The sequence below is a fragment of the Serinus canaria genome, chromosome 2 (assembly GCF_022539315.1).
Source record: "Serinus canaria isolate serCan28SL12 chromosome 2, serCan2020, whole genome shotgun sequence".
Lineage (NCBI taxonomy): Eukaryota > Metazoa > Chordata > Aves > Passeriformes > Fringillidae > Serinus > Serinus canaria.
Genome location: NC_066315.1, coordinates 104,718,484 through 104,862,662, shown reverse-complemented (window position 1 = coordinate 104,862,662; position 144,179 = coordinate 104,718,484). Strand labels below are relative to the sequence as shown.

General features: G+C 44.7%; 1 protein-coding gene and 1 long non-coding RNA gene across 3 annotated transcripts; one reads left to right on the top strand and one right to left on the bottom strand.

Annotated features, from left to right (window-relative positions):
* Nucleotides 1-78,012: 78,012 nt before the first annotated feature.
* GATA6 (GATA binding protein 6) lies at nucleotides 78,013-99,034 on the bottom strand. The gene is made up of 7 exons (XM_050971174.1): nucleotides 98,840-99,034; nucleotides 96,593-97,512; nucleotides 93,057-93,223; nucleotides 89,598-89,723; nucleotides 88,199-88,286; nucleotides 87,967-88,073; nucleotides 78,013-79,630 (listed from the first exon to the last, which is right to left on the bottom strand). The coding sequence occupies exons 2-7, from the start codon at nucleotides 97,491-97,493 to the stop codon at nucleotides 79,463-79,465; spliced, it is 1,557 nt and encodes a 518-aa protein (XP_050827131.1). The 5' UTR covers nucleotides 97,494-97,512; nucleotides 98,840-99,034; the 3' UTR covers nucleotides 78,013-79,462.
* Nucleotides 99,035-99,129: 95 nt separating this feature from the next.
* Nucleotides 99,130-142,016, top strand: LOC108961468 (uncharacterized). Of its 2 annotated transcripts, XR_003945945.2 has the most exons (4): nucleotides 99,130-99,883; nucleotides 123,458-123,547; nucleotides 139,551-139,683; nucleotides 140,146-142,016. It is a non-coding gene; the product is annotated as an uncharacterized LOC108961468 (long non-coding RNA). The 2 variants fall into 2 exon arrangements; XR_001989781.3 differs by having other exon boundaries at nucleotides 139,551-142,016.
* The last annotated feature ends 2,163 nt before the right edge of the window (nucleotides 142,017-144,179 follow it).

Genomic DNA, 144,179 nt, shown 5'->3' with positions numbered 1-144,179 from the left:
TCTTCACATTCAAAATGCAGTTTATCTTGTCAGAAATGTTAGTGATGGGGTTTTTCAGAGACTCGGGCCAGCCTCCAGCTCTCAACATTTTGGAGCTTCTGGCGGGGAGCCCGCTGGCCCTGCTGCACCACGCAAATACCCGGGGGTCCTCTGGGACCTGTGGATGCAGGCAAAAACCCTGCTCTCTCAAGCCACCTCACAGGCTGGTGGCTGCTAAAAATCGGGGGCCAGGACTGGGTGCAGCCCCTGCCAGGTACACCAGAGCTCCCTGAAGTGATCCTGGGGCTGAAAGCAAAGCTGAATCCATCCCATCCACAGCCTGTGGAGCTGTGTGACACAGACTTGCATATTATTCCCTCCTGACTGGTCAAGAGGTTCTAGTTTTGCATGAAAACATTCATTACATGATGTAGAACAGTCAAGGTTTAGCTTATTTGTTGCCTCACACTTCAGGCAACGGGCTTTTTATCTGAATGTGTTCATTACCCAAGCTAATAAATATTTTTAACATAAAGTATTACCTCCTTCAGATTTTTGGAAACCAACCAAAAACTAAACACATCCGTTTCCTATTGTTGGTTTGGAGATATTTTAGGGCCCCATCTTTATTTTTAACCCCAACTTCTTTCCCCTTATCCAGCAATGGAAAAAAATTAGGAGTCAACAAGAAGGACAGGCAAGAGCAAAGAAACTTCTGTTTTTTTAAAACTGTAAACAAACAAGCAAAAACAAAACCCAAGCCACAGCTGAAAAACCAAGCATTTACTTGTTAATCTCAAACAACAAAAATCACAAGAACATTTTGAAATATTTTTTTTTTCTATAAAATATCTATAAGAAAGACTTAAAACCTTTGGGACAGAAGGGTTTAGAAACAAAGATACCCCGAGAATCAGAAAAAAAGTCTGGGTTTGGGGGTATTTACTGCCTGCATATGAGCAACCAGAGTTTTGCCAGCACATGGAGGCACTTCATCAGGCACATCTTCAGTTCATACCTGCACCTGCAGATGGAGATGTAAAGATGGAATTGTGCTCCCCACAAAACCCAGTCACTCTCTGAAGAGCTGAGGTCACTCCCATAGGACAGAAAAGGGATGTCTGAAGTGGGCAAACCAGGACATTACCAACTGCTGTGACAGGGACAACTCCCATATGAAATATCAGCCCAGGTCTTGTGGGGAATGTTAACAAGCAGCTGGACTGCAGGTGGGCATGAGGAGGAGCAAGCACTTGTGAACAAGAGGTGGTTACTGGCCAGACACTGAGGATTGTCCTCTAAGAAGGAGAGAATGAAACAGCAGCCATAGCCACTGATGTGGTCTTCATCTCTTGCCATGGAAGTGCAGCAGAGCCAGCAAACCCTGACCCAAACACCACCCTCTGCAGGTAAATAGGGGTGGGAGGGGCTGGGGGGAGAAGGAGGGATGGAATGATTTTGTATCCCTCTCTCACTTCTTAGGAGCAACATTCAGAAAAATATAAAATGCCTGTGTGGCTTCAGAGATGACTGAAAACAAGCTTGAAAATACCCTTTGGAAATGCATGGTTAGGAGTGGACAGAATAAGGGCTATTTGTTCTGATAATTAGTTGTGTCCCCATTTGCCCAGCTGCAGCCCAGTTTGTGGGTTTGGCAAGATTGTTGTAGAGCTGGCCCTTTGCTCTGCCTGACTAAAAGGGATTTTCCCCTCTTTTAGGAAGAACGCTGGACTTTAAAATTACTTGAACAGATAATGCTTTAAACCCACTTTTTTTCTTCTAATGTGGTGTGTGTTTTTTCCTTCCCTGATTTTTTTTCTTTAAATGCCTGTGGACCAAGCCAGAGGAGGTTACTGGCAAAGGGTTAGGGGCACTGGCCCTGCAGTTTGCACAATTTCCCTCTTTGTCTTTAGAGAGGAGGGACTGATCTCTGAGCCCAGTTTCCTCACAAGGATTTCCAGTAGCCTTTCAGGACCTTCACTCCCACAAGCACTAAGGCTTTCAAGACCTTTCCCCATTGCACAAGTCGGATTTTCCTTTCCTGAAGGAAAGTCCTAATTTCTAGCCCCTGAATGCTTTTGTATCTGGTGTGCCATTCAAGGATCACAAAGAACATGAAGGCTGATGGGGAGCTGAGATGATAAACTCAGTCTTGTTTCATTGGGAAATTAGGATGCATTGCCCCTATCAGTACAAGGCAATACTTCTTCATGCCTCTATTTAGAGTGTCAAAGAGCAAGAGAGATCAAGTGAGTAAGCAAGTGAGAGGGAGATTAAGGAAAACAATATACAGGAGCCTAAATTGAAACATCATTTTTCACAGGAAGAAGTCTTTGGCAGGGCTCATGCTGTTTCTGATGTAGTGTCTCCAGTCAGCCCCAGGAAAAGTTGGCTGCAGTTTCTCAGAACCTGCCTTTTGAGACTCAGTGACTGCTTTTCTTCCCACAGATCTGATTAAGCTAATTGCACATTTTCTTTAATTAGAAGAATGGAGGTCATTTGTCTGCAAATGGCCTGAAAAAAATGGATGTTTTTTTAATGTGGCTTCCCCCCACCCCCCCTTAATCCTTGCTTTTACTAAGGTGTTTGGCTTCTTTTCACTCTGCTCCTTTCAGCTACCCCATTTTGTGAGGGCTAGGCACGCCAAACCTGGCATCCCGACAAATTCTTAGGGAGCTTATGAGACTGTTTTATGGGATCCAGTCACAGGGATTTATACTGTGAGGAAAATCTAGAGCTGAAGAGATCCTCCTCCAGCCACAGTCTGAACTGAAGCGTAAGTGAACTGAGACTGGATTTGTGCTTTTTTTAAAAATTCTCTCTAAAGCTTAACAAAGCTCACAAGGGCCATGTCAGAGAGGACCTGTAGGATAAAAATGGGGTGGTGGGGATGCAGATTAGGGTGCCCACCAGGCTGCAGGGACTTCAAGCTGAAATATGAACAATAGGGGAAATTTCACTACCGATATTTGACATAGTAAAGCCTCCCTGAAACAAGGCAAATAACAGCACCTTCAAACTCTTGCAAATGCCTCAAGCCAAAGGTAAAATCATTTATGCTCTCAAGTCTGCCTTAAAGACAAGCTGCTATACCCAGATGTTTTGCAGAATTGGATGTGGGAATCACAGAGCTATGTATGTGCCAGCAGCAGGAGCATGGAAAAAAAAAAAAGAAAGTACATTTCAGTGATTCCTCAACTTCTGTGCTGCCAAAATATCAGTTTCAAGAAGGCTGTCAAGAGCACATCTTCCATCACACTATCCCTATTTGTTCTGTAAACCAAATAAAGAGGGCACACTGAACATGCAGAGCAAAAAGTTCCTCTCATCGCTCAAGCCAGTGAGAAATGCTCAAAAAAGGCAAGGAATTAATGTGGGCTGGGGGTGAGATGGGTGAGGAGAAGAGAAGCTGCTAGAAATGTAGTTTAGGGGATTTCATTGAGCAGCGGACAATTCATCTGGATCTCTGCAATGTCTGGTATGTGCTCCATCTCCTGCAAACTGCAGTGACTTTGCAGACCTGCACCAGGGGGAGCAATCAGTACCACCATGTGCTAGTACCACCATGGCACTGTCCCTGCTGCAGCTGGACACCACAGAGTGCTTATTTAGGGCTCAAACTGCCACATTTTCCGGGGTTCATTTGCTCTCCATCCTACCGAGGTGTCAATGTGGCAAAGAGCAAGCACAGTGAAGGCTTCATTTTGTCTTGGACACAACAATGAATATTTTGTTAGTTAGTCTCCTCCCTCCCTACCATGAGGTGTTTATTACTGGTTGCCCAGCAAATGATCAAAGTGAAGACCCCACCAGGCTCATGGATATTAAAAGGAGGGATGAGAAGGAAGCTGATCTGGATGGTCACAACAGCAGCAGCTCACCTCCCCACTCACTGCTGGGGACCCTTGTACAACAGTCTCCTTTTCCTCTTTCCAAAGAAAATGTAGGGATTTAAACACTTCAAAATGGTACCTAAGAGCTAAAGTAAGGGTATCTGTCACACCGTGCTTGCCACAAAGCAGAGTGGAGCCATCTGTCAGCAGTCTCTGTCAGCAGGCTCTGCTGCATCTGGTGCCTCCCAGTGCAATCAGAGCAGCTGTCCCAGAGAGAGATGCCCCGCTGAGCTGGACAAGTAGGGCCCTAGCATTGTTCAATGGCATTAACCCACAGGGCTTCACTCACCCTTGGGTGAGGTCTTGCCTGGCACTGTGTGTATGTGCTGTGAGGGGTTACAGTGCAGACATGGCCACAGCCTGGCTGTGTCTGCCCTGGGTGTTTTCCGAGGGTGCTTCCACATGGATAGAGCATCACTCACCCTCTTTGTACCATCCACAGCCTGTCCATAATCTCTGTGCCCCTGGTGCCTCCTGTCAGATGTTAGTCTGGCTGAGATGTATTGTGAGGTTGTCTCTGCAGTTCCATTTTCATGCATATCTGGACTGGATAAGAGTGGCAGGCTAAGCACACACATCTAAACCCATTCCTGCTCATAGTGTCCATCCCCTTTTTTTCCCCTCACCATGACCTCCCACAGCCATTCACTTTTCTGACCAACTTTTACAAAGTTGCTCAGCAAAATTAAATTGACCTCCCACCCCACCCCAATGAAAAGGCAGAAACAATATCCCACAGCAGCCAAATTTTCCAGGTGAGGCAAGCTTCAGCAAGCAGGCAGGGAACTGAAACTGTTCTGACATTTCTTCTTTGTGCCTGGTGTGCATGATGGGCACCAAGGCTCTCTGGAATGCATCCTGTTGGGAAGGCAGGCATGGCAGAGGGCTTCCCAACGGGCTGGGAAGAGGTTAATCACAGAGCTGGGCAGAAGAGGCCATTGGGCAAAAGATGTTGCTGGCTCATGTCTGGATGTTTTAGCGTAGAGCTGTCGTGAAGCCTCCCAGAGCTGAAGGGTCCCTCAGTGGTTCCTATGGCTTAAAAGTGCCTGGGATGATTTAGTGGAGGGGAGGGATTCCTGATCAGAGAAGTGCCTTTTACTCTTTTCTTCCCCCCCCCTTTTTTTTTTGAAAAACATGTCGCTGATCAAAGCGGTGCCAGGGAGGCTAGGAAGAGCAGGATCCTAATGGATCAGCTGTGTAAAACATGTCAGCAGACAAGCCCCAGTTCTCAATGTGTCTCTCAGGGAACAGCTTGAAGATTAGAAAGAAAACACACACACACACACACAAAAAAAAAAAAAGCACGAACACTCCGAACCCTCTTGCTGACCTCGTGTCAAGGAGTTAAGTGTTTTTTGGAAGTGATTGAAATCAGCTTTTTCTTTTTTTTCCTTTTTTTCCTTTTTTTTTTCAATATAAAAACCCCAAAATATTTTTCCCAAATATCCAGCAATAATTCAAGAAACGATGGAAAGATTTATACAAGTTAGACAATGACTTATTTGAGGCAAACTAAAAACATTTGGTAGAAAAGGGCAGTGGACTCTATTGTTATCCAAATGAATCATACCCCCCACTTACAGACAGGCTTCTCTCCCCACTACCCTTACAGCCATGACATATCTGGATTTACATGACCCTGTCACTGTTTCATTTTGGACAACTTTTGGCAAGGTGTGGAATGAATATTTCATAGTTTTTAATAGGCAACCCACTGAAAAAGAAACCTCTTGTTTTAGAGGGGGAAAAAGAAAATGGGAAAATTGTATTAAAATCAGAAACATTATATTAAAATCAAAAAGAAATATTTTTGATTTAAGTGGGGCAGTAAGTAATGATTAGATAAATATACACATGAAAGGTGATTTTACATAAATGCTGATAAAAACGGTGTGAGATTGGCCTGATAGTGCTGGCTAATCCCTTGTTTAAAATAGGCTGCAGCGTTCTGCAGGAATTGTACTTGTTGCATAGAAAAATTATAATACTTTCTCTTCTAACCTGAATGGAAATGACATGTGTGTTATCTTGGTGGCAGCATGAACCAGACACACTTACTGCACTCAGAGCATCTCTTCTGCTGTTTTGGCCCATGGCACCCACCTCATCCTTAATTATGGGTCCACATTGGGCTGAATGCAGCAGGGCTGTGAACAGGGTGTGTGGCAGGATGCACGTGGGAGATGGACAGTGTTTGGGTCACCTTCAGCAGCACAGGTGTTCTACTTGCGCTCCCACGTCCTCCTTTCCAGCGCCTCAGCGATGTGCTGGCAAAGAAAAGCAAAGTCTCCACCTCGGCCACTGCAAAGACATGGAAGTAAAAACTCTGCTCCTGCTTCAGGAGACCTTGCTGTGCTACAACACAAGGTAGAAGAGAGGAGGGTGAAGAGAGTAGAATGGCTTGTTGGAAGGGACCTACAACCTTGATCTAGTCAAACTGCCTGCCCAGCTCGCGGCCAACCAAAAGTTAAAGCATATTAGTAAAGGCACTGTCTTTTCAAAGAGAAAGCATTGCACAAACAGTCCTTAACTCCCACCTTCCCTCTTCCTCCTTTGTGGAAAATCCATCCCACAGACCAACAGCACAGTTTGCCACCTTTAGAGACAGGAACCCTCGCAGGACAGTTTTGCTGCTTTAGCATCCCCTTAACCACATGCTTGTTGTATCATCCTGACTGTAACTAGAGCTGTGGAACAAAGTTAATATTTTCTGCCAGCCAGCACATATGAAGAGGTAGTTACTTGATAAAGTACCTGCAAACCTGAGGTTACATAAACAAAGAAAGAGTTCACTTCACACAAACATCAGCATTTCCAGTAGAATAAATCTGTGATGCTAGCTTTAATCTCAGGCTGAGAGAAAAAAAAAATTAAAAAAACCCAGACCAAAACAGCCTGTAGGAATATACAATGATATATATTTATTTGCTTCATATTTTGTACACATTAAGTATAGGAAGATTTCTTATGAGGTGTATATTGATTTATGGTTTCATCTTTCAGTGTATCTTGTATCTGCACACAGTTTATAGGTTTCTTTTTTTACAGCTTTCCTGTAATTTAGTATATTTTGATGAGTTATGGACTCAGTTTTATCTGAGGAATGTTTTCCAAGGAGCACAAGAGGCAAATATCCTTCTCTGCCTGGACAGTCTGGGTGCAGCAGCTGGGACACTGCACCAGGAAGCCATTCTGTGGGGTAGAAAAGGCTCCTCTGGAGCTTCAGCTTTCAGCAGCAGGGCTTGGCTGTATCGTGAGGCTCTGAACCCCTGAGCAAATGCTGGAGGTGGGGATGGCTCACCACCTCCAGCATGTACCTCTCTGTGCTGGGGCCTCTTTGAGGGCAGCTTTGGCCACACCATGGGAAGGAATGAAGGGGTGGTGGCAAGGCAGTCACCAGGTACCTGTGCCACCATCTCAGAGGAACTTGAGAGGATGGGTTGGCAAAATCTCGGGAAGCTTCAGCAGCAGCATGGGGAAAAGGATGTAGCTTGGCCAACAGGCTTGTACTTTAGTCTTCTGGATCTTTTGAAAAGTTTAATGCTTAGGAAAGTTTAAATGTGGAGCTGGACAATGATGACCATCTGTGTTTCAAGGCAGTGATCAATGAGATTTCTTCGGCCTCTGTCTCTCTCCTTCACTGTTGGGTATTTGGGCCTCCCACTGAAGAGGAGATGAAATCCTATCAAAGAGTTTGGTTAGGGTTTTCTCCAGCAGAGGAGATTTTCCTGTCATTTTGGTAATCTACATTTGATGCAATAGCTGACACTGTGTGAAATGAGTGACATTACATAACAACGCTGTACTCTTAGAAATAACTGGAGACCAATTCATCAGACATGAATCTCTATTTAAAATGCAGCTATTGCTATTATCGCTAATATTGCTATTATCATAGAAATATTTTCGCTATGATAATATTTTTTATTATCATAGCAAAAATATTGACTATAAGTGATCACCATGAATAAGTTGCTCCCTGTTTCATCTCTCTCCAGTCTCTCCAGTGTTTACACTTTAACCATTTTGCCACTTGATCTTCAACCTTGGAATAACCATGCTAACCTCACTATTTCCTACTCAGCTAAAAATAAAGCCACATGCCATTCTAGTGCATATAATAACAATGATTTCTTTCTGCATTCAGAGAGAGTATTTGCTTGCTCAAAGCATGTTTGCCAAAACCCCTTCCATTTATCAAAGGGCTGGCTGAATCCCTTGCTCCAATAAAAGGTGATGTGGTGGCCCTGCTTCCAAGTAGAAACTAGCAAAGGGCAAGTCCGTGAAATTCTGTGAATTCGTTTTGGAGACACCATAGAATCATAGAATCCCCTAGGATGGAAAAGACCTATAAGTCATCAAGTCCAATTGTTAACCCAGCACTGCCAAGTTCACTAAACCATGTCCCCAAGTGTCACATCTACACATCTTTTAAATACCTCCAGGAATGATGACTCAACCACCTCTCTATGCAACACATTCCAGTGCTTGACAAGGTGATGAAAGAAAAGTTCAAATGAGGAGCTGGCTCTGACTTTTGCCTCTGGAGATGGCAGAGTTAGGTTGGAGGCTCAGGCTGTGGCGTGAAGACACTGCTTCTGCAGCAGTCCCTCTGCCTCTGGGAACTGGCCTTTCCTTTCAGAGGTGATGGCAGTGGTTGCAGCAGAGTCAGCAGTGATTTACAGCAGCCTGTGAGAGAAGAGAACAAGGATATGCATCTGCAAATAAATGCTAATGAGATGTTAAGATTATGAAAAGCCAGGAAATTCCAGAAGTTGGGGCTGCTGCTGCACCATTAGTTCTCCTGCAGAGCTGTCTGTATCTGGCAGGAGCAGGAAGGAGGAACTGGGGGTGCTCCCAGACAGGCTAGTGCCACCAAGCTAGGGACAGCATGCCTGTGTGATTGATTGCTTCCCTGTAAGTGAAGGAATTACCCCTGTGCTGGGCGAAATGACACCTCTCAGGGGACGAAGCCATGCTGGGGAAGTGGAGGCTGTGCATCACCCCCGAGGCAGTGCCAGGAAGCCGTGTGGCTGTCAGCAGCTGGGGGATGAGGTAAACAGCAGCCTTTGCCTCCTCTTCAAAATCAAAATCTCACTGGCTGTGATCCCTATCATCACAGAACTGCATCAGCAACCAAATTATCATTGCATTCAGCGTGTGATCCCTGGGGTGGGAAGTATAAGGGAGGAGGAAGGAGTCATGAAAGTGATCGACTCAAAGAAAGAATGTACTGGCTGTGTGCCATGTTGGGCAGGGGCAAACAGGGTACATGCCACACTCAGTGGCGCTGTTTTGGTGCAGGATGGTGGCAAAACTCTTCTTGGGGATGCAAAAATTGGCCTGTGGGGATGAGAGTTGGAGATACGGTGACTGACTGGGTCAAGACCTCCCTTGATTCCTTCCCCCATGTAATGGAACAGCTCTGGATGTGGCTGGGTATTGGGGTTTATAGCCCACTACATTCTTTGACCTGTGCAAACCTGGCAAAGCAAGGTTTTGGGTTCAGAATCCGGCCAGCAGCCTGGGTGAGGGGTCTAATGCTCAGGCTCAGCCAATGGTCCCCACCAGCAGGGAGTGAGGACGGTGCAAAGACACAACCTCCGGACATAACCTCCTTCTCCTCTGGTTCCACATAGTCTCTTAGCAAAGAATTATTGCATCCTACAAGACCTTCCCCTGACTTTCTGTTAACCTGTTACCCAGGCTTGGTTGAAGACCAACTTCTTGTCCAAAAAGAGAAATGGCTTAGCAGCCAGAGGGGTGTCTGTTCTCTGTGAAGCGCTGAATGGAAATATTTGACTTAACCTGACCCAAAATTGAGAGAGCATCCTGAAAACAAAGGCTGGACCTAAAAATATGCAATCCCATTGATACACTATTTTTTTCCATGTACAGGAGAAATTATGTGCATCCTGAGCTGCTGCTTTCTGGGTTGGGGTAATTTATTCATATAGATTGGGGAAGGAGCATGTGCATGTAACAAAATTCCAACTCCCCCCCCGCCTTTTTTTTTTGTGTGGATAAACATAAATGGCAGATGAAGGGCTGAAGGATGTATATAAGAATATTTCTATTGGCAGAGATTACTGACACATTGCAGAGCTGGATATTTTACAATGTTTGTTCAAACCAGTTCAGCCCCTGGTGTGAACTGACTCCACTCCACAGAGAGGGACAGGACTGCACCACGACTAGGGAAACATTACCACCACTCAGATTTGGAGCACTCGGGCAAGTCTCTAAAAGGTCTTAGAAATACCTGCTCTAAACTGCCAAACACAATCCTCTGGGAAATGCAGGCAATGTTCCTTCCTAAGCACTTGATCCACATCACACAGTAAACTGCCCTTGGAAACATCATGGGCATGGGGTGAAGGGGGGCAAGTGGCATTTCGAAGGCTATGTGATGCTCTTGTATAGAAAAAAATAATACTGAAGCCTTTTTATTGACATAGGAATAAGCACAGGGCTTGGATCTTAGTCCTAGTAAATATTGTAGCAGCATAGGAGAAGGTATAGAGACAGTGAGAGGCTGGAAGTAAAATCCTGTTCAGACATGTAACAGGATTTACAGGCCCCTTTTCTCTGGGCTTTGGGCTGGGAAGGTGCCCACATACCATACATGAGTGACCAGGGAATGGTGAGTGCTTTCCAAATTAAATGCTCAGCTAAGCCTCCTGCAAGGTGGGGCACTTAGGTACCACAGCAGCTCCAGCAGGACCAGTCAGGGTAGAGGAGAAAGGGACTTTGTGTGCCTAGAAATGCTGAGGAACACGCCTTCAGACAGACCTTCACCCCTCCATACCCTACCCACCCCCTTCCCCCTCCCAGCTCCCATCTGTCCCTGAGTTATTCATGTCCAACAAGCTGAAAAGGCTCTGTTTGGCTGTGGCTCAGCAGATTACCACTACATTTAATAGCTGTCTTTGGTATGACACCATTCACCTTATCTCCTTTCTCCTTTGACTCGGCCTTTGAACACTAATCCACCTTCTAGTGCAGCCTGCACCCCTGCTTGATCTTTGTTTGTCATGATTGTGTACGGCTCCAAGGATTTTAGGAGCAGTGTTTTTGCTGCTTGGGCCCACGTTGTTGCAGCACTGAAGACACATGTGGATCTGCTAGCTCCATAGCTTACTCCTGGGCTTACCCATGGAATGAGTCAGAGTTCTCATTCCAAGAGCCAAATTCTGGCCTCAAGCTTTGATTCAGACCCTTTAAATTTTTTTTTTCATTGATTTTATGCATGTATAGTTATTTGCAAGGCAGAGCAGTACCTGAAAATACTAGGCAGCATTAAAATCTTTCCATGCATATCCCAACACATGCATTTTTATTCTCCCCTTGCACATCACATACACACAGGAGCAGAGTTCAATAGCCCAGTCCTACCAGTGTTTAAAGTGACTTGGCCTCCTTTAAGCCTTTAAATGAAATCTGTTGTGTGCATGTGTGGTTGGTGTTTTCTTTCCTTTACCCCACTTCTTAGGAAGGAAAGCAAATGTTTCTGGCACTCTGCTGCTGGATTGCTCACATATTTGCTTGAGGAAAAAAAATTATAAAAGATGTTTGGCATAGTTTTCATTCAAAAAGGAATCCAGTGCCAGATCCAAGCATTGAAAACAAATGTGTGGCTTAACTGTCATTTACTCCAGGATCATGGGAACGGCTGCCTGGTTTTCCAGACGAGCAGCCGCTAGCGTGCTCCCCAGCGGTGCCCGAGGCGCACCGGCTCCACCGGCTCGGCGCAGCCTGAGCATCACTGCTGCGCCTGCGGCTGACAGCCCGGACGCGGATGGCAGCGCAGCCACATCTCTGCTGCTGCCCTCCCTGCCCACGGGCTGTCACACACGTACCCGCGCTGCTGAGGAACCCTCCCCTCGCCTTTTGATGTGCTGTGGCCAGACAATGTGTATTTGTCCTAATAATGTGAAGTTTCGATGTGAAGAGCTCTCCTGGCCGTGGCGCTGATGGAGAGCCATGCTGTTGCTGCGGGTGTTTGGCCGGCGAATCGCTTTCAGGGTGACACAAGCGGTGGGAAACACTTGATGGTCACCCAAATCCCCACCCCTTCCTGGTGTGCGGAAGCTCTCACGGTGGTCAGGCCTTTGCTGCCATCACCGCTGGCCCCAGGCAGCGACACGGTCAGGAAGGAAGACCCTGACCCTGAGCAGTGCCCTCTCCCTGACATCCTCCCCAGCCCCTTGGAATGAAACATTTTGTGGTGGAGGAGGGAGCTCACCCCAGCCCATACCTGAGGGGCAATAAAATGCAGTTTTAGGGCACCTGAAACTGCGGCACAAAGCGGCACCTTTTCTATCTTTATCTATAAAATGTGTCCAGGATCTGCTCAAAGCTCCAGTCTCCTGCAGGGGCCTGGCCCCACATTCCCAATGCAGCATCACTCCCAGAGGTACAGTCACAGAGGCACCTGGCCAGGTGCACCCTGCAGCTCAGTGTCTGTGCAATGCACTTGTGTAAAAGAAGGCTGTTCTGGATTTCACCAGCAGTTTTGTAAAAAGGGGGATTTGGTCTGCAAGACGTGCATGTAGTCCTCTGGCAGCTGGCAGCTCTGCTGTAATGCCCAGCTTTTACTGACTTATGTGCAGCCCTCGGCAAGGACCTGAGCTCTTATCCAAGGGCAGTGAAGCAGGAGCTAGCTTTAGAGACGTGGTGATAAAATAGAAAATTATGTACAAAGTAAAAGGGTCAAACCCCTAATCTGAAGTGTTCTAGTCAGCTTGCCATGCTGGGTGTTCCTCCCGGATCAGAGATAACCCCATTTCCAAAGAGTTTGGGAGAAGTCACTCAGCCGAAAGGAAAAAAAAACTGAAAAAAAAAAGCAAGCCGTGAAAACAAAAACAGAGTCAGTGACTCCAGAAAACAGCTCTTAGTCTGTCTGTTCCAGTCTGAAATAAAGTCATCCCTCTTAATTCCCAGCCCATATTGTTCCTACCAAAGAGCAAAACCTTAGGAGGAAATCACATCAGTGAAGGGAACGCCAGCTCCTTTGTACTATTTTTCAACCCTGCCTTGGGAGCCAATAATCTGTCATCCCTTGAATAAACAAGCACCTTATCATATCACAAACATTTATTTAACCCTTTTCTCCTGAGCTTTTACCAGCCAAGCAGAGTGGCTGGGGAGGGGTGTGGGTAGCCCTATCCCTAGACTGCTCTGGCAGAAAGGACAAATTTCCTGTGTATTACACCCAATCTGTAAAGTGTCAGGCTGCCCTTCTTCAGCCTCCATGAGAAGCAGCAGCTTGAATCCCTGCATTTCACATAGCACAATCAAATTTTCCTGTCCCCCCAGCTCCATCCCTCCCCCGGTACATTAACGCCTCCCTCCCTGGAGACATACTCTTGATTCCATCTGAGGGCCCATCCAAACGGAGCCAGATTTAATTTCTTGGGGGTTGGGGGGAAGAGGGGGGTGGCAAGGGAGAGTGTTTACATTTCTTCTTTTAACAAGAGACTGTGATGAACAGAGCTTTTGATTCCAAGTTGCCGAGGGTTTTTTTTTAAGAGATATTCTTTGACTCTGACATCATCAGAAAATGGAATCAGCAAAGTATGTGCATTTCCTCAGCTCCCACAATATCCATTTTCCCTCAGTGGATGTTTCTTGTTTTTCTTTTCCAGTGTTGCTCCCACACAATGGGGCCAATTTTTGTTCAGGACAAGGAAAATATAAACACAGCATGGATTTGGAATATGAGCAAGGCCTCCAAGCTTACAGAACTCTTCAGCCATGGGGAAGGGCTATGCTATGTTAACCATCTGCCAATAAAGCCTGGCTAACCAAGTGCTGGCCAGTGTCCCCAGTCACTTTGCTGGTGCCTCCAGAAGGCTGCAAATGCTGATGCACAAGACTGGCTCTGTCAATGCAATTCCCTATTTAGACTCTGTAGTGCTCCTGAGCATCTGAAAAACATGCATTGCAGGTGAGCTTGGCAGGTGGGCAGGCAAAGCCTTTTCTTCTCTCCACTGTAGGGTATCCTAGACATTGAATTCACTGGGCAAAGTCCAGTGAGCAGCCCCATACAGAAGAGAAGTTGATTACTGGAGAGTCAAACAGGCCTTCCTGTAGGTCCTGGCATGGTTGATTTGAGAGGCTGATCTTATTTTAGGCAAATTAGCTGGTTTTGTTCTTTCTGGGTAAACCTCAGCAGGTGAAAGTGCCCCTTCATGGACCTCCTCAAGTGACCTGTTCACACTGGCCAGGACATCATCCCTGCTGCCTGCAGCCTCGGGACAGGGGCAGGAGCAGGTCCCCAAGCACCCAGGACATCTGCATTCTCATGGGTGAGTCCCTGTGACAGCAAGGCACCCAGGTCTGCATAACATGACTGCACCAAGCTGTGACAAACTGAGTTATGCTAGGAGAGTTGATTTATGATGGGTGTTGTAAACCAACTGCAATAAGGGCCTCATATCTCTGGGCTCACTGACTGCAGATCAGAAGCTGCTGGAAAAGGCCCTGTGAGACATTTATGTAGATAAAATGATGTTCAGCCATCAGCAGAGGAACTTCATTGACAGCAGAGGAACTTCATTGAATACATAGCCTGACAGACCTTGTACTGAGCAGCAGAGACACAAGTTGGATCACAGGAGGAAGCCTACAGACAAAACCTGCCCCCACAAAAATTACTGGGGCTGTGATTCAGTTTGTCTCCTCTGTCTGTTTGTCTGCTGAGATCAACAAATGAGGTATGAGAGCCAACCCAGCGGAAAAAAAAATGAATATGAGTGATCAACAACTCAACTTCCAAAGGCTGCTTCAATTAACAATATTAAAATGGTATTTTTTAGCTCTTCCCATTGCCTAACAACTAGTGTGAGGATGAACTACGTGGGAGTTTTAATTTTGCCTGGAAGTTTTTGATTGAGATGTTTCCTCTCGTTAGCAAAATGAATATTCGTGCAGTCAAGCAAGACCCAGAGAAGCCCTCAGTAAAGAAGAGGGCAAACAAAAGCTTCACTGGGATGAAGCTGGGTGATTCCCCACAAAATGCATCCATAGGTTCTAAGACTGTTTGCCACAATTTTAGCACCATGGCAGCATTTAGGTTCATTGTTGCTTTTGAGTCAGCTGGCTCAAATATCTGACTGGCAAATGCAAACATGGAGAGGAATTCTAAAAATATATCCTGTGAGGTCACCAGATGACACCACAAATTAGTCTTAATGAAAAGAAAGAAAGCCTAGAATGGAGTGAAGGTTTGGATCCAGGGAAGAAATGGCAGGCAGAAGTTGCAGAAAGGCTGGGTGGAGTCTGTGAAAGCTGAGTTCTGCTCCTGAAATGCTGGCAATTTAAGAGAGAAATATGCTTCTTTTTCCACAGAAAATTGCTCAGCTCTCAAAACTCCAGGGTGGCTTGTGTCACTAAACACTGCAACAGAATCAGTTCCAGAGCCAAATTCATGCTTAGCAAAATGCAAATTAACTTAACCTCATACTCCTAGGAATAAAGTCAGCACTTATCAGAGGCTGAAGAGATGCATTGGCTTGTCAAAGTGTTTTCCCCACCTGCAGCAGAAGGAAGCCAGGAAAAACTGGCTTCTGATGCTAAAAGGAAGGCAGAGGGGAGCGTCTGGCTGGCGGGTTGTGGTTTTGCTTCAGTTCTTACAGCCGTGCCTGCAGAGCCTCAGGATTCACTGCGTGGACCAGCTTCTTGCAACCACGGGGAGAAAGGATAAATGGATTATTTTGGAGTGATATGCATGTAGAACTCATGCCACTGGAGAATGCAGCCAGGCTATTTTTAATGTACTGTTTAATTTTGCACCTGCTACCATTACAGAGTTGGTTTTGTTTCCATTAGAGCCACTTGTCTTGAGGAGTTTATAACTGCTATGAAATGTGTAGTTCTGGGCTGGATCCTTGTCCTTAGCTAAGGAACAAAGACTTTTATCATTTGAAAACAGAAGAAGGTTAGTGTGACAGCATTTAGAGCATATGGAGGAGAATTTGGAATCATTTTATGGGGTTTTTCATAATTGTAATTCCTAAAGGCCGATTTGAAATCACCTCCTTTATTCATACTGAAATGGAGAACTCAGGCTTACAAGGACCTGCCCCTAAGGAGCTTGCAAAACCAAAATTGCATGAAGAGTCATTCTCAAGTACTTAATCAGCCACAATATTTCAATAAAATTATGAAATCAGAGATAAGAAAGCTCGGCCCTTTTTCCCACTCCCACCGTGCAGAGGGCCAGGTGGAGCTCAGCATCTCTTTGGACGCTGGGAGGCTGGTGCCTGGTGCAGCACTGCATTGCCTTGGATACCACACTCCCAAATACCATCCCACTGCCAGCAGTGCCAGGCAGGAAACACACTTCAGCAGCCTGCCAGGGCCTGCAAGGAAGGCTGGAGTGTTTGCTGCTTGCCTTCTGCCACTGTCCCTGACAAACACCATGCTATGGTTTAATTATGCTCGTATTGCAGCGTGATCCCACTGAGAACACCTGTGGGCACACCAAAGCCCCTGAAACCTGGAGGTCTGTAGGCTTTTGTGGTGTCTCCCCAGCTAACCTGAAGGCAAGGGGTCTGCAAATGCTCCCTGTGCCAAAAGTGCTCCTGTGTTTGAACAACAGCCATCTGAGCAGAGCCATGCTTTCTCCACAAAGCATACACAGCAGTAAGAGGAATATTTGCCGGTGTTTTCTTCCTATCACAGAAAGCTGGTGGGCTGGCCATCTGCTAAGCAGGCTTGCCAGCAGTGACCAGTCTGGGAGCAATGGCCAGCACCCACAAGACATCTACAGCTCTGCAGAACACCCACCAAACCTTTTGGAGATCCCTGCTTTTCTGACTGGGCTTCCCAAAGACCCTTCTCAGCACGAGCCCTGGCAACACTGTAGTGCCATTTGCCTGCTTTCCTTCAATGTTCAAGCTCTTGAGTGGGTTGTTTTGCACTCAGGATAATAATGGTGAAGGTCTTACATATCACCTCCATTATTAATAGTCCTTATGAAGTCTCCTCATCCCACACATTCTTGTGTAAAGCCAGGAACCAGGGAAGGCATGAAGCAGGCTGGCAGTTTGGAGCGACTGCTCAGCCCTGCACTGATGTCAGCTGACTTCAAGGGGGAATCACATCCTGGGTTCCTATGAAAACAAGGTCTGGGAGTATTTTTTGCCCAGTGAGGTATAGAAGAAATCAGAAATAATGGTGCAAAACTTCAGTATCAAATATATTTAAGACAATTGGTCCAATGTCTTCGTAAATTAAGAAGAATCCCTAAATCCAAAACTTTCTGAATTCAACTAAGGGGTTTGGGTCCTCTATCTATATTCATCTGAACAATAAAAATACATTATTCCCCTGCTGATTATTAATTAATTCAGACTCCCAGACCAAATTTATTTTGACGGCCTTTGCGCACTTTCTCCTTGGCTTTCTGCAAATTCCTGACCAGTGACTTTGCTGGCAGTCATCTTGCCTGGACCAGAAGCAGAAGCGCTTAACCAACTAATTGTAACAATTTCTGTCAGGAAATCACAATTAATTACGTGTCCAATTGCGAGTTTGCACACATTTGAAGCTTGCAAACATTTTCTCCAAAAAGTGTTAACCTAACGAGATGCCATGGATGCCTGCCAAAGGGGGCTTCAGGCCCCGCTCCCGCTGTATCCTAGTAAGGGAATCCTCACACTGCAGCAGTCCCACTGGGAGGATCACACTCAGGCCACTGAGTCCTTCTTATCACGGCTGCCTGCCAAATTCGTCTTAGGAATAAGTGTCACTTTGTGGTACCTCTATTTTCCTTCCCAATAAAATAATAATTTGGCAGTGCCTGAGATGATGATAGTAAATCAGTGCAAGACAGCAGAGGTTACCGATAAAATTCAACCTATTTATCAAGCCACGTCATTTTGCTATGTTAGCTGCAAGCCGGCATGGGCTACTGTGCTCTTAATGTCGATTGCTTCAGAAAATGAAGTAGGTAATGCTCTCAGGAAAACAGGGAAGCGTGGCCTCCCTCCATCCCAGGAGTGAATTACAGGGGGCTGGCCTGCCCCTGTTGTGTTAGCATTGCACACACTGACCCACAGCTGCCCTGCCTTGAGTACCAGTGTGATCATCACCAGCCCACAGCAGAAAGAGCAAACATCCTCCCCACTCTTTCCATCGTAGCAACACGTTTTGCAGCCCCAATATGATCTGTTGCCCAGCACCCTGAGGCATTTCCAGTCTTTCAGAGTTTCAGGGATAAGTCAGCCTGAAGACCAGACAGTCCTGCCCAGAAGATCCTTCAGGTGTGAGCTAGCAACTGGTGTCCCTGCTGTGCTACTGAAGGACTGCAAGCATGAGCGCCCCCAAAGGTCCCAGTCTCTAGCTCCTTTTTTCCTGCAGTGACATCTGCCTAGTTGGTGCTGATCCTTCATTCCATCATGGGATTGTAACACCGTGATGAAGATCCCAATAAAGTTAACACATAAAATCTAAATTATGTGCACAAATCACCCCCTATATGTGAATTTTACAGGGTAGGACATTATGGTTTTCCTTGAACCTGGGATTACAATTTTAGTACATATTCCCTCTCTTCCAGTTATAGCTTTCTTTTAGTTCTCCTTGCATTTTCCCAGTGAATTGCTGTACTTTTTAAAGGGGGAACTTACAGGTTATCTTAAGAACAGACCACAGACTTGAAATTTGCCCTTTGTTTTCATAAAAAAGAAAAGTTTTTAAGGAGGATAATCATATTCGGAAATGATGTGACTAAATGTTATCAGGTTGTCATGGTGATTGCAGTCTTTTAAAAAATGTCTGCATTGTGGTCCACTAATGAGCAATATATTAACTAAACCAAACACTATTTGTCTTTTCAAGTATTATTCATATGCACTACTGAATTAAATATCTTTTTTCCCCTGCTTTTGGAATACTGTTTTTTGTCTTATAAACACTGGAACTGGACTCAGGCAATAAACAAGGGCAGAGATAACTTTGTCACCTTTGCTATATTTCATACCACTGCGTCAAGCTGAGCGCCACATTAAGCAGTCTACAGTAGCAGATACTGAACATCATGTTGCCAGCAAAAATGTTATTTGTGTGAGGTAGAACTTTAGACTTGTAGTTTCTGACACTTTAAATTCAGACAGTCTCAATTCCAGTGTAATTCCAACCACGTATCTCACTGCAGTGAGGGTTTGTATTTGTATGATACACTGAAGCTGAAACACAGCTGAAACACTGAAGTGATGTACAAATCAGACTAGTTCTGAGTTCAACCCAACCCTAATAGCTCAAACCTTCAAAATCCACTCTTCAAGTCTCCTAGACTTAATGAGGATTCTGAGGGGGCTTTCCGTTCTTCTAAATGGACATGGAAATGGTAGAGATGCAAGTACCTTTTAACTCTTATGTACATGTCAAGGCAGGGCTTGCATTTCAGAACATTTGCACTCTACCCAGCAGCTCCAGCAGAACCTGTCACAGAATGAATTTGCCACAATCCAGGAGGACACAGTAGTTTTAGAGGATTGGTGAGGTCACAGCAGAGGGTAGAAGATACATGAAGGTACCTTAAGAGAGATAGTGAAATACTTTGAGGGTCTGGAGGTCTTCCAGTCCTGAAACTCTGCCATCCTGGGTTCAAGTTTGAGTGAGACCTTTGCTAGCCCCTGAGCACTCTCCAAACCCTGCACTGACCCTGGAAGTAGCTTCAAATGATGCATAGGGTTAGACAGAACTGAGTCCTGTCAAAATGAATGTCAGTCATAAATCACGTCCTTGCTGGTGGTATAACTGGCGGTACTCTGTTATTCTGCTGAAATGAAATCAGTTTTTATGTTCCTGATTCTTTTGACACAAACTAAAATGAAAATCCGATGCTCTCCAGTCTTCCTCAGAGCCTGCTCCTACCCAAGAACTGCAGGAAATCCGTGCTTTTGGCTACATCTCCTTGCAAAGCAAGTTTGCCTAAGAGATGAGAGAGCTGAAACCACATTGTTCAGCTGTTTCACGTTCTCTGGGGAAAAGTTGACCCTATCATGCACACTTAGCCCTTGCACTTCATTCTCTTCTTCTGCAGTTCACACTAAGGTCCCCTTGGCATCCCATAGTTTTTCAGGACTGCTAGAGGAATACCACATGAGCCTAGCAATTGAATTACTTAAGTTTTCCCAGGCATTTTGCAACTTTTGTTTGTAGAGTTGCTTTATATGACTCATTCACTTTATTTTTGTTCAATGAGTAATATTTGGTACTCACACGTGTTTTCTTTTTGAAACATGCGCAGCTATGTAACACGTCCTCAGGATACAGAATCACTCATGCTTCAACTTTACTTAGAAGAGAATCCAAATGCATAAACCCTGCTATTAATATTCATCATTAATTCATGATGCCTAGCTGCTCTCAGCATGGGTTTTGTGTATTAAGAGTACTCCTGACTCTCCTTTTCCCTGCTATATTTCCTCTCCTTCCCCCCAACCAGTGCAAGACTATATTTAGTTGGAGCTTTAGGTTGATCTGCAATTCCTGCTGCAAATTCCTTTCCATCAGCAGCTACAGCCAGAAGGTCTGAATAAGGGAACAGTTTGCACTTCAAGAGGCTTCCTGTTTCCCTGGATTTTCAGGTTTGCTACTGTTTGTAGAGTGAGGTTGGTACTATGCTCTGCAGACTAAGTGGCTGCTAACTCATCCCTGTCCGGCACTGGCATCAAACCATCAAGTGCCAAGCATTGTCTGGTTCATCGACCTTCCAGAAATATGGGCAGCAAAAGCAAGGAGAGCATGTCTGATCCTAAAATATTTCTGGACCAAAGTGTCAGAGGATAATGCTGACAGGACTGGCAATCTCCCCAAGAAGGAGAATGAAGCAGAGGAGAGCAGTTTGTAAATCATTGTAGAGGAAAGTACAGCCTGGGGAGAGCTCCACACGCAGAGAAACTAAACACTCGACCCTGCTTCAAATGCAGGCAAGGAAAACAGAAAGAAAAATATTGCATACTTGTGCTAGGTTTTCTCTAAGTTTTCCAATACTTCTTTTTCCAAAATTCCTGCCCTCCTGGCTTTGGTCATATCCTACCCTGCAAGCTCCCTCTCCCCTGGCTTGAACCTAAAGTAAAAATAAGCAGTGAGACACAGCCTTCACTTCTTCCAGGATCATCACTGCACTGTCTAGAATGAGAGCCTTGCCTGAGGGCTTTGGAGACCAAGGTTCAACCACAAACATCCTGAGCAATGCCTGACACCTACAGATCTTTTATTCACCTAGCTCCTAGGAATGTAGGATAAATGATTTAAAGCTCATGAGATCCTGAAATATTGTGGTCCTGGGAAGATAGTAGTACTGGAGATTAGCTGGGTTTGCTACTGTATTCCTCTCCTAAGACTTCTATTTTGCTCTTTGCTGTAATTCACGTTCACATTTTTACCCACTGTCGAAGTGTCAAAAAATAAACAGTCTGGATACTTTCAGTTTCAGCTTAATTTTAACACTTTAACATTTCTTAAAATGAAGCCAAACGCTTGCCTACTGAGTTTGGATGATGCCAATATATGTGTAAAACGAACATAATAAAGAGGGTAATATGGAGTATGTCCAATTGTTGACTTTTTTTTCAACCAAGAGAAACAAGATGACTGCATAGCAAAGTTATCCCTAGAAGAAAAATCAAGGCTGAGATGCAGCAAAAAGATTAGAAGTACTTGTTCATCTGCAAAACCTTGCTTTGTGGTATTACATTCTTGTCAGTAATTGTAATAATGACTCTAAGCCTGAACAAAAGCCAGACAATGTTGATAAACTCTTCCATGGAATTCAGCAGGCTCAGGAACAAACTCTGTGTTTAAAATTTTTTTGCCCTTGCTTAACAATTGCAGGTTTGAGGCCAGACTTCTCAGGTGTTTATCACAAGAAGTCAAATTTTCTATGAAGAAAGGAAGGGCCCTTTGAAATGATGACTCTAAATGTCAAATGTATCTTCTATTTTCACAATGTGTACAGAATAAATAAAGCTTTCCACTCTCTCCATATTTTCTACTTTCTACCCCAGTTCTGTTGTGCCTTTGTTTGCCTGAAGTTGCCTATAATCCTTACTTTATATCTAATAATGTGGTGTCGCTGCAGGGATAGATAGATGGATAGATAGATAGATAGATAGATAGATAGATAGATAGATAGATAGATAGATAGATAGATAGATAGATGATAGTCATTATACTAAGCAAACAGTTTTGATAGAGATCTTCTTTTTTAATTATATGCTTTCAAATATCAAGCAATAGTTTTTCAAATGCCTTGTAGTTGCAACAAGAACAGCGATGCTTTTGTTTTTGCCCCAAACATCCTGCGTTAGCAGAATGTATTTATAGGGGCCATGCAGTGAGTGCACTGTGCTGATTGAAACGTTGGATGTGTTTCAGTTATTGTTTATGCTTTATTATTCCTTCTTTCTTTATAAATTAGTGACACTGTAAAGTGTTAGGGGTTGGATGCAGCTGGATGCAGCTACAGTGACTTCCTAATGTTTATTTCTGTTTTTTGTATATCCATATCTGCTGCTAAGCTTTAAAGACCCAGTGACAGGCGCTTTCCAAAATGATGGAACCAAACTCTTTCAAATCATGGAGAAATTTGGTCCAGATTCAAACTTCACAGCTTGGACTTATCTCTACACCCAACTGAACCAACACCCGAGATAAAACAGCCTTGAACTCAGATCCCAGATAAGGATGCGCTGTGCAAATACTTCCCTTAAACCTCATATTCATGATTTTTTCAAAAAGGGGCTTTCCTAAACTAGATATTACTGCCTGTCTCCTTTTTGCCAGTGCCTTTGGGTGGGGGATTGCCATGCCCTCAGCTGAGCCAAGTTAATAGACTTGGTGCTAATCAGCTTCAGTGCAAAGTCAGCAAAGTCACTTCAGTTCAATCGCGCAGAGCTGGTGGTTTTTCCGAATGTGCTGTCCCTTCGCCCAACCAGACCCTGATGGGGAAATGGTAACCCCCAGTGCAGGGGCAGAGGATAAGGGCTTGTCTTATTAACTGCTTCAGCTAGACCTGCAAGAACACCTCTTCCTCCATCCCTCCATGGTGCTCAAAACTATGCAATTGCTTTGCTCTAAATGTTGTTCTGTCTGTAAAGTGGCAGGGCACTGATTGACAAAGCCCAGTCTATTTGTATCCCTGAGTATATTCGCATGGTTCCTTTGCGGATACTTTTTACATGAGTCAGTTTCTGCAAAAGGAAAAACACTGGTTTCACCAAGAAAATACAAAAGTTTGTTTTTAATACCATAAAATGTCACTCCACTTAATTATTTCTGAAGATATCAGATTTACGAATAAAGGCCTAATAAGGAGCTGCCATAGCTGGCATATCCCCAGGACTGTTTTTTATTTACAATTAGGCGAGTAGGATCAGGATGTGACCTGATGACATGACTGCTAGCATTCCTGTAAATTCCTGTTGCAATTACTCTTTCACATGTAACATTGCCTTTCCCAAAGAAGCCTGTCTAGTGCTTCATTTTTGTGTTTGGGCAGACTGGTGTGTTGTCTCTGGTGTGTTGTCTCTGGCTCATGAGGAGTGCTGAGGTGGAACAGACAGAACATCAACTCTAGGGTAAAAAGAAATGGCCATTGCTTTGGCATAAGCCTCCTGCCTTTCATCAGTCGATGTCCTACCTCTGGTAAAGGGGCATTTTTTCCCACCCACTTTGGTCTTGATGGAAACTGAAGGAAAACAAAATAGGTATGTACCTGGTCTGTACATCATCGTGTCCTTCCCCTACTTAGTAAATGTTTCTTTAATTGGCTTAGTTAGCCCCTCTCACCTTTCAGCACTTCAGGAATGACTCTTTGAAGAGAGCCATGTACAGAGATTTAGTTGACATTTAGTGACACTAGGCTCTGCAGTCTCCAAAATATGACTGATGTCACTTGTTATGTTCCCTTGGGTCTCTGGGGACAAAGTCACTCTTACCCTGAAGCATGCATTGACAATCTCAAGATAACACTTCTTTGACAGAGTCAGGGGCCTTGCCAGGGTCTAATGTAATCTCTAGAAAGTTTCCAATCTGGGCATTGTTTGTTATTTATATTTCATATCTGGGGTTTGTGTTTGCTTTGCAGTGATTTTAATATGAAGGCTGCTAATAAGAAGAAAAATTGATACCTTTTTCTGTTGGACCTGCATCTGTGATCAATGGAAGCAACCTTCTTCAAGGTGAAAGATTCAAACAAACATAAGAAAAATAATCACAGCCTGTATTATTCTGCAAATAAATCTACTGGCAATGAGAAGACTGGGGTGGAGGTGTGAGTGAAACTGAATTTTATTCTAACTAAATGAATTGTTTAAGCCCAGCTTCACAGCACCAGGAGAGGAGTTTGCAAGCGGTTCTTTGGTTTCTTCGTTCACACTGAACGGAGGGCTTTATTTCGCCATTACCCTTTATTAATTCTATTTTCCTTCCCCAGACGCAAATCAGCAGAGATGGGGCTGGCGAGGTGCTGATGCCCCTTTAGCCGGGGAAAAGGACTTTGATGCCATCCTGTCCAGCGGGAGCCCTGACTGGGACTCGCCCCTCGGGAGGGCACCCAAAGGGGCCAGGGCTCGGGGCGGCGGGGCTGGGAGCGGCGGGGCTCGGGGCGGCGGGGCTGGGAGCGGCGGGGCTGGGAGCGGCGGGGCTCGGGGCGGCGGGGCTGGGAGCGGCGGGGCTGGGGGCGGCGGGGGCTCGGAGCGGCGGGGCTGGGAGCGGCGGGGCTCGGGGCGGCGGGGCTGGGGGCGGCGGGGCTCGGAGCGGCGGGGCTGGGAGCGGCGGGGCTCGGGGCGGCGGGGCTGGGGGCGGCGGGGGCTCGGAGCGGCGGGGCGGCGGGGCTGGGAGCGGCGGGGCTGGGAGCGGCGGGACTCGGAGCGGCGGGGCTCGGCCAGCACACGGGGGCGCTCGGAGCAGCCTCAGCTTCCCCGCCCGCCGGGAGCTCAGCGCGGCGCTGGCGCCGCGGCCAGCACGGGATGTGCAATGAGGAAATCCGCGTCAAGGAGGGGATGCGCAATGAGGAAACTGTACGGCAGCGACTAGCCCGTCTTTACTACTTTAGTGCACTCTCTTAGTTGTTAATTTAGTCGCTGGGGTTAATAATTTATTAGTGGCAGCCAGAACTTGAAGAGGGAAGGCTAGAATTTTTTTATCCTGCTGTTTGGTTTTGGGGTTTTCTTTTGCTCTACCACTGATGAAATTACAGGTTTGAAAATGCCATCCCCTGTCACTCTGTTCTCCGGGCTGTACCGCAGCCTAAGTGCTCCCCTGCGGAAGCAGGGCACGGAGCTCCAGTTTAGGAGGACTAATTAGTACCCTAAAACCACCCACCTCTCACCTAAACACCAGGGAGCAGCTGGAGGTCACTGCGAATCCAATGAGCAGAACCCTGAAATTCCCTCACTCTGTATGAATTTTTCAGACAAAAATAGTGCTGGAGCAGCTGGGATGGAGGGAGGGATTTACATGGAAAAGTAAGACATTGAACAAAGTGTCTCATTGCCTGTCTCAGAATTCAGGTTAAAATCGATTCCATGTTGTAAAATCTGAAATGACCTGATTTTTTGTGTCCGAACAGAAGCCCAAGGCCTGCCTGAATCAGAATCTGAAGCAATCTGGGTAATTTGAAGTAGTGCTGACAGCTGAGAACAAGTGCTAAAACTGGTTCTAGTGCCTGCTGCCCAAGGGACTCAGGTGGGCTACTGTAAGGCAGGACATTTGGGTCATTGCTGTGAAAGGACCACGTCATCTTTCCAGGTGAGTATCAGTCATACCTGGGCATGGTAATAAAGTCTTTTCGAGTGAACACAGACTGTTCACACATGCTGGCTCCTCACTCAGCCCTTCGGGAAATTTTGGGAAAGACAGGAGCAACTTGTTCATGCCACCTTTGCTTAGGGACCCCTCAGAGCCATGTGCTCATGGTAAGGTCAATGTTTCCAAAATATCTTACATGTACAAATATGGGCAGGCTACTGCACTGTTTGTGGGGTGGAGGTCGGGACAGGTAACCATGGAAAATCCCTGCCACTGTATATGGAAAAGCTGAACACCACTATTTAAAGTCATGTCAGGTGTGAAAAGTAAGGTGTGTGCTGTGGATGGCATGAAAACAAAGAAAATTGGTGCAGATTCAGGGACATTACAGTGTCTGTCCTGTTTACTCTTGAGTCATGAATCAGTGCTTTGTGTCCCTGTGTAAAAAAGGAGACAGAGACACATGCAATAAAGAGTTTTTGAAACAGACTCAAGTGTTTGCATAAGCAAAAAGTAAAATGAAGCAAGAAGTGGGATGGGAGTGTATGTTGTGGTCTACTTAGTTAAAGATGGTTCCTCACCCATCTTGAATTCCCAAGGCAGAAATCCTCTGTATTCTAAGCCTGGACAGCTGCTTGCATAGAACATCTCTCTTTTCCACCCTGTGAAAGGGGGAGGATGGCTAATGTGACTGGATGCACTGGGTGAGGATGCAGAAATTACCATCAGTTTCTTACACCTCCTTCTTGGATGGCTTATGCATGTAAATGCTCTTGTGTCACCTGAAATGGAACAAGACAAGGGACATAAGGGTCACTCAAGGCATCTAAAGGATCCAGAGACCTGCAGGGCTTGACAACAGCTGGGATGCCACAGGCTGTTGAGGTGCCAAGGTATTGCCCATGGTACTGAAGAGGCAGGTGGGTGTCTCAATATGTTTGCAGCTCAAGGTCTTAACTTCACAAGTAAGGACTCCAACAATAATTCTGTCACAGAAAGAGCTCATGCCTGCTTAGGACAAGTCTGTGTGCCTAGTATTGCTTACTTCTTGGGATTGCCCTGGCTGTCCACTCCTGTCAGTTCACAAGCACTAGATTTGCATCTCCTTTCTCTCCAAAGCACACAGACTCAACGTCTGGAGCTGGCATTGCATGTGCACACATAAAACTGGCCATGGGTAGGTGGAAGTCCCTCTAATTTACAGGAATGTTAGATCTTTCTGAGCATAACATGGACAGAAAATCCAGGCAAAGAAAATTTAGTGGAAAAGGATTTCCCGCTGCAAAAATAGACTATTTTCAAAAGGAATTCAGGGATGCCTCTCCCAGAGATAAATGCATAAACTGTGAACATTCTTTCACTTGCCTACTGCCACATCAAACAAGAGCAGGAATGAATTCCCAGTTTAGTTGAAGTTAGATTAAAATACATTCCAGTAAGGTGTTTCTGTATATAGTTTTTATTTTTAAATTGCAGTACTCCCACTGTCACTGGAAAGACACTTCACTCATAAATAGACATTTCCCTAGCCTCGCTTCTTTACATTCTACAGACACAATTGCCAGGGACTGCATTTCTCTCAGAAACACTCCTCTTATTACATTCTGTGGTTGCTTCTGGAGGAATCTGTTACTCACAGCATGTTGATCTTAGAAGGATTCTTCACATTTTCTGGTAAATACAGCACATGATTGCTGTATGTTCCTGCAATTAATGTTTATAAATTGTCTGGAATCCAAACCAAGCTGTCATTTTTAGGTGTTGTCACAATAACAATCCATAATGTCAAAACACTGTCAATCTCTTGCTATGTACAAAGAGAAACTATGCAATGGTATGGATGTAAAGCTGTTTGCTGAGCAGAACACCATCCACCTTGACTTGTTTGTGAAGGGATGTTTGAGAAAAAGCCTTTTAACATTAATTTTTGCAACATGTGATGGATCAGCAGGATTTACTACTGGGGCTGAAGAAGCAGAGTGATCAGCTGTCCCCAGTGCCACAGGACAGCAGGCTGCACTGCCTAGTCTGGAAGCCATATGTCTATTCAGGATATAAATACTTAGTGAGGACATGATCAGTCACCATCACTCACATTAAAGGAAAGAAATGGGATGCTGAAGGGCCAGAAGTCAGGAACAGAGAGCTGTTGGTTGCTGCTGGTGAGCAAAATCTACCATACACAGAGGTGGATGGGCAGGCTGGAAAGGGAGGAGAAGCAGGACACACTTCATACCTGGAGATTCAGCTGAGGCTCAAGCACTCAGCACTTCTGGACTTAAAAACTACTCTGAATTTGCTCCTATCATGTTGGCCTAGTCTGAGATACTTGGAATCTGGTCCTACTGCCAAAAGGAGTAGCATTACCACTTACTCTAAATAGATGTTCCCTTTTCATGGTCCTCACCTTCTGCATTTAAATATAAATGTCCCTCTTTTCAGAGTTCTCCTCCTCATCCAAGTAGGCTGTTTAAGTCTTTCCTCAGAAGAAGTGCTCTTTATTCCCTGATTGCCCTCTTTCCCTTTCTTTACCTTTCTTATTTTGAGTTCATCTTTCTGGCCCAGGAGAGGCAAAACACTTAGAAAGGACTTTTCATTGAAGTCCTACAAATACCTTGTTCAATAGCATTAATACTTTACTATATTGACTTGAAATTTGTCCCCATTTGCAGTCTGGGGGCAATTGATGTTTTCACATCTCCAGCACAATCTCAATGCACCATCAGCCCAGAAGATCTACCAGTATGGGCACTACATTTGCTCACATACCCTTTGCCTTGGGTATGGCTTTACCCTTGGGTAAGACTTTACACAGACCTGAGACTCTTCAGAAATTCAGTTTAATACTAGATGCAGCTTGGCATGATTCAAGGGTTAGTAAAGAAGAGGTGAATTTGGAAAATTCTCCACCTTGAGATGAAAACAGACTTGTGATTCCTGACAAGGGTTCTGAAATTCTAGAGTCCTCTGAGAAGACAAAACACCCCTTAGATGGTGCTTTTGAAACTCAACCCATACATAAGCTTTGGGGAAAATCAGTTCAGTAGATATCTGGTACTGAAGATACAGAAGTCCTGTTTCCCTCTCTGTCCTCCTGGAGGAGGAGAGAAGGAACATGCAAGTGATGGAGGAAGGAAGAGAGGTGGGTAGGAGTCTAGGAAAGCATCAATAAACTTCTGAAACTCCTGGCTTACTGCAGGAAACTCACTGTCCATGGTCAGAATGAGAACATCAGAAGTGTTGGTTTCTCACCTCACTGCTTTGTTCTCCATGTTGTGGAGTTCTATATGAAGGTGCAGCCACGGGTCCAGATAGCTGGTGTGTGGCAAGAGGGAAAGGTGATGAGCACTCCTGGGTACTGTCCCCTGCAGCAAGCAAATCTTTCCAGGTGTTAACTCTATACTGAATGGAGGACTGACCTGGGTTTGTCCCACAGTCACTTTCTAAATATACAGTGCTGACAAGACTTTATTTTCAGTGTCTTATCTATGAGTAATTCATTTTCTGTGTCTTGGAAAAAGCACATTATTAATAGGCAACAATAATGTGTGAGTGAATCATAGGGCACCAGATGAGGGCCAAGTTTGGACTATCAGCAGTCTAGTCTCTGCTCTTAGCTCCTGCTCTACCCCAACACTGTCATGTAGGCAGGGGTATCACGGAAAGAACAATGCTGACAGCTGGCTGAGAGACACTGTAAAGTGTCAGCCGTGCAAGCGGTGAGGGTGGACTTCAGCCAGAGCTTGTCACACCCCTTGCTTTTCATTCTTGTTGCTGCCTGTAGCCTGGGTCCTCTCCATGTCACTGCATTTTGCTGGGCTTGGTAGTGATTGAGGTCAGGCTATGGGCTGTGAACCTGGTGGAGCTAAATGGTGTGAAAAAGGGGGAATTCCAGCCCTACCACATCAAGCAGACTTGGGCTTTCTCTTCTGAAGACTTTGAAGGTTGGTGGCTTCTTAGCATAATCTTGAAGACTCAGAATGCTAAGGGTGGTTGAGTCTCATGTTGAAAATGAACTTAGAGACACACCAAGCTAACAAGATGGACACACTGGCAGTTAATTTCACCAGAGACCAAAATGACAGCTGGTGTAAATTCATAAAACTTGGTATCCTTCAGAAAAGGAGGAGTTTAAAAATAATTCAAGGATATATAGTTCTTCTAATGCGTTTTTAATCATTAAACTTTGAAGTCTTGGCAAGTGGAAGACTATCTGCCCGACAGACAAACAGATCTGTGACATCAGCAGGACCAAAGATATTCAGTGACCTGGTCTATCAAAACACACTTATGGAGTTATGAATAATGTGTTATATATTACTTGGCAGATTGGGAAGTAGAGTACAAAACCATGGGGGAGTGTCAGCTATTGAGGAAAATCAACCAATGAGCAGGAGCCAGTAGAGACCTCTATTTATGAAATAAGATAAATTCAGTCTCTGGAGCAATAACTGGAGACAACTGAGAACCCAAGCAAGAATTTAGGACTCAGTGAGGAATTCCTCCATTAGGAGCTATATATAAGAAATTTTAGGTCCAGAAAACTTTGGAAGACCACCAAGAAAGCTAGGGGGAGTCATCAAATTTTAGATTCAAGTTGGGAATCCCAAATTATTATGTAGTTCTAAGCTTGAATGAGAAGCAGCTGAACTAAGAAGAAATTTCCAATTTCCTGTTAACTGGATGGTTAACCAAATGCTAAGATCTAGGTGTACTGGGAATTTTTCAGAATCTTTGGTTTCTTTGGTTTGGGGCTTGTTTGAGTTTTTAAGGTCCTGGAAGAATAGCTTCAGTTTATTCTAAGGCTCTAAAACACTAAATTAAAAGTTCATTATATTCTTCAAGTAAGCATCATGACTGCAGAGGTGAACAGAGCTAGGAGCACATGCATTATGATGTTTTTGTCATTTACAGCTGGAAGTCCTGACATTGAGACAGGAGCTGCAGGTGAATGAAAATTATCAAAACTTTGTAAATGCATGCTAGAAAAAGACTGGGTGCATTTGAGTTGTCAGGGAGCTAAACTTTCGGATCAGAAAAAACACGAGCTCAAGCTATCTGGGAATTTCAGTTTTGGGGTCAGAACTGCATGAACCGTGGTGTGTTGTTGGGAATTTCTAGCTCAGCAAACTGTCTGGAGCCTGGAGGGAGTATCGAGGAGGCAGCAGAGAGAGCATGAGGAGAGCATGAGTCATCTGGGACTGCAGACAGGAGAGGGCAGCTGCCAAGTGAGTGGGTGCCCCGGGGAGTTTGCATTCTGCAGGTCTCCCACAGCTGAAGTCGGCGGTGCTTGGTACAAGCGAGAGCTCTTTCCTCTGCCTGAATGTTCCCAGGCGGACCACAGGAACTGCACAGGAAAGCTCCACACCTTGCCAGCTCTTAGGGCTTCATCCTGCAAACTTTTATACTGAATGCTAAGGCCATTGGGATTATAAAAGCTACTCCCTTGTCCGCAGGAGGTGAGGTCTCCCAGCAAACCACAATGATTCCCAGTGCAATGTGCCGGCTTCATGACTTTTTAAATCAGAGGTAAATGTTCCCTCTCCTTCCTGTGCTAAAAGATGCTTGTGATCATCTGGAACAACTGCATCCAATAAAGGTGGCGTAAGAAGCCTCAGCTGTGAATATTTTACTCTGGTTTTCTGTTTTAATACTTGATTATCTTTGCCTGGCCATCAGCATGATAACATATACCAGTTTATTCAGTAAATTTTCCCAATTCATTCAGCTTCATTTTCCCAATGAGCACTCATTATTTATGACTAGCCAGAAAACCTTTGCCTCCAATGGTAGAAGGAGAATGTCTCCTCATTTAATTACCATGTATAGTTAGCTGCATGGTGATTGGAATAAAATAATTCACTTCAATTCCCAGAAGAGTTTTTCTAAGTGCTTTGGGAGGTGAGGGGGAGGCTGGCAGATGAGTGTAATCTCAAGAAGCACACTGTAGTGGAATCCAGCACTAGGAGCCAGATGGCAAGGTTGCACTGAATAGCACATTTTTTTTAATAGCTGTGAAAATTTGCTGTCTACACATGGCTCTGCTGAATGACAGCAGAGAGCATTTCTAATTTATCTGGTCTTACAATTGGGTTATTCTTTCAGAAGGTTCTCCTTCTTTTCCACATAAGATCAGAGCCCAGTTTCAGTACCAAAGGCAATGTTTAAGTACCTGTAAGAGTTCAGAAAGCAAAGAAGGCAAAGCTGTGGGAGAAGAAACACTAAAAAAAAAAGAGAAAAATTATTTCAGGATTCAAGCAGCACTCTGGCCTTTCTTTGTGCAACCCTCTGTGAGGGTGGTTCCATTGTGTAGCTCTCGTGTAACATCCATTGAGTCTGTTGGGATCTCATGCACTGTCCTTTGGATGCATCGGGATCCCTACATGCATTTCCAACAATGGGAATGAGACCAGAGGAAGTAAACAATTTCCCATCATACTTTAAAATAGAGCTGCAGTCATAAATGCTGTGTAAAGAATGTTACCCTGGCAGTACATATGTATGGGCTTCATGTTAACAGGGTTCTGAAAGCTACATTAGAGTATTAGATTACACTTGAAATCCTAAATGTATTTTTTATCCATGTATTTTGCAATGATGACTGGACCCCAGATTTTGAGTTTTCTCACTCCATTCAGATATACAAACTCCCCAAATCCCCATGAATTAACATGGTCTGTGCAAGTCTTGTTCACCCACAAATGCCCCCTTATGTGTCTAGAATCATCCGTGGCAGTGAATGGAAGACAAGACAAACCCTGCTGTTGGCATTAGGCAATCACCTCACTGGTAATGCTCTTCTGGGCAGGAGTGATGGTGGAATTTGCAAAGGCCATGGACAAAACACACAATTTAAGAAGTGTGGGCAGTCCTGTGGGCTTTCACAACGTGTTACAAAGTAGTGAAGAAGGACTAGGCTGAGACCTCAGTGGAATCCACAGATACATTAAATCTCTCCTGAAGCAGGCACATGTTTCACACATCCCTGGAAAGCCAGCCTATTGTGATAGCTGTGTATTGCTCTGAGTGCTTCTGGTGCATGTGGTGAGTTCCTCTGCCTGAAGTCAGACAGCCCATGCAGCTTCTGTGCCTTTGACCACAAAGGTCTGGGCCATTTCTTTCAGGAATTAAACCAGCGTTCTATCTTGCTCTTATAGCCTGTCGGCATCAGGGAAATGAAGAAATTAGTCCACCTTTGAGACCTGATGTACTTGGAGACCTGGTAACAGAGGTGTGACTCTAAATCACATCTCTTAAGCGTCTGCCAAGCACACTTGTCAGCATGAACCTCTAAGACTGGAAGAATTCAGAAACTTCTGGAATATAGTTTTGGAGTTATACCAACTAAAACAAAGTCCATGTGTCGCCTATTGTCTAACTCTGCAGCTTTTTATTCTGTCATTGAATACTGACTTGCCCTGCTGTTACAGAAAATGACACTAAGAGCAAATGTCATTCTTCCGTGCTGTTTGCATATTTAAAACTGTGTCAATTTAAAGGCCATCAAAACCCTGCAAGCAAAGCTTAGCCTTGTTGGTGTAGTTTGCACTGTACCCAACCCAGTGGGCCCCACCACAAACCTGGTGATATGCACCAGGGTGATATGCACCCAAAACTAGGAAAGAGCATCTTCAGACATAACACTGCTGCTGAGATGCCACTACAGTGTCTGTCTCAGATAGGGACACCTGAATCTGTTTGAACAGTAGAATTCATCCTTTGCAAAAGGCTGTCTTCAAAATAGGGCTTGTTGTCTCTTATCTGAGCCACAGAGACTGCTTTGGCTTTCAGTGTGGGGGTCAGCCCTACAAAGTCGTTGCTAGAACAGGCTGAAATGTTTTTGTATTGTTTTTGCAGAGTTATGCCTAGAGATAATGGGGGGGTAAAAAATCTGTTTCTTCCTACATTTCAAGGTATTTTTCAATTACACAAATAATTTCTGTTTCTCTTTTCACTTTTTTGTCATTTTCTGTATATTTTTAATATTTTTGCTTCTCATCTTTACACATTTCTCATGGGAATATGGGTGAAAGAGTTAAAGAAAATACAAAATTCACTTTCTGTAACGATTCCAGCCATCTTTTCCTTATCTGAGTCAATGTTTTCTTTTCCAGGATGCACTTTAATTCTTCTAAGATGGGAACAGTTTTCCTTAAAAATAAAACATCTTTAATAACGACAGAAGAGATAATTGGATCAGTTCAGTGCAGCTATGGTGATAGCCATGATGATGGTGTAAAATCATCTTTTTCCTCTTCTGTTTGAAGACTGCATTTTCAAATGGCACTTCATTGACAATCAATAAACGAGTTTTTTACTGCTGTCAGCACTACTGAGTCAACGCAGCGCTGAGAGCAAGTGGAGAGCTGTACTGACCCAGCCACACTTCAGGCAACACTCAATTCATTCTTGGGCCCAGAATCATTCTGTTACACTGAGAGATGAAAAAAGGAACCCCACTAACCTGCTTTCACATTTTGTCAACACTTTTTCAGGTTCCTTGTCAACCATTCCAAATTCAGATGTAGAAATAATCACACGCTGAGCTCAGTAACTTCTCATCTGACACAAAGCATTCCTGAAAGATGTCCAGCCTTGATCTGATGACATCAATGGAGTACTCACCATTTCTCAGAGTAAAGCATTCCCAGTGACTAGTCACCCATGCTCTTGATAATTTGTTTCACTAACTAACTAACTCAGGATGATTTTAAGCACTTTTTTTTTCTGATTCCCCAGCCTAGTACAAACCCAAGCCAAACTGTATAAAATAACTCAGCTCTGTCTGAAAGTATATTTCTGAGGCCTGACTTGAAAGAACCTTCTTTTGCACATCTGAAATTTTGCACTGGGGACAGAATTTATAATTGATAAAATTTCAGATTTAACTAGCTGATTACACCTACAGCTCAGGTTCAGTTGCTTCTATTGCTGTTCAGAGGCACAAAAAACTGCATCAAGGATAAGTACCCTTGGAAATGTTTAAAAGATCCTAATGTGTATGGCCAGAACTGCCCCACTTGCAGACAGTGATAATCTAGCTGTCATGGACTAATGAACTGTAACCTGGAATTCTGGTTGATCCTGTCACCCTTGGCCAAAATAATCCAAGGAGGGAAGTGACGCATGTTGAAATCTTGTTTTGAGAACTGGACATTCGGATTTCTTCCAGGACTGCTCTCAAGGTTGTGTTGTACTCACAGTGAAATTGTTTGTGAGGTTTAGAAAAACTTAATGATGGAGGATGATTGCCTTGATTCTGCTGTGAAAAAAAACCCTCATTTTAACTGCAGAGGTATTTCATACCCTTTGCAAATAATTCCACTTGGACTTACGACAGTGTGAGATACCCTGTTCTTTTACACCTTACAGCCATTTTACAGGACTACTGGTTGGCTTAAAATTAGGTATAAACTTTTGTATCAGTTCCCTTTTCCATTGTCTGTGTAATCAAATGCAGCAGATTGTAGTGTTTGTTTGCCTGAAAATGTTGTTTGTTTTTTAAAAGAAGCATTTCTATTTATTTTAGTATTTCTTCCCCTGGGAAACAACATTTGGAACGATCCAGGAAATAATATTTTAACAAGCATTAAGTTGCCATCATTGAGACCACAGAGGGAAGCTGATGCAGGAGGGAGGAAAAGTGGCTGCAGTGTGCCATCCTCAAGTGCCATTTATAACAACACATATTCTGTCCGCCTCAAAAGAATAATTCTCATGCTTCTTGAAATGAAAACCAGGAAACTATAAGTTCAAATCAAACAAATTGTCATTAAAATCACCATAAGTCACTGAAAAGTAGTGAAAGCTGAGTTTAAGTCTAAATTCCCACCTGACTGTTCTGGCACACCAGACAGAGAAGCGCTTGCATCAGACCTCACTTTTTTGCCAGAAGGCTTTAATGTGCCAGGTTGTTTGTACCTGGAGAGCCGTGCTGTGAAGCATCAAGAGGAGCTTTCAGATTAGTAGGAAACGTCCCCAGAGTTAGTTCTGGGGCATTTGGCTTCCTCCCGTGGCTGTGGGTTCGTTCTGCCCAGACCTTGCCCTGCCAAGGAGGTTCCACAGGAAGAGATGTCTCCTCTGAGTATAGCTGGCATACGACATTTGCTTAATTTCCATGGAAGAGTGAAAGATGTTAGAACAGTTAAAATGTTAAAACAACCTTAGATGTGATCAAAATTTTACAGGGAAAAACATTTTTGAGCTTGGGAAAAGAATGATAATCACCAAGCCGTGCCTTGTGTGCTGGTGTTTGCAGCCAGCAGTCCAGATAACAAGTTGGAGAGGAATCTGGGTAGGAGCAGTTTCAGTGGGTAACTCACCATTTCTGTCCGGGCAGCTAAATAAAAAGCCACACCTCTTGGAGCAGCGCTGCCGCTGGGACTGCAGCAGCACCGGGTGCAGTGCTGCCTGGGGCTGTTGTGGACACGCAAATCACTGCACACACGGAGGGTATCGAATCACCACACACACGGAGGGCATCAGCCAGCAGCTGTTTTCTAGGTGCTTGAGCCCTGCCTGCCCTGGAAAGTACCAATTATCACCATTTAATGGGGAAATCTGGAGGGTCTAAAAACTTGCACCAGTGATTAGGTCTTGCCAGACATTGCAAAGTAGAAGACTGAGACTGGGGCCTGAAGGACTGACTTCAGACAATGCTGTCAGCAATCCCAAATAATGATTGCCCTGAAAAACGTTGCTAATGAAAATAAAAGTAACCCTTTTGCCACCTTCAAAGTGCACAGGAGTTTTATCATCACCAATAGAGCTACCACCACCACCACCACTTCCTATTTCCATTCTGAGCCTGATGAGTCTGACACCAGACCAGAGTCATGTAGGGGCAAGACAAATTGTAAATAGTATGAAGAAAATTGTTTTTAGCAATTGCACCAAAGCAGTGAATTCATCAATTCCCCCAAAAGTCAAACTGATGTTAATGCCTGAGCATGTTCTTTGGCAACTTTTGCAAGTAGGAGGAATTAAGCATGTGTATTTTTGGGAGAAACAGCATTTGTGGGGTAAGATCTTTGCAGAGAGCTCCCAAGCATGGACAATGTGATGGTCATTTCAAGGGATCTGCTTGCAATAGAGAGCTTTCCCACTTCCAGCTGAGCACTCAGACTGGCTGTGCATTGGCAGGATGAAACAAGGAGAAAGTCTCTCATCCAGACCTGCAAAGCACACCCTGGTATTATGGATGTGGTTTTCTCCTGCTTGCTTTTTCTCAGCTCCTGCCCTGAGATGTTGGTAGGCAGATGTGGAAAAGTGCAGTTTTCCTTTCCCTATCACTTGTGGGGTTTTACCTCACAAATGGGATATGCTGCACCGTATTTCTAAGGTTTGCTTTTGATACCTGCTCAGTAAACACAAAGCAGTGATGCTATTTCAGCAATATAAAAGGCCATTATCACAGGGTTAATTGCATATGATGATGATATCACATAGCCTCTCATTGTCATGCTATGTGATTTCTGAAATTCCATATATGGTTTATCCAAACCAAAACTTTTCAAAGAATATAAAGGGGAAATGGCTTGACAGCCTCTCTGCATCTACACTGACTTGAAGAAAAGTGTCAGTGGAAGGCAACTCTCTAAATGGGAGTTGGTGGCTTTTCACATATGCATTGCAAAATTTATTAGATTTCATATTTGACATATGTTCTTATAATTTAAAAAAAATTAAAATATTCCATTTTAGTTTTTGATTGTCCCATAATTTTTGCGTTCCATAAGCTATGTGCTGATTGCTAGCCTTGGGAAAAGCCTTCTTAGTTCTTTACAATTTGCTTTGTGGCCAGCACAATGAATCTGCCCACAAGACTTTCCGCTGCCTGAAAAGTTCACACTAGCAACCCTTTCAGGAGAAACAGACAGTGGTTCCTAACCTAGACCAGAAATGACAGATGCTCTGCCTGATCAGCCCATTTCAATCACAATTTACTATATTGGAATTCACAATAATGTACACAATGAAGAGGATAAAAAAGCACTTACTTCTGTGAACCTCTTTTTCAAACCTCTGGAGATGAAAATCCAAGAAATTTGTGTTTGTTCACTTTAAAAATACCGCTGGAAGAGGAGGAGGAGAAGGGGGATTACTTCAAGGCAAAGAATTCACTGAAATAATTTTTCTAGAGGGCCTGGCTAATTCTGTTTGTGAGTTATGAGATTTTTAAGAGCTTTTATTAAAAACCATTTTCTACATCCTTTTAAGAAACTTTGGTCAACAAATCACAATCATGACAAATGTGATTCTACTGCAGATCCAAGATTTGAACTCATTAGTCTACCTAAAGATTTGCAGCTTATTTCACTGAGTCCAAGTTAGGAAAAACTAAATATTGTTTTATTTTCCTGTGATTGCCAGCATAAGTGAATTTAAAATTGCTTTTCCATCAATACTATTTTAAAAATTTACTGTTTCAGACTTCTACTAATTAACTATTTGTTAAGCTATTAACATTGAATAAACGCAAAAGCCACAAAACAAACAAAACAAAAAGTGACCACTTCTTATTCACTCAAGATATTTTTAGATATTCAGTCACGTCTGGTGTTAAAAACGAAGGTACGTTGTTTCTTCACGACGTCATTCATGGATGATCAGCACTGAAAAACTGACATCTTACCACTGCTGCAAAGGCATTTAGCCCATGGGATCACTCTGGGCTGCACAGTCTGACACCAGCAGTGGGATGTGCAAGAGCCAGGTTAGTAAAGTCACAGCCCATGCCCCACCATGGGAAGAAACCATCTGGTCTTATAAAACAGACGTCACAAGTTTGGCCAAATGAGAACAGATCTTCCAAACCTGGAAATGGACATTTTTTCGTGGGTGGTTAGAGAACTACATTTTGAAATCTCCATTTGTACTTATTTGGATAAAAGGAATAATATGAATTAACATGAATAAACAAGGCTTTTGAATTTATGACTTTGTTCTGCCTAATTGATGAATTTTTTTCATCATTTATTTTTCTGTACAGATTGAAAGACTCCAGCTTTTCATATCTGGCTGAGAAATGTGGATTCCTAACTTCTTCACTATTTGGTCATGATTTGGGCTCCAGGCCCATCGGTCCTGCGACTGCAATCACATGGCATGTAAATGTATTCAAAGAATGAGGGCTAGATTCTCAGACACTGGAAAGTGATAACTCCATTTCACCTCTGACTTTTGACACTTATTAAGCAAAATGCTGTCCTTAGTTAGCCAGCTGACTCTCTAAAACAGAGTTCTTGAAGGCCATGGAATACCATGTGAAGGTATGATGGCCATATAATACATAGGTAGAGTTGAAAGCAAAACTCCTTTGCAGTAGCAGCCTGCTATCTTGCAGCCATGGATTTTCCACTTCACACAACCGTGTATGTGTGGAGACCTGTGAAAAACCTCTCAAGAGTTGCTCTTGATACAAATTACTTCAGTTTGTCTGGGAAAAGACAGCATCTGAACAAAGCTCCCTGATTGAGCCCTCAGTGATTAATCACTGTAAGTGTGTGGGAGGAAGGAGCTGAATACTCTGACACAAACCCTACCCAGCTACCGAGCCCGAGAACTGGGGGACTGGACAGGGAACAAGGGAACAGGGGGGTTTCTGCCCACACCCCCATCCCAGAGATTTATGAAGAGAAGGTTTGAGGAATGAAAAGAAACCACCAGAGGACAAATAGGAAAGATTACCCAATGCAGTCTGACTAATGGATTTGCACAGTAGCACCCACGATCCATGCTATGGAAGGGGATCAGCCATGAGGAGGGAAAGAGGCTGACATTTGGAGTTTGCCAGCTTTGTGCTAGCAACTGAGCCAGCACCACTGGGAGCAGCAGCCCAGCAGCAGGGCTGCCTGCTCACCCAGGGGCGTCAGGCTGGAACACAGAGTCTGGACCTGCATCCGTGCTCCTGGCCTCTGAGAACGGCCTGAGCTGTTCAGGCCATGGCTGTTCATGTGGCTCGGTACACACACCAATAGAAAGAGGCAGAGGCAAACATTAACAAAGCAAAAAGAGAAAGCCTGAGGAGTCTGGGATCTGGGTGGATCTCTGGACCAAAACTGCCTTTGGGATGTAGGACTCAGCAAAACTGGCTGAAAGCCACGGCAAAAGCTAGTGAGGGCTCCCGCATGCTGTGCGGAGATTGCTGCCTTCTCCTGGTGAGCCGGGCAAAGCACAGCCGCAGAAACGAGCCCAGCACATCTCAGCCTTGTTTTGAAAGGCCTTTTCTCTCCCTGCCCTTAACATTGTCCATTTTCATGTTTTGTGTAAAAAAGAACTACCAACAAACCTGTAATACTAAAATCAGCTGCAAGTACATAATGGATTCTAATGTTGCTCCACAGAGAATATCCCACCGAGTTTGCTCACCCCCACCCCAGTATGACTAAGGAGAGGGAAGCAAGTAATACCTTCCTAGGCATCAAGGCAAGGGAAATGAGGAAGGCTTTGGAAGAAGAAGGGTGTGGACATCTATTGGTTACTAAAGTGCTGCTTTTCTGCTAGGGCAAACAGACAGAAGGGGGAAGTGGATGAGGGAAGCTTCTCTGGAGCTCCCTGCTTGCTACAACTGCTCCCAGAGATAAGGAGTGGATCAAGAGAGATAGCAGGCTTGGCTCGGCTCGGCTGGGCTCTACGGGGCTCTGCTCTGCTGAGCGGAGCCCAGCCAAGCCCAGCGCGTGCAGAGCTCCCTGCGTGGAGTAACCCCACTGGCAGCTGGACACCCCAGAGCATTCACGAGGAGAAAAAAAAAAAAAAAAAAAAGAAAAAAAGGCGTTTTTTCTCCAAATGTACTCTGGAGATGAGTTTTTTCGCAAGCAGCCTTGCCTCACTAAGAGTATCAGAGCTCCACTGGAGAGCTCTGCTGAACGCCAGGGCCCGTGTGGGCCGGCAGAGTTTGGGATGTGCCCCCAGGCCGTGCTGAGCCTCACACTCTGCCCCATCCCTCTGTGCCCGTGCCGGGCCACCGCAGCTGCCCTGGCTCCGCAGCCCCAAGGCTGCCCAGCGCCCTCTGGGAGACCCGCACCCTCTCCCGTCTCCAGTGCTATTCTTCTGCCAAGACTTCTTGCTTTGTGAGAGATCAAAGGAGAATAAACATCTCCATCTTCCCTCCGAACATATCCAGCCTAATATGCATGGTATTTTTATTGTGGAAGGGAGCGATTTGTAAGAAGAAATGAAAATCTCCAGCGTGTCAGCTCATAGGAGCTAATGATGTTTACACAGACATACCACACTGATGGAATAGTCCCAACATCCCCTTCTTGGGGGGGGGGGGGGGGGGTAGGGGAAAAAAAAAAAAAAAAAGGAGCTGGAGGTGGGGGGGAAAGAACGGGGAAAAAAAGGGAAAAAGAGAAAGGGAGAGACAGCGGCGAGAGGAGTGACCCAGGCTCCCCTCCCCCGGCTCTTTCCTGCGCAGCAACCTGTACTTGACCCTCCCGAGCCTGGCTCTGCTCAGCCTCCATCCCGCCCCGCCGGAGCCGCAGCGCTGATACCAGGCAGCTGATGCGCCGCCTCATCCAAAACACACACTTGGGGGAGGCGCACGCCCACGCCAGGCTTCGGGGGGGCTCCGGGGCCGCGGAGGGACGCGGGGGGCCGGCACCCACCTTCCTCCCTCCCTCCCTCCCTCCCTCCCTCCCTCCCGCCGGGCCGGGCCGGGATGTGCCGGGCCGCCGCCGCTGTTTGCCAAGCACTACAAGTGGCGGGGGAACTGGGTCCACTTCAGGGTGGAAATATTTCAAATGCTTCCTGCGATGGAGATGGGGGAGAGGCCGCTCGGCCAAAATTTGGGGGAGGAGAGACCGCCTGCCCCCGGCCGGCCCCCTCAGCCCCTCCCAGCCGGTCCATCCGCGCCCTTTTGAAGTCCAAATTCGCTCTGATTTGGGTGGGGTGCCTGGAGCACCCTGGGAACCGGGAGCCCTGGGTGCCGCTGGTGCCTTTGATTTCCTCTCCCATCCTTTCATCCCTCTGTGCACCCATGGGTGCCTTAGATCACCTTTGCTGGGGGCACGTCCCAGTGGGTGCCAGCTTCCTTGAGCAAGAAACACGGGAAGGGATCCCTAGAAGACCTTACACAGTTATAAAAGGCAAAGGAAGCAGAGGGTGAAAGGTCTCAGAGTTGAAAAAAAAACGACTTTATGAGTCAAATTTTCACATTGTCAGAGTCTTTCAGCCTTGCTAGTTCCAAGTTGTGTCAGTGTTGTCTGATCCCTGCTATCCATGTTTCTGCTGTAGCTCAAGGGGGAAGCCGAGGTGGATGAGTCCAGCAGCAGGCTTTCTCTACCTGTCCCACCTGAGTGTTTTCCTCTGTCTTGGTGCTGGGGAAGAACTATTAAAATGCATTTCTCTGAGTCATAAATTCCACTGCTAAATATTTTTAAATGCCTGTGATGTACACAATTTCCTTGAGTTTTGCCACAGATTTCACAGAAAAAAAGCCGAAGAGAAAAGCCTCTGGCGTCTTTCTGGAGGGAGGTGGAGGTTCGTTGAGGTATTGTGAGGACGGCTGGAGGAGGAGTAAGGAGGTATGAGTGATGGCAGGATGGAGGGAGCTGAGGGAGGGAGGGCGTGAGGGATGGAGTAGGATGAAGGCGAGTCGATGGCGGTACGGGACGTCGGACGTAGGATGCGTACGGACTTCCTTACCTATCTTCATTCATTCCTTCCCTTACGTTAAGAAGTCAGGAAGGCTCATGACTTCCTTACTTCCTGCCTTCCTTACTTCGTTCCGTCCTTCCTTCGCCTTTCTTCCTTCCTTTCCTTCCTCCTTCATCATTACTTCCTTCCTTCCTTCTCTTCCTTTCCTTCCTTCCTCTTCTCTTTCTTCTTCCTTCTTCTTCTTCTCTTTCTTCCTCTTTTTGTTTTAATTTTCCAGTTTGGCTGTTTCCTGAAGCACAGGCTTGCTTTTAGCAAGAGATCAGGTCTCTGGTCTGACCTATTTCCCTCAGAGCTGATTCAAAGCCCTTCGCTGGGTCAGGGCACCAATGGTAATTTCAGACTATGCACAAAACAGAGAAAGGCTGCAGGGAAACCAAAGTGACAATTAATTTATTTTTAAAATAGCACTCTGGTGCTATTTTAAACTGTGTGGAGTGGCTCCTCAGCAATGGAACTGCCAAACCATACACCCCTAAGGTGGTATTGATCAGTCTGTAATCCTCTGATGCTGCTTCATAGGCCCACCTTGGAATGATACTGCTGGTAGAGAAATTGATCTCAGAGCTGCTGGGAATTGGAGGGGATATGTTTATACCCAGGCCTTATCTGAACGGGATCACAGAATGCTCTGTAGTGTTGTATTGGTTTTGCAATGCATTTTGCCTGTGAGACAACTGCTTTTCCACACTGAGTGGAGAGAAGTTTGCCAATCTCCTGAGCTTTGGAGCCAGGCATTATTTATTTTTTTCCTCTTTCTCAGCTTCTATAGAAAACACAGATTTTAAACACAGACTCTGTCCTGAGTTACTGCTGTCTTGGTGCATCCTTTAGGACAAGAGAAATGTGTTGGAACAAATGGCCACAGGGGATCTTGCCATAGTGCATCCAGTCAGTCCTCTGGCACGGCCAGGTGCAGGGGGCTGGGAAAATAGCTATGGAGGGAAACAAGGATTGCCCAATTCACCTGGGTCTCGGCATATGGCTGAATGGTTCTATCTTCTCTGAAGTCAAGAAGCTGTCCTCAGCATTCCAGCCTGCATTATGTTTTTAAAACAACATTGCTGAAGGCTTGTAGCTACATCGGGTGGCTTGGTTCTGAAAACACCATAGAGCCATGGGTTGGTGAGTTTCTATTGTGTAGGGGATGCAGCCATGGCACCTTTTGTAGGCTCCAGTGCTTTCTGATTTACCTGAACCTCTGCACATATTTGCTAGAAAAAAAGCCTCTAGACTCTTGCTTGGGACAAAAGAGCAAACTCAGCTGGCACTGCAAAATAATGGCACTATTATTTTTCTCCTTAGGAAATGTCAGCAAATGTGTGCCAAATGCCCAGTTCTGTGATTGTAACCATTATACTCATGAATGCCCTTACAGAAATAATGTGGTTACTGGTCCAATTGTCTGTCTGTGATTTAGTGCCCTATAACTGTGATTTGCACTTCTCTACAGTTCTCCTTATCCACAAGCTTTTCAGTTTTTCAGAATTTCTAAGTAAATACACTCCAGAGTAAAAAAAAGTCAAGTACTCCTATTTTAAAGGCAATCTCTCAGTAAAACACACTCAAAATGAGATAGATTTAAGTGCTTTGATTTAAATCAGATCCCAAGACTCTGATTCTCCCTTCCTTAGACACATCGTAGGGGTGTGTCCATGTGCAGTGTCCCAGTATTGTTCACCTCACTGGTGAATAGCCTTGATTTTGTGCTCCCCTTGGAAGCAGGTAAAATCACTGTAGTTTCTCTCATGTAAGAAGACATCATCCTGAATGAGGTATAAGGAAACAAACAGACAAAAAGCTCTTTATTAGAGACAAATAGTCACATATCAAGTTTCTCTCCCATTTAAGACCTTGTTTTCAGTACATAACCTGATGCTGGATGCTGCTTGGATTATTGTAATGGCTGCATGCAAGGCTGAGGAATACCTTGTTTCTACCCTCCCTCTTCCCCAGTTTTCCCCATTTTCACCTTTGTCTTCTATTTCTTTCACTGCAGGTTCAGAAGCTCAGTTGTAATTTACGTTGTTGACATTACATGTTTGCCATGTTTGGGTATTACAGCACTCATGCAGCTCCAGTTTCATTCAGTTTCCCCGTGTGCTTTATCCCTTTTATCTTCGGCCCTATTAATGCGATTGCCCTGTGACAACACTTGCTGGAAGACGTACAGGAGGGCTGGAGCAACCCGTGTTTCCTGGTGGCTGCCTTCCCAAAGGCACCGGTCCCTGCCCCAAAGGAGAGAGCAGGACAGCCCGTGCTGCTCTCCTGCCCCCTTCCCACACAGTTATCCAGCTCAGCTCTGCTCCTGGCAGGGAGATGCATGTCATCTGGCTCTGTTAAGGTTACCCCAAAGCAGCCCAAAAACCAAGACTTTTGCAAATGGGCAGGTTTGCCTCCTATTTATTTCTCCTTTTATCCTGCTAGCGAGGGATCACCAGCATGCAGGCACTATCTAACACTCCCAGATAAACTGCATCTGTACAGGCTCATTCAGACACAGGCTATAAATACCCACCGCCTGTGCACAGACTGCCGCCACGCTCCCTGGGTGCCTCTTCCAGGGCAGCCTTTCCAAGAGGTTTTTGGAAAGATCCTCGTGCAGTGCCCAGACCATGCTGGGATGAGACCTGGGAGCTGTGGTTAGCAGCGTGTTAATGCTGCTACGGCACAGGCACTGACCACTTACCTTCCCCATTTGTACCTATGTGGTGTCAGGGCCATGATTTAGGGAGGTTCCCTGTCAGCCAGGGCATAAATTACAGCCCGCACTCCGGCACGGGACTCTGGGAGCCATTCAGGGCATTTCCCTTTCCAGAGATTTGTTTCCTCCAGAGCAACTGGCTAAAGTAATGCCTTCCTCCTTCCCGCTGCCCTCGACTTCATGCTAAAGACACTGTTAACCTGGTGCTGCCCTTCTCTTAATCCTGACGTAGAAAAATGGATCAGGACATGAAGGAAGAGTTAAATAATTAATTTAGAGGTATCTCATTTTCCAAATCTTGCCTAATCCGGCTTTCCAGTTTAGCATTCATTTTCCCCACCCTTTTGTATATACCAGTTTCAGCCCTTTATCTCTCCCACTTCTAAATATTTTACTGGGGTTTTGTTTTATACAGCTGAGAGGAATGCTGTTCTGATAAAACAGGGCTATAATCTCCTCAGGCTGCATTTCCTTAGTTCCCACTCTTCATCTGTAGCTTTTAAACAAAAAATCTTTACTAGATGAAAATAAAGACGGTGAATTTCAGTGGTACATTTAATAATTCATAAATCAAATGAAGTTCAAACAGGTTCAAAGTTTAAAAGTTTAAAAGTTTTGCTGAAGCTTTAAAGTTTAAACTGTCAGAGACTTTGACAAAAAACTTTTCCTGTCTGGAATATTTAAGATTGTTAAACCATATTACATGCATGGCTATTGCTACATTTTTTCAACCATAAGTTGTCTTCTAAAAGAATATTAATTTTGTGTTGTCTTTAAATAACTAATACATATGCAGTATAAAGAAGGATATTATTAGTGTAAAGAAGATCACAGCTATATAACCTGCATATTACACACATTTTTTTCAGGCTAACTTACTTTGGCCAGCAAGAAATCACTTGATTTATTAATGCTGCTACATGCTAGAGGGGTAGGAAAGGTCTCCTTTTAATGGCTTGGCCATTATAAAAGAAGAATTCAGGCGAGCATACCTAACTGCAATATCTGAAAAGCATTAAGTTTTATGCATGGTGTCCTTACAAACTTTGGAAAACTCTTTCAGTTCTTGCTTATACCAATATCAATATCAAAGTCTAAATGCCACTGAAACCACTGAATTTTTATGTGGTCTTAATTATGCTGACTTAATTTCATTAATGTATTCAAGGATTCTTTTATTCACATTTTAATCACTTCCAAAGCATTTAAAGTATTTTCAGAAATATATTAATTTCCTTCATTGCATTTCTGAATGCAGTTGTAGCTCTAAATGACGTTCTGTGAAAGGAATATATTATAAATAGCACATTAGGCAGATGCTCCTACCTAAAAAGAGGAACCAATTTCCCTTGGGGAAAAACTGGCATGGCATCAGAGGAACCTCACCAGCATACAGTGGCTGTGGCCCAAGCTCAGCTCAAATGTAAGCACCACCAGTAAGCCTAGAATTTGACATCTTTCCTTCAGTAAAAATAACACACACTCTATCTGTCATTATTAGCCTCTAAAATTAATTTCATTTCCATGAATGAGCTCATGAAGTAAGCTGTTTGTTATGGCAAAAGCAGAAACATTAATAGCTTTAAATGGTTTAATGGATAAAAGTCTGATAGATGGGGCAAATGGAAACAGGCATCATAAGTGCCTTAATTTCTCAGGGAAATCAGGACTGGAGAGGACAAAGTAAGGGAGATAGTTAGTCCACAGTTCCTGATGTAGCATAAGGGGGTAATAAAAAATATATGTCTTAGAGCACTTCTAAAATAGTTATTTTTGACTCTAAAGCAGACCAGTTGCAATGCTGAAAGTTCAGCAGAGAGCAGAGTCATGTTCTTCCATCAGTCAGGAATCCCTTACTCCTTCTAGTAAGTGCAGATTTCTTACAGCAAGAGGGAGGGAATGTTCTGCACATGTCACAAGGCTTGTCTCCAGCCTCTCCAACTGCCTCGTCCTGGCTGAAGTTAACCATGAACCACGAAAGGACACTTTCCCAGCATCCTACTCCAGTGGATTTCCATCCCCCCCAAGGGCTCATTGGGATAACATGTGAGCTGTGCTGTGAATGAACTACAGTATGGGCTTACAAAGTGGTGTTTTGCCTGCCATGAGATTATTCACAAAAAAGTCAATAAAGGAGAGATGCAAAACTCACCAAATGACATTTTTAAAAGCATGCATTCATGGAATAGTGTTTAGTCAATGCAATTAGGAAACCTTGGCAAGCACCCTGACCTGGGTGCCCACAAGTACAGGTAATGAGTAGTAGTGACAGAACCCAGAATACAGAATTAGGGGTTAAAATTGAACATATCATGAGGAATGTGCTTCCAAACTGCAGCCCAGAAATCCCTCCATGCTGGGCTGGAAGATGCCTGTGGGCAGAAAGCACTTGCACAAGGTGGATCCAAAACTTAATCCCCCACCTCCCTGCCACCCAGGGAGTTTAGACATCTGCCTTAGGGTCAGTGATAAGAGTGCTGCTACCCCCACAGAGACCTGTTGAAGCTGGGAGCCTGCAGCTCTTCAGTTACAGGTCTCCAGAAGCTGAGTACGTTTTCCATGTCACAATTTCGGGTTTAAAAGCTTGAGATCTCTTTGTTTGTTTTGGAGATGCCACTTCAGCATAACAACATGACTTGGCAGTGTCTCGCCCTTAATGATTTTGATCTCATTTCAATGACAGTTTAGCATCATCAACTTGGAACTGACTTACTTTGCTCTGCTGAATGCCAACAAATTGCTGAATGACCCTTTTATAACTTGCTGCCTGGGAAGAGGCAGTGGTCATCTTATGACAAGGGTATAAATGAATCACAATTCATGATTTCTGATAGCTAAAGAGTCAACATAAATGGGTTCTATGGAGCTTTTTTATTTCAGGGACTGCTAAATGGTATGGCCACTACCCCAGATGCTCCATGCTGATTTTTGCAAAATGAAAAGCCTCCACATGCCCTGCAGCAAAGCGAAACCCAGCAGCCATACAAACAATGCTACAAGATATCTTCTGCCTAATTTCCAGGCCACAGCTCTTTGGGGACTTCTCTGCATTCTTCTGGTGCCTTGCCTCTTCAGTACTCTCCCTGCTCTGCTCATCTAGGGAGAAAAACGGCTCTTTACTGTACAAAAATGGGTAGGGATGCATCAGAAAGGACATTTTCACCAAGGACCAAATTATCTTCCCTTGGTGAAAGAAGAATCCTTTTTCAGGTTCCAGCTTATTTGGTTCCTATGCTTAAAAATTTAAGGTACCTTGTGTCCAAGGCAGAACCAGGAAAGGGTGCACTTAAGTCCTGTCACAGGTAGAGTGCTGAAAGCACAGAAAGCGTGAAAATAGCTGTAAGTGTGAAGAAGTTCTGACAACATGATTTGCAAGTGATACCAGCCTGTGCAGGATTCTCAGGTTGGGATACAGATCCAGAGAGGTTGGGGTTAACAGCTAGGGGGTGAATAAATGCTGTCCCCAAGAATTGTTATACAAATTACTTTTGTTCAGCCTGTTGGATGAGGAGACTAATCTGGTCAATCTTGGAAGAACAAATAAGGGAAGTAGCTTCCCTTGTGCTATGCAGGACCAGGCTGCAGAAAAGAGAAAGCAAACACCTGTTTGCTGGCCCTCAGGGGAGCTCAGTTTCCTCTGGGAAGTGTTTTTCAAGACGCCTGGAAGCTCCTTCATCATATACTCCCTGCTTTCCATGCTGGTAGCACCCACCTAAGGAAGTATGATGCTGCAGGAGGACAGGACCTCGCTCCCCTCCTGGCTGCAGTTCCCTGCCTGGGGAAGGGAACTGTTGCAAGGCCCAAATCTGACAGATTTCTCCAGATCCTTTGCCTTCATGAAGCAGTGGTTTTGCAATGTTCCCCAGCTGCTGATGCAGCGGGAGAGCAGCAGGAGACCAAAGTGGTCCTTGAGTGAATGTTTTTGAGGAATTCTCCTCAAAGCTACTCTACTCACAGTCTCCGCCGCTGGAGTGAGTCTGGGAATGTTCCCTTGCCCAGGTAAGGAGCAGGAGGAGCTCAGCTGCACTCTTGCTGCTGGAAAACTTCACAGTGCACAGCTCTCAGCTGGCTCCTGGCATTAAAAAGAGCTGAGGGGTGGGAGAGTTCAAAACTGATGAGGCAGCTTTGGATGTCCCATGAATGTGTCCTGTTGCTCTAATGTCCCAGCAGAAATTGGCAATTAACTGAGAGGTTTATGTGAGGTGGGCTTTGGAGTGTTGCAGTCTTTCCTGTTCCATGTGTTGAAACAGAGCTGTGCCTTCTGACTACTTTCAATTGAGAACATGTCTGAGGTCTTGTTTTGCAAATGCTTAGCCTGTTTTAATATAGGAGACCTCTGGGTTTTGATGACAAAAAGGTTTACTGGGAAGAGTTTTGATTTTACTGGTCTTCTTGAAGGAGAAGGAAAGGAGAAGGAGAAGAAGGAGAAGGAGAAGGAGAAGGAAAAGGAAAAGGAAAAGGAAAAGGAAAAGGAAAAGGAAAAGGAAAAGGAAAAGGAAAGGAAAGGAAAAGGAAAGAAAGGAAAAGGAAAAGGAAAAGGAAAAGGAAAAGGAAAAGGAAAAGGAAAAGGAAAAGGAATTCTGCATTTTCTAACTACTATACCTAGGTGACAAAGCTAAACAGAAACAAAATCCTCAATACACTAAGAAAAATCAATCAAATCTGAGACAAAGAAGAATGCAGCAAGTGAGTTTTCAGGATCTGGCCCTCGACCACAATGAAGCATGGGGTGCCTTATTTTACCAGCTTATAGTATAGTATTTTATCAAGGAAATTGTATGCAATGGTATTGGGTTAGGGTTTGGGTATTTTGGTATATTACTGCTGCAGGGGAGCCCTACTCATCCCCAAAGATCCCTGTGTCATGAGACATAGGAAGAAGCTGAATTAAGCAGAAGAAGGAGCCACAGAATTTTTTTGTGCAATTTTCTTGACTGAGCCATCAGAATGAATAAGGAGGTGTCAATGAGCAGGGCAGTGTTTGAGCCATCCCACCAGAAATACCCTGGCCTGTCACTAAAAGCCTGCTGCACAGGGAACAGCATGGAATTCTCTAACCCCTCCCCAGACCTGTAGAATTCATCCTTGCATTACATCCTGGAGGAAACAAGTACCACCATTTCGTTCTGAGTTTGTACAGGAGAAAAAGGACCCCCTTGTGTTTGTGTGCTGCTGGACTTTCCCTGGGTGTATCTGACAAGGGATTTGCACTGCCACCTGCCTGGGAGATTTCACTGCTGTGGAAGGGGGGGCAGGCCCCACCAGCTCCAGGGAGGGCACCAGGACTGTGGTATGCTGCCCTTCTGCCTGGCCCCAGCCTTGGCCTCACACAAGCTCAGGAGGTGCTCATCCAGCTCTCTGCCAAGCTGCTTCATGGAGCTAGACCAACCTTATACTATTGAATTGATTTGTTTTCCAGCTATGAGAAGACAAGGTGGCCAAGGTCTGTCCTAGGACAGTTTAGGCTGCTCTGGATGTGTAACTTTATTTCTAGAAGTGTGATAGTCGTTCCCATTTCATTTTTTTCACACCAGTCACTTTTCTGTGAACTGATATCATCTCTCTCAACACTTGTCTGCGTTCCCACTGGATGCAAACAGATTTCCAAACGCAATTCTCCTGAAGACTGCTGGTTTAACCTCACTGCAGTGCTGGCAATTATTATGACCTTTGTCCCACATGCTGAAAATAACCTCCTGAAAGCAGTGGATTCCCTGCAGAGTCATGCTCTCTGCAGCATTATCAGGATCTTTCTTGCAAAGGCCACCACCAGCCCCATGCATCCGGCTTCACGAGCTTGCTAAAGCCAGTGACACAAAACCAGGGGCAAGCCCTGGAGCTTGTGTGTCCTCAACGTCTGTCTCCTATTTTTTTCAGGAGAGTTTTGCCAGATATTCTGGCCAGGGCCTGTGGTTTTGGAAGAGGAAACATTATTTGTCTCATAATACAGACATCAAATACAAACATGGGAGCTGCAGTTCCTGGCATGAAAGCTTTTTGCAGCAATTTACTATCCAACATCCTTATAATTAATGAGGGCTGTAACTACTATTTTTAGTACAGCTAAAATTTGCTATAAGTTATTAGAGAGAGACATGTTGTGTAATATGTGACTAATGTACCATTTCACCAAGAATTTGTATTACATTGCTGAAAATTGCAGGGAAATTATTTCCAGCGTATTCCAACAGCTCTGAATGCTCTTTGAATGTACAGCATAAAGCAACCTACAGCTTAGCTGGCTTGGCTGTCAGTTAATTATGTCAAAGCCTTCAGAAAATTAAATTACTATAGTGTAAATTCAGTCTGCACCTTGCAAGAAAGATGTGGCCAAATGTATTTCAAGTGTGACAAAACTGAAGTCATTGAAATTAATTGGGGCAAGAGGTGGAAAGTGGAAGTGGGAGAAGATTAGCAAAGGTAGAGTTGATTAAATAGGATGTTTCATTTACTGGGGTAACTAGCTTGGCCCTTAAAGCCTGTCTGGGGTTACCAGGAGCAGAGGCACCCTGAGCCTGTGAGGCTTGGGCAGAAGAGGAAGAAGCTAATGTGAGGGGGAGGCAGCTGAAACCCATGTGGGTCCTGGGAGAAAGTCACTGTCTCAGCATGCATTAGGTTTGTTCAGAGTAGTCTCATCTCTGCCCCTGCAGAGGTGGCTGAGTATCTTGCATTATTTGCTTCTTATCTGCCTTTGCTTAATTGCACCATCACACATTATTTGGCATAATGTCCCCATCTTGGAAAATGGAGAGACAGAATCTATGTATGTATACTCTGTGAATCTGACCCACCATATCAGTACCAATTTCCCAGATACATGCAAAAAAAACCTCAACAAAACCTCCCTCCCACACCCTGCTACCCTCTCTCCCAGGCAGCAACCCCAGGTAACACCCTGCTTTTATAAGAAGTAGCATAAAACATTTTTTCTTTCCTCTCTTGAGTTGGGGAACATTCTTCCCTACATAATGATGTTGTTTTCTTGTCTGGCAATGTTGTACACACTGTCACAGCTATTTGCCATGCAATTCAATTCATAAAAGTCAGCAACCTGTTGAAGTGATTAGCTGTATTTGCTTAAGAGACGCCCAGTACTGGAATTGCAGGGAGAGTGCATTACAGGTCAGAGTTACAATATTGACCAGGATCTGGGGGGAAGCTTGTACAATCACATTAGCCATTCCTATTTATGACTCCTAAGCTAGTTAACCTTAATACAGCTGCTCTTAAGAGATACAGATGGGAAGTAACTCTGTATAAACTGCATACTGTATAAAGTTTATGTGCAATCAAGTTGAAGATGGAAAGACGAGGGAGTAGATCCTTGAGATGCAGATTACTTCATCGGCTAGGCTAAAGCACTGGCCTTGGCTGCAGCATCAAGTGTCCCAGCCCAGACATCGACATGTTCTTGAGAGAGTGCTCCAGCAAGGACTATAAGGTCACCAGCACTGGCTTGGTGCCTCGCTGCCCAGAGGAGTTTTGTCTGTGCCTGGAGAATTTTTGTCTGCATCTTCTAGGCACTTCCCAGCAAAGTGGCACAATGTGAGGCACGTTTGGTACAGGTCTAAGAGGCAAAACGTGCAGGGAATCTGTGTGATTTTACCTTCAGCAGAAAGTAAGACAAAGGTAAAAGGAGCAAGTATTCATTATGGAAGGAAAAAAAAATCCCTGTGATGGAGCACAGCCTTCAGAACACAAACTGGACAATAGAAATGGCAGTGGGAATTTTCAAATCATGAAAGTAACTTAGCAACGCATATTTATTTCCTGTTTTAGAAAAGGTGCCATGAAGGCATAAATTCCTAGGAGATGAATCATATATAAAAGACATGCATTGTTTAGCTTTGAAATTGCATGTGGAATACCAATGAGATCATTCTGCATATGTTCTCCTCCATTCACACAGACCTGGCATGCTGATCACCTGGCAGGTGTGCATCCAAACAGAGGATGAAGCTGTAAAGTCCTTGAGAAAAAGCATTTGATGTGTTTCCTCTCACATTTCTGTTGGTGGCACAACAGGTAGCAGCTATAGATGCACCTTACAGAAAAGTAATTTCTTTCCAAGAGATTACGAGAAAACTTAAGTTAGAAATTTCTTCTGTGCTCTTTGTTTAGTAAGCAGTCACATAATTACTTACTTCCAGGAGTTCAAAACCAAAAGAACAATGTTGTTTCTGTTTGGGAAAGTGTAAAGCTCTATTTTTTTTTCTTTACATGAAAATCTTCCTGTTTTCACAATGGCTTTCAATTTTCAAAACCAGCAACGCTTTTTCTGAAAAAAATCAAGTCTGAATGGGCATAGTTTTATGAATTGCATTGGTGATATTTATCATGCAGCCATAAGCATATCTTTAATGGTCTTGAGCAAGCTAAACTCTATAACTCTGTCCATAAGCGTGCAAATATTGTTCCACCCGTGTTGAAAGATATTTATTGACACTTAACAATTTATATGAGGTCATTGACCTTTAAAACAGGTCTCTTTTTGAAAATTTTATTGCCATGTTACATTGCTTGACTAAAAATAATTAACTATCTACATTGTTTAATGACACTGCCAAACTACCAGCAGTAAGGTGGAACAGAAAGGTGAGACCTTTTTTTCAAAAAGAGAAGCTTCTTAAAAAAAAAAATCCATGAAGGTATAAAAATGTCCTCTATTCCTGAGGTATTTGCATGCACCGGTACCTGCACTATTTACACTGCTTCCTAATATTTAATATATTTTCCTCCCAACACCTTTGTGGGAGAGTGAAAGGACTTTTATTTCCTTCAACAGATGAGTATCTGGAACATGGAATAAATAGGAGAGGACATGGTGTGAGCATGGACTGATCAGTGAAATGCTGCAGGCAGTAGTGTAGATTTACAGGAAAGCATTCTGGAAAACATTTCTTGCAGCAAAACACCCAGGTATGTAACTGGTTTCTCACCCCACAGGCAATACTCAAAGCAGCTTCTGATAATTACTTATTGCTAAGTGTCTTGCTTTTCCTGTTGCAGCAATTACTAAAAACTAAACATTCACCTGTCTACCCCTGCAGCTGTCTGTAACTGGGGATGTCTGGACACATCTTTAGTCCTCTCACGTGATGCTGTCTGTGGCATCACAATGGCAAAATTCCCCATGGCAAACACTTGATAGAGAAGAACAAAAACTGCAGCCTAATGGGTAAATTATGAAGTATGGAAGCACAGCCATAATAAGACCGTGCTCTGGAATTTTAGCAATTGATAATGATGTAAGTATGATACCTGACAGCTGAGTGATGCTGTGGAATAATACTCTTTCTAAGATTTCACAGATGGCTCAGTCTCATTGGTTGTCTTGAAATGTGTGAGAAAATGAGAACTTTTCACGTTCTCCCCTTTTTAGAGTTTTTCTTTATAAACTTGTGCTTACAATGAAAATAGCAGCTTAGTCTTTTGTGTTTACCTTCTTACTTGCAGAATTAATAACCCAGTTTTAAATAATGAAGATTGATCCCTCCCTGATACCTTCAATCTCTCTCTCCAATGGAAGATGGGAGATGGTTCAGGTCAGGGCAGAGACACAAGAAAGGGCCTGAGAAGGAGGACTGAGCATTTCTCTTGTGCCTTTCCTTGCCCCACAGCCCAGGCCAGCCATATGTGTCAGCAGCTCTGTATCCACTAAGAGAGCCCTGCAGCCAATTAGAAATTCAGTTCCAAGGGTTTCTGGCTTGCTAAGTTCTCAGCAAGTTAATGTGCACACAATTTCACAGCTGATTTCAACCCAAGCCACTAATGATGGTAATAAATGTCTTCCAATTTTATTAAGTCAGATGTAATTGGATATTTCAAAGCAACTAGAGGAATGGGATAGATTAGATCTATGAAAATATGAGATTAAATTCCTCTTTCACTTGTGACAGCTCTACTGGAGTATCAGAATTGGTGCTTGTGTCCTACTGATTTATCAGTATCTATTTAAGAGGAAATGGAATATCTGTGCACATATTTAACAGAACTGAATCCTTTTAAAAGCAGAGTTCTCTCTCAAAGGAAATGGGAATTCATCACTCTCTTAGCACATGCTCCAGAGCCTGCAGCAAACACTTTGCTCTGGGAGACGTTCCTTGTTCTGCCTGTGCCCATCAGCTGGACAACACTTGCAAAGTGAGAACTGCTCTTTTTGGCTGAGTTTAAAGGGAAGAAAATCCAGCCACAGGCTTTGCACATGTTCACAGGAAATGGATGGACAGCATTGCTCTGCCTATAAAGCACGGTCTGGATGAAGCAGAAGGCAGTGTGTGTGCATAGTGGCGAGTATCAAAACTGGCTTTTAGATATTCTGGAAACACTCTGTGCTCCCTGCCTTCCTAAGCCATGAGTCTCTTCCCAGTGACTAGACACTAATTAGGTACTGATTAAGAACGGCAGAGACCCCAAAACCTGCATGTCTCTGAGGGAATTGAGCATTATTGACCTGAAAAACGGAAACAGAATAAATGCATATTAACTTCAGGGCTGACAGGCTTTTACTTCAAAGTTACAAGGGCAGCAGTGACTGAAGTAAAAGCATGAACGATTTAGAAGATGTTAAAGGAAGTATTTCTATGCAAGAGCCAAACTGGGTGACAGGATTAAGTTTTGAAGGGGAGGGCTAATGTGACTGCCTTAAAAAATATTGATAGCTGTGCAAATCCAAACCCACACAGGTTTCAGAAAAGACCTGCAAAGTGCCAAAAGCATATGTACATTTTAAGAGAGTCACATTTTAGACTCACACAGTCACACCAGCTGGGAAGGAGCCCTGGAAGCTGCCTGGCCCAGCCTCCTGGCCAAAGCAGGGTTGATGAAGCAATGAGTTGTAGATAAGAATCAAGGTTTGTCAGAATATTAGTTTATTCTACTGAGCTTCCTAGAAGAATTAATAGAAATGGAAACTACAACTTGATAAGAAATTGTATGATTTAACTTATCCAAAATAAATGAAAGTTGGGAATTACTGAGCTTTATTAGGCTGAAAACTAATGAGCAGTAAGGCTAGTTACTTAACCAAGGATGTTGCATGGTAGTGTTGCAGACACTGTATGCTCCTCCACACCAGCATCCGGCCCAGGTCTGAGATCCCAGTGCCTGTAAAAAACACACAAGAGATATTAAAATGCAGAAGCAAATGCCCAGTGTCGCTGTTGAGGCATCTGCATGACAGTCAGTTGGAGCAATTGCTTTCAGATGAACTGGTTGTCTTATCTAAGTCATAACATCATCAAGTTACTTTCATGTTCAAGATGATGAATCATTTGAAAGAGTGTCACAGATGGAAGTGAGCCTGGACCATTGCCTGTCAAATCCATTTTAGCATTCCAAGTGGGAAGGACTTACCATCACTTATATTATCCTTCAAACAATGATGTAGCTGAGGTCTCTGTGTACCAACTCAGAAGAAACAAACAAACAAAAAAACAAACAACTATTTAAAAAGAAAGCAACCAACTAGCAACCCTCTAAAGAAAACTTATCCTGGAGGACTTTGGTAGCTGATAAAAATCATATTCTGAACACCTGCCCAGCCCCTTGCAAGTTTTTATTATTTCAAATGTAATAAATTTACAGCAAGAAAACCTAGAAATTGTATAACTATTGGGGTTTATTTCTATCTTTCTTCATTTTAAACACTGTTTTGATATGGCATATGCACAGATTTATCTTACTGAAGTCCAAGGGCTTATGGATCCATTTGTGCCTGAGATAGGAATTCTTTCAAGTCCTATGCTGAATGCAGACTAGGTAAAATTTTTGCAGTAGTAGAGAAAAAGCAACTAGAGGGCTGATCATTTAAAAGACTAAATGTTTGTTCCTTTTCCTTCAGCATGAGCTGCTCTAGCCAAGAATATTAACCTGAGTAACAAAAGCGATGGCTGAAGGGGAAGTGCAAGATGAGGCTTGACATCCTCCAGGCCTGAACCTAAAGTACTTTCTGCAGCCAAAGCTGCTATTGTTGCTAAAAAGGCTGCTGTGAGTTCAGGGACACTGGAACCTTTATCTATATTGCTTTGTCTGTATTACTTGAAATTTAAGGGGAATAAATCACTGGATTTACAGTGTGAACAGAGATCTTGTCATTTGGGAACATCCAGAAGATGTTCTCATATGCATCTTTATGAGGGTTCATATTTTCCTAGCTGTTAAGGATTAACAGCAAGTATCCTCTGAAAGCTCTGAAGATGTCTGACTCTGCCCCAGCCAGATCACTAGACAGCTGTGCTGCCTGGAGGAGTGGGAAGGACTGGAGTGGTCAGCCTTGGTGCCACTGGCCAGGCTTGCAGTGCCTGGGTCAGCTGAGCCACAGGAGACCTCAGAGCAGAGAAAGTGTCTCAGCTCACACAGCCCTCCATCCCCACGGGACAGTGCATGTTTCTCTTTCCTCTGGGTAAACCCAGAGCTTTTCTCAGGCTCAGTTCATATTCATCAGTGTTGGTGAAGTGCTGAGCCAAGGACTGGCCAGAGACCTGCCTGGTGTAATTGTCCTGGTGTTGGAGCAGGTGGGTGTTTGTGCCAAGGTGACTGGCAGAGAGGGATCTGCTGTGAGCTGAACACTTCTGGGCTCCTCACAGACATGCTGAAATGTGAAAAATGGTTACTTATGCAAATAACAGCTGACCTTCTGGTGAGAACATGCTACCAGGCACAAATAGGCAACCCAAAGCATGGACTTTTGTTTTCACCACCCCTTTCCACAAAATAAGCCCTTGAAGGCTCAGAGAATGTTTCCCACAAAGGCAGAGGGCAGCAGGTTAGTGGCTTCCTTCCTTAATGGGACTGTGGGGCTCCCTTGGCTGTGTCATGGCAGGGGGCAATGAGGAAGGAAGCGGATAACACACAGCCATCCTGCACGCAGCCAGGGGGCACGGGGCAGCACTCAGAGGCTGTGGGCTGTGGATATCTGGGTTGGAGAATAAAAGCCAGGTGGTACTGATCTCCAGAATCAGCCAGAGCTGCCCCCAGAGCTGCTGAATCTGTGAGAACAATGCAGGAGCTGAGGCCCTCCTGAACACCTTGGGTAGAACTTGCTATCCAGCCATCCTGCCATTCTGCTATCCTGATGTCCTGGCAGCCAACCATCCTGCCATCCAGCCATCCTGCCATCCTGCCATGCTGCCTCCCACCTGAGCCCAAGGGCCAGACTGTTCAGTGAGTGGCCAAGGTGTTGTGGATTAAAAATTCCCAAGCCTGAGACAGACAAAAAACCCTTTAAATGGAGATGATTAGTCAACAGATATTCTCCTCCCTCCCCAAAGACTTTGAGGAAACAGTTGTATCTACACTGATTTTCACTCTATCTGTGGTTATATACCTATTATCTGTCTTAAAAAAAGTTGTGGTATCAAGTCAATGTATCATTTATTATCTTCTACACATAAGATTGCTTTCTATGTTCAGCCTTACTATTAAATGAGCGGGGAAGCAAGTAACAGTCACTGATTTTGGTGGGAGGCATGCATTTCCCAATATTATAGTTTGCTTTTTATTTTAAATAATACAGAGAACAGGAAAATACACTGTTCCCACAAAAATTGCAGTGAAAATTACAAATTAGGCATTATTTCAGTATCTAATTAGACTGAAATCTGAAGGAAATGAGATAACATCTAAGTAATGTGAATTCAAAAATCCTCATCCTCAACTGTGGTATGTCTTTTGCAAAAAAACATACCATATAAATTACAGGATTAAAAGCAAGGATGAGGAAGAAAAGAAAGTGGGTGAAAGTGGCAACAAATGAACAAAAGAAGGAAATATAAGCTCCTGTGTTTAAATAGAGCCTTCCACTAGGCCACAAATTTGTGTGAGAGAGACTGAGAGCACTTTTTTTTCAATTCATGTATCTCATGGTTCAAAGATGAAACACTGGAAACATGTGTGCTCTCTTCTGCCCTATTTAAATCACTTCAGGACAAATCCATCCCTGTTGTAAATGGGTGTAACTCTGTTCAATCCAGTGGAGTTGCACCTGCTTACACTAAGGCGAAATTTGGCTCAGCTTGGATCCAAATTAACTCAACATTTGGAAATAAAAATGAGAAGCTTGGCATATTCCTGCATTTCATCTGGAATCTCATAAAGCCTGAGATTAGTTTATCTAGTAGATTTACAACTCGAAAAATATTTTATTCTGCTATCAACTCAGTCCAAAACTCTCCCTTTCCCTGCTCCCTTCATCCTTCCTGCCTCGCCTCCCTGGGTTGGTGTTGCCTTGGCCCCTGCTGTCCTGCTGCATCTGGTGGAGAGCCCAGCTAATAACAGCACATCCTTTTTGATCTCCAAAGTGCTCCACAGGAGATTGTTCCTGTTGGTAAGGCTGGCCCTGCTGCACTCATCTGCCAGCTTCTCCTCAGACTGTGAGGATGTGAGTGCCTGAGGAACGAGGGACGCTTCCTGCACCGGCACTGCCAAGGACTGGGACAGCAACGTCTGGCATCCCTGAGAAGGAGGAAGTGTGGTTTCCTCCCTTAATTGCTAAAGGACTGGTACACAGGCTTGTGAGGGGAGGAAAGCAATTTTTTTTTTCTATCTTAGTCCATCTACGAGTTTTTAGGAGTCATAAGGGACAAGTAGTTAAGCCTGGAAACTTGTAAGCATTTAAAGGGATGTCTTTCAAAGAAATGCAAGCACACGGAAATGGCAGAGATCCTCCACACGAAACCCACCCGTACAGAAAAAGCCTGAGTAAATAGATAGCCTGTGCAATGTGTTGGGAAAGTCAACAAACCCAGGGTTTCTCACAGGAAGGGGGAAGTGAATTCCTAAATCAAGGATTCTCTCCTGAGGAGACCAAGCCCACAGCTCTGAGAAGTGCAGAGTTACAGCCTCTTAATGCAGTTTCTTGCTTAGCCCTCCAGAAAGAGTACTCCGAAAAAGCACCCTGGAGCCTAAGAGAATCTGGCTCAACAGAGCAGAGGAACTTGTGTTATGCTTGGAAAAGAGTGGCAAGACAGATTAATCTTTGCATTGCACTTTTGTTGTGTTTGAACATTGCTACATGTGCACAGAGAGGTGTATGATACCCCAGCCTTTCAGAGACAACCACATGAGCACATTGTCAGGATCCAGGAAGGGCTGCAAAACCACTGGAAACACTTGCAGGTTTGGTAGGTGGTAGGAAACACTGCCTGGGGAAGAGGAAAAAACATATGGCTCAGTTGGGAAGGTAGTGGTTTCTCTTGGATTAAGTACTTGCAGAATCACAGAATGGCGGAGGTTGGAAGGGCCCAAGGGTTTAGGGTGGGGTTCATTTTCTTCTAATAGGGACTACAGTTTGGATTTTTGCTGGAAATGGCATTGATAATTCAGGGATGCTTCTGTTATTGCTGAGCAGCACTTACACAGCCTCAGGGCCTTTCTCCTCCTCACCCCACCTCACCAGTGAGGAGACTGGGGGTGCACAAGAAGCTGGGAGGGGGCACAGCCCGGACAGCTGACCCCAGCTGACCACAGGGGTATCACAGACTGTATGGTGTCACGCTTAACTTATTCAGCTAGGGGGAAAGTTGACCAGGGGCAGCTGCTCAGAGGCTGGCTGGTCAGTTGGTTGGTGGTGAGCAGTTGTTTTTAAGTTGCATCACTCATCTTTTTCGTGATTTATTTGGCTCTCGCTCTTTTTAAATTTTTTTCTTCCTTTTCATTATATTATTGCTATTATTGTTGTTATATTATTATTAGTAGTAATATTATTATTGTTAAGTTGCTTTTATCTCAACTCACAAGTTTTCTCAATTTTACCCTTCCAATTCTCCCCCCACTTGTCCTGGTGGGTGGAAAGTGAGTGAGCACCTGTGTGGTGCTTAATTGCTGGTTTGGGCTAAACCACAGCAGCACCTTTGGAGATCACCTGGTCCAACCCCTCAGCTCAAGCAGGGATCAGCATCTACCTACAAGCATCTACCCCAAATTTTCGCCCAATATGAGTTAGTCAAATGATCTACCTTGTCTTTGCTTGCATGCTGCTATTGTCACGGTATGTTTTTCACAAAGACTGCTTTATTAAGCCTTTTTTATCAAGCAGAAGACAGGAGCTTGTTGATAATGTTGTCCCTGTCAGGATAAGACTGAACACATTATTTGTACAGTGGTGAAGCTTGGCTTTTCTGAAGGAAGCTGTCAACAGCTGCCATGAAAGCTGCTTAAAAGAAACCGCTATTTGCCTATAAAAATTTTGTCAGCAATGAAGAACTTACTTTAAACCACAAATAGCAATCAGCTTACCTTCCAGTTGCTTCTAGAGTTTTCCAGTTTTAAGCTCACTGGATTATTTCCTAGCAGCATGCAAATAGCAGAGTTTGAATCAACAATGAGCTTAAGTAGAGCTCATAGAAACAGAGGATCACACCACCCAGACCAGGGTAGTGAGAATCAAGAAACCTTTTACTGGAGCAGATGTAAATTCTTGTTTCATGAAAATAAGTGGGAATTTTGCCATTTATTTCAAACTGCTCTGCTCTGATCCATTAGAATTTGAATCTAAACACAAAAACACAGCGCTGATACTTTGGACACCAAGGAGAACAAGATAAATTAGTCGTCAGCAGAAGTGAGATATTACATATTTTTTGGCTCTGTTTGGGATCTTCTGGAGCCGAGAATTTTGATAAGTATGCTTACTGTTATATTTTACTTTTTGCAGGAAACAAGCTAGTTTTTCATTTTTCCTTCAAATGTTCAGGAGTGATTTTTACACTCAGTAAGTCCGCAGTAAGAAGGATGAAAAGTCAAGTCCGTTGTGGTGTACCTTGGATGGAAGATTAGCAAGGATCAGCAAAAAATTTTGGAGAACACATCAGATTGTTTATTCTATGATAATTCATAACTGGAAGCTAACTCCTGCCGTGAAGAAATAAAGTACTTCTCCTCTTTATAAATGATTTCTACTATCTCTGAATTTTCTCCCTGTGTACATGGACTGGTAGCAAGATTCAACTGGCGCAACTTATAACAGCAACGAATTGTGCAACACTATGTAACTGGTATGTAAAATGCAGAATGGGATTTGTTCATCTTGGCTTCTGATGACACTTGTGTCAGTCACATCATCTAACTTGAGGTTGAGTTCTCTTGGTTTTTATATTTCGCCAAGATGTGAAATAGAACCATCAAATTTCAGCTGTCACAGGAGCCCAGGTTCCATTGGAACCACTTATTTTGAAGTCTGGAATTTACCCAGAAAGTGGGAATATTTTGTCTTCCCTGCAGATATCTGTGTGACAAGTCTATCAATGTGTACAGTTGCTCATGATTCCACATGCTTGTAAAAATGAGCACTCCTCATAGCTGCTTGTGGTAGTTACTTGCTTTGTTTTGACTAGCTCCATTACTTATTTTCTTTTGTCTCCCATTCAGAGAAAAATAAAATTGCTGATAAACAATACTAAAGGAAGTGTTCAGAGTTGTGCATTAAAGAAGCGGGAAGGGAGGGGGAAATAACAGAGGGTAATTTTATCTTATATCTTTGACCTGAAGCAATAATAAATGTGAAGTCTGTATAATCATGGGTGATGTTTTTATATGCGTACCATATTTTAGATTGGTTTAGGAGAGAAACACATAGAACTGATTGACTGGTGATGTGGCAGTAATTATGCAAATAGAGTAACTCGACCATAAAACACTTTAAAGAGGAGAAGGTAGTCCAATAACAAGTAAGCATAAAAAAATGTGGTTATTGCATCTATCCTAATGCCTTGACATCTCTCCTGCCAAAGCATGAAAGGAATGGATGTTGTGTAACAAAATTAAAACTTTATAAAATGCCAGATGAAGGTCATAAATAAATTTTCCATATAAAAAAACATGTCCTTAATTGTTGACTGTGACTTTCTTACAATTTTGTTCAGTCTTGGGCAAAGTTCAGTTTTATGAGACCAGCCTTGTGCAGCAAACACACCTTTGCTCTGCTGCTTTACTGCACCATTAATGGTTCGTTTGCCTTTGGGGGCAGGGGAAGGTTCTAGCCTTTCCATGATGCTGCTCACATGAGAAATGTGAGGTAATAGTTCACTGAGTCATTCTGTGGAGTGTTCACAGTCGCTCAGGATAAGTAATAAGTGATGGCAGAGTATTCCCTCACTGCCCACTCCTCAGTCCCTGTATTCTTGCAGCTGCATGATTGATATGCACAAATCACAATCCATTTTTGGTGGATGCTTGAGAAGGGCAAAAGATTAAAAACCAAAAAATATGCACAGTGGACTGTGATTGAGTGGAAACTCAAAGGGGTGGAAGAGCACCCACCTGAGCACAGATTTGGCCTTAATTTGACCTAGATTTGAGATGTGAGTGAAGAACCCTCCAATAACTGGGAAACTGGAGATATCTTCCTTGAGGCAGCCATGCATTAATTTTAGCAAAGCAGAAACTTCCTGTGAGGACAGACTGGTGAGCAGCAAGCCAAAAAGGAAATGCACAACAGAGAGAGTTGAAAGCATCTCCCAAAATGTACTTCTTCCCAACCAGACATATCAGGAGACACACTGGAATCCTTGAGAAATTCTCTTTTTCCAGCTGGCCCTGTGTCCAGGCATAGGTTGAACATGTTCCTTATGAGCTGTGGTGTGCCCTTGGCCAACTGCTCTGCTCAGCAGCAAGTCTTGTGCCTTTGGGCAGGTTCAGGGTGTAGGACAGTCTCATTGTGCTTATGCTTTGGCTTGATGATTTTGGATGTCACTGAGAGACCTGCTGCGCACAAACAGGCCAGTTCTTCTTCCTTATGGATTAAACCACTTCTGTCCATTTTCTTACAACTAGCTCTCCCAAGATGAACACAGCCTTTGATGGCAAAACACTGTGTGTGGGCAGCCACACTGCTCTCAAATAGCAATCAGCAGTGTCAATTTGATGTGGACCACATGCTCTTGGAGGATCCAGGTTTTGAGACATTAGAGGCAGTCACCTATCAGAAGTGACTTGAGAAGGATCAGCTGTCCACAGCATCTTCAAATGATGGCTTAGGAACCATCAAATAAAGCAAATAGGATCAGGATCCATGGCAAGCCTAAGGAAGTGTTGGCTCTTGCATGAGGTGCAGCAACCTGTGCCTCAGGAAGGAACAGGACAAGCTCTGGACAAAAGATCCATTGCAAGCTACTAGATAAACAAACTGTGATGTCTAGGAAAGTCCAAAACATTCTGAGCTGAAAATGGTCAGTGTGCAAGGGACTTTAAGGAAAATATACATATGTGTCCTGTTCTCATGTCTCCCAAGCATGTAGCCAGTTTTTTGTAAACAGTTTTATTAACAGAGGGGCTGGACTAGAAGGGTATTCTGTTTAACCCAGTACATTTGCATGGATGCTTTCCCTACAACTAAACTGCTACATTCTTTTTCTGACATCTAGGTAGGACATAATAAATATATGAATAAGTGGGATTAAATCTTGAACCTTTGACTTGCTCAAGTAGAAAATCACTCCTACCCCCAATACTTCACAACTAATTGCAGAGTCTAGTTAAAACCAAGACTGAAAATGTGAAGGTGAGGAACCTCAGCTGCTTGCAGTGCTGTTTTAAGGCAAGACCAAAATCATTATAAAAATGGTCATGATCATATAGTCCAATAGACAACATGAAACCAATAGATGTTGATTTCTCCCACATGTAGAAACAGTGATTTGCATTCTGTAGAATAAGACTGACAGGTCAGCAAGCAGCAAACACCATGTCATGACAGGTCAGGGTCTGTCTGTTCTGGGGAGAAGGAGCTCTGGCCCTGCACAGCTTTCTTGGTGACTGCACATATGGTCAATTTGTTTATCATGCAGGTTTCTGGAGCCCTTGTCAGGCATAAAGTCACACAGACAGATAGACAATGGTAACAATGGTAACAGCTCTCTTGGCTTCAAAAAAGACAGAAGTTCAGATTTACCAGGTAAGATGAACAGACCTGGTAAGGCCATGTTTTATTGTTGTCACTTGCATTTAGTCCAGTCTCCAGCTGGGCTAACACAGAATTAGCTTTGGAAAGACATAATTATTTTCTAACACCAACAGCAGGTATAGCCAGGAGATAGTCCTTCAACAGAGGACCCATCAGACACCTAAGAAAAGGCAACATTTCAGCCCATGTCCTGCAGCTAGTCCAAACACAGAAGCATAATTCCTGATGGAGTCATTTAGCACTTAAAGGTAACTATTAGGCAAGTGAGAAAAAAAACTCCATCTCTGATTTAAAAGCAATATTTGAACCTGGCACAGCAGAAACAATAGGCTCTTTCCCAAGTGGAGATCAGGTATGTTTATTTTACTGAAATATATGGGTTTGTGACAATCAAAAGCAGATGTTCATTAACAGGCAGGACATAGGTAGGTTTCCAAGGCATAAAGCATGAGGAGGGCAAAGAGGCAAAACATTCAATCTCCTGCCTTGCACCTGTATCTGCCCAGCCCCTTAAATCAGTTTTCAACAATGCTTTTTGATTTTCATGTTTTTTGAGTAACAGCTATGCAGATGCCGTTCCTGCTGGCCTTGCAGAAACAAGTACTTTGGAGATAATTTTGATTCCTCTTTCAGGGTATTTTCCATTTTCTTGCCTTTAACATGAGTTGGGGTCCAGAACTAGATTGGAATTCTGATGGCTGAAGATGTGCAGACCCGAGAGACTTCTTTCATAAACTGACTGCAACCTCCAGTCTGGAGCTGAGTTCCTTCAGAGCCTTCATGTGCTCAGATCCCATGTTTGGTGTAGAGGGATGCCTGTGGATATGTTACTCCTTGTATAGCTCTTTCATGTCTCCTAACAGTTTGAAACTCCCTGACTGGAGGTGAGTGATGTTGCACTAGACCGGTGCAACCTTATTTCAAGCAGGAACTGTCAGCAGAATCAGTGCAAGGTCAGCCACTCCACTTGTTCCTTTCAGGAAACTACTCCTCCTACAGATGCCCTTACACTAAACAAACCCCCTCAAATACACGTGCTGCAGCATTCCTCCATACGCTGGCGTCATGAAGACTGGCAAAAATGCCATGGCAGCAAATGTTAGCAGACTTCCAGACCAAATCAAGCCCCATTTTCCCTTGTACAAGGACAACTCCAAGATAACTTGCCAGTTGGCTGCATTTCTATTTCCAAACAAGAAATTTTGTCCAAACAGTGCAGCAGAGTATCAGCAAAAAGAAAGGCCCAGGAATGTTTCTGCCAGGGAAATTGAGTGATGGAACTGGTAACTGGATTCAACACACTGGAAAAAGAATTATTTTTATCAGCTGACCCCATGTATGCCTATAAAATCACATTTTTAATTTTTGTCTACAAGTGCGTCTGAATCTCAGTTCCAAACCAAACTGAGGTCTGCGTGTTGCAGATCAGTCACTTGAGTGCTTTAAATATTTTTTTAAAAAAAAACAAAAGAAAAAGGGTCAATTTAGACTTATGGAATTCCCCAGATGGCACTCTGCAACCACTTTCCTTCATCAAAAAGCCTGAGACACCCCTGCCCTCCACCCATGTGGTTCCCAATCCCAGAACACAGATGGTCTCAGCCCAGGAAGGTTGGTTGCCTGCTGAACTATGTGGCCCATGAGTTATCTTCAGTGGAAATGCTCATGAACCCACTCTGAAAAATATCTCTGAAGGAGAAGGGACCCAGCTCCTCAGCTGCTGTGTTTCAAGGGTAATGGTCACCAAAGCAGAATCACAGTTCCAACTCCTCCACAAACCTTCCAGCTATGCAATTATACAACATGATACCACTAATATGAGGGTAATAATATTGGCTATCTGAAGCAATAATGACTAATTAGAGGTCCAAGGCTGAGTCCTGGTTCTCAACAGCAGAGTGTCCTGGGTTCCTGACACCCTGAGAAGGAGGTGGCAGAAAGAAGCTGGAGGAAGGTTGGGGAAGGACTCCAGGGACCCCAGTGGGCCAAAGAGCTCCTTGATGTCCCCCCACACATGGGCAGAGAAGAGTTTTGGCAAGGTTCTGGAACAATGGGCATGTAGGTTCCACTGCTGGCACAGACCTTGAAGCCATGTGGGTGGTAAATAGGTCTGTCACCCCCATCCAGAGCGGGGGCAGGAGCTGAAGGCAGAGCCAGAGAGTGATCTCTGCTTCCCCAGCTCTACTCTGCTTCCATTGCCTGATCCCTGTCCATGGGACAGGGCTAACAAAGTTAAAGCAGGTATTTGACACCACAGACCTTATTTCACTGTGTAATGAAAAGTCACTCAGGGCAGTCTTTTTTTTCCTAGGCTCAGCATTCAGAGCAAACACCCTGCTGTAATCTTTAGCAAATACATTTTTGCTTGCACAATAAATCTGTTCAGAAATCACACATTTCCATTCAAACTAGTCACTAAAGAGTCACGTGTTGGGGCCTATCTCTGCTTTGTGCTGACACTGCATGGGCAGAGAATCATGATCCTTCATGAAAACATATCCCCAGTCTTGAGGCAGGGCTTGGCTCGGGGTCACATAAGACTCATCCACATTTCATATCATGTTTCCTCTTCTTTCTTCAGCAACCAGTCTTGAAATATGTCACTTCCATGCCAGCAGACAAACACAAGCCACAACTGCATGCCAAGTGGCTGTACCTGTGCTGGGAAATGAAATGGGCCAGGGAACAGCTAAAGGAGGAGCACTGCCAAGCACATCCACTGTCCCTGTGGCTAAGCTCTCACTCTCCAGAGCAGGAGGGCAACAATCCAAACCAGGACCAGTCCCTGGCCCAGCTGCTTTTCCCTCACCAGGGGCAACAGCTGGGAAAATGCTAGGTGATCCCAACCAAAACCAAGCCATGCCACGTAGTCACTAATAGGAGCTGTCACACACCACTGCCTGTGTCCTGGCACTGGTGAGATACTACAGGAGTGCCCAGCTGGGACACTGCCCAGAATCTGAAAGACTCAGTAAATGTCTTGTCTGTGAATGACTCCTGTGAGATTTTGGGAAAACTACAGAGGCTCTCTAAATCCCTGTTGATCCATAAAATGGGGATAATAAACCCCACTGTATGTCTGAGCTGTGGAGGGAGGACAGAGCACTTTCCAGCTCAAAAGTAACAGGAAAACATGACAAGACCCTGGCTGGACAAGGGGGCTTATCCCATTGTGTTTGGTAATTTTCATTTGAACAGAGAGCAAACTCATTTAAGTGAGTAATTGATAATCAGAACAGAACTTTGGCCATTCCTTTAAATTACAAATGAGCAAGTCATCTGCACTGGAAACAGGCACCTTTAAGATAAACAGGAATATATAACTTTGAAATATAAAAATATTTTTGCCATATTCTGAAATAAAGTGTTTTGCATTTTGTTTCTTACTGGAATATATCTTTTTTTGCTTATTTCATTTGTGACAGTGAAAGATGATTATCCATTCTGTTTTTATGACCTACTTATTGCTGCCATCAGGAATGATATCACTAAATGAACTTCAGTAAAGACAGACACAACTTTCTTATACTGAGGAATCTAATAAGTGGGATGGAAAAAAAACCAGGAAGTTGTTTTATTCAATGCTGTGGCTTTAAAGATTTTCTGATTCTCAACTGTCCAGAAATATATGGGTAACAGACCTGCAGCTGGGAAAAAACAAACCAAAATGCATGGGATGAAACAAAAGTATAGAGAGACAAAACGAGGGAAGGAGAGAAAGAAGGAAGGAGGGAAAGCAGGAGAGAAGAAGGAACCACACCTGGGCTGATGCTTCCTTGCTCACCCATGCACCCACCTTACTCAACAGCATTTACAAGCCAGCAGCTCAGCTGCTGGCTTGTAAAATGCAAAGCACCCTTTATTTTCCGATTTCAGTGCTGAAGATCCTCAAATTTTGCAGCCCATATGTAGAGCTATTTGGAGATATGTGTTAGGAATGCATAGTTTAGCTACAGCTCTTCCAGTTCTTCTTCAGGCCCTCTCCTTATACATTAGATGTACATTTAGAACCTGAAAGGAGTATACCACCAGGGGCTGTATTTCCACCTTAAGCAAAGCTCTAAGTGCAAGGGATGTGCTGTGGAAAGCCCTTATTTTCTGATGAGTTCCCCAGTCCCATCAGGGCTTTACCTCTGACTAGCATGGATCAGATATGTGTAGGCTCTCCTTTGAAACTTGTGCACAAGACTGTTTTGTGACAAAGCTTCTGAGCAGCATTGAGACTTTTGCAAAGGCTGATGTATGAAAGACTTTCAAATTCATATTCTTCATGGGTGTGGGAAACCAGAAATGCATCCTCTGCTGCCGTGTGTTCACAAAGATGCAGAGGTGCTAGAAGAGGGAGAATGAATGCTTGACTCCAGGTGAGGGTCAACTGCAAAATATCTGTTTTTCCATGTGGAAGGGTTAGCTGGAGAGGCGGTTAAAGAGCAGTATTCCATGACGTCAGTGGTGTTTATGATATGGCCTTTAATTACCCTTACCAGTAAATCAGTGTGTGCACTTTAGTACCACAAAGTGGGGCATACTTCAAGGAAAATAATAGCTCTGCTGATTAGCTAATGAATATGCTATCAGAGAACCCAAGGAGCCTGTCCAGCATTGCTCATTTTAAAAAATAAAGCTAATTAAAAACATACTGCATGCCTCAACTCCACTGCTTAACCTTTCAAACAATGAAATTCTCACAATCATTCTTTAAATTATCTGCTCTGTATTTATTGATGGAAGGATGCTGTCCTGTTCTCTGGCTGCATGTTTAACTCATAGAAGCAGAACAGTACACACAGAACAGAGGAGTGAATCTAATCTTATCTACGGCTGAAAAATGAGCCTCCCTTCTCCCTAGGGCTGGGGAAGCCCTCTCCAGATGCACACTGTCCAAGCCTGCTGGCTGGGACACAACCTTGCTGCTCACGTGTCAGGGGCCACCCTGCAGCTGAGGGTGACACCCCAAAAAAGCAGTGTTGGTGGCTTCCCCTTTCCCCCGCTCACCTCCTGATGAGGCTGAAGAGAACGTGGCTAATGAGCTTAGGTGATTAAGAGAGCTCAGATATCACTGCTGACTCTCACCAGTGCTTCTACCTTGTCTGCTTACAGAGCTAAGACCCCTCTCTGCTTAGAGGGGTTTTACCTCAATGATCCATTTAATCTGGGCTGCATTTCCTCTACACATCCCCAAACTCATATAGACGTTATGGGCCAGGATATGGTCTCTGGAGGACTCTCTTTTGGGGCAGTTGTCTTCAGGACAGCACGTAGCCACAGTGCCTGTGGGTGTCTATAAACATTCTCTGATGCAAGCAGGGCAGCAACAGACTATGCCCAAATTCCTGCAAAAAACAGTTTGTAAAATTATAAATTTCCCTTAGCTCCAATAAGAAGTTTGCTATCAGAAAGTCTACAATAGAAGATATAATCAAAAAATTCTTTTTCTCAACCAAAGAGGCTCTGTAAAATGTTTGTATTCCTGTCAAAGAAGCCTGGCTGTAATTAAAATGAATTTTTTTTTTTTTTGAAAACCAGATACTTTCAACTCACTAATTTAGAATAGCAATTTAGATATCTTCCAAAACTTCTGTTGAAAAGATTTCATCTTCTGATCACACTACAGCTTCTTGTTCATCCTGCTTTTCTCTTGTGCTGCAACTGTCCTTAACTCTGAGTCTTCTCCCTGAAAAGGTATATGCTCACTGCCTTCCATTTCTATGCCTTCTGTCAGTAGAGCTCCACCTGACCCTTACTACCTCACTTTCCTCCCACCCACCCACGCTGATTAGGTAGCACACACATTTATTTTTAACCACAGGCAGTATCTGGTCTCCTTTCAATAGGACATTTTTTGCACAGAACTGAATTTCTGGACCCAAAGTGCGAGCTGTCTCAGAAGCAGACCTAGGACTGGGAGGGATATGGAAGATCTGAGTGTAAATCTGTGGGAATAGAGAGGCAAGGGTGAGATTTCTCAGAACTGTGTATGGCTAAAGCCTGAGGGTTAATCCATAGGTTTCCCCATCAGTGGAGCACCTTGAAACACAAGAGAAGCATCCTGGACACCTCCTAGGTTGCCTAACAGGAGCAGGAAAAATAGAGTGTACACCAATATCACAGTGCCTCTGGACATAACTGGTGTGAAATATGAGTTTCTTTCAGGTTTTCCCTGAGTTTTTTATATGTGGCTCATTTCAGAAGTGCTAATCCTTTGCTTTAGATAAGGAAGTGCTTTGCAGTGTGACAGATTTGATCCTGTTGTCCAATGCTGAAGTAAGTGCTCCAGCTTGTATCCCTAGCTACCTGCACAAGGATCAGGACTAGTTTATACTGGAGAATGGGGACAGCACACAGCTGTCAGTGCCTATCCATGTCTTCCCTGATGAGCTCTGACACAGAAATTTTAAGAGATCAGCATTTTGTTTATCAAGCCTAAATCTGCTGGAATCTGTGTTTGAAGTTTCTTGCTTTTGCTGAAACTTAGAAAGACAAGCTGTTTCCCCTGAATTTCCTGCTTACACAAAGCTTTCATTCAGTCCCAGAAACTTTATCACTACCTAGAGCAAAGCAAAAGACTGGGTAACAAAGTGAGAGCTCTAACTTTGAGGACATCACTGGCCTCCTTCCACCTAGAGCACATTTAATCCTATTAATTCTATGAGAAATTTTTTTTAATTTTCTGAGAGTTCCTGATGTGTACAAAGTAAAATTATTCTATGCCTATTCTGAGTTTAGCCACATTTTAAAAAAAACCTTAAAAGTATCACTTAGTGCTTGCAATAAGAATAAACATTTTATTAGTCAAACTTCAGAGCAACTTTTTTTTTTCCTTCGATTAAAATAGTAATACTATTTCTCAGCCTCTAGGCTCTTGCTTAATCTGGAAAGAAAAAAAAAGACATGTCAAAGTTACAGGAAGCTACAGAACATTACCTTATCATAAGGAAGGGAGTATTGCTGCTTTAGGACCCTGTTTCAGGCTGAAAGGTTTCTAATAGTTCAAAATAAAATTGCATCAAATTAATCTTGTGAGAGACTTCATTAGCTCTGTGAAGAACAGAGGGTATGCCTTATAACTCATCCAAGTCATGGAAAGACCCAGGCATAGTGTGCACAATGTTGGGACAGGTGGGTCTCCCCAGACCTCATGGGCACCACTTTTCACCTCTGTCACTGATCTAGAGGGGGCTCATCATCCCCACTGTTCCATTTTCAATGAACTTCTATTCAGGTAAAATGGAACAACACAGGCAAGTGTGAATTGTGATAGAAAAAAGGCATAGAGTAAAAGATCTAATTTTAAGAAAATGAAGACACTGCACACGCACACACACATCGAAGATGAGGATCCACAGCTTGCCAGAGGCCCTTGCAGGCTCAGAGAGGGCCAGTTTCAGGTCCTTGGTCCTCATGTCCCTTGAGTCACTGTGAGCAGAGGCTGCCCACGAGCAGCTCCTACTGATGCTGCAGCTGAGGCAGGGCAGATCTCCCCTCCACCAGGCCTCCTTCCCTCTCCCCTCCCCAGAGCCCTGGCCAAACACACACATCCTCTCCTGCCAGGAAGGACCCTCCTGGCAGGCACATCTGCCAAGCTTGTGCAAAACCCCCTCAGAGTGGGAACTCACCACCATCTGCCTGGATGGTTTGGGCTCCTCTCTGCTGCAAAGGGATCAGATACACGACCAGCCAAACAGACAAAGCTCATCCCCTCCCTCTTGTGCCACAAGACTGGGTCCTCTCTAAGCAAGGCACAAAAAAGCAGCCCTATTTTAAGTCTTATTTATTCCCATGAGAAGAACAAGTAGAATTTGGGTTCTAGTTGGGGTTCAGTGCACTAACTAGACCTCCCATTGCACCCCTTTTTTTTTTTTTAATTGCCACATTTGTGAGGTGACCCACACGCCTTTGTTCCTCCTTCAGGCTGTGATCTTCACAGCATTGAAAGGCCACAGACTAAAGACTGCAGACTGCCATTTTCAGAGAAGCTTTCCTTCCTGCTTCTCCAAGAGCAGGGGCTGCTCAGCAGCTCCTGTCTCTGTGCTGTGCTGTAAGAGGGGACAGATTTTCAAGTCTTCTTTGCTCAGCTTTGAAACTTTTCTTCTATGGGACTCAGGATGTATTTAGGAAACAGTAAATATGCAGGACAGTTTTGGAGAGGAAGTAGGATGTTTTAGATATGCAAAAAAATAATTACTTATGCTGAAACTGGGTCAAAACGCCACAGTGTTTACCACGGCTCGCAGGAAGAGTGCCATGGGTTTTTTAATAACAACAAAAATTCAAGATCTCAGCATTGGGTCTCATCCCAAAAAGTAATATGGTTTCAGACCAAATGGAAACTAATCCAGCCTATAAATCATGATGCAGTAAATGCAACATGCTCAGTCCTGAATCCAGTCACTTTTGGTCAGTTAAAGCTGTCTTCCAGACAGCTTTGTTGCAAAGGCAACAAGAGATTGAGCACTAGTCTTCTTCCCTTGCTATTGCTCCCATCACTAATTATGTTCGTTGTTTCAGCTGAAGTTATATTATTTTTTTAATTAATCCATCTTCACCTTCTAGACCCTAGATTCTGTTATGTCTTTCTCTCCAAGGTCAAAAGCCTCTTAGCATCTATCATTTTCTCTCCACGAAGGAACTTACTACACCCATCAGTTTTAGTCTTCCTTTAGATGCTCTTAGCAGACTGGTCTTGAAATTTATAAGACCAGATATTTTCCTCAGTTCATAAATCCTTTTAGTGATTCTTTTCCCTACCTTAGCCAATTTTTAAACAGCTTTTTCAAATGTGGATGCCTGGTCTGGATGCAGCATTCCAAAGTAGAATTGCCTCCTTACTCCTACTCGCTATTTTCCTGATTATTTGTTCAAGGACCACAAAAGCACTTTTGGCTTCAACAATGGCAACTCTTGTTTGATTTTGAGTTCACCCAGACATCTCAATTTACAGATCAAAGTTTGGACTGGATGATCCTGAAGGTCTTTTCCAACCTAAATGATTCTGTGATTCTGTGAAATTCTACTCCCCTCTCCTAGATATACCAACTTCCATCAGAGAGCTTTGAGGAAATATTAAGAAATGTTTCCAAAACATGTTAGAAATATGTAGTGGAGGCCTCAAGCCTTTTGCAACATATGGAGCAGAAGGCACATGAAAATGCTCCTCAAGCCTTCAGTTTCCTTCTCACTGACCCACTGCAACAACCCTTGCCCTATATTTTAATACTGAATTCAGTGTGTTTGACAAAACCCTGGAATGTCCAGTGTATACAGACTTAGGAACTGGAGGATCTGTGAGGAATGAAGTTCATGACAGATGGATAAAGGAAGATCTGGAGCTGTGATTACACAGGAAGAGTTGAAGTCCACTTTGGGTTTCTGCAGCCTGTGTTCAGCTAAGGCTCACAACAGCAAGGACAGGATATCACTCCAAAATCCCTTCTTCTCTTAGAAAGGAGCAGAAGTTATATTATTTTTTGTGCAGGAATAGACACTAAATTACCTGAGTTCTATATGGCAATTGTTACAGAGCTGATGTATGCCTTTGTCTAGGTCTGCAGCAGCAAAACAAAAATCTTCTACTTTGGCTCCTCACTTCACACCCAGATTTTTGCCTCTGATGATTCACAGGAAACAATGCCCACCTGCAGGTCTGGAAACAGCCAGGCACCCTTTACTGACTTTGGGCAGCCTGTCCAAGGCTGGTTCTCTTTGCCTGGGATGGTTCTCCAGGTCACCAACCCAAGCCTGGAAGCTGTTACACCCACTCATACCACACTGTAGTATATGGCAGAGAAAATTCATGCTATATATGTGTATAAAATATTGTAAAATCCAAGTTATGTCTTTGACCACCCTGGCTGGGAGCAGAGTCTTATTTCTATTCAATTAGTTCCTGGACAACGTTAAGATAATATCAAGTCTGTTAACGTATGAATGAAACCTTCCCAGGCCATGAGTGCCGACTTCCCTGGAATGTCTGAGCCACTCACCAGAACTTGCACCTGGGAAGATTGCATCTACCAAACTCCAGCACCTGCACCACTCTGCTACATGTGAATGCAGGCTCTTCCATATAGTTCAAACAACCATCCAGACATCTGGACTGGCTTTTGTATATTTCTGCATCTGTATGGTCCCAGTTCTACATGTGAAGGGACACAAAGGAACCTTCTGTCATTTCTGCCTCAGGCAGAATAAATTGTATATAAGCTAGCAGCATGAAGCAGTTGGGGTGAGCCACTGGGGAGACGCTGGCACTCTGTCAGTCGGATCCAGGTTCACCCAGCGCCGACACCCGGGGTTGACGCTGCCTTGGCTGTGGTGGTTTTTCAAAATTCTATTTTGTTAAGGATCTAATAAATCTTTGTTGAATTTCATTATAAATTTGGCTGCCAATTTGATCATTTATAACAACACCAGCACACACCCTCAGTGCCATGCTGAAAAATACCACTCTGAGCCACAGTAGGGACCTCATTTCAAGCACTTTGAACAGAAGAAAATATGATTCTGATTAGGGATGTCAGGAATACTACTAAAACAGGATCTTGGGAAGATTGGAGGTCAGGGTAACACACATGGACAGGAGCAGTCTGATCTTAAGGGGCCACTCAGGCAAATTTGGTCCTTCTAATACTGCTTGATGAGGGACTCTAAAGCAGATGCCCTAGGACATTTGCTATTTAATTTTTACTCTTTCCAGAGAAAAGGTTCTAACAAGAAAAGTGGCCGTATGCCTGCTCCCCCCACCTCCAAATGTCAACTCTGAAGCTTCATTCTGGTATGAAGCTAAAAAGATTCTCTGGGGTCAACCTGGCTTGTTCAGCCTCACTAGTAACCAAAACTCATGGTCTCTCAAACTCTTTCTTTGCTCTTTCACAGCCCAGCCTAGGGCTGTCACTGCAGAGAAATGGTGATAAGTGAAGAAAGCTTTTGGCCAGTCCATCCAGCAGGAGCAGTGATATCAGCAATATAAGAGCCAGAGCAAAGTACAGCTCACACACTCAGAGTTGTGCTGGCTGACCAGGACTAAAATGTAAAATAATTTAAAAAAAAAATTAAAAAAAAAACAACTTTGTTTTGTCTAGGAGTAGCAGCTCCAGCAATCAGTACATTTGGAGAGCAGATTTGATAAGTATGGAGGTACCTTCTTGCAGGTCTTTTCCTATGTAAAATCATAACACAGAACCTAGTTTTGAGGTCCTCAGCACCTTTTCACTAAGGCAACCTAGTGCTACACCCCCTTTGACTCTTACAGAGAGTTGAAAACATGACAGTTGTGCTTCTGGTCCAAGGAGGATTAGATAAGAATTAATTGGAAAAACCTTCCCTATGAAATATTGGAGGTTTCTAGGGGATTTTTTTCCTCCTGATATCACCTAAAAATAGAATTTTCATCCTCAGATCCAAGAGGAAGGTTTTCATGTATGGCATCTTTATATACCCCCTGCAGGACTTACTATCTGCAGGAACCACCCTAAGATAGACCCTGGGCTGAGGTGGTGCTGAGAAGGGAGCAGGGCCTCCTAGGAGCCCTCTTAATCAGGTGCCACAGGGTTTCAAGGCAACGTGGCGTCCACAGGCCACCAGCAAGAGCATCAGCAACCAGATAACATTTCCTGCTGGCTCAGCAGCCTGAAACTGGAACATGCTGGTCTAAGCCTTCTGTTCTATGGTAACTCTGAGCAAGCAGCTCTGACACACCCAGTAGGTATGGGTTATGTACTAAGCCTTTCAGAAATGGCACACTGAACATCACTCCAGCAATAAAAATGGAAAAGAAAAAGGGGAACAAGAAAGGATTCTGACTCTAACTAAGGCTGAAGGTGATGCAACACCAGTTAGCAACAGCTTTTTTTATCCATTTAAGTGCCAACACTTGTAAAATCACAAATAAGGGCATTTTAGCCAGTAGATGCTTCAAGAGGAAAGATATCCACCTTCTTGTCCACACCTTTTGTTTTTTAAGCCCAGTGTTTCTCTGCATGGCTCAATTTGCACTTAGATAGGTACTTATTTCTGTAAATCACCAGGTCCAAACCCACATGGCCCCAGGGCCAGCAGGGCTGGGGTACCTGGCTACATTAACCCACAGGTAGCCAGGACCTGAGGTGGCCCAGCAGTGAGCATGGCATGAGAACCCCACCAAGAAGGGCGAGTGATGCCCACTCCTGGCTGGGCACAGCAGCCCAAACCCCAGGCAAGGCTCAGCCTGATCCTTTCTTGCTAGGATCAGTTTTCCTCCTGCGGCTGTGCTGCAGCATTCATCCCATGGTCCTCACAACACCTCTGGCATAAGGAGACAGTCCCAACTGTCAGGTTTGGAAAACCAAGAGGCAGATTCTTGGCTGGTGCAAGCCAGCATAGCTTCACTGGGGGCCAAGGAGCTACCCCAATTCACCCCCAAAAGAAGGTTTGGCATAGAGAGACAAAGGAACACACTGCAGCCTCTCCATGGGTTTGGAGGTTGGGCATTCCCAATCCAACAGCACTGCTGCCATAGCTGGAAATCACACCTGGCAATTAGTCTGGCCCCAATGAACCGAGCAATGTAGAGAACTCAGAGCCACTAAAAGGTTTTCCACTTCCCTTAGTAGCTAAAATCCACTGTCTTCTCTTTTCAGCAGCAGTGCCTTGAGTTTTTGCTGCCCTTCACCTTTGGCACAGGAGGATGCCAGCAAAGCACTCAAAGCTTCTGCCATTTAGCAGTTACGTCTGTAGTGGGTAACATTCTGATATTTGCCTACTCAGGGAACGTGGGTGACACCCTTTAGCTATGGTGTGAGGGGCAAGCAAAACAATGATAGTCCTCACAGGGCATGGGCTCAGTTCCACAGACTTTCATCACAAAAATCTCATGTGTGCCCTGTGTTGAGGAGCCTGTGTTGGTAGGTGGAAGCCTTAGTTTTACAGATCATCAGAAGATGTAGTAAGGGGAATTGCAGAAAAAGCACACAGTGCAGACTTAGGTAGGCAGAGCAGGCACCTCAGCTGGAGGCCTTCCTTGCAGCCATCAGACATGCCACCTGTACCAGGTACATTTCCATAGCTTTTAATGCAGCTTAACAATTGTGTTGGAGACAAAGGAAAAGGCACGCTGTACAGGAAAAAAAAAAATCTAAAATGATACCCTTTTATTTGTAAAGCTCTGATGAAACAACTTTCCAAATGACGTCCCACTTAAAAACCAATGAAAACCAACCTAACTATGCATCAGTCACACTATACAGATTGCATCCTACATTTTCCAGATGCCTAGATATCTTCTGTAGTATTTACATATGTATCAGTTAGGTAGTAAAGTTTCATTGCAATTTGTTTCTTTCCACCACACTCTTACTCAATGGCAAAAAAACCCCTTGGAGATGCATTTGCATTTTTGTACAACACTTTGGAGCAAATGGCTAGGGCAATTTTCCTGAGAGAAGGCTTGTTCTTTGAAACTCTTGCTTTAACAACTGGAATTACAGAAGGTGGATGCATTTTTGTTGCGCTAAAAAGCCTAAGGATGCCTAGTTAAGTTTTTCTTTTAAATTATTTACGTACCATTAAGTTAAAATGTTTACATTCATTCATTCGTATAAAAACCGTTGTTAAATCTTATGCAAATGATTTAACACTGATTGCTGCAACGCAAATTGCACTTCTTTAAAAAAATTATTGTATATATGGAAGAAAAATATCTGATTGCTACCCTGTTTACAAATTCTGACTGACTCTACACAGTTCAGCCAGGAAATATGGACTTTCATAAATCTCAGTCACAGTGTACTTTAAAAGTTACATCTCAGTCTTGAAAAGTGAGTAAATATTTTAAACCAAAAAACACCAATCCCAAAATCTCCTTAACCAGCTGGACCTTGTGGGACTTGTACCAAACGTTGTGATTTCTTCCAGGGATGTAGCTGGGCTCTGAAGAGCAGAGCAAGGCACGCTGAAGATGGAGAGCACAGAAGGAGAGGTCTGACGGGGCGAAGACATCAAATCTTCAGTGCGAGAAGTCTGTGTCAACTCAAGCTGTAAGCACTTCTGACACTCATTAAAAAGTATCTCACTATCTCTGGCAATTAAAGTCTTTGCTACTCCCTCCTTGACACTGACAACTTCCACCAAATTCTTAGGGAAAAAGGCGATGAGAGAGTGAAAACAACTATATAATCAGAAAGGCAGCACTGCTGGGTAAGTTGAGGATGTATTTCTGGAATCTATCAATAGGTGTGGGTTTATCTCTTCTTTTTTTGTTGTTGTTTTTTCTTTTCCTTTTTTTTGTTTTGGTTTTTTTTTTTTTTTTAGGGCAGCTTTGAAGGGGTTTTTTTGAGAGTGTAAGGCTGCATTAGCTATCCCCGGTGGTCATTTGCTTTCCCTACATTTTTCTTGCATAGTTGAGGAACTGGATGCTTTGGCAAAGCCTCTTTGGGAAGTAGAAAAACACCTCTGCCACCAAGGCTCAAAAACTGTTTCAGAGGAATGGTCTTTGCCAGCACTCTCACTGCCGCTGCGACCGCTCCACAGAGGAAACTGCGCGCAGATGTCCGGGGGCTGCCAGGATCCAGCTTCCCTCACACCAGGTCATGCCAGAGCCAGGGCACACCAGGGATCCTGTCTCACAGATGCTGTCACTTCGGCCGTGGAGCTCAGGCTGACTCCTGTGTACAGCCCATCTTGACCTGAATACTTAAGGTTGCTGCTTTCGGGACTGGTGCTCTCTCCGGGGCCAGACATCACCGACGAGCTCGCCTGCGGGGAGGGGGAGAGCAAAGAGAGACTCATTGAGCAGGTGAGCTTGGCACACACTGGAGTGTGAGAGCACATCAGGCCTCAAGCACAGCCATCACGACAGGATTTCTGCTCAAAAACAGGCTTTGCCTTCTGCTTGCCCCTGTGCCTTGAAATCCTGAAACAAAAAAATGTGTCAGCATGAACCCAGCCGCCCAGTCCTGCTGATGGCAGTGATGTCTGTGTTTGGAGAGGTAGAAATTAAACCATGTGATGGGCAGGAAACTTGGAAATCAGCTCATGATGAAGAAGGAAATGTGCATGTGTCCCACTGCCCCCTACTGAAAAGACACAGCTGCCAACACCAAAAAATGTGATCTGGGAGTGGTGGCAGCTCTATTTTTTCATCCCCATGGGAGAAGCCAAATACATCCTAATTCCCCAGGAGCAGATACGGAGCACCTTCTGGAAAGAGGCTTTCTTTGGGCTCTTCAGCCCTTGAAATGCTTAAAATTATTCCTGACCCTTCAAAACGCCAGCCAAAACCACTTTATCCCTGTAGGACTGGCCACTAAAGGAGATGCTCTTTTAATCTTCAGCGGAGAAGCACTATGCCTTTGAAGCAGGAGTATTTTTGTTCTGCTGACTGCACAAGACAACATGCAGGGAAGCCCTGGTAGGCACGGAGATGAACCTCTGAACCACGCTGGAATCAGTCCATTTATTTTAACAGAGAAATGGAGGGTTAAAAAGACAAAGGAACAATCATTTTTTCCATGAGGCTGAGCAGATCCGCTAAAGAGGAAGAAATCGCAGTGCCAGACGGAGAAGGGGCAACATTTTCACCTGATAAAGGAAATGTTTAAGAGCTGACTTCATGCAAAATTAACTCTTGGATATGTCAACTTTAAAGCCTTAATTTACTTGTTAATGGATAGTCTTTAGATGAAATTCCTTAAAAAAAAAAAAAAAAAGAAAAAACCCTATCCTAAACTGTGACTGCAGAAGCTTCCTGCCTGCTGTTTAAGTACGAAGTATACATATTTAATCATTTTACAAGAGTAGAGCTCTTGGCTCTCCTGGAGCTGTGCCAAGCGAGCAGTCCTGACATAGGAAAAGCAAGGCTTCATCAATTCAAAGGTTATTTCCAAATGGTGTGGAGCAGAGCTCTTTTTGCCGTGCTTAATCCAGGGAAAACCTCACCTTCTGAAAGAGATACTGCTAGAAGTCATTTTTGTCTGAAATAACCTGGGCTCCAGTATTTTCTTAACCTTTTATTAAAATGATTGACTGCCAGTATTCTTCCACCCCGTCATCCACCCTGATCCCCCTCCATTAGTCACTACCCAGAAATGTAGAGAAGGAAGGAAAAAAACGCTGTCCCCCAAAACCAGCTGAAACAGCTCTAATCCTAAGAGACAGGTTTTATCCCTCCCTTGAACATACAGTTGCCGAGCAGTGACAACGAATCTCTGTATCCTCTTTCCCTGTCACTGTGCATGGAGAATTCAGTGAGGCAGGTTCCATGCTAACCTTTGTATACAGCCCTGATCTTGCATCAGCCTGGCTTTTCAAAGCCTTCCTTTTATTTTTAATGCCTCAAACATTTCTGTTAGCACAATAGACATAATTTTTAACAGCTTCAGTCTCCCCACTGTGGAAGAAGGGTTTAAATTAGTTGAGCAGTGTTTGCTAAACCTGAGCTAAAAATACTAGGAGCTGCTTTGAAAGGCTCCCATTTGCCCATATTTGCCACTGGTGTTCTAGTAGGCAAATATCTTATCAGTACCTGTTTTTTCCGGGCTTGGAAAGTGTAATTCACCTTTTCCTGATTCAGCCCTACAAAGGTGGGGTGCAGGGACCCACAGTTTCCATATGGGGTTATCAGGTACCCCTCCCTCGGACACCCCAGAAGGGAGGACATGGAGGCACGTCCTGTTTGAAGACTGCCCATCCCTGCCTGTCCAAGGCCGGATTCTGGCTCTGTTGAGCCAGGACGGGCAGGACCCAGGCAGGACTGCCAGGCCTGGAAACCCCACCCCAGTAATGTCATGACAAATCCAGGCAGCTTGGGCAGCTCCCAAAGTGAGACATGGAAAACAAACTTTGGCTCATGAAAAGACAGAGTCACAAGTCTGTTCCTGAGCCTCCCTACCTTTGCTCTTACTTTTCCAGCTTTAAGGGATGAAAGATGACAGAAGTTACACTTAGTTATTAGAGGATTTTTTTCAGCTGAAATAAATAAACTAAACAATGCTGATTAAGATAATGGGGTCTAATTCACAGCTACTGGCTCTATCTATAAGAAGGTAATGACTTTATTTTTATTGGAATTCTGATAATAGATAACAGATAATCAAGTGAAGGTCAGCTTCCAGAGAAAAAATGAATGAAGTCCACTGGGAAGAGCCTGCCTCCCAAACAAACAGGGAGGTTGTGCTTCTATCTGCAAGCATTCTTCTTTTTACCCCAACCAGGAGGAGCTGGCCATGAGTCAGACCCCAGGCAGGTTGTCTGTGTCTGAGGTGGCCTTTCTGCATAGGACCTGCCCACCATGTACAGAGGAAGACCTCTGCCAGAGCCACAGAGACAACTAGATTGCACCCAAACCTGCCATCAGGACCTTAGAAGCAAATTAACCCCCACTAAAGCTGCTCCACATCAAAACCAGGCTGCTCAGGCTGTCCTTGCCAGCACTCAGGGAACAGCAGCATCAGCTCTGGCTGAAAGACTCCTGCTTTCTTCCTCCCACTCCTTCCTGCACCAGCTGCCCACCACAGAGAGCAGGGAGAGGGGATGGACACTTTCCCCTCTGGCCTTCCCCCACACCTCCGCAGCCAAGAGGGAAATGTGCTGGGCAAGATCAGCTGGAGGGGGGGTAAAGGGCCTTGATCTAGACCTTTGGTCTATCAGATAGACCTTTACTCTATCCACTTAACACGTTCAAAATGCTCCATGAATTTTGGACATTACATTAAGTCAGCAATAAGCTGGGTCTCAGCTGAGACTTTCTTCCTCCTCAACCTAATTTACTTTCGCAACACTTAAATGATATCTACAGTCAGTTAAAATACATTTGCAAAGAATTCTCTCACACATGAAGTGTTGGGGCAAACTGGTGGAGTCCCTAATTTTCCAGCCTCAGCCTCCCTGCAATAATGTCCATCCTCAAAAAGAGCACATTTTTCCAACGCTGTCACTCCCTGGATCCAAAGAGCAAGTCTTGGCACTGCAAAATGACAGCTTTTTTTACTGATGTAACGACCCTCTCAGTACACAAAGCTGTCATTTCTTTCTAGTCCAATTGATCCTTTTGTTTATACTGCAGACGTGTAAGTTTACATATCTTCTAATCTCTCCTTTGTATTATAGCAACATAAATCTGTGGTTAATACTTCATTAATTTCCTAAGGGAGGCAACTTCCAGCATGGCTTGGAAAACAGATGACCCACTGCTGTCAAGGGCTGTATGAGTAACTGTCTTTATTGCTTTGGCAATAAAACAAAACCAAGCAAAAGGTATGCGTCCATGTGCATATAGAATTTTGGGATAGAAGCAAAAATACTTTTTCCTTGCTGTTCCCCACTGAAACAAAAAAGCTGGACTGCTTCCTTCTGTTTGATATAAAAATGAATTGCCTTTTTTTTTTTTTTTGGATACATATACACAGAGCAAAGAAAATTACTCAATGTAAAAAAAAGACTCAGTGTATGAAACTGAGTGGGGAGAAGAAAGTAGCTTCCCATTTTGTCCAGGACTGAGCATTGATACAGAAGAGGTGAGAGACCAAGAAAAATTTAAACTGGAGTCCAGAGTATCATATCTCCCATCATACTGCCCTGTCTGCCATGCTCTTTGGTATTTTAGGTTGCTACGTTCCTCATGCCTCCTGTTGATCTTATTCCACCTGGTTTAGATAAATATTTACTCATACCAGGACTGAGGCACCGTGTTCCCATTTTCCAGGTGAAAGTCCTACCAACCATGCTGGTGAGCCTTTCTCATGGAAACTCTGTCCCAATTCCTACACAATTACTCCATTCAACTGGAATATTATCATCAGATAATCTGAAGGACCCCTGGGCATTCAGCTCCCCTATATCCAGGTGGTTAGCATATTGTTTTAAGAGGTTGAATCTCTGGTTCCTCCAGACTCTATGGAGGCTGATTTCCCTGTAGCCAGCACAAATGTCCTACCAATTTGCTGCCTAAACAGGAGCAAAAAACACCACCTCTAAACAGCTCACTCCTCTTCTTCTGACAGAAAAAAAGAGAGAGCAAAGGCAGGAGAAGCCATTAATCCAATCCAGCCCCATTTCTCCAGCATTTTGGAGACAGTTAAAACTGTGTTTTTCCTGCTAGCTCACCACATGCCAAGGCCATCTCAGTCAGTTCTCTCATTTCCCACCCTACAAAACTGAAGCACCAGTCCTGAACCACTTCTCAAGGTAAACCTCCACGGGAAGTAAGCACTAGTTTTTCCTCCTAAGTTTTTCTGTGTTGTGAGATTATGGTTTCTCTGAGAAAACTCCAAACTCTACACAAAGGACACAGGAGACTCTTCTGAAAGAAGAGTTCCCCTGGTGCTGCTGAGTTTTTCTGACATCAGTTGTGGCTCAAGGAGCCTCCATGTCCTGCGATAAGAAGCAGATTTTACAGCAGGTTTCATACTGCTTCTATCCTAAAAAGGGAATAAAGTCCTTCTGGTTATCACACTTGTTGAAGCCCCTGCATGGAAACGGATGGGTTTCCACTGCAGACCATGCCCTTCATTTAGCAATTTATTTGGTGGAGTTTTTCCCTGTACAGTTTCAGCAGCATCAAAGGGAGAGCAGGTATAGATGCAGATGCAGGCTGTCTGAAACCTTCAAGTCTTCTTTTTATGGGGATGTTAGGCAATTTCATATATCATGCAGCTGGACCCTTTCCACATTAGTAACACAGGACACCCAGTACTTATAGTGCTTAGGAAAACAGAAATAGGCCTAGATCCTAGATCCAGATGTGAATTTGGCAAATAGCCCCTTTACAATAGGACAACAAAACATCTCTGATCCAAACACTTCTACATTTTGGGATGTTTGAAATCAACTTTGCCCCCACAGCAATTCATTAATCGTATCACTTAAATGTTTAAACTTCAGCTAGAATGTAAAATCAACATTTAAGGTTCTTGCTAATTTGTCTCAGAATTGGCATCATATAAGATTCCCTTCGTGAAATGGATAGTCTCAAAGACACTGCCAAGAATAATTGCTGCCCTCCTCTTTTTCTGCCCTCCCTTCTTTATTTTACTTTAAAAGAGATAAAGAAAGGTAGGGCAAAAAGTGAATGTTACTGACACAAATGAATTCTGCTGAATTTCATTTCCATTAGATTTCTACATAACTGGAAACTTTTTTGGCAGCCTCCCACAAAAGGCATAACAAATTGCTTTTGTACCAGTAGAGGAATTCATCTCCTCTGTTTCATTTAGCAACAACATTGCTGTGAATTTCACACAACAGTTTCTAAAACGTCATCAGATTTCTCTGCCTAATGTCAATTTGGCATTTTCCCCCTCTTCACAGAATAAAGGCTAGAGAAGCAAAAACAGAGCAAAACAAAAACAAGTTGCCATGCCCGTTGTGTAAGGCACAGGAACAAGCCAGGTTCACTATTCAGGCAGGTGCCTGTTTTTCAGCAACATCACCAACACCACTGTCAGGAATCAACATTGGTCTTTTTAAAGTGACCAAAAATTGCAGAGCCTGGATTCATCCATCTGAGGGTTTGTTTTTTTTCCCTCCTCACATGAGCTGGAGAAAGTTATTCTCCTTGTGCAAAGCCATTGTCTATTCTAGAAATAATTACAAACCTTTGATCTATCGATAGATCAACTCAAAAGGAAAAAGAAAAAATAATCAAGAAAACAGAAGTCTAGCAGAGCATCTTTGCTTCAGCATGTGATCAGGTTTAAACGCTCTATAATGCTGACATCCCTTCACTCACAACAGCTTAAACAGGCTTTACGAGTTCTCAGTCCCTTCCATAAGATTTAGACTCTTTAGAAATTATTTTGCATCTTTGCAGTTAGTGATGATGTTCCCAAATTACGTCTGGGACAACAGGAGCCCATCTTGACAGCCACCACATTCTACTTTAAACTTCCAGCCTCCCGAGTCCTCATCCCTTTGAATTACAGATGCTTCGGCAAAGACAGAAGCCTGAGTGAAGAATGTGACCATGGCCGTGACATATCCTGACAACTACTCCCTTGGAAATCCTCTTTTCATTCACATACATCTGGGACTGGGGCACAGGGATGGGAGATCAGTAGTCCTTCACATAATTTGGGATGGAGTCAGAGGGATGCCCATACGTCTGGTTGCCACTGCAACTTCCTCTCTCTAGCGCATGTCACAGCCCCTCTCCATCACTTCCGTTCGCTGAAATCCTTCACGAGGGGGTATTTGGAAGTGCTTTGCATATGCAAGGCACATCTGATCAAATCATGGTGGAGAAAAGGCTATGCAGATGTTACCATGCTGCCTGCTGGATATAAGGGGACAGATTTTCCCAGCTGTTGCACAGGTGTCCTCTCCCAATCTGATCTACTGTAGAAAAATCAGGGAGAACTGAAGTCCTGTCACTGGCAATGCCATCATGTAACTAGGAGAAGCCTCAGGGTCATTCCTGGGAGCTGCTCCTAGTTGCTAGCAGTTCTCAAGGAGTCTTTTAGCCCTCAATCCATGCCCCTGCACCCCTCTCCTCTGGTACCCACAAACTCCATCTGGAAAAACCATATTAAAAATGGTACTACTAAAACTATAACATAAAGATTATTCATGACGTGTTTGATGTGCCCTTCTAGGGAGAAATACCACAGAAAGGAAGTCAGGTTTTAGCCAGCCAGGAAGGCAGCAGCATAGTGGAAATGAGATCTTGTCTATATGGCCTCTCCTTCCCCGAGCAGCACAAGGCTGTGCTGCCTCAGTCTAGCCTGGGATTGTGCTTCCATTTCTACCTATTACATAAATCTCACCACATTGCTCAGGATCTCTACTACTGCTTAAGGTAACACAAGGAAAATTTAAGGAAAATTTGGCTACATTTTTTTCCTTTGCAAATATCAAGGGAGAGCCTAAACAGTGCATAGTAGTTCCTTGGGAGAGTCTGAAACCCAATTCCTAAACTACAACAGGTCACTTTTCAGTTAGTGTTTCTCTTTTTTTTTGATGTGATCTGTTTATTTTACTGGATTGACAGGGTTTTCTCACGTCAAAGACAAGCCCTTTTAGTACTATGCTAGTCTCACAGGATCCAAACCCAAAATCCAGTGCCTCTGAAAATGGGTGGCCCTGTCAGTCCACAAACAATCGCATTTGCTAAAAAATGAGTTTTTCTTCCCCTTGTACAATGAAACTTTGTACATCAGAAATTAAACTATTGAAAGTAATTTGAATGTAGAAAATCCAAGACATACTGAAAAACAGCTATTATAAACAATGTCTTCTTTTCATTAATAAAGGCCTAAAGAAAGCCACATTAGAAAAGTTTCTCAAAGAAATGATGTGGCAGATTAAGGGATACAGGAGGCTGAGAAGTGAGTGTGGATATGGATAGGTACAGCCAAGGGGTTAGAAATTAATCTGCATTAAGCTTCACAAATTTAGCAGTAGTATTTATCACACATGCTGAGTGAAGAAAGGAAGTTTGAGATGGTTGGAGTACATGATGTAAAATAAGGATCAAAGCTAAAGCAAGGGATGATCAGCACTCCTCGGGTGCTTCTCTGGAGCTTGGTGCTGCCAGATGCAGAGCATCTGGCCCCTGAAAAACCCTCTGTGGGCAGGGGGCTGAACCCCCATGCACTGCAATCAGCAGGGAGCTCCAGCCTGGCTTCAGCTGAGTTTGGATCAGGGTTTAATTGCACATTTTAGTTTAAAACAAAAGCCTGTATGGTTTACTTCATACAGCAGGAAAATGTTTTTCTGGATTTTACCCTTTGGGATAATGCGTATATATATGTATATGTATAATTGTTTCTTGAAAGGATCAGTTGGGCATGTTTTATTGTCTTCTGTCCAAAAGAAAACCTTTGAAATGAAAGAACCTGAATATTTAAAAACAAGATGTCTGCGGTTAAGCTGCGGCTAACTATCATAAAAATTATATAGATCTTAATCAAGAAGGTTTGCAAAGTACTTCAGCTTGTCGTTCTGTTTACAGCTATATGTAATATCCTCCGAAAATCTTGTTCTAGTATCAGCTAACAAAACTGGAAAGTTTGTTTAGATTATTGTTCTGCTAGATAAGATAAAAGCTGTGATAACATTGCCCAGTGATCAGCCAGCCTGCGGATACAGACACTCACCCCGGAGGCTGCAGTCTGTGCGCCGGGAGAAGCAGTTTTGCTACAGTCATCTGAGTTAGTAGAAGACGTGGATGTCGGAGTCATAGGAACTGCAGTAGTACTGTTACCTGGAAAATTGGGAATTGGCATTAAAAATAAAAATTTTTCAGACAGAGAAGAGGAAAAAAAACCAAACAAAAAACCAAGACAACTACAAATGTAGCAGCTACACTTTCTTATATTTTATATTTACCGGAGCATGCCTTTGATTTATTTATATTCTTAGGTTTTCGCTTCCTCGTCTGAATTCCTTCTTTTTTCATAGCTAGAGGCCGAGGAACCTGAAAAAATTAAATTTCCACACCAATCACAGAGTTGCATATGTACTCTATTCAAGAATCAAAATGCACTACAAGACCAGATGTGATGTTGCAAATGTCTCTATAGCAAGTCAATTTTCTCTGGGTCACAGTACTAGTTCTAAAGAATATTTGCATTTTGTTTGGGCAAAACAACAGTTTGATTCAAGGGCAGTCATACCTGAATTAAGAAAATTGGGAAACTTTTTTTTCTCTATGCAAACTTCATAGTTTTTTCAACCCCTCAATCAATCCACAGGAAAACAGCACAGAAATAGGGAAAAACCAGCATTATTTGGCAGTAAGCCATAAGAAATTAAATTGGATGGGGTATATCTGATCCGTGATTTATTATTCCAGTCAGTTAGGAATTATCTCCAATGCCTGATTCTGGAAAGAAAGAATGTATATGAGAAAAAAAATCATCCTCATCCTGCAGACCAGCTCTGAAAACCAGATCATCACAAGGAAAAGTCTTAGGACAGAAGCTTTAGAATAGAAGAATTGACTTAGTATTTGTTCCTATAAGCAGGTCTGCCCACAATACAGTTTTATGGTATCTAAATTTGTATTTATATGGATAAATTTATATTTAAATGTGCTCAAAAATCATCTTTGTGTTCATCACAATGATAATCACACTACAAAAACACTGGCTTAAAATATATTTTAACACCATTTTGAGGAAAGAAAATTAATGTGTTTTCTATTGTTATAATATTTAAACCTGTGACATAATTTACATTTTATTGAAGGCTAGACCACGTCTCAATCATTCCTAATGCTCTTGCTCTTCAAACATTTATGCTCTACTGTAACACAATCCACAGGGGTCTCACCCAAAACACGCTCTATCACATTCAAGACAGAACTTTTTTTTACCCTGTTATTGCCCAACAAAGGCTGAAATTGCCTTTAAAGTTTTTCTGGCATAGCTATGGCTTGAATTACACCCTTTTGCTGGCATAGCTATGCCTGTCCATGAAAAACTGTCTCATTAAAGGTCTAGGGATTTTTTTCCCTACTAAAGAGCTGGTTTAAATTCCAGTGACAAAAACACCACTGCTGCTCATCCAGAGGTGGTTTCTTTATATAAATCTATTGAGAGAGCTCCAGTGGCAAACACATAACTAGTCAAAAGCATAACAAGCTAAAGTGGTACAACCATTTTCTGATGTCACACATTTTTCTGTTGCTCTACGCATTTTGCTGGCTGTTTTTTGGAGGACCACCCCTTCCCCAAAGCAGCATCAGGGCTGGCAGGGGATCTCCCTTGGTGGAGCAGCCACTCACCCCATGGAGCTTCATGTAGAGGCCGCAGGCATTGCAGACGGGCTCGCCCTCGGCGTTCCTGCGCCACAGGGTGGTGGTCGTGGTGTGGCAGTTGGCACAGGACAAGCCCATCCGCCGCGACGAAGGCTGGATGGAGGCAAGCACAGGCAAACACGGGTATAAACAGGTGGGCAGCAGAGAATGATTTATGCCTTTGTGGTTCTAAAAAGTCCTTTAACAAATGGCGGGGATGGTAGGAGCCTTTTTTTTATAGTATCTGTCAGCAACAGCCTGGAATTAGAACGGAATTATCCTCATATCAGAGTGGAAAGACGGTGTGAAGAGGTACCGAATGTCTTTCAACCCTGGGCAGTCACAGCAGAGGGAAAATTCTCATCTGGGAGCTGGTGACCAGAAGTCTGTTCAGAACACCAGGCACTGGGTCTTTTTCCAGCAGGACAGCTAGGAAATATCTCCACTACAGCTCCATTGAGCTGAACAGAAGGCACATCACTCCCGTGCCGCCTCCCCAGACAGTTCAGTGCTCTCTCCCCTGTATGGTGGGTGAAGAGGCAGCTCTGATCCTGCCGCTGATACTCCTGACTCATTGGAAAAATCAGCCACTTCAATCACCTGCCCTCGGTGGCACCACATCTGGGGAAAACTTTCCTGGGCATCCCAGGGGTAACACATACTACGGCATTACTTTCATAAAAAGATCTTTTTATCATCTCCCATTTTATCCTCATACAAAAAACAGCATGCCTGGGGAGTGTGTTTTACAGAGCAGAGCCTCCCTCAGCCAGCAGAAAAGCTGGTGGGTGACAACAAGTTCCCACTGCAAACAAGCCATTTATGACACTCTTCCGTGGAGTTTGGAGCCAAGATGAAGCAACTCTGTATCAGAAATAACCGTATAACCCAGAGCTTTATGGCTACAGGCTGTATATCATAAGTGAAGGCAGTCCTCATAAACATGTGAAATGAAGGTGAATGGGTTATAAAAGTCCCTGTAACAACTGATCTCTTTTACGTTCATCACAAGCAAAGAATTCCAGCTACATCATAAATCTAGTCTTTTTCAAAGTATCACATTGTCAAAAAAATACAAAAAAAAATCTGTGCCTAGCTCTGTGTCTGGCAGCTGAACAAGTTTACATGGAGAAGTCAGTTTTAGAGGATTGCATTAATCTTATTCTGACCATAAAGTGCCCATAACTGAAATTACTAACTTAAGGGTACAATGCCCTTCCTCTTGAATCATTTACTGCTGGGTTGTTAGACATAACTGGGTCACCTTTGATACCACAGGGCTGTCTGCCACTGGGGAAACCAATAAAAATGTTTTGAGAATGAAGAATATTCCAGATTAATAACCGAGTTTCTTGAATATTGTCTGTTTGAGTGTCTGCAGCAGTAAGCCGTCATTTTACACCACAGCTCAGAAAGAGCTCCAGATTAAATACAAATTTTGTAATCTTGAATCAGTAATCCATTATTAACTGCGCAGGAAAAAAAGCTAACCACCCAGCCAAGTGTTATATAGGCTGAAGTACACAAATACAGTTTTTAATCTCAAAAATCCAAGTACCATGAAAACAGAATTTTTGACCTAGTTATTAAATATGTACTCACACAGCGCTCAAATTATGCCCTCAACTCAATGCGTCTTTTACGTGATCACATTGAGTAAAAGAAAGCTGGTCGTAACACACATGCTTCTTTTTCTTTCTCTGCAAGTGAAATGCTGTCAGCTGTTTCACTCTGCTAAATTCTATGCAGCCTGGTCTGAACCTTCATACATTTTATTTCAATAGCTTTTTCTCATTCCCATATCTAAACAGACAGTGAGTTTTGTCATGTTTTGAAGCTAAAACGACTTTTCTGATGCAGGAATTTTATCAGAAACTTTGGGGCAATCTAAACATGTTTAGCTTTTTCAAAACATTTTCCCTTCTCACCTACATATTTCCAACTGTATGAACACAGAGTCATGGTTGATTTATAGTTATGGCCAGGGTACTCAGTAGGGATTGTTACACAGAGCTATTTCAGAGTTATTTTGCTGAGGTGTCAGACTGAAATCGGGCTGTAGTTTGACTCTGCTTTAGTCTTCTCACCCCCACCCCTCCCTCAAAAAAAAAAAAAAAAAAAAAAAAAAAAAAAAAAAAAAAATAGGACACAGAAATGCAACAAAAGGGTGTCATAGTTACTTGAAATCTGCCTTGGGCCAGAGTGCCACAGCAGTTCGGGCTCTGATGCTCTAGACAATCGGCAGATCTGGCCCCTCCGCTGCATCTGTCTCCACTAATGAGATAACACCTTGTGTCATGAAATTTACCTGACGGCCAGCTAGAAAAAACAGACACCTAGCAGGAGTAAACCTCTGGCTTAAAGTTAAATTAACTCTTTGGCTTAAAGAAAGATCATTAAGCAGAGGTGGGTTGGTTCCCAAGCGCTTACTGTCTGTTCCGACTATCGAGTGTTTGGGTCCTGTTTCCCCTCACTCCCATAAGAGCACTAAATTCAAACGGTTGTGAAATAAAGAACAGTAGGTGTTTTAGCCCAAGCAAAACAGGCATGGAGCAAAGCAGCTGGCATGATTGAAAGGGGCTTGAAAGGCTGATGGGTTTGATACACTGTCTCCATACACAAGGGTCCAAACATCAGCTTGGATTATAGTGGTGTGATTTATTGTGGCTCGCTCAGTAACAGCCATTACTGAAGAGCGTATTCTTTCTGTCTGCTGACCTCCACCCATATTTGCTAAACATAATGTACAGTTCCCACTTGTTAAATTTTCTCCTTGCCTATTCAGTGCCAACCTGAGTTATAAACAGGGGTTCTGGCTTGTACTATTTATTTCCCCCCCTAGTTTTAGGAGTATATTTTTAGAAAAATTGCCGCTCATTTCTTAGGAGTAAAACAAAACAAAGGCTATTATCATTGTTTAAACAATTGGTTTTCTTTGAATTATATACAAAACTTGCTTACATTCCCAAGGATCGAGCTCTCAGCAAACAAAGCAGGTCTGGAGAAATTCCTAGCCCTCTGAACAAACATTTTCCAACCTTGATTTCTTTTTTTTTTTTTTTTTTCTGTTGGAAATGTCCAACATCACCAGCACAAATTTCTTCCAAGACGCTGAATCCCCCTCACTGATGGGGCTCATAGCTCAAAAAGCCAGGCTGGCCCATGCCTGGTATGCAGCTCACAAGGGGGCAGAGAGAGATTTTGCCTGGAAGTGGGTCTGAAGCGGTTCCCAAAAGGCTGCCAGCCTGTCACCCCTCGCAGTGACCAGTTTGGCCTGCAAACCTGCTCAGGAGCCCCACTACAGTTTTGCAGCCAAGAGGATCACCAGGCTAATACGCTGATTGCTCTCCCCCATCTTTGCCCCAAATTTCTCCCTGGCTACAGCTGACTGGGGTTCCTTGGGGCAAAGCTCCTCTCGGCTCCCTCCTCCCCTCCCTCCCGACTCACCACTCTCTTTTGGGGCTTGATGAGGGGCCGGCTGAGACCGTTCATTTTGGTGTAGAGCCCGCAGGCGTTGCACAGGTAGTTGCCGGTGCCGTCCCTCCTCCACAGCGGGGTCTGGATGGAGCCGCAGTTGACGCACTCCCGGCTCTCGGACAGGTCCTCCAGCAGCTCTGGGGGCAGGAGCAGAGGGGAGAGGCGGTGGGGCACGGCCGCAGAGCCCGGTGTAGCCCCGCGGAGCGCGGCCCCGGCCCCGCCGAAACCCGGGCCCCGGGCGAGCGAACAACCAGCACTCGGAAAAGCAATTCCCCGGCAGCGACGGCGACCATGCGGTGATTTTTTTTACAAAATCCTTGGGTTTTTCTTTTCCTTTTTTCGGTTTGCTTGGTTTTTGGGTTTGGTTTGGTTTGTTGTTTTTTCTTCTATTTATTTAAACGTGCCAGAGCCGCTGCGGGCCCCTGCGGAGCTCTTGCCCTCCGAGCCGGAGCAGAGCCGGTGCGCCCCGGACACCGGCTCGCCGCAGGGCTCAGCCCCGGCCCGCCGTCCACTCCCAGAGGGATTTGACCCTTAGCAAATCCGCCTGGGGTCCGCTCCAGGGGCGAAATCCCCTCCGTGGTGCCCACAAGACAGAAAGGGAGGTGCACTTGCCTTTAGAGGGGAGCAGAGTGGGGAGTGAGGTGGCTGTCAGAACAGCCACTTCCAGAGCCACCCGGGGAGAGGGATATAAGGAGCTGCCGTTTTGCCCAGTATTCCCCAGGGTCGAAGCTTGGCAAGAACTTTTCTACCTTAACTCTTATTTTAAATGCCTCACAAGTACTAAAGCTTCTAGTTTAGAGGCAGCGTTTGGGGCCCTGGTGTGCCAAGGCAGCCAGGGGCAGTGGCTGCTTCGCCTTGGCTATTTGGTCAAATTAGAGCTGGTTTGTAGGAAACAGAGGAAATGGAAAAATAAGCGTTATTGTGCCTCCTGCTTTCATAGTTACTGAGCACTGAGAGGGGGGGAAAAGCGGGATAAAAGCCCGGGGGAAAAAAAGAAAAAGGAAAAAAAAAGAGAGAGAAAACCCACCTATAAAAGCTAATGCTTTCACCCATGTGAATCCCTGTTCTGATTCACCTCTCCATATTTCTATACTTCAGGAGAGGGGGGGAATAAATACTTGTTTTACATAGACTGTGCCACGTTGTGCAGAAATAATAAAAGCAGATGTTTGGATTTTTACAGCAGCTTTCGAGTCGAGTCTGGGAATGTATGTTTCAGACTCAGAGCTTCGTCATTGATTTTTTTATTTCCCTCTGCTACCTGCCTAAAATTCCTCATTGGGTTATTCTCTAAGGTTTCACTCTACAGCGAAAGAGAGCTCGTAAAGGTCGAGCAGCTTTGGAGACTGGGTTGCGGTGACACGGCTGGCCTTGAGCTGAGAAAGACTCGGCCTTTTGGCCCGCACCCACCCAAATACTTTTCTCTCCTCCCTTCGTTTGCGAATTATTAGGCGCTAAAGAGGAACGGGCACACGGCACAGTCCAGAGAGCACAGTTCAACTTAAGTTGTCAGCTCCTAGCTCTTAGCACATCGCTAAGATTTATTAATCTTTGCATTAAAAGCACCATTGAAGACTGTAATCAGAAAAATGTTTAGGACGTCAAGGACGCTGGAACTTAAATATTATTTTGTCTCGGCTATTTATTTTACGGCATTGCCTGTGTGCCTGCAGAAAGAAATTCTGCCGTGACAATATTTCTCGGGCATTTTCAAATATTTTTCCCCTTAGAGAGTGAGTACTACAATTTTTTCCAAAAAAAAACCAAAATAAAATTTTAATTTTAGACACTGTTTTAGCATCTCTAAGAGTACCGTTAAGAAAGCTTTATCAAACTGTCTAACATTTAGCCGTAAAAAATACATTTCGGCTACAATTTTCCCGCAATGTTGACACGGGGCAACGCGTGGCTTCGGCTTTGCTGCCGCTTTTTGCCTCACAGGAACAGAAAAGTCGCCTAGCCCCGGAGCTCCGGGCTGCTTCGCCCCGCGTTACACCGCGTTGCGGCTGCCCTGGAACCCGTCTTTTCCCTCATGGAAAGGCTAATCCCTACCCCTCCGGCCCCCAGCACCGGTGGGAGGGAGGAATAAGGGCGGGAGAGACCCGCTGGAGCAGGGGAAGCTGCCGTGCTCCCCGGCTGCCTTGACATTCCTGCCCTAGCCTCCTCCAGCGCCCGGCTCCTGCACTTCTCTGCTCCTTCTTACTCACCCCTCTCCTCTCCCTGCCGTAAGATTTTCCAACCCCAAGTCTCTCCCGACAAAATTTGGAAAAAAAAAAATAAAAAAACACAATTGATTTTTTGACTCTCCATCATCTAGTTCCACACTATAACTTTTAAAAGTTGAGTTTAAAACTCAACTGTTTTGTTACTCTGAGATGTGGCCTCTCCTATCACTGCTAAAACTGACTATCTTCCCTCTGTCAAGATATTAAACACCAAGTGGGAGGATTAAAATAATTAAATCTACATGGTGTCATCGACAGACGGGAGGAGCATTGTGTGTACAGCCCTACAGAAAGACAAAAATCCACGGGATAATTTTCTGCAACACTGCACTGGACGAGAAAATCACACTGTCTATAAAATATATGCACCTGGTAGGTAGTTTATGCTTAAAGTGAATGATGATCAAATCTGTGTGCGTACACATATTTACATAAATATGTATATATACATAATAAATATATGCAGAGCATGTATATATAAATACATATACATAGCCACACACACCTCTCTATAAACCTCTATTTATATATACATAAATTTATTCTAAAGCTGAAGAGATTGCAATAATCGTTAATCTTTCTACCTCTGACTAAATCATCACAGCTCAAACTCCACTTCTACAATTGATTTAATGACACCGAGAATCTCCTTAACTAAAAAAAAACAAGAATTGGACACCTCGGAAAAGAAAGCAAAACCCCTCAGGAGGTGCTGTATTTTAGCAGTTTATAAATTACGTTTCCTCATTCATACATGAGATTTTGCTTTGCTGCCTTTCTTTTTTAATGAAGTGTTTTATAGTTGAAATAATCCAAAATAGGTTAAGTGAGCCCCTGCAATTTTCCTTTATGATACGAGAACGATTAATTTGCAGTGAATTTGTCACCGTTTCTTGTCCAGAGGACCGCATTTAAGGAAAGCAGGAATGTACTGATTTGGAAAAATTAAAAATTAAGTTTACACCGGGCAATTCGTTTAGGATCTTTGGGTTGGTAACCCCGATTGCCATACTCCAAACAACGCCGGAGGTGCATTTTTGGAGGTGCATTTTCCCCTAACTCAACACAAACGACGGGAGTTACCTCTACTCCAGAACAGGCATGGTCCCGGGACTGCCGTCCTGACACCGACAGCGGGGCCGCCCCTCGCCAGCGAGCCCCCGGCCGGGACGGCCCTACCGCCGCTCCCCGCGCCCCCGGCACCCCCACCGCCCCTCCGGGGGGCAGCCCCGGCATGCGGCGACCCTCCCTGTCCTGCCCTGCCCTGCCCGCGGCTCCTACCTGCGCTGGGTGCCCGGACGGGGATGGGGGCGGCCCGGCCCTGGAGGCAGTGCAGCATGGAGTTCTCGAAGGGCGCCGTGGGCCAGGCAGGGGCGAGCTGCGGCCCCACGTAGGACGTGTAAGGCCCCGGGTAGGAGCCATTGAGCGGCCGGGCCAGGGGGCTGTACTGGTCCCTGGCGCCCAGGCTGTTGCTGTAGGCGCCGGGCTCCCGGGAGGCCCCGTTGGCCACCGGCGGGCTTGGGGAGTACGGGAAGCGGCCCGAGGGGTGGGAGCCGCCGCCGCTGCTGTACGAGGGGCTTTCCGCGGCCGGCTGGGACCAGACGGCGTGGCCGCCGCCCGGGTGGCTGGGCTGGGCCGCCCCGCTGCCCTGCAGGTACGGCAGCGTGGGCAGCATGGAGCCCACGCGGGTCGTGGGCACGTAGACGGGCGAGCTGGGCGTGGAGTGCATGAAGCCGCCCGGAGAGCCGTCGTAAGGCGTGGGGCCCTGGGCGGCCGAGATGGCGAGGGTCTGGTACATCTCCTCGGGCTGCTCGGCGCCGAGGGCGCTCAGCTTGGGGCCGCGGCTGGACCAGATCAGCTTGTTGGTTTGGTCTAAGTCCGCGAAGAGCAGGATGTCCTCCCAGCTGGGACGGCCGGAGGGGTGCGGGGTCCCGAAGTGCACGTAGGGGGCGAGCAGCGACCTGCCCTCGGCGGCGGGGGGCGGCGGCGGGGCCGGCCGGTGGCTGCCGTCGGTCTCCGGCCGAGAAGTCTTGGAGGATCCGCGTTCACCCTGGGAGCCGGAGGAGGAGGAAGGCGAAGGAGGAGACGGGCGCGGCTCCCTGGTCGCGAAGGGGCAGGAGGAACCGCCGGCGTCCGCAGCGCACCGCTTCACCGCGCACCAGCCGCCTTCAGCCACGGCCATCCAGGTCCCCTTCTAGCCGCTGGGTGTGGATGGGGAAGGGCGAGGAGGGGAGGAGGAGGAGGAGTGGAGGGGGGATCCGCAGGGCAGGGCGGGGAGGGAGGACACAAAAGAGCAGGGAAGTGGGGGAGAGAGAAATAATAATAACAAAGTTTGCAAACAGGACAGCCCGTCTCCCTCCCGTAATGAGATTCATCAGGGCTTATCTGGCCCCTCTGAGCGCTTAATCAGTCATGTCGCCTCGGCGCTGTGTTGTCCCTTACCCTGGCGGGAATGGGATCAGGCAGCCCAGGTCAAGACGAGCAGGGAGACGCCAGTCCCGCGGGGCCAGGGCTGCGGCTCCGGCCCCGCTTTCCGCACGGCGGGAGGGCTGCTCCCCTCTCCCCTCGCATCCCGGGCTGCGGATTTGAACATGAAGCACGCCGGGGCAAAGGTGGGCGTAAGGGCGTGGGGACAGAGGGGGGCGAGGGGGCATTTTTCCCTGTCTCTGCCCTTTCTTGGCTGCTGTCGTTGTTATGATTATTTCAATGAATGAGTCATTTGACTCGGTTCCACCGAGAAAACAATTAGTAAGGCGATCCCTTTAAGGTTACTTCGCCGGAGAGCGATGTTAGCTTTTCCGCGCATCGCCTCGCTTGTTTGCCTATTTCCAGCCCAAGGTCACGGAAAGGAGGAGGAGGAGGAGGAGGAGGAGGAAAGGGAAAGGCCCCTGAGGGACGGGAGATGCGCACGGGCCGGGCCCGAAGTGTGCTCGGAGGCGGCGGGACACGGACCGAGGCCGGGAGGGATGTGCCTGCCACAGGGGCCGGACCCAGCGGCCAGCCCTGGCTGGGGGCCTGCCCCGAGCCCCAGCACACCTTGCAGCGGTGACACCCGTCCCGAGCCGGGCGGTGTCAATTCGGAGCAGCCAGCATGAGGAAGGCCGGACAGACAGACACAGAGAGCCCGCTGCCCATCTCCTAGGGGAAGGGGGAGAAAGCGAAAGGGGACAGAGAGAAGTGACAGCAAGAGAAGGCGAGGCTCTCCGCTCTCAGCCCACCTCGGGGCACTCCAGATAACCACAGGCACCAGAATACAGGACACACACAGAGCCCCCTCGCAGATAGGCACCAAATACGTCTCTCCCTCCTGCGAGATAACTGGAAGATAAGGCTCGCGCAGATAAGAGCTCCAGGCAGCGGCATCGGATGTTTGCCCACACAGCCTCTCTCCCTCGGGCTCCCCCAGCCAGGGGCAGCCGCCGCCTCGCCGCGCTCCCCTCGGAGCTCCCGAGGGCAGAGAGGCAGTGGCAGAAGACCGAGAAAGAACAAGCGAAACCGCGGCGAGGCAAGGAAAGAGAGGGGCCAAACCTGATGCCGTTGCCCCGCATGGGGCCGGGGCGCAGGGCCGCGTCGGGCGGTAAATCCAGTGCGGCGGGGGCGAGTGGCGGCGGCGACTCCGGCGGCGGCGGCCGGCGGCTCATGTATAAAAAGGAGAGAGGAGGCGCCTCTCTCAGCCCTGCCGGAAAACTGCAGGCAGCCGGCCCTGATTGGGCTCGGCCAGCCCTAAACAAACACGGGGCTCCGCAGGGGTGCCAGTCCCGGGGCCAGCCGGGCCGCCGCAGCCCCGGGGGCGGGGGCGGGGGGGCACCTCGGGGCGCCCACAGCGAAGGGGCGACGGACGCCTGCTCGGGGAGCAGGAACGAGCACAGAGGGCTGGCTCTGCCAGATACCCCAGTCTTTTTTCTTTCTTTGTTTTATTTTAGTTTGTTTGTTTTGTTTTTTTAAATTTATTTTAACCCAGAAATAATACACACTCTTCCATCCTTCCCGGATATATTTTTTTTTTATGGTGAATATTCAACTTCTGTAAGGTTTTTTCTTTTCTCCGCGCCTCCCTGCATGTCAGCGAATGTCCCCTGGCAGCGGCCCGGGGGGGATGTGTGCCTGGCTTTCGCCCTAAGCAACCAGGCGAACGTATCCCTCTATCAAATCTCCTTAGTTTGTGCTTGTCAAAATCCGAGTTATACGAGATGAAAAAATGTGGCTCCTCCTTGAAGTTGCCCCAGCCATCAGGTGAAGCCAAAGCAAGCTGTGGGATGTGTCCATCCCAACAGCTGGCGGTAGGCATTTTTCCTCTGTTTCTTTCTTATTACCCCCCCGCTCCTCAACCCTCTTATCTCAGCTGTGTACAAACTGATATGGTACTTAGCAGGAAAGTGACTGGAAATTAAAATAACTTCGTTCACCAGAGGTTATCAGCTGGATATCTGTCATCATCAGTTTGTACAGAAAGTCATCTGCGGCAAAGGGCTGGACTAGAGCAGAGCCGGGCTCTCGGCAGCCGACAGGCATGAGCCCTCCCGACAGAAACCGAGCCCAAACCTGCTGATGCGCGGTGCTGTTGCTCCTGGGGTAGGCACGGCTTTTCTTTCGGTCTTTCCAGGCGAGGTGAACGGGAGGTGAAGAATTTGCAGTGCTGGGGGTACGGTAAAACACAGGCTGTAGCGATCCGCTCTGCCGGCGTGGGTGAACTGATTGTGACTTGGAAGTTTATTGTGCGCGTTGATTTTTGCGGTATAGTGCGGCAGGGGTTTGATCGGAAAACAATCACTTTCCCGACAAACCGTTTCTTTATTAAATTGTATTATTAAAGGTGATACTTCTTTCTTGTCAGTTGTCTCTAAATAATATCGTTAAATATTATCGGTCACCCTACCAGGCTGAAGTGACTTTTTCCCTTTTTACTTGTAGGTGTATTTTAGTGAGTGCAATATTTAATAGAAAATAAGCTTTTGCAAGAGAGGGCAGTTATTTGTTTTCTGCCCTGCTCGTGTTCCGATCCTAGTTTGAAAGGTAAAACATTTTTGTGCCGTGGTTTTTATCTGCAAATGAGAGACAGGAGCAGTGGAAGCCACGGGACTCGTTGCCCACGCCGCTTCTCCCCAGCTTGGGTGCTGCCACTACAAATTTCTGAGCTGAAAAGTGCCGAGCTTTAAACCTCGCGTTTAAAGCTTTTCCTTTCAGTCTTTTGGATGTCCTTCTCCAGTTAAACACGAGGGTGTTTCAAACACGTGTAAAGGTGGATATCAAGCGATAAATACCAGGGTTTTTTTCCAAGATTCGGGCTTTGCTCGCTGGGAGGGGTTTGCCAGTGCTCATGTAAGCCCATGGGGGGCAGTGGGGACCCGCCTGGGCCCGGAGGGTGCCTGCCCGAAAGGTGAGGATGGCTGAAAAGAACGGCCACGTTGGCCTGGCAGGCGCCTCTTTCCCTGGCTCCAAAGTGACCCGTGTTTTACACTCAGGCGCCTTGGGTTTTTTCCCTGCCGATTAGCCTGTTTACGTTATAGCCGGGCTACAAGCTTCATTTTATTTACCCCGATAATCACGATAAGAAAACCCGGATTAAACTGGGACCAGCGTGGGAAACCATTCCCAGTCACCCCTTTCCTCTCCACTCCTTTTCGTTTCGGGTTTGCAGTGGAACCGCTCAAATGATAGACTCCTAACTCTTCGTTACGTCACTCCTTTCCCAAATCCCGCTCTGCTGACGTAGCTTTCACCCCGGGGCTCCGGGAGGCTCCCAGGTATCTCCTGCCCCATGCCTGGGTTGGGTACCCTGGGTCGCCTGTGCAGGGACATTTTTGAGGGCGGGGGGGTGCTCGGTTGCGGGAAGACACCGCCGGGGAGGAGGTGCCAACGAGGTGACCATCGCTCCTGGTCGTTACGGCCAAAGAGGGAAGAAGGCCGATTGGGGAAAAAAAAAAGTTTCGTATCCAATTAAGGCGAATTCCCTCGCGGGCGCCTCAACCTCCCAAAAAAGGGTTGGGGGTAAGCCGTGTGCAAGCTCAGAACTGTTGCTCCTTCCCCCACTCTCGGGTCTCTGCAAACGTGATCCCTTACCAGGGGTGCACTAGGGAGGAGGGGAAGGCTCCGTCCGGCCTCACCCTCGCTGCCCCTGGGCCCGGACAGTCTCTGGAGCACCGGGCATCGCCCGCCGGCTCGGGCCCCCATGCTCCCATGGCGCTGCGGCCGTGGGGGCCCGGCGGGCTCGGGTGCGTGGGGTCACTTTGGTGACTATCGCAGGCTGGAGTGTATTCTTTTCCGAGACGTGTTTATGTAACTTAATGTACTTTAGAAACTGCTGGGGAGTTTAGGCCGGGCTGATAAGCCCCGCGGTTATTACGGGCGACGTGCCGGCACCTCTCCCCCTCTCTTCTCCCCTTCGCTTATCCGCGCTACTTAAAATATACTGTTATCAAGGCCACCCCACGATACGGACTGTTTCCATTGCCCAGCGGCTGTGACATTGAAGCGGACATATCGATCGGGGCACCGGCGGCTCTCGGGAGCGCTCAGCCCAGCCTGGAGCTGCCGGCCGACCTTCCCCGCTGCCGGCTGCTGAGGGCTCAAGCACCCGCGCAGGAACGGCGGCCGGAGCAATCCTCATCCGCTTGAGAAGAGACGGATTTCAGTGGGATAGGGGCCTTTGACATCACCCCTCACCTCCATCTCGTGCCGGGTGGGACAGCCTGGGGAGCTAAGGGTAGTGGTCAGCCAAAATTGACGCCCAAAGCAGGAAGATCCCCTACTGCACGGGCAGGGGCAGGCACGATGAACGTGCCCTTTGCGGTAGATCAGATGTGTCCCACAGTGAGGACGGACCCCAAACTATCAAGGATGAGGAGGGATTATTTTTTCTTTCCCCGAAATTCCTAAGTGCTGCCAGGTGCTCAGAGGACGAGCTTCAGCTCCAGCCGTCCTCGCTGGTGGCAGACAGCCGGCTCCGGGCCCCGTGGAGCAGGACACCCTGACCCGGCTGTGGGAACCTTGCCCGCTCTCTGCCGGCCGCTCGGCTCCCCCCAAGGCTGAAGCTGTGCCCGGCGGCGGGGAGCGGGCAGAAGGATAGTCCCCACTGCAGTCAGCGGCCTCCCGGTCAGCTGGTGACCTGCTGCTGCGTGCTTTTGGGTGATTTCCACCGTGTCTTTAAACGCTTGACTCTCAAGTAAGCATCAGGCAGCAGAGACCCCGCACGGCTATTTATGCAATATGTGCCCAAGTGTGTGGTTTCTGTGTGGTTCGGGTTTTTTGTTGTGTTGGGTTTTTTAAAAAAGAACGATCTGTAGCTTCTTTTTATTTGCCCTCCCTCCAGTCTCTGAGGTCCGGCTGGTTAATGATTTCAGCCTTAAAAGAAAATAAATAAATAAGATCAACAAAACACGCGGAGGAGGCTCCTGTTGCCGCGTAACCTGACTCCCGGAGCCGGCGCTCCGCGGTACCTGCACGCCGAGCCCCGGTGGGGCGCGCAGGAAGAAGGCGATGCCCTCCAGTTCCCGGGGTGAGCGGGAGGCAGCCGGGACCCACGCAGCACCCTAAAGAACTCGATTTAGCTGCTTCTGTCCAGCAGGCGTATACACGTACACGTTTTGTCTCTTTCCAACACACACACGGGGACTTTGAAAACGAGTTAGGGATTACTTTTATTGCTCCTCGGCCGTTTTAAAGGTTTTGAGAGTCGGTGACTGAAATGGCCTAATTCTGACGGTTTTATCAACAGGCACCTCAGTGCCTTTGCTACATAGCAGCGCGGCCGTGTTCCACTCACTGCTTGGGGTGAGGAATATTATGTATTATTTTTAATTGCAATACCCCTTTCTGGGCACAACTGTAGATAAATCAAGTACCTCAACTCTGTGTGCGAATCGGCTTTCACGCCTAGTGAAAGAACCCGTTTCGAGACAACAAGGCCAGAAGGAAAGGCCCCCACCCTGGTTCCTGCCGCCCCGTCGAGGAGAACATGGAGGCGGGGGAGTGGGAGCCGCCGTCGCCCACGGCCACGATGGGAGCCCAGAGCCCTTCCCGCCGCCGCGTCTCCCGTGCCGGAGTCGTGAGGATCACTGTCCGTTCCTGTCTGGGCGCTGGGGAAGGCTTTCAGGACTCTCTTCTGCTGGATCTGACAGGAAAACCCGGGGAAAAGTTTCTTGCTGTGAGAGTCGTTGTGGGAGAGGGCTGGGAACGGCGGGACGCGGGGCACGGCGGAGCCGCACTTCTCCCCAGCGCTTTAGAGCCGAGCTTCCCCTCATCCTCCCCCCGTTCCCTATCACGGATGTTAGGCAATATCAAATCCAATCTGCAATTAGCTACCCTGCCTCCGCCCCCACGCCCGCAGCACAGAGAGCTAATTCTTTTTCACTTAAACCCACCCCTCCCAAAAGAACTCCAACAAAAACTAAGCTAAACAAAACACCAACAAAAAACAACCGAACAAAAAACATCTCCGACTGTTCCCTGGGACGGTTGTCGCCACTGCCGCACACCGTGAAGGAAATATAGGTTTATGCATGCATCGAAACCTGCCGGGAAACCCCCCTCACAGTTGTCTTCTTACTTCTCTGTCCAGAAAATAAAAGAAACCATCAGAACAGGTCACAATCTTCCAGTGAAATGTTTTCCACAGATATGTTCTCTTGGAAGCATTTTTCGGGAGCAACTCCGTTTCATGCGTGTCCACGCTGAGCTCCGGCGGGGCCGCTCCGTTTCTCTTGTCATGGTGGCAACCTCCCGCCTTCCCTTTCGAAACTGCTTTCCTCCCCATTTACCTACCTGACCGAAAAGTCTGAGAACACGTGCGAATATTAATCATAATAAGCCCCCAAACAACGACATTCGTAATCTCAGCTAAACAAACCGCTTCCCTCCATTCCAACTAATAATGTTTCGACTTGCTGCTTTCATGTGAAATGTCAAAATTTGGGGACTTCGTTCCTGCTTGGAACGAAAGTAGATTTTTAAACGTAAAAAAAATATCTTCCAGAGCGAGTCTGACCAGTTCTGTACGTGCAAGCGCTACTAGATCGGAAAATCAAATCAAAACAACCACATCACAGAATGAGAGATTTCAGAGTTAGCAGTTCGGGGTAATTAGATAGCCTATTAATAGCTTTGCTCCTCGCTGCTATCAAAAGTAAGAGAACGGCTCCTGCCTCGGGAAGGTATGAGCAAGCATACCCCGGGAGGTAGGATGGGGACCGAGGAGATGGGGAAAGGATTCCAACGAGGTTTGTGGGGCCCCATGGACAGGCAAAATGCTTGTACCCCCTTGGCATTGCCTGTCATCCCCGCAGACGCAGGCTTCTCCCTCCGTTTGATAGATGGAGGTGTCGGAGGCAGTCGCGGAGGCAGGTCCCGGCCGGGTGGGTCCCATCCCCACCGGCCCGAAGATAAGCGATGCTGCTAATTCACCTCCGGGGAGGCGACGCCTTCATCCCCTTTTGCTTTTCTTACCCTCGGTGTTAATGGCTTCGCGGACACAGCCCTCTATTTGTAGTTAGAAGTATAAATATATACTTTCGACGTGGGAATACCGCAATTTCCATTTCGTTCATGTAATCACTGCCAGTGTTTATCCATTTCGTCTAAGCCTCCACAACCAAAGAGGACGTGCAAATAATCCGCGCTTTTCGATTACTTTTGGAAAAGGTTGAGTTTATGCATCCGTTATTGCTGCTCACATTGAATTTACAATTCAATAGTAAAGGACGCCGGTATCTGCAAACAGGCAAAAGAACAGTTGAAAAGCCGATCGTCCCAAAACTAGGTGGCTGTAAGATATTGTTCCCCTGCTGGTATTGATTGATTTTAAGAGGTCACAGATGACTGAACTTTACAGAGTCAAACCACTTTCTTTCCATTCCAATTAGATAAGCAATAAGTATACATAAGGTTTTTTCTTGCTGTAATTTCTTGCATTTTTGATGCACACACACATTGTAATAATTTCTTGTTTTGTCTTTCTTGATGGACAAAACAGTTTTAGTATTAGAGATGGAACACAGTAACAAAGGAGATAGAGCAATCCTAATGTTACTGTGGTTTGAGATTTTCATTTTTTTTCTGTATTCTTAATGTGGATAGAGTTAGCAGCCTTTTTCTGAGCAAGCAATTCTCAGAGTAAATCAATGTGATGTATTGAGTGGCTACTATTTCCAAGGGAAAAAAATAAATGGACCTATGCCCTTTCAATAAACTCTGAAGAAAATACCATGCCACAGTGTTGAAGGATAACTTCAGAGAGTTGTTAGCATTCATCAGTAACCAGGATGATACCTGGATGATGCATTTAGCATTTGCCAATGATAATCAAACATCAGCTTAGCAGCACACAACTTTAATATTCACCTCTGAAATAATAATTTAAAACTCCCCAACAACACAGCTTTAGTATAAATTTACATAGGTTATTTGCTTTGCAGCAGCATATTTTCTTTGCAATGTTACTGTAGATTGTTTCCTTCTGATAGGATGTGTGAAACAGGGCTTACAAAGAAGCTCTGCTTCTGTGTCTGTGCTCATTTATCCAGATTCTGAAAAGGTCTAAGGCTACTCATTTAGTTGAAATTTGTCCTTGTTCATAATGACTTAAACATGAGGAACCAGTGCCACAGACCTCCATGGAAATGCCTCCTGCTGAAATAAACCTTGCCAGTGCTTCACTTCTGAGGTTACCAAAAAGAATTGCTGCTTGGCCCTTCAAGTCCTGGTTTCAACTTCACTAAAATGGCTTTAAGCAGATTCTTATACAAACTTCAGAGGGATATTGGTCAGCTAATGCAGAGTTTTCTGCCATTACAGCTTGGAAGCTCTTAGTCCCAAATAAACCTCGTCAGCTCTAGCTCAGCAACTACATAGCTCCTGCAATGAACTTTACAGTAAAGGTAATGTAAGTGCTCTCTGTTATTTATGTCAGGCTCTGTCAGGTTTAACAACATCTGTTATCAGGTTAACATCATCTTTATGACACAGGTGCCATGCTGTTGGACACTAAAGGTGGCAGATCCAGCTCCATGGCCAGCACATCACTATAAAGTTCCATTGCCCTTAATTCTGGGGGCCAGTGACCCCAGCAGAAAGGACAACCACGAGCACTGACATCAGTGGCATCTCATGGCGTCACAGATAAGTCCAACAGAGGCAGGGCTGTCAGAGCCTGGGAGTGTTGGGAGATGAAAACTCAGCAGTGCTTAGCTGACTGCAGGGTTTTTCCCTGGCTATTTTCAGCTTTCCCCCAAATGCCCCATAGGTGACACCCTATGCATTGCCACTCCCCAAAAACCACCAGCTGAGCTCTAGGGATGCAGCTTTACCTGCCACTACTTAAATCAAGTGTTTCAGCTTCCACACTAAGCCAAACTCTTTCCCTCCAAAAAATTTTGTATCAATCAAAACATTTCACATTATCTAAAATTAAGATTTTTATGTGGTTTTGAAGTATTTAGCCCTTTAAAGAAAATCAGCTTGGAATTAAATAAGCAACAAGGTTCATATTGAGAGGGCAGAGAAGTGCTCTGTATTTCTTTTTCTCTTTCAGTTTGGTCACAGGCTCACACCTGGAGTAGTAGGAAAGTTCTGTCATGCCTGAACCAGAAGCCAAAACTTCAGTATCTCATCTTTTCTCAGCCACCAGAAACTACAGCAAAACCTCTTGTTTTCTCCCTGGTCAGCAGGGCACAGAAAAAGCAACAACCCCTGAGCTGGCTGAAACTGCTGCCTGTGCTCTGGGTTGAAGGTTTTAAACTTTTTTGCTTTAAAGGTAGGGGCTTGCATGAATATGCTCCAAGATATTTCACTCATGGAATTTGAGAGGGGTATAATTCAGCCTGAAACCAGGATTTATGCTGCACTCTTAGTTCCTATTGCCTAGGAGAATTCGAGCTACTACTCAAATCACAAATTGTGTCTGTGACCTGTGCTAAGTTTTCAAATTAATTTGGTTTTGGTTTTGATAGCTTCAACAGAATTGTTGAATAACATTTCCTTCAGCAGGAGTTTTCCAAAAATTTCCTTCATTTCTGCTTGTGAGAAGTGGAAAGAATGTATTTTCCTTGTGCCTGCTTGGAACTACAAGTACCTCTGAGGTCCAGAAAGTGACATATCTTTCACAAGTGATTCCTCCAATAAGGGTAAAGAGGAGAAATTAATTGTTGTGTGCTGTAGCTGCCAGAAGATTAAAAATATTCTGAACTGAAATAAGTTAACCACTGCTCAGCATTTGGACTTGTGGAGCACAGAGCTGACTAGGTTGAGCCTAGGGTTAGGGAGAGAATTGGAAAACAAACTTCTCAGCTGGAAAAGGAGACCCCTGAATTTAATGGTGTTAGACCAAATGAACAGGAACAGACCTGGAAGACCTTGGCTGAATGCTGAATGTGAGTATAGACCCAACCCAGCGCTTTTTCCATGTGTCAAAAATACACTGCTTAATGGATTAAATTATTTTATTAGTCCTCCATTTGGAAGGCTAAAACCTGCTGTGCAAAGCTCAAGAAGTAAATAAAATCTGGTGATGAAGGACTAAACTCTGATGGGAATTTTTCTCGAGAAAGGCCTGCTCAAATTGACCTGTTTAATTAAAATGCAATAAAATGCAATTTCCTTTACATCGTTAAGTGCTAATGTCTACCTTGGAATCCCAAATTTGTTGAAACATGAGCAATGGAGTTCATCTGTGGTTACCTCTTGGTAATAAAAAAATGTAGAGATGCTTTTAAGGAAACATGTTAATATTTAAAAATAAATTTGGTGGTCTAAATTAAGAGTACTGATATTACTAAAAAGGGCAATGACTTAATTATTTTTGTTGATGTCAGTTATTCATTTGTGGGCCATCAAACTATAAACTGGGGTATTTTATTGACTGCAATATATACTGGATATGTGCCATATTATTCAAGAGAAACAATACACTGCAAAAACAATACAGAGAAGAGGTAATTTGTACAGAGTTCATGAAACAATTATATAATCTAATTACAAAACTGACTCACTATGTCCTTGGTTCTATTTATTAGAAGAGAATTGAAGGACATACTAAACATACTCAGAGTCTAGGAATTTATATTTAAATCCTGCCTACACACCCAAGCATCCAGGAGCTAGTGTGATCCAGAACACAGATCCTGAGTCCCAAAAGAAGGAGGTCTTGATGTGGGACTCAGGATACGACTTCATTTTCCTGTGTGGTGAAAGTTGAACTACTGCCCCATTTTCCTGTGGAGTGCTCTGAGACTCAGTCAATATCACAGAAAAAACTTTTAATAATGTCAATGACATGCAAAAGGAAGTGTAATTAATTGTTTATTTCGAAAGGTGACAGCAGTTTGAAGTGTGCTTGTGTTTCATGTGTTTCACTGGTTCAAAGCTTCTGGAGAAATGCATCAGGAACACTTGAATGCAAGTGAAGGAGTTTCATGTTCAAACAGAACTAAATCACTGAGGTGCCTGGGAACAAGACATCACCAAGGCTTTGCACATGTCACTCACTCACAGACAAGATCATCTAAGCACAGAAGTGACCAAAGCCAAAACAAAACTAAGTTGCTGAATTATTCTGGGAATTTTCATGTTGTAGCTGCACTGCAACTGTTTGAACTCTTTTCACATGTTTTTCCTTAAACTTTTAATGCTTTTTAAGGAATATATAAATATTTCCTTTCTTCATAATGTAAGAAACTTTATTAAATAAAATCTGTTTTTGCGTCTCTTCTGATGTTTTTTTTATTCTTAATTTACTGTGCATTTTGTATTTGAGTATATTTTGATGGGTGACATTTAACCATACCAAAGTAAATTGTGGAGGAGGCTAGCATTCAGAGTGATCACAAAGAGTATTTGTTTATAAAACAGGAAAAAACCTCAGTGTCTCTTTATTTGTTTTTATTAATGGTAATGCTGGTTTGCATGCAATAATTTTTTAATGAATGCCCTGAGAATCTAGGAGACAGACTAGCTAATGGAGAGCCTGGGACACCTGCGTGTAGCTTTGACTTAGGTAGGGAAGTCATAATTCTGCATCTTGGAAGGTGCAATTCTGCAGCACACAGCCCTGGTGCAATCCTGGCTCCAAAAATCTCTTCCCCCTGCCAGGAAGGACTCTTCTGCCTGGAGGAGTCACTCCAGTGCCAGCACAGCAATCCACTGCCTTCTCCCAGCTGTAATAATGAAATTCCTTGTGGGACCACACTGGAAGAAAGACCATTGAAGTGATTACAATTAAAAATAGCTCTTCCTCTGCTCCTCCCACAAAGAGTTTATTTTTAACTTCCATCACTTCAGTGTGCTGATTTAAGCACTGCTCTACAGGCAGTTGTTTTGGCACAGCTGAGGAGGTGACAAACTGCAGGCCAGAGGTGGGAACAAGCATCTGGGGCAGGAGCTGGCTGCAGCAGCTTAGCTGGCAAAGGCAGTGTATCATGGGACTATGGTGTGATAGTTCACTGAATGAACTTAAACTTTGCCTTTCCTGAGTGTTTCCATAGCCATGAAGCATCTCTGCTCCAAATTCCCAGTATAGGAGAGCTGGTCCAGTGTCACTTTCCTACCCTAGGCTGGCTCATTTACATCAGCTCATCCCACATGTGAGCCGTATCACCAAGAAATAGAGTGTATGTGAAGCCTCAGCTGAATCCCGAGGCTGATGCCCTTAAACCATGTAGATAGTCAACTTTCAGGCAGTGGAAGGCTTAAATGGACAGGGTTAGGAGCAGACATGTGGTCAGTGACAATGCCTTGGCCAAAGGTCAGTGGCCACCTATCCACCCACCCTGCTAGGTCTCTGCTCACAGCAGAGACCTTTTGTGTTTGGCTTTTATGCAGAGGATCAAGCTGTGTGTGGGACTCAGGACCGAGTGAGAGCTTTTGGCAGGTCATTTGGGCCAAAATTTAGGATTCTTCCATCTTTTCTTACAGAACGGGGTGTGAGCCACTTGCTGAAATCTTCTTTCCTATCTCTCCAACTTCTTGACATTTTACAGACCTCAGGCTGTGGTGGCCCTTTGACTTCTGTCCCCTGCCTTTGATTTTGGTCTTTTGAGGACTTGAAAGCCATGACCTACTTTGAATTTTTGTTAACAGCTGTATAAGAGAGCACTTGGGTGAACTTGCACAGCCTTTAACAGCCAGGAAGTCAGATAATATCTAATCTTATCCTTGTTAGGGTAAAAGAGTGTCCCTAGCACACTATTGACCAATGCTTTCTAGAGCAGACATCAGTGCATCATTTAACCTATCCTACAGTTCCCTGTACTAAAAACAATTATCTGACTGGCTCATGTGTGAAAGCATCACAGCATGACATCATCCAGGGCACACTAACCTCAGTGAAGAAATACCAGTTCAGCTGAGTCTGGGGCTCCCCTTCAATGCCTCAAGTAACTCACTTCACACCTCACAATCTGAGTTTTGAGCCTCCCCCATGTTCATCAGACATTACTTTTTCTTCCAGTCTTGAACCAGACTAGGAACCTGGATGATTTTTCTGATCATAACTGGCACTTCTGGCAGATTTAATATTTCAGTGTCAAGCCCTTCCATAAGGAGACCTTGTTGGCCTTCAGAAGCCTAATGCTTCTCTTCTGCTCCGTGCACACTGTTTCAGTCCTCCCTGAGGTTGTGTCCCTGAGACCTTCTTGTAATGCAAATAAATTTGAAACAAAATAAAATAACACCACAATGGCTCTAAGTAGCACTTCCACTGCACTCTTGATGGCATAAAGAAAATGCCAACTGAAAAACCTTGAAAATCATCTAGCTCACAAAAGTATGGTTTTGTGATGGAACAGGGCAGCCCAAGCTTGGCTGGACCATGTTGGACCACAAGGATCTCCAACCCTTCAAAAGCTTGGTAGAGCCTTAGTCCTTAACTGTCTGCAGAATTAGCCTTAGAAATAATTTCTTTAATGTCTCTCACTGGTTTCAATAACTTTATCTTCACTGGAGTTTTTTTTCTGTTTGTCAGTGACCCTCAGTCATGACTCTTCTGTCCTCACTTTGCAGAGGTGAAGAGTAAAACAACCTGTACAGAATATATAGAATCCACAGACTCACTGTGGAGAGCCCAATACATGGTATGTAAAAGGTTTTAAAAAATCATCGTACTTTCCTAGCAGTCTTTACATATCCATCTAGGTGGAAGTTATTTCAGAGAATACTCATGCTATTCATAAAAAGCTATTATCAAAGTCAGCCAAAATTCCAAGGAAAAAAAAAAAGAAAATTGAAGGGCAGGGAGGTAACTAATCCATTTTGAAGCTGTCAGATTGTGACCTGAGGTATGTTTTCACAGGAAAGGCAAAAATGAGGTTCTTTCCCTAATGAGGAACAACACAGTGATTTAAATAAGGAAGGATAAATGACCAACTTTCAGTTGCTGCCTGCACAGAAAACATTCCCAAGAAGAGGACTGATCAGATGGAGTCACAGTGGATGGCTACACACTGCCAGACAGGCAATGTTGACTCAGAGCTCCCACTACGTAGCTCCCTTTCTCAGTTGCAGCTCATGTAAAAGACTATAAAGGAGGAAAACCCATGAAATAATGAAGATGAATGCAATAAATAGACCTGAGCCTGTCTAGTTGTTTTAGTGGTTAATGCCACTAGAGAAACCCTGCAGGGCTTTAAGCAATTCTTAGTGATGAAGATTTATGAAGCCCTTTTAAAAACTTCATTAAGGGGTCAGAGAGATTTAAGTGGCCTCACAAGCTCTGCACTAAGCCAAGAGATTCACTTTGCAGAAACTCGGCCAAAGGCAGTGAGGACAGAGCTGCCTTGCAAGGGCTCTTCACACACTCTGGGAACAATGCTGAGTACCCTGTGCAGGACAGCTTAATGCTGAAGTCCCCAGCAGGGTGGTGGCAACTAAGATGGTTAAAGGAAGCTGCTTAGCAAAAGTATTTCCTCTGAATAATGTTAGGGCCAGCATAGTCTGGTAAGCAAGCCAAGTCTGTATACGCTGCTCACATAACTTTCTTATTCCAGTTTCCCTCAGATTGTCTGAAATATTGTAAAGCTTTTTTTTTTTTTTTTTTGTAGCTGGGATGTATTTTCCTTCTTCAGACAACAAGTGCTGCCTGAAACCAGAATCTTACCTTTCATACTGATGCCTCCAAGCAGTTGTTTAGGGCTGCTTATTATTTAGATATAAATAGCAGTGCTCATTAATTTAGCAAACACTCCCAGCTATGAAAATGCAAATTGAGTTGGCTTATTTGTGTTTTTGAGAAAGAGAGAAGCTGGTGGCGGTAGGTGGGAAGGGGAATATTCCCCAGGTGCTGCTGTTTATCACCTTTTTGTCTCACCCTGAGCCAGGGAATGTTTCATCTGCACCCTGCAGAGCTTTGCTGGGCTCTGTTCCATCGCCACTGAGGTGGGTGTGCATCACACACCTCTTGTAAAGTTGGTTCTTGGACTGACAGCTTGGGTCAACCCCATTAAAAAAATAAATCCTGGGCTTCTTTTTAATAGGTATGCAGCAGAATAAGCTCAGGTAGCTGGCAAAGGCAGCAAACTTTGACAGAGCAAAAGATGAAGGCTGCTTGTGTGGCTTTACAAGTAAAACTGCCACTCCCTTTGGCTTGCTGGAGCTGCCTGGCCATGGGGAAGCAGCCATGATGGAGCAGACTTCGTGATCTGCCATAAAATTCAGAACAAACCAAAGCAGCACATCTCCTCCAAAAGCTGTGTTTCAGCTTGACTGCCCACCTAAACACCCTTTGCTAGATACTTATAACCTGATATAAGTGCTTCTTATGGATTGTGGAGGGTGCTACACAGCCCCAATGCCTGGTGAGGAGGAGAGGAGCCAGAAGGAAAGAAGGTAAAAAGAGAAAGAGAGTAGAGCATGGAGAAAGGGAGACCCAAAACATCTGCAGTAGGAAGAGAAATGCTGCACTGCACCCCCAAAGACCTCCCTCACCACACATCCCATCCCTGAGAGCTGCCAGCAGCAGGCACTTACAGAAACCTCCTCCAAAAAGGCTGGTTATTGTCCCCAGCATGTTAAAAACCTCGGAATCTAAATTCCTCCAGTGTTAATTGAAGCAAGCTCCTGAATTTTTGCAGTCCTTTGTTGGACAGAGAATCTAAAAAATGGAATCAGCGTCACAACCAATTTTTTAGGATTTTAAGGGAGCTTGTTCATGCCAACCCTCATTCAGGAACACAATTTTTACATTCACAGAGCTTAAAGCACCTGCTTTGCAGCAAGTGAGAGGGATGGGTGGAACCCCACCCTTGTGAACAGGGCTCCTCCATCAGATTTTGTGGCAGGATGGCTCGGGTCTGGTAGCCTCTGGGAAGGCTTGAATTTACAAAGGATTCCACAGGCAGCACTCCACTTGAAATCAAGCAGCAGCAATACTTCCCAAATAGTTATCCAATAAATGAGTCAATATTAATGAAGTGCATAAGAAATTTGATCTACCATTACCTCCATCCCACACTTCTCTTAGGGGCCTTACCTCACTACCCTCATTTGAATCCAATAGTTTCTGATGTGTTCCTGAAGGTAGCAACAAAGCCAGGAGGTGCCTTCCCATCTGCAGGAGCCAGCACAGACCCAGGAGTGAGTGGATTACGGTTATGGCTGGCAGGAAAGAGAAGCCTCCCTCATGACAGTGAGTCTCAAGATTATCACCTTAACAAGGAAAACTACAACAGAAAAGCCAACTGCATAATATCTCAAAGAAAGCAATTAAGTGGTTTCATTGATAGAGGCTTTGGATGAGCTACACACTCCAAATAACAGCTTCATTCAGGCCATTTCAATGACAGATGCTAGAGATAGAAAGAGCCATGACAATTATGTTTTGCCACGGCATTTTGGGAAACTGGGTTCAGGAATTTTTCCAGGGTGGGAAGCTTGTTTTGCTCCCTGAAGACCTTGTTATGATCTCAGCACTGCTGACTATGCACTGTTGCCACATATTTTAGATACCTTTTTTATTGCTCCCTTGATTGTAGGGTGCAGGGAGATTTCTGCAGTAGACAAAGGCTCTTCCGAGGCACATGCTACAACAGTGGAAGGAATCTGCTCCAGACCTTCCATAAATACAGAGTTAGCTCACTGTATCTCAGTGCCCCAATGTGAGGAATATTGCTCTTGCCCTATTGAGACTGGAGATGAAGAGAGGCCAAGAGAAGCAGGGTGCTTCAGGTACCCAGAGTCTGAGTTCCTGGGTGCCAGTCCTGGGTGCTGACATTTGCCTACCCAGCCCTGAGGTGCAGAATGTTTCCTCTCTGATGCTCCTGTGTAGCTGTTACCACTTGTGAGATGCCACTTGCAATGGCTCAACTGAGAGAGTAAAGCTGGGTCTGCTCAGCATTAGCCAAAGCAGGCAAAACTCTGACCTGCCTGGTTTAGGGTAACAGCAACTGTGGAGAGTAAAAGCACTTTTTTAGCTTAACAGCTTAACAACAGTGACAGAAAACAAACTCACAGTGAAGTGCACCCCGATCCTTCCTCTGGAGCTATATTCCTAGTCTGTCAGAGTAGGAAATGTCTGAAGTGACAGGAATCCATGAATCAGGGGGCCATTTTCCATTGTTACCCTGGTGTGGCTTTTTGGGTTTTGTTTTTGGGGTTTTGTTTCAGTTTTTTTCTTTCTTTTTTTTTTCTTTTTTTGGTTGTTGTTTTGTTTTGTTTTTTAAATTTTCCACATGCAAAAAAATAGAGATCATCATTAAATTATTTAGGGACTTCTAATGATTGCAAATTAGCACTCCTAAACCTTCTGCTTGCTTCAGGTTTGTGAGTGAAACAAAAGATAAACCAAAGAAGAATGCAGTTCTGAGTTTCCTTGAGTCAACGGGAATTTTGCCAGCACTTGATTTTTTAAAATCTGGTTTCCTCAGCTGAAGTAGTCATGCAAAATTAGCAACCTCAAGAAGGAAAGTGTAAGTGTGTGTTACTCCTGTTATACCCAAAAGTGGGTTACATTTCCCATCAGTTCCCTCAAGCAAAACCTGCACACCTGGGAAGCACTGTAATTTTTCTTCTTGTCTCCCTTTGATGAGACTTGAGAAACAAGTGAGCAGCCGTGTTTGCTGCAAATTTCCTTTTGGATGCTGTCATGGCTCTTACCTGGGGGCTGTCAGCCCAGCCACCTCATCTTCCTGCAGGGAAAGGAAGGAACACATTACTCCTCCCTTTCACCTCCATGTGGTAAGAAGTCACAGGGAACCACCGAGCTGTGCCATCCTGGGTTGCTATGACCAGATTTATCAGGGAGCTTTTCTTACTGGAAAGCAAGTGTGCTGTGACTGCTCATCTGCCTGTGTATGTACCCTGGGCTGTGTGTGGGAAATGGGGTGGGCAGAGCAGCTCCTGCCCAGCAAAGTGCCATGCCTGGCTCCCCCTGCAGAAGAGAATTACTTTTTTTGTGTATATTCCACATATTAAACATGCAGAATGAAGAAAATTGAGAGTCATCAAAGCAGCAATTCCAAACAGAGTTGGCTCTGGGGGAGCATGGAGCACAAGCAGGACTGAGAGCATCTGCCAGTGGCAACCACCTCAAACTGCTGCGTGGCCCCAGGTCCCACCTGCTGCATTGGCTGGAATGAAATGGAGGGGAAAGTAGGTGAGTCTTCAGGTAATGGACTTCAAATATACAAACTAGGATGCTGCAAAGAGAAATGGAATATTTTGTCTCCGTTGACATAGGGAAGGTATGGGATCCACCAGAGAAAACTGGAGAATTGCCATCTCCTGTGCTCCTAAAAGGAGGTTAAACACTTTAAATGATGTCAAGACCTAATGAAATAAGGATTTGGATCCTTTTTTCACTCTAAGATCCTTCCCAAGAGAGCCCCTCTGTGGCCCTTCAAATGTGAGATTATCTGTGTCTGCCAGTGGACAGGGCAGTCACAGGGGAGAGGAGCTGCATTCCGCAAACAAATGATTCATTAAAAATCAGCAACCTACTCCAGGAACAATCCACTATCAATGTTTTGCCTCAAACTTAGTCATGAAGCCAAGAGGAGTTAAAAAAGGAAAGACTGTGGCACAACAATGAAACTCTTTCAATCATTAAACCCTCCCAACAAATACTGGCGAGTGCTGGAACAAATCTTTATATTTCTAGAAATCATTCTAGCTGTGGAAAATATAAACTGTGTCTTCCCTGCAGACACAGCCAAAACTAATCAAAATACTCCTCATAACACAAAGGAAATACCTCTGGGCTGCGATAAGCACCACGAATGTGGCTCTTTTACATCTCCACTAGCTAATAACAATGAGATGGGCTGGTGGCACTGTTTTCAGCACGGAGATTAATAGTCAGGGAGAAACCGAGAAGGAGAAAGTACACTTTCAGTTTTCTTTCCGATGGCTAATTAAAAAGCCCATATCTGAAGGGAAATGCTGTGGAAATGAGAGCTATTTGGATGTGCCTTTCCCCATCTACTATCACTCTGCTTTGTGAAGAATGCTTTATTAGTGCTAATCTCATCTCTGTGCTTTGACAGAAGTTACAGTTTCCTTCCTTTGCAGCCACTAAGGCTCAGTTCTATTACAGGGTTTGTTTAATGGGAGCTTTATTATTTTACTAAATTACCTCATCTTCTGGGAACAAACTTAACCTTGAACTACGAAGCCAAATGTCTTTTTAATGACGCAAGTCTGTTTGGAAATTGTGCTTTGATGACTCTCAATTTTCTTCATTCTAGATGTTTAATATGTGGAATATAGACAAAAAAGTGATTCTTTTCTGCAGGCCTTCCTGGTCCACTGTTTAAAATCAATTTGCTGAAATTATTATGGTTAAGACTAGTGGGAACAAATATTCTTTATGGTCAGGCACCAGAGAGGAGCCCCTCGCACCACTAGGGAACCCATCTTTGGTAAATTGGAAAATTATACAGGACTGATGTTAAAATACTCCATATTGAAATATTTAAATTCTAAGATAACCTAAATATCACTCATATGAGCGTTTTGGGATGCAGCCTTCTTGTGCTGCTTTGGGACTCAAAGAGAAATTCTGAGTAACAATGAGAAGCTACCATTAACCCACACGAGACAGTGATTTGATCCAGAGTTTGTAGCCAGGCCAAATGAATGTGATTTTCTAGTACAATCTGCAGGATGGTGGATCTCTTGGATCCCAGGGAAGCAAGGCTTTTTTTTTTTTTTTTGCTTACAGGACAATTGTCTTAGTACAGAGGGTAAAGCAGGGTACTGGCCTATGTTGTTAACATCTGATGTACAGGAGAGGAATTACTGTGTTGGTTCCTGGTTGATTCCCTCCCAAATGCCTGTAAGTTGCTGCAAACCCACACAAAAGGCTTCTTGACTCTAGAAAAATGTGTGTCTGTGTTTAGGGTGTGTGCAGTTTGGGTACTTCTGAGGCTGTATTGCCCAGAGGTCACCTCTGGGCAAAGCTGGGGGCAGTGTTTTCTGTTTGTGTCAGACTTGAGTGGGAAGAAATACATGAAAATCAAACAGAAATATGCTGCTTGCTCGTGGGGGAGATACACTGCGATGACCTATCTATTTAGGAATATTGTTAAAACTTGTGATTGTTTCCATGTCTCCATTCAGAAAAGTCCTGAATTGTCCTGCAGTATGAGCAGAGGTCTGGGCACTGCCTCCCCTGAGTGAGCTGTGAGACCCACAGCCAGGCACTGTGCCTCCTGTGCTTCCTGGAGACACCGAGTTGCTGCAGACCTGCTGCATGTGTACACACACGCGTCCCTTGCCTGTCACCTGTGAGAAAAGGTGGAATGGTTGGGGAATCAGCACTGGAAATGTCGATCCTTTGGAAAAGTGGCAGCTTCTTCCTAGCAACTCTGTGTCCAGGAAAAAGGAGTCCTGAAAAAAAATGGTGAATGTGGCTGCAACACCAGAATAGCTCATCTGGGATGCCAATAGGTTCTCAGGGGGGAAAAAAAGCCTACCAAGACCAGTTGACAGGCTGGATAAATTGTTCTGAGGGCTCCAGACAGCACTTACCAGCATCAATACAACACCTAGTGCCCAGGTTTTTTTTCCACATTGCTGAGGATGTAAAAGAAGGGTTATTGAGAGCAGGTCACTTCAAGCATGATTTTCATTCTGCCTTTCTCACCCTACGAAATAGTCCTGGCACATCATGTGGAAATAAATTCTCTAATGATGAACACAGATTTGGCATTAGATATTTCATTTGTTGTTAGATGTTCAAAATCAGCTAAGAATCACCCAGAAGAAAAAACAACAGGTTTTGATACCTGTTTTCCTAATCCTCGGAAGCTGCAAAACTTTTGTCTGAGCTCAAACAAAGGGAACTGAGTCTTTCCCTGGAAGCTCTCATCAGACTCTTCTACCATAACGCATCCCAATCATTCCAGATCAAAATCTTTATCCTTTTTCTTGGTGCCATGCCAATAAAATCACCTCTCTTTCTCTTATTTTAGTTTTTTGTACAGAGACTTTTGCACTTGCCTCAAGGAATGGTAGCTAGTTGACCTGAAAAGACCACGTACAACCAAGTGCTTCCCCACCCAGAATCTTTTTAATTCCCTTCAGTTGCCCATTCCTGTAATAGTCCTGGGTTCCCACAGTGTTATGAGTCTTTGAAAACTCCTGCCCTACAAAGCAGGATGGCCAACTTTCCCCCAGGCAAGCTTTTATATGTGTCAAAATCTTTTCCAGATGAGAGCCATGGGACAACACAACGCCATGGGCATGAGAACACTGAGGGAGGAGTTCTGGCAGAAGTTCATTGTTTGGGGATAACAGGCACTCCCCACTACTTTCTTTTGGGATGGGGATGATTTGGATGTGGACTGGTTAAAGTGTCATTTAGTCATGTTAGACCAAATCCACTCTGCCAGTTTTCTTGCCCCAGCACCTGGGATTGCCCAGGAGCCCCGTGCCAGCACAGCACCAGTGTCTCTCTGAGCTGAGCATGGCAAGAGCCTTTGCCTTGCCCAAGGGCTCCCCTTGGGCCTTGAAAACTGCAGCTTGACCACCTCTGCTTTATTCCCTCTCTCACTGACTGTGAAGACAAGATGCCCACAAAAAGCCACTGAAAGTGCAAAAGTATGTACTTCCTGCATACATTTTACATGCTAAAAAAATTTATTTTTTCATATTTTCTTTCCCCTGTCCCTCTGATTAGGAGTTATGCCACTGCTTGGAAATTCAGTTGACAGACAAGGTCCTTCTGTGCTACTAGACATAAACACTTCACCTTCTTGTTGTGTTAAGCCTTGGCTGCACTTTATTTTCACCAATGGTTTTATTTTTTTTTCCTGCATGGGAATGCAAGCAGCTGAAGCCCAGTGAGAAAACATGAAAATAGATTTCTAGAAAAGTAACCAAAAGGGCTTTACCAGCATGACAAGCTGCTTATCAAGAACTATTTTAGGAACGTGAGGAAATGAAACTTTGATGAGAGAGTTCCAAGAGGGAAGATTTACTGAGGAGCTGAGGGTTCAAAGCAGGATGACAGCGTGGTTATCAGGAAACCTTCTCTGCACCTGTTTCTCACCAGCTGCCTAGCCGTGCTTCCCCTCCTTTCTGCTGGCAGCTGAACAGCCAAAATCTGCATCCTCTTTTGTACTAATCCTCTCCACCGTCTGTCTGGAAATGTTTGCCAGTCAACTCATCCCCTCCTGCTCCTCCTGAGCACTGACGTAAGACATAATTTCTGATTTTAATGCCCAGCTGTGCTCCAGAGACCTCATATAAATCCAAGTCACAGTCTTGGAGAACAAGATCATAGCCTGCCTCAGCTTCCCACCTGTAAGAGGGAAATACATTGCAGCTTTCTTTCCTCTGCATTGTCAGTACATTCCCTAGTGAGGCACCAGGCCCCTCAGGCTGGGAGCTCCTTCCCTCATCTAACACCAAGTGAGCCCCCTCAGCCTCAGCTTGCAGGAGCTGTCCTGATTTAATGGTGCCCTAAGCATGTCTGTCATGTCTATCATACTGTGAATCAGAGCCCTTTAAAGGACAAAGTTCCATCTTGCCCTGTGCCTCCGCTTTGCCCATGGGCACTTTGTAAAGTCTCCTCCAAGCTGCATGGCTAAGCTGTAGATTTCAAAAGTGGAGTCTTGTCTTCCCCCTGAACACTCCTCTGCTGGAGAAGTGCCCAAAACTCTCACTTGCTGTGCCAGATCCCAAGGTCCTAGAATATTGAGCTTCTGCCCCTGTGCTGTGATAAGACAGTGGGAATGGATAGCCTTGCTGAAGTCCACAGAGCATCATACAATGTCTTGCTTTCACTCCAAGGATTATTTTGGAGGCAGCTGAGGTCAATGAAGAAAGATGTCTCATGACACAGGCCCAAGAGAGGCTGATCTCGGCATGTGGTGCATGGGAGCTGCCTCAAGCAGGGTGGTGAAGAGTCATGGGCAGTTTGCAGAGGAAAGAAGACCAACCCAGAGGATGTGGCGGGTTGTCCACTCCTCAGTCACAAGGCAGGGCACCAGCACATCTCTGCTTTGGGTGGTGAGGACCTTGTGCAGACCTCCCTTTGAAGAAAGGGCTCACTATTTTGACGCTATGTGCTGCAGCAGGCAGAGAGGGAAGATTTGGCTCCTGTCTAAGGAGTTTGGGAAAATATCTAGGAGACTTCTCTCAGCAAAGTGCTGTCCTTCCTGAACTTGAATTATATCCCATAGTGACAGATTTCAAACAAAGGATGACCTACTTAGCACTTAGCCAAGGAGCCCATATCAAATTCCCAGGCTTTTCCTCCTCCATAACAATGAAAAAATTGTTTTAAATTAATCTTATATATCAAGCTCATGACCTCCTTAAAGATTTAATTTTAACATCCATGGCTGAAATGCCATTTTCAGTGTGTGAGCAACATAGAGGACAGAGCTTTGTGCATCACATTAGGTTCCACTTCATTTCTTTGGATCTTTTCCACCCATGTCCTCCCTTTGCTAGCAGACCTTGCCCTGGTTGTTGGCTACTGCAGGGATGGCACAGGTGGAAAGAGTAGAGGATTGCAGGTGAGAGGCAAGACATGGGCTATGCACCAGGAAATTTTAGTCAGATATGTATTTTCTGGTGTAGGATGACACTATGGTTTTCAGTAAACTGATGGAATTGTTGCTCCTGTTACTGGTATTGTTACCTCGGGAGCACCAGAGGGTTCATCCCAAGTCCCAGGCTTTTTGAACCAGGGAGATACAGAGAGATGCAGAGAGTGTGCTACAACAGTTTCTAGTGTGAGTTATGTGCATAGTGCACAGAAATGTAGAACACTTGGATGCATGTAGACAAATAGGCACACACGTTTTGCATTCATAGTTATCTTACATATAAAAATGGTATATATATATATATATATATATATATATAATATATACATATACATATGTACACACACATCTGTAGATGCCTCCTACCACTGTACAGCCCTCTGGGAAGCAGTACTGTGCTCTCAGTGCCTGGCCACTGTTAACAGGTTTTCAGTGTTTCCCTTGCATTTTCAACCAGAAGGACTCTGTAAATTTCGGGGCTCTCATGCCCACTCTCCCCATATTTGATTGCACAATCAAAAGCTGGTGTTGGCTGATCTCTGCTTTTGGCATCTCTTTTGCCTGGACAGGGAGCTCGGCCTGGGCTATAGCTTGTTGCAGGCCCCACAGTGATGTCTTTGACTGCAGTGATATCTTCAAGGCATCATGCATCAGGCTTGCACCACAGCAAGGCTGTGTTTTACGCTGAAGAGGCAGAGAGCACAGAGCAGGTGTTATTCTGTCCTCTGTAGAAAACTCCCGGGACAGCACAACCAGCTCTCAAAGCTTTCACCCAACAAGCTTTGACCCATTTTGAAAAGGCTGACTTTTTCCTCTTTCCTTCCAGCTCTCTCAGCAAAAGGGCTGAGCCTTCTCCAGTCCTGTGGCACCAGGGCTCAGCACCACGGCACTGCAGCCACCCTGTGACTGCCTGATGGGGCCGAGAGGAAACCTTTGCACATTGGGGCCCTTCACAATGACTTTTGTTGCTGATGGCGCATGTTGGGTTGTACTCGTTCAATCTTGTTAAACAGGAAACAGGTTTCGAGGCGAGAGGGTCCCCGAGAGTTCAAGCTCCCGCTTTCAAATGTTCTTGCAAGATGCACAATTGGCACCGACTTGCAGGAAATGTTTAATTGGAGTCGGAAGGCGCTGGCTCCGCTGACCTTGTATTGCATTCCTCTGGGTTCTCCTTTCACAATGATTTTCACCTATAGCTTGGATCAGGGATTTATTTATACCAGCCAATGGTGAGCCCAACAGCACCGAGGGGCTGAGCAGACCAGGGATATGCAGCAGCTGAAGGGAGGAGCGAGCAGCAAGGAGCAGTCCTAGGGCAGAGAAGGGGCTGCAGCAAACCCTAGAGTGACATATTTATGAGTCCAGTATCGGTTGCCTGCACTGATAAGCCATGGTCATTAAAGGAAGGAAAAGTCACCTTTGTGTATATAAAATATACAAGATTCATGGTCTGAAAAGACTTGACAGGAAAACATTAGGTAAATAAAGGATATCCCATAAAGCATAATGTGAAAATTAAATTACCTCATAAGGGAGGAAGGCTGTCTGTCCCAGCAGTGAAAGTGAGGAAAAATTAAATTCCTCTTTTCCAACTTGAAGCTGATTTGGCTTTAGGGTTTTGGGTGGATCTAGACACATTGTTACTGATGTCTATAAAAAAAGCATTAATGTCCATTATGTCAGACTGGAAATGCTGCAGCTTCCCATAAATTTTCACCACATGCTTGCAAGGTGGTGAAAAGCATCTTAAGCATTGCTGCTCTAGGTGGCCAAATAACAGAAGTACTATCTCAGGCAAGCTAGACCTTCAATGTTGTTTTTAGTTTTCAAGTCTCACTAGATTTTATTTTCATCTGATTTTGGGAGCTGTCCTAAATCACTTGGAAAAGTTTTCTGCCCTCCTCCCCAGACATTTCTTAGTGAGTGAAACATATCCAGGATCCACCTAGTTTTGCTTTAACTGGTTGGTAAGCCTCCAAAGCTGAAGAAATGTTGAAATATCAGGAAGAGGCAAAAGGAGGGAAATCAAGAGGGTCCACTTATTACACTAATCAACAAAAAAGATAATGGGAAAAAAAAAGGAAAGAGGAAAAGAAAGTTAATCCAGAATTTCAGAAGTCCATAATTTTTAAAAAAGCAAATTTTTAAAAATGTATTTCTATTTTTACAGAATGAACAATTTCACAAATAAGAGGTCTGCCAGTGACTGTTCCTGTGGAAGGCATACACAACCCCTGCCTTGCATACAGCTGGCCAACAGGTGAGAAACACATGGCCTTGCAGTCTTGGCAGCAAACCCCTGCAGGTACAGCCCTCAGCCCCTCTGAAGCTCAAAACTGAAAGCCTCACTGATTCCCAGAGTATTGTCACAATGCTTTTGTTGGGAAGAAGCTGATCTGACCTGAACCAAGCCAATCTCCTTTTTTATTTCAAACCTTTATCCTGAAGATACAACTCAGTGATTAGGTAGACCCAAATCTGGATTGTAGTCCTCATTAAAGTCAGATTTATGTTTTCCCCAGTAGAATTCACAGATCACCATCTATTTATAAATGTAACTGTCTACTTTAGTTCTCTCTCTTCATGGAAAAAGCGTGGGGAAAGTCACTTCCCCAATGTGCTGTGGGATTTTGGAAGGATAACTTTAGCAAACAGCACCAGTTCCCTGGGTCTCTGTTCCCAAGGACAGGTGCCACACTTGCTGAAAACCACGTTTAACTTCTCTGGTGCATCAGGCAAGCACAAGCCTCTCTGGTGAGGAGTCAGAGGCCCAGGAAGCGAGAGCCCTTATTCAACATAGCCTGCATTTTTGCACTGGAGGTTGCATCAACACCTCTTCCTACCAGTTCTTCTGCTCCAGATCTTTCCGGGTCTGGGTCATGTTGCTGTCACATCCCATTCTGACTGTGAAGTCCTTTGCTTCCCAGGAGCTGACAGTGTCCTCTTCAGAGCACCTCCAGCCCTTCAGGGCTCTGCACCAGGAAAATGTACTGAGTATTGATATGGGTGACCATTAAGTAACTGAAGGGAAGAAAAAGAACAAGAAACCTAGGCTGGGCAAACTGAATTCAGTTGATGAGGGTGAAACTTAATTATGTTTGCAGACTGTAGTCTAATGGCATCACTTTTGCACATCAGCATTAAAGAATTGTTGGAATACCAAGCCGTAAAGAATCACCATAAAGACCTCTCCTCCCATTTTTGGAATGCCCACATTATAGGCCCATGGTGTTAAACTTGGAAGTTTCTTTTCCAAGTCAAAGCAAACACAGGACTTTCTTGGCAATGAATGCTGTTTCAGTGACCTCCATTGGTCTGGCTTTTACCAGACAGAGCCCTCACTCTTTTGGAGCTGCCTTTTCTTTCCAAGTGCATGGGAGGAGGTCCCTTATCTTTATCATATATCTTCAAAAGGTGCCTCTGAGCAAGGCAATCAGTATCACAGACAGGTTTGTGCTTAGGAAACTGTGACTAATGAAGCAATAAATCACTGATTTGCCACCTCTGGAAATGCAGTTTAGTCCAACTCTGTCACCTTTATCCACAGCCTTTGGGGACATTCCTTTATTTTAAGGGGTTTACTTTCAAAACTCTGCATGTGATCCCCCCCATTAGATAAAGAAGGTGTGATCCAGAAGAGAGAGCAGTTTTGCAAGAAGCCTGCCTGACGAGGCAGCTTCATTTCATTTGATTGGGGATTTTTCTTTTATTCACTCTTTTGCCCTTTGCTGATGTCTCAGCTCCCTCTCTAATAAATAACTGGTCCACATCACTGAAGCACTGCACATAACTCAGAGCAACTTGTTACTGTTGGCAATGTCTGTGCAGAGGGGGCCCAGGAACAGACCAGCGTGGAAGCAGTCATACCTCCCACTCTTCAGGAGCAAGATTTCTGCCTGATTACAGAAGGGGTCATTAGTAGGACAATGCAAAGAAGGTCACACTCAATTCCCTCCACACAAATTGTGTGTGCTGTGGGATATTCACACAAGCTGCTCTGCCCAGGAGTATCTGGCAGGAGAAATCAGTCCTGTGATATCAACACCACAGATGTGGCAGGACATAAAAATACCCCAATACATATTTGTACTAACTGAACACAATGAAAGTGTGTGAACACTTTATACAGCCCTGAGCCCAGAGGACAGCTTTAAAATACAGAAATTCCTCTAGAAGCAGTAATATAATGAATCCAGTAGTCTTAAGGTCCTTCCAAAAGTTAGATTATAAACACAGTCTCCAAACAGTTGATGAGATTATAACATTAGGGTCATGAACAATTTTAAAAGGAAATGAGAAACAACTACATGGGGGTTGTTTTTCCCCTGCCCCTCATCTCTCTGCTCTTCACGAACACTGAGCAGTGCAAAGAGGACACTTTTTCCTGGCGTGGTTATTTGGATGCACCCACCACAAAATACTTATCTGGTAGTCAAGACACAGGGAGAGAGGGAGTTCCAGGTTCCTGCCCGGAATGGAAGAGCTCAGCTGTTCTCTGCCTGCAAAAAGGTTTGAGGATTAGCTAAGGGCATGTGGCACTATGCAGGTGGGGCACCTACTCTGTTTTTTCCCAGGGAGGTCGTGAGGGTTGAGGGAGGAAGAACAGCAGCTCCTGGTTTACAGAAAAAAAATCCCTCAGTCCTCATAGGTGCCAGCTGCTCCAGCTCAGCAGGGCCTTTCTGAGCTTTCCTTTGTGCACCCACTTAGGAGCACATAGTGCCTAATGTACCTTTCCCAAGTCCCTCAGGAACCCTTTTGGATGCCAAGACATGGAAGCAGTGAGGGAGGGAGGGAAGGAGCAGAGGGAGCACTGTTTCTGCTCCCACTTGGGTCTCTGTGGATGTTGGTACTTGAGCCTGGAAACCTTGGGGCTCGATGGAAGAGCATCAAGTGGAAGTTGAAAAATAAGTCAGCAGGGCAACTGGAGGGCAACTGTGGTTTGCTAGGGCTGTAACATCTGGGCTCAGTGGCACCCACCATGTGCCAGTGCTTTACAGTTTCAAAGCTGTCTTGTTTGTTTCTGTGGGAATTTCGGGGAAGTTTGTTATTTGCTGTTGGGTTTGTGTTTTTGTTTTGCTTTTTAACAAAGCACCTCTCAAAAGGGTATGCTTTCCAAAAAGGCATTGTTTAAGGTAATAATACAGGAGGGAAAATGGAGGATGTGGGGGAAGGCAGGAGAGAAGCAAAGCAGACAGAAAACCTCCATAGCTGCTCTCAGAAGAAAAACTCTGGGTCTATAGGGAGTGATGGATTAAAATCCACAGGACCTCCTGGAAATTTTCAGATGGGTTTCATGGAAGGCCATTTATCCTGGGGGAAATAAGGAAAAAAGCTCTTGTTTTTTTCTTGAAATGTTATGTTGTTGTTTAAGCTCACAGGAGAGCCAAGCAAGGCAGAACACCAGGCTCCCAGAGCTCTCATGCCCAAAGCACAAAGATCTGTGGCAAACTGGGTTTGGGCTATAACCACTCTAATGACTGAAATAAAGGCCATGATGACCATATTCCTGATGGAGTTACAGGAGCCTGGGATAAAAGCCATAGATTACCTAGGACCTCCATTTACAGCCTCCAGCACTGGCTCTTTGGCAGAACTGGTTTGCCTATTTCTGAGGAGGCAGCCAACTGGAAGAGGTAAGTTTTAAAACTCAGATTGGGGAAGTGAAGGTAATTTGAGCTTCTTGGCTCCAAATGCAACAGAAACCAGCAAATGGAAGATGAGGGAGCGAAGAGAAATGCCAGGGCAGGCCACAACTCCACTTTGTGAGCACAACAGCTGACTTCTCCCCTGCATGCCACCACTTTGGCAAATTTCAGGAAGGGCAAGAGCATAACAGATGGCTGTGATGGTGATGGACACTGCCTATGTCAGTCATCTGCAGGGGAAAACAATGCACAACAAGCCTCCTGTCTTTGACATCAAGCAGAAAGATAAACTCTTAATATCAGAAGGGACAGGCAGAAGATTACATCTTTCCCCATCCCTTTAAAGATTTGTCTTGAGCAGTGTATGATTAATGCTGTTATGCATTAGAGAGCCCTGCTGGTTACCAGTTAATTGCATGAAGGCAATAACAGACTTTACAAGAGAGGCTGGTATTAAATTAAAATTATTTGTTTTACCTGCATAACTTATGTCAGTGACACCTTACTGGGCAAAAGGTTGAAGCCAGGCAGTGTGAGGTGAGAACAGACTTCACAAGAGGCTGGCATTCACCTCACTCTGGATGTTTCACAAACACCTGGGTACCCAATAGGGTCTCACCAAGGAAGGATTTTGTGGGGTTTCTCTCCACCTGTGTAACACTTATTGTAACTCTGAGCCTCTGCACTAGCTGTACAAAAATAAAACAGCTACTCACTTATGTAAAAGTCAGACACATTTTATCTTGCTGGATCAAGGTAAAATTTTTTGTACCTCCAAAATGGAACTGAATGGAACTAAAAATCACAAGTTCTCATGGGATTTCCAGTACTTCCCATCTCAAGGCAGGCTACCAATCCTGCCTGAACATTTCACAGTGCTTCACCTTGCAAGCCCATTCTGGTCAGATCCAGCAATGGCCTCCTTCCTTAAAATGGCAAATATTTTATGTTAGATATATCTGCACACACTAACTTCAAGTTAAAAAAAAAAAAGATCAAAACCAAACAAGCTGAAGCTTGGTTCAAGTCTGGGCTTTTAGATTAACTCTGCTTACTTGCTTATTTTTGAGCTGTATTCATTTTTGTCCTCTTAACATGCTATCCTTTCCTACTCTTGCCCAGAATTTCCAGACTTGCTAAATCTGCACCTTTTTGGTAACAGGTTTCTCTGGAAAGAACGAGCCCCTCCTCCTGCCTCCCCCTTATCCCTGTGTAAGTAACATCCATCACTGTATCAGCACCTGACTGAGCAGCACTAGGGAAGGGTCAAGGTATTGCTTCCTACCCCTGACAGGTGTTATAACAACGCTGAACCCCCTCAGCTTATGAAACTTTCCATTCTACAAACTGCTGCCCAGACTTTTCTTCTTGCTATTCCATCCTCCCTGGAGGCTTCCTGGCTCTGCTCATGCCAAGGCAAAAAGCCATTCACACTCCTGCAAGTACAAAAGCCAAAAACAGACTTTCCCCATCTTGCAGGGTGTCTAGAAGAGCCAGTGAACGTGAGCCCAGCCTCAGGGGTCCTCTGTGATGGCCACAGCTGGCATTGTCCCCTGGGTTAGGCTCTGTCAGGCATGGTGCTGGGAATCTCCCCACCAAGCAGGGCTGTGCTTGGGCTGAAATGGAAGACCCAGAGGAGAAAAATAAACATACAGAGACACAGGAATCCTTCTCATACACCAACCAGCTAGCCCTTCTCTGTGGAGGGGTCAACCCCCACAGGCACTTACAGAACTTACACAAGCAACAGCATAGCCAGAACTAGGAAATCAGGACTGAGTTTGAGGTGTTGGGGTGCCAGTTTGGTTGTGGAGGAGGTAACAAGTGCCAGTGCTAAGCAGAAGCAGTAATGCATCCATACAGAGCACAAGCACCTCAGAGGCTCTTCCTCAGGGAGATGCCTGGTATACTCTTCCTCTCATTGCATTCTTCACTGTCCTTTTCTGCCTCTTATGAATGTCCAGACTAAACTAGTTCAAATCACTCCTTGCTATTAAATCTCTGTGGCCATCAACTAATTAGGACAATTAGCTGAAATGAAACATCTAGATTTCAAGCAAGAGGAATGAATCCTGTCCCTTGGGATCCAGATGCTTAGATGTTGTTCAAAAGTTCTCGTTTCCCACATGACACATTTTCTGTTAGCTTGTAGCTCAGAGGCACAATGCAGCAGTCATTTGTCTAAGAAAAAGAGGAGCTCCTTGGAGAGGCTGCATTTTGGGACTGTCAATCTCATGGACACCCTTCCCTTTAGCAATGCTTTTATCTTCATGCAAGTCAAGCAATTATTGCTGACTGAACCAGTAGCCTGGCACAAGGATTATGCTTGGTCTTCTCCTCAGGAAATGCAAAAAAAACTTGATATTAACCTAACAGTGTGTGGAGAAAGCATAAGAGAAGGCTATTGGGGAGGTGAGAAACTGTACTGTTTCTAAAATATTTAATATTATAATATATTATTCTATATCCTCCCTTTCATATGGTTTGAGTCATCACAGCAGCACTGTGTTTAAGGAGTAATGCTGTACATCCTCTTGCATTCAGTTGTTGATAACCATTATGGAAAAGCTGCAGACCTGCAGCCTCAGAAGCAACCAAATAGTTAAATATTGACTGGACCTGCTCAGAGGCAGAGTGACAATATTTCTGACATTCCAAGGCTGGCAAGCCAGTGGAAAGGATCCTAGAACTGCATCCAGAATTAATTATTTCCACTCTCCACTTGCATTCCTGCAGACTGAAGGTGGAATAAGAGACATTACAGCAGCCTTTGTCCATCAGAGACATCATCCAAGCAGAGGAATCCTTGCAAAGACTGTCTTAAAAACAACAAAAAACCCATAAACAGGCAAACAAAAAACCAAACAAAAACCCCAAAACAAAACAAAAACACCAAAAAACCCAACTAATTCATTCCTTAATTTTGATTAGTGATTTAATTTAGTTTGGCTATAATTCATAAAGAAGTTTCAGGCATCTATCCAGCAGAGATGTGCACAGCTTCTTGGACAGTGGCACCAGAACTCCTTTACTGGCAAGAGAACATGTACTGGCAAAAGTGCTTTCAGCAAAACCCAGAGAGGGAAACTGCAAAAACAAGAGCAATAAAATAATACCCTAGGCAGGGGATAAAGAAAAGGCTAAAGTCAGCATTTTATCTGATAGTCTGTCTTCAGGAAATGCCTGTGAAAACAGCTTTGGAAAGTAATAGCTGATCTGGCTGCAGATATTCCCTGAAATAAGAAAGGTGCAGAATCCTGGTGCCATTTTTTGAGTGAATTTTTTTGTTGTTTTGGGTTTTTTTAAGAGAAAAGAAAACAGTTCTCACCAGAAGAGAAGCATTCTGCCACCCCAGGAAAGGCAGGGTGCCTTATTATGGATAAAGTATTAGAAGATACAAAGCTGACAGGCAAAGGAGTCACATAATTCTAAGTGCAAAAGGAAATAAGTCTGCATGAAAAATGAGTGAATGGAAAGGGATAGACAAACACAAAGCAGGTCACTATGGTGTTGAAGTGTTTACCTAGAGAGGCTCTTTCTGAATCTCTGAGTGCCATCATCACAGTTTTCCTCATTCTCAGAATTTTTATGTGCTTTGTTTGGGTTTATTTTAATTGACAATTGTACCTGTGAAAATCTGAACCTTGATCTGCTCTGCTGCATGCCTTCTCTTCTTCATTCACTTGAAGGGAATGCATTCTGCAGGAGAGGGAAGCAGCTGGAGAGCTGGCAGGTGTCATGTTGCCATTAAAGACAAGAAATGTGTCTCCAGAAAGCAAATGCACCGCACATGGGAGGCCTGACAGATGTGCTGTGTCCTGAAACCTGGGAGCAGCACAAATAACACCAACCTCGCTGTCAGCACCCAGGGCCCTGGGGCAGCACTGCCATGGGGGCACACCTGGTTGTAGGGTGACACATAAGCAGGCATCTTCTCCTTCAATTTATGGTTTATTCTCCATTGGTCTAAAGACAGGAGAAAGCTCCTGAGGAAGAGACATGGAGAGGTGCCCTTGTGCCTGGAGCTGGTGGAGTGGCCTGCAGGGAGGGTGGCTGGAAGATGCTGCACCTCCTGGCCTACTTGGCTGAAATGGCAGCTCAGAACTCAGGCTTCCCTCAGTTGTGGTTTGTGGCTTATGGTTTCTTGGGAGGAGGGTCTCCTGAGGGGGAATAAGGGAGCTGATGCCATAAAACAGGCTCTAAATCACATGTCAGCTTTTATGGCCAGCGTTCATACTTGTAGAAGCATCTTCCAGATTGCTCAGGCTGCCGGGCTGTAGGATGGCTCTTACTGAGCTGGGCAATACTGGGACTGTACAAGCAGCACTGTGGAAGGAGATCAGACACCCTGCAGACAACACTGGGGCTGGGATCCAGCAGGTAGACTGAGATGGGTGTTTGGGGGCTGTAGAAGCATGTGCATTTCACTCAGCTGTAGCCAGTTCAGAGCCCCTGAAAGTGCCAGGTATATTAGATACTCTAGGCTCAGGTACTGGATGCAGTACACCTGGAAACTGTACTGTAGAAACAAAGTGGCAGCCTGCCATCTAAGTCAGGCGCTCCAGCATCCATGTCTTCCTCACATCTGGTGCCAGAGTCAATCAGCCAAACCAGATGCTGATCCAGTATAGCTGTTACTGGCATGGAAATGGGAAGGGAACCATCCCAAATAACAGCAAAGTGAATACCTCTTTAGAAACTGCCTAAGTAAATAGATAAACACAATAACCTAAACCAACCAGAAATTAAAAATTATTTCCCTGAACAGCAGCAAGTGGAAGATAAGAACCAGCCTTTATCAAGTCCAGAGGCCTCCTGGACAGAAGGAAAAACAAGTGGAAGATCAAATGGATTGTGGGTCAAGTAAAGCACTAGGCAAAGAGGTTTGAGCCAAACCACAGGACACATTTGTCAAGCTCTTAAAAAAATAGAAATGCAGGATCAAAGCAGAAGCACTTTGCAAATATTAACATTTGTCACCTACTTTTACTTTTGATGTGCTTCATTTTGAAGACATTTCTCCCTTTTCTCTCTCTTTTTTTTAAACAGGATAATCTAATCTTTCAGTACACACACTTGCCTTCTTCAAAAGAAACACAGGGACAAAATTACTGAAACATGGAAAACTTTAATAAGAATAGATTAAAAGAACCAACATATGGAGAACAAATATTAAAAATATATTAGCAGCAGTCCAGGGAAATGTTGTTAACACTGTAGTTAAATATTCAAACATAAAGGTTTTGGTAGTTTTCCCAGCAAAATACAAATGAAACAATAACTCCTTTTATTGCTTCACATTTGAGTGGAGGAAGAGCATTCCTGTAGCACTTGAGTCAGCAACAACATAAAGAAAATCACAACAGCACCAAATGGATCCCATTCATTACTGATCTGTAGGTATTGTTTTGGAGATGCTATCCCATTGACTGCCACAATCAAAATATGGTTAAAACAAAAAAAAAAAGGCAAGGAGAAAAAGAAAGGTTGAAAACTCTTTATGGAGCATTTTCAGCTGTGTGTTTGTCCTCGCTACCTCAGCGAGAGGAGTCCTTACTCAGCGGTGCGCTGATGGTCCTGCAAGACTGGGTTACAGCTTTGTTTCCTTCTGCCCTTGGGTTAGAAGGTTTCCATGTCTGCACTGACATCCTGAGCCACGGGACTGCAGAGGGGAGCAGCCTTGGAGGACCCTGGGCCTGCCTTGAGAGCAACCTGCTGCACACTGAGCCACCACGGCGACCTTTTGCGCGCTGCGGCCCCGGCGCTGCTTAGCGCGCTGCAAGATACACAACAACAACAATACCTCGGGCTGAATTTAGGAAATTCGGTAATTGTCAAGTGTGGTAAATCATCTTTAAAGCAAACACTCTTGAAAGAGCAGAGATAATGTTCATTCCCCCGGGACGAGGCGGTAGCGGGGAATAGCGAGGCTGTGGGCAGGGTTTCAAAGCAGCCCCGTGACACTGGGCGAGATAGTGCCGCCCGCTCCCGACGGGATTTCTGAGACTGCTGGCACCAGGGTGACAGGCCAGCAATCGTTAACAGGGGAAGTCTGTCTGGTGCCTGCTCTTTGTTCCAGCCCCACTTTCATATTTGAGAACCCTTAGTGTATACTTTCTATTCACAGCAACATTTCAGCCTGTCGCAAGTGTGGCCCCGGTGATTATAGTTAGGCAAATACAGCGAGAACCCACACATGCTTGAGCCCTTCAAAGTATCTTTTTTTCCCCCCGCTCAGTTTCCACTTGTTAATATTTGACCGAGTCTGTAGTTTGAACAAGTACTTCCCAAATATATTTCAGCTTTCAAAAAGAAAAAAAGAAAAGCCACCGAACGTTTACGGTGTTCAGAGCATTTATGGCTGAAACTCGTTCTGCAGGTTCAGCCATCTGTCCTGCCCATCCTTGCACAACCGTTCTCTTGTAAAATGCAGTCGGCCTTCTTATTGGGGAATGCTCAACACCCCTGGCACCACAGTCAGTTCCTCGATATCCCACCAGGATGACTTCTTGGAAATACTAAAAGCAAGGAAGATGCTAGGAAGATGTGGCTCAAGATGCTTACAGCTGCAGGGGGGAAGAAGCCATTGAAATGTAGATAACAATCTCTTAAGGATCCACCTGAAGGAAGGACATACACAAAGTGAGGGACTGTGATCACCTCCCTAGAAAGATGATGATGGGATACATACTTCTGACTACATGAAAGGGAATTGCGTACCAGGAAGAACATCAGAGATGGGCCAATGTAAAGGTTACTCAGATTAACAAATACAGTAATTGCCGTTCCTAACTGCTATGCACATGAAAGAGCTTGTGTTCCTGTTATTCACCATTAGGAGAAATGTACCTGGAATTTCACAGAAGTTGGAAAACACAGAGTTCCAGCATCTCCAACAGCTGCCCTTCCAAGCACTTTAAAGTCTTAGCACAGGTGACTCCGTGGGATTTTACACAAAGGCTTCTTCATTCTGCTTCTGGCAGCATAAAGCATTTTAAAGAGGATATCAATAGCACTGTTTTTATAGAGGCTATAACAATTGTTCTTATGTGAATCTGTTGAACTGTTTTAAATCTCCTTAATCCTATGAGTAGACAAATGTGAAATCAGAGAATTTTACAGACCTAGCTTCTTTTTTTTCAGTCATGCACATATACCAGTTCTGGATTGCATATTTCTGTATATAAGCCTATGCTCTGTACATTGATACTTTTTGCTCACCAAGATAAGAAAACAAGGATGCTGCAATATTAATAACAAGGCAGCCCATTTTCCCTTTGAAGAAAAGTTCTTCTTTAAAAATAAGCTTTATGATAGATGTAAAAAATTGTGTGTTCTTAGAAATTATGGGTATTTCTTAGTGTGCCAATGTAGCACTATTATAATGACCCTCAACAAGCCTGAAAGGCTTTCCCACAGGCAAGGAAGGAATATGTGGGGTTCATCTCAAAGTCTGTGTAGTTACACAGACCTACAGGAACTGCAAAAATGGTGTAGGAACTGCAATGTATGACAGCAACTCCACTTTCATATTTGCCTTGCTTGTAACTGGAACAAAGTTACTTTAGGTGAAGCTCAGTCCCACTACAACAATCAGAAAGTTCTGATCTCACAGGGACACCAGGGGAAAAAAATGTTGGGAAGGCCGAAAATGGGAAAGTTTTTCTAACAGCTTAACTTACAAAAAATAAATAGCTAAGGTTAATAACATTTATTAGCAGTGCTGGTTAAGTGTTTGAATCAAACAATTTTTTACCAAATTTGTCTCACTTTATCATAGGAAACCTCAGGCTACAGAAACCTTCTAAGCCAAGGAGAAAAACCATGGCTCTCTGTCCTCCCTAATGGTTGTTACAGTGCTGTTGAAGACACACAACCTCACAGTGCCCCTGCAGACACTTGGGGTGAAAGCACAGTTATGTTGAGCTGAGTTTTATGTGGCCACTTAAATAAGTATAAAAATTTCCATTATTTTCTTCCCATTCTTCTCACAGGCCATGGATGCTTCCTGTCCATTTCACAGACTGCAGGTGTTAATGCCGCATCTCCATTGCTTCTCCTCTGCTACCCCTTTTTCCAGGTGCCCCTTTACATTCATACATGCTTTTTCCACTCTACCTTCTTATCTTTTCCTTTTCCACTGGGCAATCATAGTTGGAGCTGTTTTGTCATTTTCTCCCTGGAAAACATCTCTCCTTCTGCAGCACATGGAAACATCACAGCTTTCTTTTCACTAATAACACGTCACCAGCTCAAGCAGGCTAGCAGAGGCAGCCTGCAATCTCTTGTCTATAAGGCCTATGGGTGCTGCCAAATGACCTCTTTGTAGCATTTCTTCCTCCTGGAAATACAACCATGGAACAGTTAACATTTTCAAAGTGTAAATCAGGCTCCTATCTTGGATGCAACTGGTACAGTTGGAGCATGGTCGGTTTAAATCAGCTCATAAAATGAAAACTACATAATGAATGAGCACAGAAAATTGACTTGGCAAAACTCCACTGCAATGATTTGTTTTCCAAAGTGCAGCTGATTTACAGATTTGAGGCCTTCATTGGTGCTCTCTAGGTTTAAAGCAAGATATTTCAACAAAAATTATAGCTGAAGAGCCGCTCTGCTAATCCAGGAAATGTTCTGAGGGTGACAGTAAACGCTCGAGGTATGTGCGAGAGGGCTATGTCCCAGCTGGTACTGCTACATCTCTGCACAAAGCAGCCAAGCAAGCAGAGTTCCTGGATTTATTGGCTTTCCAGGGCCCTGCCCTGCCCATGGCCCCAGAGCCATCCCACTACTCCAGCAGGCCAGGCGTGGGTTTAGCCAGATTCCTGTGAATTCCCACTGAGTTTCCACCCCGTAGCTGGAACGGGCACGCGCAGACATTGCTGGCTCTGGGTGGCTCCCAGCTACCCAGCCCCAAAACCACCCTTTCCATGGGGGCTGGGGGATTCCTTGGAGGGCAGAGGAGAGCCTTCAAGAGCTAAACCGTGAGTCACAGCCCTTGGAGGAAACAAATGCTAAACAAGGCACTTCCTTGGGCCTGCTGCAGTTTGTCTTAATAAAGGGAGAACAAGATCTCCATCTGCTAGCTCCTATCTGTGCTTTCCAATCCCAGCATTTAACTTTCATCTCATTCCTAAGTGAGGAATCAAAAGTTCTTGCAGAAATTGACCTACTACATGCTTTGTCAGTTGTAATGTAGGTCTTATTCCTCAATGAACTGGAAGGTGACTCTACTGTGATGACAGAGGAACTGGTAGCTGCCATCAAGTGGAATGCCTGGCTGCACACCATCCATCTGTGGGAAGGTGCCCACAAGCATTTAGGAGCTCTCCAGGATGGATATCTTTTTTTTTTTCTTACTCCAGCATGAAATTAGATGATGGAAATTTAAAACTACTTAAGACACAACAAAGTGCCCATAGGAGACAACATAAGTAGCACAACCCTACAAATGTCAGTGTCCTGAGTTTAAGGACTTTTACCCACCGTGTCAATTTAAAAATCAAAACAAGAGCACAAGGGAAACTCAGTAGGATGGACTGTGCCCTCCCTTCAACTCCGATATTGCAATTTAGTCCTCTGACTTAAGGATGTTATGAAGGAGGTTGATTTCTCTTTTAGAGGATGTGACACCAACTTTGAAAGCCACAGGGATGCTTACGAACAGCTTCCTCACAAATAAAAATAGGATAAAGAGTTTATTAAACTTTCAAACTTTCAAAGATGACAGACTCAAATTATTGTTCCATGTAGGATGTGAAGAATGGAAAGACAGAGGTCTTTCTGCTGTGGGGTGGGAAGATGCCTTTGTTTCTAGCACACCTGAACTGCAGAAGTCAGGAAACAACAGATATTTCATATCACTCATTTATCTGGGTCTGTGGAAAGAGAAGCTTAAGAGCTTAAAAGTTCTGCCACAATGTTCTCATGACCAGAAATACTGACAGTCATCCAGACTTCCTGGGAAAGCTTGGGAAAGGCTTGAAGAAGAAGAAATTTTACAGGACAGAAATTGGAAGGAAACAAACTCAAATTACCCAGAAATGACTTGGCTGAAAGAGGGGCAAGTCAGAAATGTAAATTCAGAGTTAAGGGTGTAAGATTTTCAAAGGGGCATCACAGTGCCTTGCCCAGCACCGCCTGGACCTTTGTGACATATTTTGGGGGTGTAATGCCAGCAGGATGTCCCCAGTGAATGGACAGCAGGCAGGAACTGGGAAACATGTCCCTTGCTAGTTCAGCTGGGCAAACAGGGCTGGTCCTGCACCCTCCCTGACACAGAGCACCTGCCCAGCAAGGCATTCAGGGGCTTTTTTTTTTTTTTTTTTTTTCCCCAGGGTTTTTTGGCAGGAAAAAAATAAAATTCTTCAATTTTCCTGCAGTTTTTTCTTGCTCCATTTTTTAGCCCTAGTTTCTTTCAAGCTACAAGTTCTTCCTCTTTTCACCACATCCATGACTTTCTTTTTCTCACAAATTGAAGTGGAAAAATGTTGGAGGAATAACAGAAAATTTTCTAAGAATTCTCTGTTTCTGGAGATAAATTCTGAAATTTTTTACTTCTTTTATTTTCATTTACAGATTTTTAAGCTGACTGTTTGCTCTATCAAGCCTTAGAAAGACTTGATAGCTCCTAAGGGCGTGTGAAACCAAACTCACCACCCTGATTCTTAAAATCCTCAGAAGGTCAACATTCAGCAATGCAAAGTGTGAGACTATTACTTCTTGCATTTGCACATCATTATTATCTACTCGAAACTGTAGCTGCAGGAAAGACAGGGAAAACCACTGGGATGAATTCATGTGGCTTCCAGGGAAAATTTGCAATTGCCTTAATGTGGATAACACTATTTTTTTTGTCAATACTTGCAGGGCAGTGTAAGAGGGCAGCTTGGCTCTGTATATGTATTCACACAGAGTAGCAAGTTGGTGGCATGAGCAGAAGTTTGGAGGGGGGAGGGTTGGGGTTTTTTGCCTCCCTTTTTTTTTTTTTTTTTTTTCCCCAATAGACCCGGGCAAAGTTTTGTGTAATTTTCCAGTGACCTTGATTATGCAATTGGGCATGGCTGCTGCCCTAGGAGACATCAAAGATGCCACACTCATCAGGTGGCAGGCAGCCCCAGCCAGGTGAGGGACACTGCGAAGGCACCGGCCAGTGGCAGATGGCTCTCCAGCCTGCCTGGTTCAATGAACTTCTCGGGAAACTCTTATTGCTCCCACTCTAATTTTTTTTTTTTTTTTAAGAAAGCAAGTTACAGACCTGCCAGTCGTAAAACACACAGAGGCATCATCAGTTAGAGAATGATTTACTGCAAATCAACTGGATTATTTATTTTCCCTTTCAAACAAGGAGAGGAAGGTCCCAATCCAGAAACAGCACGTGCTTAACTCCAGCCAGGAGCTCGAACCCCGCTGAAGTGAAAGGGTTAAATGCAGCCCCCTTTGAAGTCAGCAAGGGCAACCCTTTATCTCAACGGGGCTAGCTCTTCCTCCCGGCCCTAAGTGCTTTGATGAATCCGCACTGTAACACCCAAACGAGGTGCAAAGCAACATCCACGCATCCAGGGTCCCTCCCTGATGCCAGCATAAGGCTTTGGAGCCGGGCTGGAGCCGGGGCTGGGACACGGCCCTTCCACCCTCTCTCCTTCAAAAGTCAGGAATATCAGGTGAGAAACACCTGGCTCCTCTCTGCAGCCCTGGCCACGGGCAGGCAGTAAAGAGCGCTGAGCCTGCAGAGGCAACGGCGTGAGGCAAGCAGAAGTGTTGTTGTCCCAAATTTTGTGTTCTGTTGGAGACCCTGACCATGCTTGATAAACCTCCTCACCAACCTCAGAGGTACAGAGGTAACCAATTACAGTCTCAAACTGCAAAAATGTGGCTAATGTTACCCAGAAACCCTCCCATCACTGCTAGGTTATCTTTCAATGTTACCATAATTTTACCCTTCCCCCAAAGACAGATGAAAGCCACCTACACCCAGTGTTTCAGGTGGTTGAATGTTAGTTGTTTCTGTGGTAGGACCTGGAAAACTTAGCTATGAGCAGTTTGTACCTGGTTCTCTTTGAATACTTCTCTCTCTTTGGTCCCTTTACCACAATTTCTGTTCCCTGAAAGCCTGGGAGGCAGATCTTAGCAAGCAGGTAATCTGTCTCCCAAGTGCTCTTGACACAAGTGAGACAAAGAAGAATGAAAATTGCCCATTAATCCTTGGTTTTCAGATTTTTTTTTTTTTTTTTTGCATCAAGAATTTTCTGACCAAAGCAAGGTCTTTCCAAAACATCTTTTTTTCTTTCCCTCCAAAAAAGCAGAAAATTGAGTGAAAAAATAAGAACGAAGAAAAATAAAAGGTCTGGTCAATCAAGCCCCAGGTCTCTTGTCTCCAGTTTGTGATTATGTTTTATGATCTCAGACACAACAGATTGCGAGCCTGCAGTGTTTGGAAATAGTAGATCATTAAACCTTCTGGCCAGGTGTAAATGCAACCTTTGTCTTCTGATGACTGTGTGAGAATTACCTTCCTTCTCAAAGTCCCTGGCTGGCCCTGCTCTCTACTGGTACAAACACCCCTGCTTGGAGCTACAACCACAATGTGCTTCCACTTTATTTCTTATCTATCCACAGGCACCATCCCAGCCCATAACATTTCAACTGTCCTGAGACAGAAGAAAAAAACTGCTGAGCAAGCTACCAAAAATTTGAAAGAGTGTGGCCTGTGAGTTTTTCTGCTTCTTCACCCAAGGGGATTTTGTACCAGGTAAATAATAAAAAACGTGTAATGATTGACTAGGCTTTTAAACCTGAGCTGAAGGTAAGTTTGCCTTGCTATTCCAGTTAAATATTCTCACTAGCCCCCTTCTTTTTCTCCAGTTGGTCATGCCATGAAGTCCCATTCAGTCCCTGATGCATTCTTTATTCTTTAGAAATTTGGGCAATAGTCAAATCTGACCTTTAGAGCCATAAACAAATTAAATTGTTTCACAGCCAAATAATATGAAACAATATTGAATAGCTAGGCTTCCGCTGAGTTTCCTCTTAAAGAGAAAGAAGCCCTGAAACAGCACAGACATGGAAGATAGAGGTGGAGGACAGGGATGCTGATACCCCACACAGCAGTGAGATGGCAGAGCACTGGGGCTCAGCTAGGGACTGATGGGTATTAGCACTTTGGAAAATGTTGTGAGAAGCATTTATTAATTATTTCCTCTTCTGGGAACAGAGCACTCCCTGAGAGCCATACCCTGCTGCACAGACAGCAGTGCCAGCAGCGCCTCGTGCTCTGGCTGCGCTTCAAGGTGAAACCCAAAAGTGGCCAAGGCGGCCTTGGTGCCACTGGGTCGGAAACCATTTCTGCTCTCCGCTGTTTGCCTGACCTATGGCTGCAGGCAGCCCAGCCTTCCTGCACACACAGCTCCCCCTGCCACAGGCGGTCCTGCTGACACGGCGGAGGGGCAGGACTGTGTCACCTGCTGTCAGCCCTGCGGGGACATCCTTGAGAGCACGGCTGCTCCCTTCCCCTCGGATTGCATGCAGGAAGCCGACAGCTGCCGAGGTGGCAGCAAGTGAGTCCTCTTTGGAGAGATGCTGTAAGGTTCAGCACCTTTGTGGAGCATTGCTGGAATGCAAAGCATCTGGAGCAGATGTGGAAATGTGATAAGGCTCCTAGCTGTCCTTAAAAACACTATGAAGTGGCCGGGTAGGGATTCCCCTGGCAAAGGGAGATTCCCCACCTGGCACCAAGCAGATCTCAGTTGCCAGTGAGGCTCCGGGACCACCACAGGCAGCCCACCCTCAGTCCCCTGGGGAGATCTCTGCTGTGGGTGGCACCCTGTCGCCTGCTCCCCCTGTCTCCTTTGCAAGGGGACATCCCACCTGGAGACAGGCCACCCCTCCCCTGCCTTGCCTGTGCAGCCAGTTATAGTTTATGCATAAAGGCATAAAGAAAGAAACAGAGCAATAAGAGGAGCTCTGGGCCAACACGAGCCACGCAGTACTGCAGCTATATTGGGCAGGTGGCACCCACAGCCCCCTGGCTCTGACACCAGGGCTGGCAGAGGCGTCCCTGTGCCCCTGGGCACCCATCAGCACAACAGCAGCCCATCCGTGGGGCACCTCCCAGCACCTACACCAGCACCAGCACTCACACTCAGTATAGAGAGATCCCAAACCACAATTAATTCTTTCCCTACATGATGTCTGCACACACAATCCAAGCAACAATCTGCTTATTAGAGATGTACAAATGACACTCATGGCTGCTGCTTTTCCCTGAGGCTGGCCACCTGAACTGCCATTACTGTCACTGATATGAAAAGCATTAAATTACCTACAGGTATGTGCCATTTGCAAAGTAGAGGTGGCAGCCATGAAGCACATTTAGATGCTTTAATTAACTTGAAGAGCTATGAAGCCGTGCCTGTAACTAAACTAGAGTTTTGCCTTCTGTAAACCGTTTGACATAAGAATGATGAGTATAAGAATTAGATGTAGGAATACATCTAAATATTTATACTACATTCACTACACAGTATCTGAGCACATGTTTATGTTGTAACCTCCACTTTTACATCCGTTAGTTTTGCTTTGCTGTGTAACCCCGGGTTAGCCACTGCTCAGTGCCACGGTGCCCTTCCACAGGCACTGACTTGGCTCTGGGATGATTCAGGATAAAGCTCTTTCTCTGGACAATGCATTTCCATGCTCTTGGTGCAAGACTTGCTGAGGCTTCAAAACCAGGACCGAGGATTGACCAGCCTTCTGAGCTAAACCAGGCTGGCAACCCCTGCCTTGTACAGCCCCAGCAAACCGAACCTCCTCATGTTGCATTTCAAAGTCCTCTGACACAGGGCAAGGAAATGCTGTGGCTGGGACCCAGTAGCTGCTGTCATCAAAATGCTGACAGAAACAGAGGTTAAGGGTACTAAATATTTCACTGTTAGCAAAGCCAATATAACATGGTTTTTTGAAGACTGGGGAGAGGGGGACTCTGCCAGCAATGGTACTGAGATACACACAAAGCCCTGAAACTAACTTTGAGTAAGGTTTTAGAAGTCTTTCAATTAGATGAAATAAATGTGCATTTTGATCAAATGTTTTGCTCTCTCTTTAATGCTTGTTTCTATTTAAAATATTAACCAGTAAAATAAAGAAAATTAATTTTTGGGGAACAAAGCCATGCTTGATTTTTAAAAGTTCAAAACAGGGCTTCTTGTGCCTTGGTATTTTGCTCCTAAAACACATTTGCTAATAAATTTTTATCCAGAATAATCCATCTAATTCTACAATTATTATAGCAAAAAGCAATGTTAGCAATTATACACTCTCTCACACATAGGAATTTACTCTTTTTTTGCCCATTTAACAGAATTGCAAGTGCTTCAAGCAGAATTTTTGACCAAAGGGCCATCTGGAGGTTTTGTATTAGTAAGCTAAATGGTTGGACAGGGTAGTTCTAATTTTTTCTACTAGACACCATGACACTTGCCCCTTGCCACGTTCCAGAGGATCTCTTGAAGTCAGCATCTTCAGGGAGGTGGTCCCAGCAGAGACTCCTCAATTCTACATTTTCAGCCCATCTTCTACCACTCCAGGAAACAGACAGAGTGTCATCACAGTCTCAATGACTGACAGCTCCCTCCATGAAGCTCAGTCATTTAGCACTGTCACTTGTTTCTAAGAAGCTGTTCTGTCATTGCAGGACTGCCCTTCTTTCCCCTCCACACACACGATTTCCCCAGTCAGTGCCCAAAGCCTGGCTCTGGACAGCAGCAGCTCCCTCACCACCCTCCTTGAAAAATGAGTTTTGCTTTGCAAGGGACAATTCTGTTTTGCCAGCAGGGTGAAGAGCAGGAACGCCATCCTGCTCTCTGCAGCCACATCCCCAGGGGAGTGGGTGGGAGGTGTTGGCCACTGCTGGGAGCGGAGCCTGGGAGAGCCAGTTTAGGTGGGAGAGGGATTTGCCCCCTTGACACCTGCTGGCAAGTGGCTGCTGGGGAGCCCAGGCTCCTTGCTCAGGGCCATTTGCATTGCAGGGTCACCTCTCACCTCCATCTCTGTATCTCACAGCAGTTTTGATTACTGGGATTCAGCCCCAGACTATTTCATCCTATTCCTGTTTCATCCACCTGCTATTATCTCCTGCCATTCTTGAGAAATTTCAGCCAATTTATGCTGCTCTCTCTTTTTTCCCTCCCCATCATTAATTTCTTTTCTAGGGTGGAGAGCTTCCCAGATCACCCTCCACCCACTTACACACATGCATGCACACACACACACACTTTATAGAAAGTGTTTACTTATGCGGGGGCAATAGTTTAAAAGGTAAATGAAATAGAGGACGCAGCCTGGATTGGCTTAGCAACACAAACAGTGCCAGCAGGTAAAGGGCCCAGGCCTGTTCTTTCCCACCTCAGAATTGTTTTAAAATGACACCCCTTCATAATTAATTGTACAGCACCTGATTAGTCACTATTGACAGACCTAGAGCCAATTGACTTTTTTTTCTTCTTTTTTTTTTTTTTTTTTTTCATCTGGCTGGGTAGAAAATATGAAGTGCCTGTAGCCACACACACAATATACCTTCTGGTGATTACATCAGGCAGCTGAGCAATTAGAGCTGGTAGGATCAGCTCAGGAGCTGGAGGCTACAGCAGCAGGATCACAGCCCAACCTTACCCTTTAATATGAAAATGAAGGAGGAAAGCAACAAATCCAATAAACCTTAAAAGTCAAACAAAGCCAACTGGGAGCTCATTTTTGATGAGCCAAAGGAAGAAATGGGGCTGATAAAGCCGGGTGCTTCTTCTGCTGCTCTGGTCTCTATCCTGCATGAGGAGGATTAAACTAGTCAGGAGAAGGCAACCCCAGTGGCAGAAAATGTCTGTGTGGTTCATCAGCACTGGAGCTGGGTCAGAAAGGGTGGATTTGTACCCCTTTCCACTTCCAGGCATCTGTGAGCACTTTGCAAATCAAATGAGTTTGCTGTGGGACAGGGCAAGGACACATCATACCGGGGGAAGGTGCAGGCAGCCTTTGCCCACCTTGATCTAAAACAGTATTATCTTGCTGGAAACTTTGGAAAAAAAAGCCAGTCTCCACCACCAGGAATGCAGTTGAGGTCCTCCATCTCCTGATCTCCAGCAGCCCATTTCCAGACACGCTGCTTCCAAGCTTCCCAGTCAGCCTGGCATCAGCTCAGCCCAGCCATTGTACAGCCCAGTAAAGCCGAGTCCTGCCCCTGTGCAAACACTTTGC

What these genes read in the sequence shown, in the direction of transcription:
- GATA6 (XM_050971174.1), bottom strand. Translation starts at nt 97,493, where the DNA reads ATGGCCGTGGCTGAAGGCGGCTGGTGCGCGGTGAAGCGGTGCGCTGCG. An exon ending in TCTACATGAAGCTCCATGGG is followed by an intron (nt 88,287 to 89,597) that starts GTGAGTGGCTGC and finishes TAATTTTTTCAG; the next exon opens with GTTCCTCGGCCTCTAGCTAT. An exon ending in TAAATCAAAGGCATGCTCCG is followed by an intron (nt 88,074 to 88,198) that starts GTAAATATAAAA and finishes CCAATTTTCCAG; the next exon opens with GTAACAGTACTACTGCAGTT.